Source organism: Apodemus sylvaticus, chromosome 10 (genome assembly GCF_947179515.1).
Source record: "Apodemus sylvaticus chromosome 10, mApoSyl1.1, whole genome shotgun sequence".
NCBI lineage: Eukaryota > Metazoa > Chordata > Mammalia > Rodentia > Muridae > Apodemus > Apodemus sylvaticus.
Genome location: NC_067481.1, coordinates 24,034,024 through 24,173,882, shown reverse-complemented (window position 1 = coordinate 24,173,882; position 139,859 = coordinate 24,034,024). Strand labels below are relative to the sequence as shown.

The 139,859-nt window shown below is 49.0% G+C and overlaps 5 protein-coding genes across 12 annotated transcripts in view; 3 read left to right on the top strand and 2 right to left on the bottom strand.

Moving 5' to 3' along the window:
- Window positions 1-4,742, top strand: part of Wipf2 (WAS/WASL interacting protein family member 2) — a 38,615-nt gene extending 33,873 nt beyond the window's left edge. For both annotated transcript variants that reach the window (XM_052194749.1, XM_052194748.1), the window contains exons 7-8: window positions 533-634; window positions 1,143-4,742. In XM_052194749.1, coding sequence (XP_052050709.1) covers window positions 533-634; window positions 1,143-1,183 — 143 coding nt within the window. In that variant the 3' untranslated portion in view covers window positions 1,184-4,742. The remainder of the gene's footprint in view (window positions 1-532; window positions 635-1,142) is intronic.
- A 4,279-nt stretch (window positions 4,743-9,021) lies between these two features.
- Cdc6 (cell division cycle 6) lies at window positions 9,022-22,512 on the top strand. The gene is made up of 12 exons (XM_052195532.1): window positions 9,022-9,248; window positions 9,797-9,990; window positions 11,353-11,634; window positions 11,742-11,941; window positions 12,472-12,647; window positions 13,739-13,845; window positions 15,193-15,332; window positions 16,326-16,426; window positions 17,951-18,015; window positions 20,106-20,308; window positions 21,309-21,449; window positions 21,748-22,512. The coding sequence occupies exons 2-12, from the start codon at window positions 9,810-9,812 to the stop codon at window positions 21,835-21,837; spliced, it is 1,686 nt and encodes a 561-aa protein (XP_052051492.1). The 5' UTR covers window positions 9,022-9,248; window positions 9,797-9,809; the 3' UTR covers window positions 21,838-22,512.
- A 5,736-nt stretch (window positions 22,513-28,248) lies between these two features.
- On the top strand, window positions 28,249-74,945 carry Rara (retinoic acid receptor alpha). 5 transcript variants are annotated; one of them, XM_052194932.1, is made up of 9 exons: window positions 28,249-28,310; window positions 50,855-51,416; window positions 67,457-67,605; window positions 69,100-69,241; window positions 71,109-71,269; window positions 71,431-71,607; window positions 72,479-72,683; window positions 73,165-73,323; window positions 74,218-74,945. In XM_052194932.1, exons 2-9 carry the CDS (start codon window positions 51,239-51,241, stop codon window positions 74,433-74,435), a joined length of 1,389 nt encoding a protein of 462 aa, XP_052050892.1. In that variant the 5' UTR covers window positions 28,249-28,310; window positions 50,855-51,238; the 3' UTR covers window positions 74,436-74,945. The 5 variants fall into 5 exon arrangements, with proteins under 5 accessions (XP_052050892.1, XP_052050891.1, XP_052050893.1 ...); XM_052194931.1 differs by lacking the exon at window positions 28,249-28,310 and adding an exon at window positions 38,011-38,229; XM_052194933.1 differs by lacking the exon at window positions 28,249-28,310 and adding an exon at window positions 50,601-50,620.
- A 7,256-nt stretch (window positions 74,946-82,201) lies between these two features.
- Window positions 82,202-83,548, bottom strand: Gjd3 (gap junction protein delta 3). The gene has a single exon (XM_052194936.1). The coding sequence runs from the start codon at window positions 83,490-83,492 to the stop codon at window positions 82,656-82,658; it is 837 nt and encodes a 278-aa protein (XP_052050896.1). The 5' UTR covers window positions 83,493-83,548; the 3' UTR covers window positions 82,202-82,655.
- Window positions 83,549-93,941: 10,393 nt separating this feature from the next.
- Top2a (DNA topoisomerase II alpha) lies at window positions 93,942-124,619 on the bottom strand. Of its 3 annotated transcripts, none has more exons than XM_052194928.1 (35): window positions 124,469-124,618; window positions 123,274-123,426; window positions 122,923-123,013; window positions 122,317-122,380; window positions 118,430-118,575; window positions 117,473-117,570; window positions 117,079-117,291; window positions 115,790-115,963; window positions 115,579-115,680; window positions 115,305-115,442; window positions 113,751-113,889; window positions 112,029-112,186; window positions 111,590-111,715; window positions 111,160-111,270; window positions 110,925-111,030; window positions 110,713-110,822; window positions 110,357-110,449; window positions 108,535-108,649; window positions 108,313-108,434; window positions 107,723-107,871; window positions 104,835-105,066; window positions 104,540-104,674; window positions 104,222-104,422; window positions 103,588-103,783; window positions 102,231-102,322; window positions 101,864-102,022; window positions 101,655-101,738; window positions 100,060-100,242; window positions 98,747-98,837; window positions 97,597-97,749; window positions 96,717-96,840; window positions 96,544-96,587; window positions 96,071-96,208; window positions 95,213-95,406; window positions 93,942-94,935 (listed from the first exon to the last, which is right to left on the bottom strand). In XM_052194928.1, the coding sequence occupies exons 1-35, from the start codon at window positions 124,487-124,489 to the stop codon at window positions 94,807-94,809; spliced, it is 4,584 nt and encodes a 1,527-aa protein (XP_052050888.1). In that variant the 5' UTR covers window positions 124,490-124,618; the 3' UTR covers window positions 93,942-94,806. The 3 variants fall into 3 exon arrangements, with proteins under 3 accessions (XP_052050888.1, XP_052050889.1, XP_052050890.1); XM_052194929.1 differs by having other exon boundaries at window positions 96,071-96,205; XM_052194930.1 differs by lacking the exon at window positions 96,071-96,208 and having other exon boundaries at window positions 124,469-124,619.
- Window positions 124,620-139,859: the final 15,240 nt, after the last annotated feature.

Genomic DNA, 139,859 nt, shown 5'->3' with positions numbered 1-139,859 from the left:
TTTTTTCTCTGTATGTATGTATGTGTTCATGTGTGTATGTATGCATGTGTGTGCATATGTATGTGAGTAGGTGTATGGAGGCCAGAGGTCACCATTAGGTGACTTCCTAAGTTATTCTCTCTCCTCCATACTTTTCTGGGACAAGTTCTCTCCCTAACCCTGTGGCTCCACAGTTGGCCTACTAACTGGCCAGCAAGTCCCAGTGGTCCTTTCTCTGCCTCCACATCCTGGGTTACAGGCTCCTGTCACTACCCCAGCCTGGTGCTGTGGACACAAACTGAAGTCCTTACACCTGCGTGACAAGCACTTCATTGGCTGCTCCACCGCCCCAGCCCCAGGTTAGGGCTCTTTGGATATTCACTGTATGTGAGACGCACCCAGGCCAATGCTTTTGCTGGTGTGGGAGCTTCAGTTTGCTGGGAAGGGCAGGCTTTCCATTTAGCAGAACCCACAGGAGATGAGGAATAGGGAGGGTCCTAAGAAGTCAAGAGTCTGTGGCAGGGGTGACTTAATAACTCTGTTCTTTTCACAGACGATTTTGAGTCCAAGTACTCCTTTCATCCAGTGGAAGACTTCCCTGCTCCGGAAGAGTATAAACATCTTCAGAGAGTATACCCCAGCAAAACAAACCGAGGTGCGAGCCAGGGTGGTGACGACTGCTTCCATGGCTGTGTGCGGCAGGGTCTGTGTGTTCTCTGAGGTCTAATGTGCTTCTGCACAAGTAGAAGTCAGTGGGTGTTTTCTCCTCCCACCTAGTGAACCCTGGGATTAAACCCAGGTCAGCAGGCTGGCAGCAAGCCCCTGCCTCCTGAGCCATCTCTCCAGCCCTAGTCTCCTAACTTTGAAAATTGACTTAAAGAGCCTGTCTTAAGGGCTAGAGAGATGGCTCAGCAGTGTGGAGCACCAGCTGCTCTTCCTGAGGTCCTGAGTTCAATTCCCATCACACACATGGTTGCTCACAACTATCTGTATCTAGTCTCATGGGGTCAGATGACCTCTTCTGGTATACAGATAGATGTATAGAACATTCACATACATTAAAAACATAAATCTTTTTTTTTTTTAAAAAGGTTGTCTCATTTCAGAAATGTTATTTAGTCTGTGCACTGAATATGTGTATTTTTTGTTTTTTCCTCCTCCAGCTGCCCGTGGAGCCCCACCTCTGCCGCCCATTCTTAGCTGAAGCCTGGCGTGGCCCTGCTCCTCAGGAAAAGGATGGACCTCCTCTTCTCAGATGGTCCCCCCACCCCTAACACCTGCATGAGAGCTCCTACAGTGTTTCTCCAGTGCGGCCAACCCTAGACTCCGAGCGTCCTCCAGCCCAGCTCCGCCTGTGCCGCTCCTCTCTGGACGCGGGGATTGGACTCTTTCCATTGGCAGTCGGCTCTGCGCCCATAGCCACCTTCTTCCAGCAAGCCCCGCTAGCCAGAGGAGGAGAAAGCTTCCACGTCTCCTGCTTCCTTCCAGGGAAAGGTGCCTTGTTATGGTGAATGGACTCACATTGGGCAGGGTAGAAAATGTAACCCCTGTCTCTGTTATTCACCGAGGGCGAAGTGTGGTGTGTGCATTATAGCCCATAGTTTAGGAGGTTGGTGTGGCCCGGGCTTCTGAGGAGAGGATAGTCCATGATGCAGGAGGGGATTTGCAGAGCAGTGATCTGTTTTAAAGGTCAGGTTACAGAAAGGACAAGGAAGTGGGTCTTCTTCATTTTACGAGGGTTTTGGTTTTGTTCTCATCCCTCTTCCCCCATCCCAAGCGATGAGTTGTACATACTGAGTACTAATCAGTTAACTAAACAGTAAAAGCGCATGAAGTAAAGGAAGATCATTTCAGAGCCAGTCAGCTCTGTGCAGTTAAGGGCTGGACTGTCCGAGCTCTGGGGCCTCCTGCCCCTTCCCCGGGGTGCTGGGCTCAAGGGTGTCCTTTCCCGATCCCACAAGAGAAGAGTCACTCTTTGTTGAGGGCATTATCTCAAGTCACAGACCCACCCTACAGACTTCTTATAAGACATGAAAAGATAGGGCCTTAACCACAACCTCCTGGTTGCTTCCATTTTTTCTGATTAACCCTGAAGTAGTCTGCAGCCTGAGTCCTTCAGCCCTTGGGGAGCGCTCCAGGGAGACTTAAGAAGGGAATCAGGAAGTACTCACTTCATGGTAAGGTCTTGGCTCTCCAGGGCCTGTAGGTCTTGACAGCCTGCTCATCTGAGAATCTCACATCCATCAGACTTCAGGCGCTTCCTGTTTTCTCCGTCACCCTCACCTCACTGAGACTGTAGGATTTAAGGCCACAGAGTGGGAAAGGGAGCTTCAGGGGGAAACAGAGTCCTCTAAAGCAAGAAGCACAAAGACATAGGGAGTCATGCATGCGGCCTCCGCCCAGGAGGCAGGCCTTCCCTGGCGGCCAGCAATACATTGTTTCTTTGTCTTCCAAGTTGTAGGTGAACAGCATAGGAAGTGGATCTTCCAACTGAGACTGGTCTGTGGGCCAGGGAGTGTCGTCCTACAGCAGTGTGGGGCACCTGGACTCCACACCCAGAAAAGCTGCTTTCCTACAGTCTTGACCTGGGCACAAGCTGCTCAAATCTTGCGCGACTGTAGGAAACCTGGTTGTTCTTTGAGTTGGGTAGGGAAGCTATTGAAAGACTTCCAGATACACCTCGGGCTTAAACTGTCATAGGGACTTTTCTGGTTTTTTCCTTCTTATTTTTATTCTTATTTTTTTTCCCTTCCCCTGAGACAGGGTTTCTCTGTGCATTCCTGGCTGTCCTGGAACTTAGATCAGGCTGGCCTCAAACTCAGAGATCCCCCTGCCTCTACCTCCCAGGTGCTGGGACTAAAGGTGTGTGCCACCACACCTGGCTCATAGGGACCTTTCTAATCTAGTGGAACATAGGCTAAGGATCTGTGTGTAATGCCAGGTCAAACCCAAATCTTCCAGGACTGGTGAAGGTGGACCTAACTTGCTTTATTTATTTATTGTTACCCATTGCCAGCTCCAGGACCACTTGGACTCATGGGACAGGCAGTGGTTAGAGCGCATCAGACTTTTAATTGTTCACTATTTATCCTTCTTCTCAAATCTGTTAGCAGTTATGCTCCCAGCATCCTGAAGTGAACAGAGCTAAGAAAGGGAGAAGAGCTGACACTTCGAGAGTCCAGGGTAGATGCTGATCGTTGAACTTGACTGTGAAGTCTTCCCATTTGTTATTGAAATGGGAGCTGATGCCTTTTGTACAATGTTATCAAAGTGTGAACATTTTCCCTTACTGAAACACAGACCATCAGAAATATATACTCGTGTATATTTGTGTGTGTATGTGTGTGTGTGACACACACACACATACACACACACACATATTTGTATACACACACATACATCTACTCACAAATAAAGCCAAACCCCAGCTTTTTGCTGGGGCTGATGGTATCTTCCTCTACTCGACCTGCTGCCCTTTCTATTCCCCAGATTCAGACTGTGTCGTGTGGGTATTGATATTTTCGTTGTCTTTGCCTGGTGGAACAACCACCAACAAAAGGCCTGGGTTTAGATTTGAGTGAGTGAGTTTGCTCCTCCAGTTGAAGGATCGCGTTGATGACACGACACGTGACTTAAATGTCTCTGCCTTATTCATCATTTGGTCCTGCTGTTAATAACAAATTTATTATCATGTATATTTGCTATTGGAGATGGGAATGTGATCCTCAAAATTGGTCTTTTGTATCGCAGGTTTAAGATAGGCGGGCTGTGAGAACCCTGCCGATTTCCCCCTTTATGTCCCCTTGGGAATGTCGTCTCTTCAGTGGAAGATTGGGTGGTCTCATGTTGAGGCTGTTAGTCCTTTTAATTCCCTTGTCCCCTCCCAAAGGGGAGCAACGTTGTCCAGCTAGGCAGCCCGGAGCTTGGTCGCAGCTCCCAAGGTATTTTTCCCTAATGGGAAGCGCTTGATCGCTGTTTCTTCCTGCCCTGCCTGAAGACAGGCAGTGGTTCCGATTTTCAAGTGAGCCTGCCGCTCCTCTTCCCCTTTCTCCTGTCACCAAACCTGGACCAAAGTACTTCATATTCCAGGTGTGGTTTCCTCTCTCCTGGGACCTGCTGCAGCTGCAGAGCCCTGTCCTTCTCACAGCCTCGGCAACTTGTGTGAGCCGCTAGGGCCCTCCCAGCTGATGGCTGTGAGGCATGAGGTCCTCACCAGGAATTCATCCCTGCCCCCTTTCCTAGCGCCTGCAAAGAAACTAGTCACTGGCCATTGCCCTGGGGGAATCCCCTCACCCAGTGGCTTCCCTTCCCGGATTTACCTCCAGGGAGAGGTGAGGGTGCGGGGATAACTGTAAATAGACTTGCTGCAGAGCAACTCAGGGTTGGGGTATGTTTTAATTCTCCTGATCACTTGAAAAATAATCTGTAGGCTGAATGCTTCTGGAGTGTGGGAGAAATGTGACTCCAGGTCCTCACTTCTCTGAGGCTCTGGGGGTGGAGTGTAGGGGGCAGAGGCCCTTTGATGGCAGGACTTCACTGTCTGTCCTTCTGGAAACCCAACCTGCCATCAGCCGCAAATCAGATTCTTCACATTCCAGGTGTACGCTTTCTTTTCCCTGTGACTCTCAGTCCCTAGCTGCGCGGTCAGAGGAACTCTGTTAAACCACCCAAATTTAGGGAATGAGAGGGAAGAGAGGAGGCCATTATAATTCTGCCTTCAAGACTCATTTCTTGAAAACAAGATGGAAAAAAAAAAAGATAACCAACATCAATCACAGGCAAAAACAAAAAAACAAAACAACAAAAAACCCACAAAAGCCAACACCAACCATTTAACTGAAGGAAGGGTCTGGCTCTACTCCATCCCGTGTTCATTGTGCCTTTACTTGTGTTAGATCTCTGTGCTTTCTTCCTCCCCTCTATGATGTCATTAATTAAAACCTTCCTTGATAACCACTGTTTCCTCTCTGCTCTGTTTCTTACAGCTTGGTGGGTTTCTTCTCTGTCTTCCGTCTTCCTGGCCGGGTGGCAGAGGGGCTTCGCACACCCTCCTACCACCACCTTATTTTTTATTTCCATGTCTTAACTCTTTCTCCTTTCCCACAGTTTCCAGCCTGGAAGTTACCGTCAGCACAACACCAAGAGTGGTGTGTGTGTGTGTGTGTGTGTCCATCTGCATGTGCGTCAGTGTCTTTGAAAAATAATTTATTGTGTGATTTATTTTGGAGTTTTTATTAGTGTTAACAGTACTGTTCCACAACAGCAGGGATCCCAGCACCCCCCCACCCCCCTCCCCCTGCATAAAATGTATGATCTGGTCTCAGGGTGGAGTCCGTGGTACGTTTCTTTCTGTGCAGTTTCATTAAACCTTAAAAGAAAAAAAAAAGAAAACAAAAAGAAAACCTCTGTGTATTTTTGTCCTGAGCAGCGCTGTTTCAAGTGATGGCAGCGAGAGGGGCAAACCCATTGTCTCCTCTTCTGAGCAGGCTTGGCCGCCTGATTTCAGGCTTCGTGACGTGACATGTGGATGTATGGGGCAGAGGCACCGCAGCTTTCTGGGGGCTTTCTGCCTGTGTGTTTTAAAAATCACCATTTTGGCCCAGCTGACCAGTGGTTCTGTGTTTTATTTGCTGCTCACTCCCTATTGCCCCTCTCCTAAGGAGCCCCAGAGGTTCCTTTCCGTAGGTTCTGTTCCCTGTGACCTCTTAGACTCTGTTCCTGCGTCTGTGCTTCGAGACGATTCTCACCCAGGCAGCAGAAGAAAAGATGAGGGCAGGGCCCTCATATTGTGAATCTCTGCATAGTCCTGCTGACCTGGAACTCACTGTGTAGACCAGGCTAGCCTTGAACTGAAAAGGTGCTCTTGCTTCTTCCGGAGCTGGGATCAGAGGTGTGCGGTACCACATCTTCACTGCCGTTTCAACTGAAATCTTAGCCAGTTTTCTTGAGCTTTGACTTCAGGTGTTAAAATTCAACCAGGCCTCTTTGTGTTTGCTGCTGACAGTAACTGCAGCAAAGTCCGCTGAAGTTGACTTGCACTTTCACTCATAGTAGACCGGCCAGTTTCTTCCTTCCGGGTTTATAATGTGTGTGTGTGTCTGTGTATTTCTCTTGGAATCTAGGTCAGTATAGTGTGTGTGTGTGTGTGTGTGTGTGTGTGTCTGTGTCTTAGAATCTAGGTCAGTATAATGGGTGTGTGTGTGTGTCTTGGAATCTAGGTCGATATAATGGGTGTGTATGTATGTATGTTGTGTGTGTGTATCTCTTGGAATCTAGGTCGATATAATGGGTGTGTACTTATGTGTGTGTGTGTGTGTGTGTGTATTTCATGGAATCTAGATTAGAAAAACCTGCCAGGGAAGGTTTCTAGCAGAGTGGCTGAATTCCTGATTATTTGACCCATTATTGTTATTAACATGAATAATAATTTATTGATTTCATTGTTCTTTCTGACTTCACAGCCTACACTATGGCACTTGCTTAAATGACCCTCAGCTTCCAGTCCTGTAAATTGGATACTATCGCTGGTCCATGTGTGTACCTTTGCACATGCTCAGAAAGATGCCAGACAGGTCTTTCCAGTGTGACTTGATTCCTGCTCTGTGACCCTGTGTGAGTTAAGTGGTAAGAACGCCAGCCTGCTTGCTGCCGATTGTTCAGGCACAGCTGTGCATGCTGGGACTGTGTCTCAAGTATTTCCTGGCCCAGACCTTGAACTGCAACTAGTGGGAAGGAAGCTGTCTTTCTCTTGCTTGTCAATACTCTGTCGATGGAAAAATGCCAATCTCAGGATGGTGACCACACCAGAAAAGAATTACAATTACCTTTGACACCACCACGCCCAGTCTGATCTGTTTTTGCACATAATTAAATTTATTCCACGTTTATGACTTTGAGATTTAGAGGACTGTATATGTGCTTTACAGCCATAAACACCACCATAGTCTAGTAGATCTAGTCATCAGGAGGAAGATATGCATGGTATTGGAAGACTTTAATCGGAAGGAAAGTAACACATTCCAGCCAGGAGCCCGAGTACAAAGGTACTGAGATGTGTGTATGGGGTTACTGGAGGAGAAGCCTCCAGCTGACGACCTTTTACAGTTCGGTCCCGACCTTCTGCCTGCACAGGCCTTCATTTACTCTGGCAAACTTCTCTTGAGCTGGAGCTTTAAAAAACAAAACAAAACAAACAAACAAAAACCACCACCACCAACAACAAAAGACCCTGGTGAATGCATTCTTAGGCTGCAATATGCACATTAAACACAACTTCTCTGCTCCGTCCCCTATAACTCAGGTAGCTCTTAAATTGACTGGGCAGATGTTGCTATTTCCGACGATGTGGGCAGGTTTTAGGTCCTCAAGTTACAAAGATGTGAGCCGTGGAGGTATTCTCAGGTTCCACTGCCCTGGTAGAAACTGCATCCAAGCTGAAAGCCTCCCTTCCACGCGCGGTTTTTTCTCCCGTGCACATCAGCTTGTTTTCTTCTGGAGTTCTTAGCTGCTAGAAAACCTTCAGAGAATGCACCCTTTCACCATCTTGACCGGTTTAGAACCCGTCTCTCTTTAATCTTCCTCCATAATTAAGTAGTATAGAGTTTAGTTTTCTGTCAGACTTTAAAATGCAAATATCAGCTCTTCCAACTAGTTATAAAAGCTTCCTTGGGTGCTTATAAAGACTAATTAAGGTGATAGAGGTAAAATACTGAGCTCAGCCCTACACACTTAAGAACTCATTGTCTCTTACAGCTATTTGAAATAAGAGTTAACTGGTGATTGTACTGTTGGTCATCTGTGTCTATTTTCTTTGGTATTGGAGAATAAAAGATATATTTTATAGCCAGGTGTGGTGGTGCACACCTTTAATCTCAGCTCTTGGGAGGCAGACTCAGATCTTGGAGTTTGAGGTCCGCCTAGTCAACATAGTTCCATTGACAGTCAGAGCTACCAAAAAAAAAAGTCTCAAAAAAAAAAAAAGAAAGAAAGAAAACAACAACAACAAAAAAGAGATAAAACAAGAACAAAATCCCATAAACTTTACCTTTACCTAGAATAGGGTTCTGGTCTTTAAAAGAACCTGAGGTGGTTATTAACCTGGGAGCCTGGCCTGCCAGCAAATGACGGCTCTAATTTACATTTTTCATTAAGCACTCAGCTTGCCTCTCTGATAACTGTCTTCCCTGCCTCTGAAACCCTAGTGCTTGGCCATAAAAGATTTTCAAATTAAAGGGACAATTTTATTCTCTACGGTGTGTAGATAGATTAAAGTTAAGAAGGCGTTTGGAGCCGGGCGGTGGTGGAGCACGCCCTTAATCCCAGCACTTGGGAGGCAGAGGCAGGCGGATTTCTTGAGTTCGAGGCCGGCCTGAACTCACTTTGTAGAAAGTGAGTTCCAGAACAGCCCAAACCACAGAGAAACCCTGTCTCGAAAAAAACCAAAAAGAGAAAAAAAAAGGCGCTTGGAATGTAATTACCTTGAAATTGTAGGATTGGTGTTGGACTTGTTTCAGACTTCTCAAGCACAAGTCAACAAATAATGAGATGGTGTCAGTTTGCTTATATAGGTCTAGAACATGCCCCCTAAAAACCCTCTCCCCACAGAGAACTCTGACCTTACACATTAATTTGCTTTATGCCATACAGGACCGTTCCCCAAAGAGTAGGCCTTCTGTAGTAGTCCTCTTAAAATCTAACCCACCAGAATAATGAAAATCGGTACATTTGGAGGAAAAGAGGGGCAAAGATAGCCCAGTAGAATGAGAATGTTAGGCAACGCGGGGAACAAAGATACCACAATAAAAATACAAATGCGGAAGTAGATTGTGTGGAGGCAAAAAACTACACTTCCCGCCAGGCCTTGCGGCGAGGCGTGCTCACCAGCGCGCGCCTTTCCTCGGAGGTCTCGGATGTTAACGCCCTCCCGGGCGAGTGGGTGTGACTTCGTGCTAGGCTCTGAGACCTGGGGCCGTCCTATTGGCTGCTGGCCTTCACCGGCGAAGGCGTGGTGATTAGTGACAACTAATCAGAAGCCTGGCTGGACTTTGGCGGGAGACGAGAAGGCAGAGTAGAGCGGATTTGGCGCGAGCTGACTTTGCAGCAGCTGTGGATCTTGTGGCGGGTGAGCCCTTGCGGTTGTGATCGCGGCCCGGAGGAGCGTGCACTGAGCGACACGGCCTTGAAGAGTGAAACGCCTCCTTGAGAAGTCTGGTGCCCAGAGAGTTGAGGCTGGTCCGAGGAAGGCCGGTGGAGAGCGGAAATCGCCTGAGGTCTGAGGCTGGGTCAGGGAGGGGGTTGTGAGCTCTGGAAGTGGTTCGAGCACGGAGTGTTGGGAAGGAGCAGAAAGCTGCTGGGAGGAAACGGTGTAGGGTGGGGTTGAGGGCTTTGCGGAGTGCTGGCTAGTTGTGTGCGGAGGACGGAGCTGCGCTTGGCCTGGGCTTGGGAGAGCCTAAATGTGACGAAGGTATTAAAGGTATGACAGAAATCACTGAAGATAAACTCTGGCATCGCTCAAGGGTAAGAACTTGGCTGCTGGTCCCAAGATAACCCAGGGTGATAGCCGTGTGCTTCTGTGACTCTCTCTTTGAGAGCTAATAGTTTCCACGTCTGACTTATAGTAAGACTATAGTGTGTAATATGTGTGTAACGGAATGTTACACGTACTAAGCAGACAGACGTTACCCTTTATTACATAGATTTGCATGGGAAGCCGAACTAAATGTTAAAAATGCTATATGATTTATAGAGTGCTGGTCCCAACTATAAATAAACTGTGTGTGCTTTTCTCTTTGCTTTCCTGACTCTCCTTTGTATCCAGCTGTGTGGCCATCATGCCTCAAACCCGATCCCAGACACAAGCTACCATTGGCTTTCCGAAAAAGAAGCTATCTAAGACCCTGAACAAAACAAACTCCCGGGAGAGTCAAGGAAAGCTCAGAAACGCCCAACCTGTACCCACCACTCCGTGTGCGGATATAAAAGTTCTGCCTCTCAGCCCCCGAAAACGTTTGGGTAAGCTGGCCACTTCGTGAGTGAGTCTTCGCAGTCGAGTTCTCAGCCTGTCTTGCCTTGATGCTGAAGACTCCTGGCTCAAGGCCGGAGCCGCATTTGCCTTCCTAATGGCTGCCAAGTGTGTACCGAGCCTCACAGTTAGGCTAGCTGTACACTAATAGAGAACATTTGCTGAGGAACGTAGGTTTGCTCTTCATTTCCTTAGTTCTGTCCTTTAAATATTCCTTGAAGTGATAGTGTTGTGAAATTTGCCTACGTATTTGGGAAATTAAGAAGAAACAAATAGGGGACTGAAGAGGTGGATAAATCTTTTTAACAAAAAAAGAAAGACTCTGGGAGTTGGTAAGCAAGCGCTCAGGAGGCAGAGAGAGGTGGGTGGATCTCCTGAGTTTGGGGCCAACCTGGTCCACAGAATGGGTTACACAGAGATCCCCTGAGAGGGTAGATGAGATTCTTTTGTTTGTTTGTTTGTTTGTTTTCAAATAGTACTTAACAATCATTGTTTTGTTTTGATTTTGGAAAAATGATCTCTAACTCAGGCTGTCCTGGAACTCACTTTGTAGCCCAGGATTGCCTCAAACTTGAGGTCCTTCTCGCACTACCATGCATACTGTGTGTGGTGATGTCGCAGCTGCCAGGTGTTAGGTGCCTTGTGTGTGCTAGGAAATGCTGTACCTTCATCTCTACGCGCCCATCTAAGAGTGTTTGTACGGTTGTTGTCGGTAGATACTCCTCCGTGAGTACGGAGGGCAGTTGTGAGTGGGGGGGTGATTCGGCCATATCTGGAGATTGGGAGGGGGTGGTATTGGAACAGCGAGTGAAAGCTGACAAGACCTCTGGGCATCCAACAGTGCACACAAACTGCTTCCTAGAGAGGGAACTTAAAAAGTTTAAAAAAAAAAAAAAAGCCAGGCGGTGGTGGCTCACGCCTGTAGTCCCAGCACTCTGGGAGGCAGAGGCAGGCGGATTTCTGAGTTCAAGGACAGCCTGGGCTACACAGAGAAACCCTGTCTCGAAAAGAAAAAAAAAAAAGAAGAAAAAAAAGCTTCAGGAGTGCCATCTGGTGGCCACATTTGCTACTAGGTGAGAAGTTTCTTTGGTGGTTCTGATTCTTGGGGCTGATGGTGGCTTACACAGATCCTAGCACTCAGGAGGCAGAGGCAAGCAGATCTTTTGTGAGTTCAGGGGCAGCCTGGGTTACACGGAGAAATCCCATCTCAAAAAAGAAAGACATCGACCTGTTTCCGAATGTGGGCGACGTCTCTGGTTCTTTCCGGCCCTCCACTGAAGGACAGTAGTGCTTTAGGTGACCAGCCGCCGACAGCGTTGCTGTGAGCAAACACCTTCTGCTTCATGTTTCAGGCGACGACAACCTGTGCAACACCCCTCGTTTATCTTCCTGTTCTCCGCCAAAGCTGGGCAAGAAAGAAAACGGCCCCCCTCGCTCTCATACACGGAAGGGGTGCAGATTAGTATTCGATGACGAGCCGACAGTTAAGGCTTCCACCCAAAAAGAGCAAGACAGAGTTCCCCAACACCACACATCTTCCTCCACTCAGAGAGGTCTAGAGAGTGAAACAAATCCTGAGCAGAAATGTCCGCCGGAGAAGGAATCTGTGTGTATAAGACTGTTCAAGCAAGAAGGTGAGTCCTTACGTGGTAGAGTGGCCATCAGCGACTGTGCTGGGGGATCTGAATGAAGCCCGGTCACCTTCGTCTGTGTCTTAGTTGTCCTTTTCCGTCTGACACAGGCACTTGCTATCAGCGTGCAAAGCTTGTCCTGAATACAGCTGTCCCAGCTCGGCTACCTACCAGAGAGCAGGAGATGGGCGTCATCAGGGATTTCCTGAAGGAACACATCTGTGGGAAAAAACCTGGAAGTCTCTACCTATCTGGTGCTCCTGGAACTGGAAAAACTGCCTGTTTAAGCCGGATTCTGCAAGACTTCCAGGTACACCAAGATTCTGAGTTATGGATACTTTTGCTGAAACAATAATGTGTGTGTGTGTGTGTGTGTGTACACGCGCGCATTTGTATTTTGCTTGCATGTATGTTTGTGTGAGGATGTTGGATCCCTCTGGAACTAGAGTTCTGGGTAGTTGTGCTCTGCAGTCTGGGTGCTGAGAATTGAACCTGAGTCCTTTGGAAAAGTCACCACCACTGAGCTATCTTTCCAGCCTCTTAAGAGTGAAGGAAGAACTGGGCGGTGGTAGTGCACGCCTGTAATCCCAGCACTTGGGAGGCAGAGGCAGGCGGATTTCTGAGTTCAAGGCCACCCTGGTCTACAGAGTGAGTTCCAGGACAGCCAGAGCTATACAGAGAAACCCTGTCTCAGGAAAAAAAACAAAAAAAAACAACAAAAAAAAAGAAAGTAGAGCTTCATTCTTGTATCCTGTTTGCTCTGAGATCTGGTCAGGTTTGAAGAAATTGTTGTCTGAAGACAGCATAACTCTCATGTTTGCATTTTTTTTTTCAACATAGAAGGAAGTAAAAAGCTTTAAAACGATCCTGCTGAACTGCATGTCCCTGCGGAGTGCCCAGGCTGTGTTCCCAGCTATCGCTCAGGAGATTGGTCGGGAGGAACTGTGCAGAGCAGCTGGGAAGGACTTGATGAGAAAACTGGAAAAGCACCTGACGGCCGAGAAGGGCCCCATGATGTGAGTGTTTCTCTGTTGTGTGATGCTCGGTGAGATTCTGTGAGATGTTACCCAGGGAAAGAACGTTGCTCTGCGACTTGGGTACATGCGGCTGAAGGAGAGAAAGATGATACACTTTCTAATTCATTTATTGATGGTGCTAGGGCTCAAATCCAGGGCTCTGCGTGTGTTAGATAAGCCCTCTACCACTGGCTCACACCCACAGCCCCTACACTTTCTGATTATTGAGTTTCAATTTTAACTGTTTTCTTGCTTGTTGTATTGGGGGTTTTGTTATTTCATTTGGGATGGTTTTCTGTTTGCTTCTTTGTTTGGGTTTTTTGTTTTGTTTTGTGTTTTTTTTTTGTGTGTGTGTGTGTTTTTTTTTTAATTTATTTATTACATGTAATTACATTACAGCTGTCTTTAGACACCCCAGAAGAGGGCATCAGATCCCATTACAAATGGTTGTGGGCCACCATGTGGTTGCTAGGATTTGAACTCAGGACCTTCAGAAGAGCAGTCAGTGCTCTTACCTACTGAGCCATCTCTCCAGCCGTTTTGTTTTGTTTTGTTTTGTTTTGTTTTGTTTTGTTTTGTTTTGTTTTGTTTTGTTTTTGGAAATAGGGCTTTCTTTGTGCATCCTTGGTTGTCCTGGAAGTCACAGAAATGGACACACATTATGCGTCATCACTACCAGACCTAGTCTGGTTTGTTTGTTTGTTGTTTTTCTGTGGGGTTTTTGTTTGTTTGTTCTTTGCTGGTTTTTTGTTTTCTTTTGTTTTTTGTTTTCAAGACAGGGTTTCTCTGTGTAGCCCTGGCTGTCCTGGAACTCACTCTGTAGACCAGGCTGACCACAAACTCAGAAATCCGCCTGACTCTGCCTCCTAAGTGCTGGGATTAAGGGTGTGCACCACCACTGCCCAGCTCAAACCTAATTTAAAATGTAACTGTTTTTAAGCTATTTCCTTGAAAACAGTTGGATGATACCTGTTCCTGATGGGGCTGGCTGTCGCCCTACCAACCTAAAGCAAACCACCTAAGGTTAGCTCAGATCCGACCTCCGGAAGTTGAGAATGTGACTGGAACTAATGATTTCTCTCTTTGTGTAGCGTGTTGGTGTTGGATGAGATGGATCAGCTGGACAGCAAAGGGCAGGATGTGTTGTACACGCTGTTTGAGTGGCCGTGGCTGAGTGGCTCCCGATTGGTGCTCATTGGTTAGTGCTCAGTTGCTAATGTGAAACTTTGTCGATTGTTTAAAATCTGTTCAGCTTATCCAGTGTGCGAAGGATGTGGGTGCACGCACGTGCATAGAGGCCAGAGGGTAGGCATCATGGGTCAGTCATTTTTATTTACTGAGGCAGAGTCTTTTGCTGGACCTAGAGCTCACTGACTGCTTTGGTCTAGCTGGCCAGCTTGTCCTAGGGGTCTCAGCTGTGCCTCCTGAGTGCTGGGGTTACAGGTGGGCCGCCCTGCCTTCCTGCCTTTGACGTGGCTTCAGGGGTCTGAAGCCAGCTCCTCAGATAGCCAGTGTGTAGTCCATTGAGCCCTGGGATTTCCCTGTGCACGTTAGTTACCTCTCTTGTGAATTTATGTGCAGGCGTGTTTTGTTTGCATGCAGTTCTTCACTGCTTGCATCCCTGATACCCATGGAGGATCATAAGCCAGCTTCCTATCTTAGCAAAATAAGAAAATTACTATGGTAGTAAGTTAACATAGCATAGCATTAGTTTTGTTAGGTCTGAATAAAAATGACAAGCCAGGTGCCACAGTGTATTCCTATGATAAGGTGCAGAATCCTAAAGGAGGACATCTGACACCAATTTGGGCCCTGCCTACACAGGCCCGCCTACATTCACACAGACGTGCGTATGCACACGAGTGTGTACATACAACACTCACAATCATGCAAAGTAACATGGGTGGTGAGGCACCCGTGTGAGCTGCCGATAGAGCATGTGCTTAGTGTGCACGAAGCCGTGGCTTCAGTTCCCGTCATGTATGTCCTGAAACGAGCAAAATGCTGTGTTTTGAAACAACAGATTTGCTTTTTGGTCTGTTGGTTTTCAGGTCAGGGTTTCTCCGAGTTGCCCTGGCTGTCTTAGAACTAGCTCTGTAGACCAGGCTGGCCTTGATCTCAGATTTAACTGCCTCCAGAGAGCTGTGATAAAATGGGGAGCAGGGGGAGGGGGCACCACCATGCCTGGCTCAATAGATTTGTTTTTGAGGCAGGGTCTCACTGCAGCCCTGGCTAGCCTGAAATTCAACAGAAATCTGCCTGCCCACCCTCTTACCCCCTTCTCCCTGTAGACAAAGTCCCTTGTTCAGGGTAGCCTCAAACCCGTGAGCCCCCTGTGAGCTCATGTTGGGACTACGAGCATGTTTCACAATACCTGTCTAAGCACTCCGCCTCACCTAGTAGGTCCACCTTGCCTTTAAGTGTGGGGTATGGTACACGTAGAAGCAACAGTTGAAATACTGGGTTAGGCCTGGGGATTTTCAGGGGCTTAATTTCCTTTTAGGATGATTTTGCTGCTGGTGGTAATTGTTATTTGTCTTCTCAGGTATTGCTAATACCCTGGATCTCACGGACAGAATTCTGCCAAGACTTGAAGCTAGAGAAAACTGTAAGCCACAGTTACTGAACTTCCCACCTTACACCAGGAATCAGATAGCTGCAATCTTGCAGGATAGACTCAGTCAGGTGAGTGCCGGCTGCTGGGCCCAGTTCTGTGACAGGGCTAATAATCTCCGTGATGGAAAACTAACAATAGGTTTAAAGTATTTCAGTTTGATTGCTTTATTAATGGTGTGGCCAGCTCCTGAGGACCATAATGAGTGAGAGCATTTTTATGTGAATTTCTGCACATGGTTTCCTGTATTGGCTACCTCACTGTTGAAATAGAGTGGGGATTAGAGGATTCAAACGCTTCCTTAATGGCTTTTAAAAAGTGGGGCCCGGGCCAGTGTGGCAGCTCCGTGGGTAGGTAGCCAGCTCAGTCCCTGGAGTTCAGTCCCTGAGACCCTCATGGTAGAAGCAGCCTGGAAGTTGTCCTCTGACCTCCACAGCTGTGGCACGCATATTCTATCCCACCCTCACTCCACAAACAAAAATAAACAAATGTGATAAATTTTGAAAAGTAGAGCCTATGAGCTGCACGTAGTGGTGAGTGTCTACTTGGGAAACAGAGGCAGACAGATGACTAAGTCGGGAGCCAGCCAGGGCTACAAAGAGATCTATGTTTAGAACCTAAATTGCTAAGAGAAACCTTTTTTTTTTTTAAAGATGTATTTATTTTAGTCATGAGTACACTATAATTGTCTTGAGACACTCCAGAAAAGGGTGTCAGATCACATTGCAGATGGTTGTGAGCCACCATGTGGTTGCTGGGAATTGAACTCAGGACCTTTGGAAGAGCAATCAGTGCTCTTAACCACTGAGCCATCTCTCCAGCCCCAAGAAACTTTCTATTTTATTTTATTTTATTTTATTTATTACCAGTACTGGGCTTCACAAGGCCTCTCAGGCTAGTAAGTGTTGTTAGCTGAGCTCTGTTTATTTTGCATTTATATTTACTGTATACTTATTTGGGTCAGAGTCTCGGTGTGTTAACTTGACTTTAGATCTTCCTGCTGTAGTCTCCTGGTAGTTAGGATTTTGGGCCTGACTCAAATGTCTTCTGGGTCTTGTCTGAAGGTGTCAAGAGACCAGGTTCTGGACAGTGCTGCAATTCAGTTCTGTGCCCGCAAAGTGTCCGCTGTTTCAGGAGACATCCGTAAAGCGCTGGATGTTTGCAGGTGAGTTATGGCGCGGTTGACTGTTTTTATTTAAAAAATAAACTGAAATGTCGATGATCTGGTGTCGCTCAGATGAATGTGACTTAAGAGGCTCCACACAGCCTCTTTCTGTGCTCAGAAAAGAGGACTTGTTTCTCAGTGGGGAGCGGTGCTGGGTTTCCACCGTGTTAATGTCTGAGACATTATCAGTCCATTACCTACGGAGGGAGAAACAAATGAGATGTTGCCGGCACTCCCGTGGTGATTATAGATTGGTTAATTACATTTGTATTAAAAAAGACTCCAGTTTGCTTTTCCATTCTCCGGTCTCAAGCAGGTTTATTTATGGACCTGAACCATCTTTGCCTTTAGACTTTCTTTTTCCTTTGCATTTGTGGGCACCCCTTCCTCCTTCCAGTTGGTGGTCCCCCAAGTCCTACTCTAGACCTCATTCTCTCTTCTGTCCCCAGCCCCTCCTGCTGGGGAAAGCCTCTGCGCTGACTGATGAAGTTCTTCCTCCCAGTGGGGGCCCCGGGTCCATTAAGTGATCCTCACTGTGCTGGCCCGCTGGTCCTGCGTCCCCCTATCGCCTTACAGAAGATCCAGGTCTGCCCATGGCCTCCTGTGGGCAGAGCACTTTAGAAAGAACAGTGGGAGAGGAAGCTCTTCCTGTTGCTAGAAGGCAAGATCTAGACAGAAAGTTCGCCCTATTCAGCAAACTACTTGAGTAAAGACAACTATGAGTAATGGCCGTGCGGGCCAGCTAGCAAGATTAACCAACAAGTGTCCGTATCTGAGAACTCCCCTTTGGGGTCTGCTGCGTGGGAGGGCTGTCCAGCCTCCATACCGCGTATCCCATCTCCCCAGGACATTTTTTCCTCATCTAGAATGTTACTGGCCCAGTGTATGACAGCCTACTTGACATCTGTAAAAGCAAGAAGAGTAGTCTTTCTGAAATTCCCAGCCTTTTATTTTAAAGGCAGGGAAGTCTCCTTTAGGCAACAACATAACCCAGTCTGTTTTCAGGTATGGTCTCCTGGGTACCTGACTGGTCTGGAACTTACTATGTAAACTGGCCTCTTAAGATTTATTTACTTTTTTTTTAGCTGTGTGTTTGTATGCTGTACATTATATGTGTGTGTAGTGCCTGTAATGGCCAGAAGAGGGCATCCAATCCCCTGGAGCTGGAGTTAGAGGTGGTTGAGAGAGTTGGCTTTTGTGGGTGCTGGGTACCAAACTTGTAAGGGATCTTAAATTTTTTTTTTTAAGATTTATTTTATTTATATGAGTACGCTGTAGCTGTTTCCAGACACACTAGAAGAGGACATGAGATGGTTGTGAGTCACTATGTGGTTGCTGGACCTTTAGAAGAACAGTCAGTGCTCTTAACCACTGAGCCATCTTTAATGTTTTTTTTTTTTTTTTTTTTTTTTTTTTAAATGTATTTTTAGCTAATGCGCCTGCTTTGGGGGTATGGTGGCTTTGTGTGGTATTTGGTTTGGGCCATACTCAATTAATTTTAGAATTTATTTTATTTTTTAAAAGGCGAGCTATTGAAATTGTGGAGTCGGATGTCAGGAGCCAAACAATCCTCAAACCACTCTCTGAATGTGAGTAGCTTACCTGCTTCCTGTTGGCCTTTCTAAACGGAGACCTTTGGTTCCTTACTGGGGAGAGGGGAGAGAAGCAGACAGTTAAATCTCCCTTCACGCAGCAGATACAAGAGGGGGCAGGGCGTGCTAGATGTGGGTTCACGTCAGTCTCCCCTGCTGCTGTCAGTTTGTGTGGTACTGGAAGGGAGTCCCCAGGGCTGATCGTAGTGGTGGGACTCGAGGGTTAAGGTTTCGTCCGAGGCTCTGGAAACGAAAAGGGGGTTGCAGGGATGAGCTGCCTTCTCTCTGGGTGTGACAGGTGCCCTCTCGGTCCTTCTGTAGGAGAAGGTAATGCCTGATGAGTAAAGGGGAGGAAGGAGAAGAGATGGAGGGAGCAAGCAGATCAGGAGTTCATCTCGGGGCAGGCTGTGTGGCAGAGCACAAAGACCCCGTGGCTGTCACAGGCAAGGCTGGCTTCCCTTTTCTTCGCTGGCAGATGCCACCCGGCTCTGAACCGTATACTTAGCGTGTTTAGCGTCCAGTGTTAATCTTTAGAAACAGATCTGACTTGTTTCTTCCTTTTAGTTGGAGGTTCAAGATAGAAACTTCCTCTTTTTCATTAGAATTTACTAGAAGAAATGGTTTAAAAGGTTTCAAAGGTAACCCAAATTAGTGCTTGGGCAGTGAGTCGGCAGTGTATACCAATATGTAGACTGAGATTGTCTTCTCTTGTCTCTTTAGGTTTTCCAGTTCTTATAGGCTCCTTCCCCTAGCACAGGCTTGTCAGTGGCCCTGGTGTAGATTATGGGAGTAACCTAATTCCTGTCTTTTGACTTCTGATATGTGTGGGGGTCTAGTTTCAGTGGCCCAGCTATATAGTAAGCTATAGAGATAGTGACTTCAACTAAATATAAGGAATTTTCAAATGCACAGAAATAACTAGGTTCCCCAGCACTGAAGATGGGCAACAAAAAAATTGCTATACATCAAGGGTGGTGGGCCATACCTGTGATCCCAGCACTCAGCGTGGTCACAAGTTCAAGGCCAATGTAGGCGACTCTTAAACCATGAAACAGAAAGATGGGATAGGTGTCGTGCTGGGATTGTTCTAGAAGGGCCTTGGTCACTGTGTAGGGAGTGAGGATAGACTTCCGAGTCCCCTTCACTGTGGAACTCTGCTCCTCCATCTGTGAGCTCTGGGTTCTCTATTAGCCTTCTGCAGCCTCCAGACAGCCAGCCTCAGGAGGTAGCTGCAGGCATGGGTTGTTAGCGAGCAAATCCTGCCTCTCACAGCTGTGCTTCTCCTAAGACTGGGGCCACGGGCCTCGAGTGTGTCCACCACTCTTCCCAGCCTCTGGCTCTGGGGAGAGTACTGCATACCAGGCTAGCCCGTGACATTTTCTCAAGCATCTTGCAGAATAGCTTGGGCACGTGAATGAACCTCAGAGGACACTTGGGAGAGCCATTTGGGGCGTGGGGCCTAAGGCGGGACCGACTTTACTGGCCACGCTTATCCACCCATTTGACTCATATCTAATTAAAATATTAGATAATTTTTCCAGCTATTCCTTTTCCTTTCATAACTAGCAGGCAGTCATCTTTGCTTCAGAGTTTTAGGCGGAGGATCAACTGAGGGGCTTAGCACAAGGCAAATGCCGTGGCGCCAGGCTTCCTCCCCAGGCCAGCCTCTGAGGCCCTTAGCCATGCCTGTTGGCATCTGTCTGGGCTCTTGCTTATTCCGGAGGGTAGATTACCTGTCTTCTCAACACGAAACTACATCCAAAAGGACAAAATAAATGGGTTGTTGTTTCCCAGAGAAAAGGCAAGCCTGCCTTCTAGAACCGCCTTTTCCCTCATCTTCCGTCCCAGAAACAGGACCTCTACTGTGCCGTTACGTGGGCACGTGGGTTTCTTTCAGCTAAAACCTGCTTTATGTGTCTCCACGCATATATAGGCGGTATCTTAGAAATCGAATAGCGTGCCAGATGGTAGTGGTGCTTGCCTTTAATCCTAACTCTCAGGAGGCAGAGGCAGGCAGTAGAGGACAGATTTTTGAGGACAGATACACAAGGAAGTGAGTGAATGAAGCTGGCTTGCTTCCCTTGCAGGTAAATCCCCCTGCGAGTCGCCGGTTCCCAAGCGGGTCGGTCTTGCTCACATATCCCAAGTCATTTCGGAAGTTGACGGGAACAGAGTGACTTTGAGCCAAGAAAACACACAGGATTCCCTTCCTCTCCAGCAGAAGATCTTGGTTTGCTCTTTGCTGCTCTTGACCAGGCGGCTGAAAATCAAAGAGGTCACCCTGGGGAAGGTAAGCCTCGCATCTCAGTCGGTAGCGCTGAGGCAGGCTCCACCGCAGCTACTTTCCAGAGACCTGTCATTCCCAGGCCATGGGAATTAAAGATGGGTTTTTATCAGGAAGAATGAGTGTTAGTATCACTGCATTTAGGAGCCAGAGGCATGTGGGGCTTTTGCACATTTGACCCAGCCTGGTCTACATACTGAGTTCTAGGCAAACCAAGGCTACACAGTAGTGAGACATTGTCCCAAAAACATGAGTTAAGGCCAGGTGGTGGTGGTGGTCCATGCCTTTAATAACGAAACTCTGGGAGGCAAGGGCAGGTGGATCTCTGTGAACTCTGGGCCAGTCTAATCTCCATAGTGAGTTCCAGGGTAGCCAGGGATAGTAGATCATGTCTCACTACCCTTAGCCCATACCCCAAAATTAAAACTGAGTTAGCCATTAACCAGATATAGTGGTGCAATAGTTGTGATCCTGGTACCTAGGAAGTAGAGCCTGCCGGGGCTGTGTAGAGCCAGCCCATTTTTTTCTTTGCTTCTGTGTCGTCGTCGTCGTCGTCATCATGCCCACCACTGCCCCCACACCACCCTGAACTTACTTAAAGCCCATGTTCCTGAGTTCTACAGTAAGTTAGATGACTCAGCTGTCAATAGCACTTGGGGAAGACCTGGGCCCCATCCCCAAAACCCACATGGCGGTTCACAGCCATCTGTAACTTCAGTTCGGGGGATCCGACAACTCTTCTCCATGGGCAGGCATCAGGCATGAACATGGTGCACATGCATAAATACAGGCCAGCAAAACACCAAATAAAAATAAATCTTTTAATGGATAATCATAAGGTATTGGGGGAGCGGAAGGTCTGTTGCCTATTTGAAGGTTCGAGAAAGGCGGGGTAGGCTATTCGGCTAACTTAAGACACAGTTTCTGGGCTCATTTTCGTTTTTCAGTCTGTAAGGTTATGAGATATGGCTTCTGAGTGACACTTGGTCTCCCTGTTTCCTCCCAGTTATATGAAGCCTACAGTAGCATCTGTCGCAAACAGCAGGTGGCAGCTGTGGACCAATCTGAGTGTCTGTCCCTTTCAGGACTCCTGGAGTCCAGGGGCATTGTGGGATTAAAGAAAAATAAGGAGAGCCGCCTCACCAAGGTACAAGTCCTAGCTTTTTTTGTGTGTGTGTCCCTGCTTTTAATTGTCCTGTCTTGGAGAGCGTGTCCTTTGCTAAAGTAAGGATTACAAGTGACTGGTTAACAGTTTGGTTTCCCGCCAACTAGGGCTTAAGATGTGAGGATGGAGTGATGTAGCTGGGGCCAAGGGGGGTGGCAGCAGTTAACCTGCTGGTCTGAAGAGAAGGGAATACGATAGGGGGTGTAGCAGTGTGCGTGCCTGTGAGCGCATCTGTGTGTGCGTATGCTCTTCATCACGGAAAGTCCTTTTCTCTTTGCAGGTGTCTCTGAAGATTGAAGAACAGGAAATAGAGCACGTCCTGAGAGGCAAAACTTTCCTTGGGAACATCCTCGCTGCTGGCCTGCCCTGAATGTTCTCTTACTTACGGCGCCTACAGGCGTCCCACTGGCATTTGACAGCCCGAGGAGGCTTCATTTTAGTAAGGTCGTTTGGAAGCAGTTACGGCCTTTTTTTTACTCCACACCAGTAAATTTTAGTGTATGAATTCATGAGTGTTAGTGCCGGCTAATATCTTTGGCTCTTATTGTTTTTACCCATAAAAATGACCGAGTAGCTGTGTGTGATGACGTGTGCCTGTGATCCTAGCACTTGGGAAATAGAGGCAGCAGTTCAAGGCCATCCTTTGCTACATAGTGAGTTTGAGCTAGCCTGGACTACCTGAGACTCTAAAAAATAAAACCAGTGACCCCTTTTAAAGCAATATTCAGTACTTTTCCCTTTCGTGGTCCTAACCACGGTACCTGCGAGTATATACAGACTTGAAGAATTTGCATATGTATTACCTCTGTCTACAAAGGATATATTTTGTAAAGAACTTTGAGGTTTAGAAGAATGATCCAGAAAAATACACAAGCCTACGTGGAAATACAAAGGACATTTTGTTCAGAGGATGGTCCATTTGTAGGGCAGGTGCTGCTGCACTGGACTATTTTTAAGGACTGATGAAGATTCTCTAGTGCTCCCCACCAGTATCGGGTGATAAGGAGAGTAACTACAGATTGTGAATATATTTATTTTCAAGTTTCGTTTGTCTGGGCTGTGTTTGTCTTTGTGGGGTTTCAAGCTAATAGGTGCCTCTGTGCATATTGGGGTAAAGCTAAAGGAGTCATTGTCCACCTTCTACAGTGTGGACCGCGGGGGCTGAACTCAGGGCATCTAACTTGGTGGCACACACCTGTCCTTCGAGCTGTTTCATAGACCTCTATTGTCCTTTTAAGCAGCCACACTCCAAGGTAGCTTACATTTTCAGAGGTTAATACAAAAATACCTTCTCACCAGGCCTTGGTGACACACACCCTTAAATCCCCGTCCTCCAGTGACAGAGGCAGGCAGGTCTCTGTGTTTCAGACATGTTCCAGGACAGCCTGGTCTACAGAGACTCCAGAAACAATAAAATTAAAAACAAGTGGAAATACCTTCTCACGCTTTCCTATAGTGTTGCCTTCCCTTGGATGAAGCCAATGTTTCAATAGGATGCAGTGCAGGATGGATTTTTCATCGGAACCCATTTTTCTAGGATCCCTAGAGTTCATCTATGGTTAGTTACCAAGACTTCTGTGGCTGATTTCCTGTGGTGTTAAGTGGCAGTTTATGACAGGAACACCAGAGGGCACCATTACAACACTGCTTTGAAAGTGTGGACCAGGCAATGGTGGTTTTGAGGGAAGGGGCAGAAAGGTGCCTGAGTCTGACTTGTTTGAGAGGTTACTGTACCTTTAGTGCCTGGCTAAGTGCTTGGGAGCAAACCTGTGCATTGTATGAAGAGTCTGAGCCTTTGTTTTCCTCCAGCCGAGGCTACTGCCCCGTTGTCTGATCCGGCCCTGAGTTTGGGAATTTGATATGGGTACAGGAGATCTGTTGGCCACTGTTTGATTCCGCCTCCCCACTGTATCCTTGTAAAATGATCTGAACCCCAGCAGGTGGGATGGGATGGGATAGGAGGGCCGTGAACCCTCTGAAATGCACACTGCCCACTGCAGAAGAGTCTGTAGATAGAAGTTTGGATGTCTTTATTAGAATACTCCTTCCCTCTGGGGCAGGGTACAAGACCACACTCTCCCAAGGAGTCTGGAAAGTGTCTGGGACTGTAAGGGTTAACAAGCATAATTGTAAAGATTGTCCGAAGACTGATGGGAAGCAGAGACCCGAATGGGATTGAGAACAGATGTGAGGCTTGATTTAAATTACATTTTATTGGATGCTGCAGCCTTAAGAGACGTGACTGCTTTACAGTTTGTTTCCACACTGTGGGCAGCTGCTGTCTGTTCTGTGTCCATAGTAGAATCCTGCCCAGAGAGGAGCGGCCTCCCCGCCTCCGCTGTAGTTGAGGCTTGGCGCCTTCCTCAACTGTAGGGCTTGAGTCAGGAACATGGTCTGACTCTCAGTGGGACTGCGCTGTGTCCTCCCTGGCTTCCAGCCAAGATTGCCTTGGCAGATCCAAAGGGGCCAAGTTCCTTCCCCTTCCCCTCTCTACCTCTTCCCTCCTCCCCATTTGGAAATAGGGCTTTCTGTGTACTGTGTTGTTAGTTTCCTTCAGCTACACACACACACACACACACACACACACACACACTGATTTCTAGGTCATTGCTGCTCTTAAGACTCCAGCAATTGGAACAGGGTTGTTCTGCCAGTGATGCGTGAAGCAGACTTAGAGTCCCTGCCTGGCTTCCGCTGCCCTTGTGGGAGCAGAGGCTGATGTATGTTTGTCGGTGGAGTCTGAAGTGTAATTCAGACGCCGGGGCGGGAAGGAAGAGACAGTCCTTTCCTTGCCGGGTTTTTCTCACCGAAGCTGGAAAGCGATGGGAAGGTGGTGGGAGTTTAAGTGGAAAGGGATGGGCCTGTGGTTAGTAGTTTTTGCCAGGATCTTAGGCCACATGGAGTAGTGGCAAAGATGCTGACCTACATTTTCTCCTTTTGAAGACACTGGGGTGTGTATATCCTGGTTTGTCATTATTATTAGTAGTATTGTTATTTTAAGAACCAGATTAAGCTTCCATAGTGTTGGGTATTGCTATGGAAAGAACATAGACTCAATAAAATTGGTATGAATTCCAACCCCAAGATGCCTCTTGACATTTCTGGCTTAACGAAGAACTTGCCTGTGGCTAGCTAATTCCAAGAGTGTGTGAGGTCCAGCCTAGCTACCCAGAAATCAGAACACTTGCCAGAACCCTTTCCTCCCCTCCCTTCCCATTGCTCCTTGCCCTGCCCCCACCCCAGCACCAGTGAACCACATTCCCGTTCCTCCCTGCCTGTAAGGGATACACAATAAACTGGACCAGGTGCTGCAGACCTACCATCCCAGTTACACGGGACAAGTTCAAGGCCAACCCGGACAATTTAATAAAAGTTCCCCCAGGCTTGCTTCATATGCACAAGGCCCTGGGGTTCAGTCCTCAGTACTGGAGCTGGGAGGGAAAAACCCACCAGAAAGACCAATAACTTAAGCCATGTTTGTGTAAAGAAAAAAAGACCTCGACAGTTCATTTGGCAAAGTGCTTAACTGTGCAAACTGGAAGATCCAAATTCAATCTCCAGGACACTTGCTCACACACACACACACACACACACACAGGCTTTAATTCTAGCGCTGAGGAGGCTGAGACAGGAAATCCTTGGGGCTCCTTAGCTGGCCAACTTCTGCTTCAGTCAGTTCGGGTGAAACACACCCCTGTTGTTTAAAAAAAAAAAAAAAAAAAAAAAAAAAACCAAAAACCTGAAGGCCCCTGAGTAGACTTTTAACCTTCATAAGCACAAAAATATCTAGACTATGGGGGCGGGGGTGAGGGCAAAATAGTTTTATTGATGGTATAGGAGACCCCACAGGTTTTGTTGTTTGCAGTGTAGGAGAAACCCTCTGCAGACTTTATTTACATTTGTATCCCTCTCCAGCACTTACTATTCATTAACTGCTATTCAGTGAATGATACAAGGAATATACTGCCTTTCCCTCACTATCTAGAAAACAGTTCTCAGCTGGAGGGAAACTGCAGGCTGTGGCCTTGCTCAGGTGGGCTGGGACCCTGCAGAAGACCTTCTGACCGCTGTCCCAGGGCCTTGCAGCCAGTCCTGTTGGACATCCTACTAATTTGCTTCAGGCAATCTCTGTTGCTTCAGGGAGGCTTTGGCTGTGGGTTGGAGACTTGCCTACAGGCTAGGAAGAAGTAGGTCTGTCAAGAAGTTACCTCAGGTCCCCAGAGATTGCCCCAAAAGCTGCTTCTGGGCACTGGGGACTGGGGAGGAAGCCACCTTTGATGTCCTACTTTTTAGCTTTGTGTGTGTGGGGGGGGAATATTATCTCCTTTCCCCTCCTGATGTCTTCTCCTTCACAGAGGAAGGTGTATGAGGCTGAAGTGTGTGTCCTCTGGTCTCAGGGTCCAATGCCACCAGTCCAGATGCTTGCCAGTAGAAGCTAATTGTGTGCAGGGGCTGGCTGCAGACTGGCAAAAGGAGAGCCGGCTCCCGGGTTTTTTTGTTTTTTATTTTTTATTTTTTTTAATTTCTAATTGAGTTCTGAATCCGCCTCACTCGCTTTGATCCCTCCTCGTTTCCCACACTGCCTGAAAGAGCTGGATCAGCACTTTGTAACAAGGGTGCGCCTGCTCCCCACACCCCCCTCCCCTGACGCTCTCTGCCGCCGCCGCCATCCACTGCTTGTCTCCTTCAGTTAAGATAATGAAGATGCTGAGAGATAAAATGTGTATTTAATAAGGGTGGGGGCAGGGAGGCGGAAAGGGGCAGCCAGGGCCTTCCCTAGTTTGGGGCCTCGCCAAGACTCTAGCTGAAAGCAAAGCTAGAGTAAGACTTGGCCTCAGGGTATGGGGGTTTCTGGGCCTCCATCCAGCTGACTTCACTGCCTGCTGTTTGCCCTAAATTCCCCCACCTCCACCCTCTCACCCCCACACTCCTTTCCTCTCTGCTTGCTCCCAGTGGGAAAAAGGAGTCTCGCTTGACTTTCCTTTCAGCTGGTAACTTGGCCTTTGCTGTGGTATCCCCCCCAACCCCAGTATCAGCTGCAAGGTCAGACTAGGGCAGCCCCCTGTAGCCTAGGCCTGTAGAAGCTGTGGGTTCGCAGTGGGGGGCGAGAAAGCTGGAGTTAATGAAGGCCAGCTGCCCGGCTGGGTTCTGCCTAGAGCTAGCTAGAGGCCAGCGTTCTGTGGTGGTTAGGGGGAGGGGGAGGGTGACCTCCATTCCTGGGTACAAGGATATCCTGTGGCAGCGGGGCCGGTGCTCCCTGAGCTTGGTTTCATCCTCAGCTTGTGAGAGACTAGGTCTGCTTCCCTTTCCCCCCCCCCTCCTCCCCTCCCCAAATACCACTCAGCCCTTAGTGAGCTTTATAACTGTAGTGGTGGCCCAGCTGAGATCTGAGGCGCTCCGAGCCCTTTGGTAAACACTCATTAACTGCCTGGGATGAATCCGGAGTCCTGTTTAACAGCTGGGAGAGAACTGAGGCACATTAGGGTGAAAGGCTTGACCTGAGCTCACCCCACAGACTCCACCCTGGGGCTTCCATACTTACTGTCCTTCCAGTTCTTCCTGCAAGACTGAGGGGCTGGAGGCTCTGCCCTTGCCCTCTCCCCTTCTAAGGAGAGGCCATGTTCCCTTCCTTTCCTCAATATACCCTGGTCTTCTGACCCTTCACCACCACCACCCGTGACACCCTTCCCTCCTAACCCCCACCCCCTCTGTTGCTGGAAGAAGTATGCAATGCTTCTTGCAAAATGCCCTCAGTCCAGCGCTCTGCAGACTCCTCCTCAGCCACCTCCCCAATGCCTGTCTGGCCCACCATGCCTTCTTTTTTTTTTTTTTCTTCATTTCGAGACAGGGTTTCTCTGTGTAGCCCTGGCTGTCCTGGAACTCACTCTGTAGACCAGGCTGGCCTGAAGCTCAGAAATCTGCCTGCCTCTGCCTCCCAAGTGCTGGGATTAAAGGCGTGTGCCACCACCGCCTGGCTTTCATTTCTCTTTCAAGGTGACCAGAGAAAGGACAACCTTTGAGAAAGCTGGAGCCTGTGACCTTGAAATTGCTCTGCTGCTTTAGAAATACCTCGTCCCCAGAATACCCGGGGTTAAGCATTGCCTGCTAATCGTCTCTAGTACTGGACGTATCCAAAGCCTGCGTCTCACCTGCTCAGAATCTTTTACATGCGTCCACACCACAAAGGTTCCCAATACACCATAGTCTAAGAGTCTAAGGCCATAGTCTCCAGGTGCCATTGAGACTCCATCCGGCTCTCTTCCTGAGGGTCGAGAGGGTATCTCCTGGGATAGAACTCTTAAGTCACTTAGAGGTAAAGGGATGAGCAGACTGCTATTGTCTGGAAGAAAAAAAAAAGACATTAGTAGGTGTTTGTCTAACTGGAGAAAGTTGCTTACCCTACTTTCTTGTTGCTGATAGCTAGATAGTCCAATGGGAGTGTTAGAGAGTAAAGTGTCAGCTCCATCACCATGACTCAAGGCCAAACCCATAGGCTTAGGAAAAGCAGAAAGAAAATGTCTGTTTGTCCTGTGGCTGTGGCGTGTGTGAGATCTGGTACTGCTCCTGGCCCCCGTCCGTGTCTCCGACCCTCTATCTTTCTAACAGTGGATTAATTGTCCTCCTTCAGTCCTCAGCGCCGCACCAACTAACCAAGTAGGGGGCTGGTAGTAAGAGGGCAGGGTGAGTCTACAACCTGAACAGTGGGCTTTAGGACCCAACGGGAACCGTGCCTCTTGCAGCAGCCTAACCCAGAAGCAGGGGGGAATCCTGAATCGAGCTGAGAGGGCTTCCCCGGTTCTCCTGGGAACCCCATCGCCCCCCTGCCGGCACACACCTGAGCAGGTAAGATCATGCACGCCCCCTCCCAGGTCTCCCTAGGTCTCCTTTCCCTGGGGCCTCTCGGCTTCAGATCCGGCCGCTTCCTTCTTCGGCAGTTCAGGCTTTCCCCATCCCTCCTCCCACCCCCATCGCTCACAGTAGTCTAGGGGGGTGGGAGCCTGGGAACCCTGGGGCGTTGGAAATGTCGGAGCCCTAGACCCCCGGAGCGCCCCTCGTGCAATTCGCCGCTCCCCTAGGCAGTCTGCATTCTCTAGCTAAGAATGGAAAGTGGGGGAGGTCTGCCCAGGCCCCACGCCCTTGCAACCCCTTTTGCTGTATTGCCCTAGCCCTCCACCCCCACCTCACACAGACAGAAGGTAGCCTGACTGAAAAAGTAGTGAGGGACATGAAAGGGACCTTACTCTCCCTGAGGGATTCCCCCTTTGCTTCCTCGTGGTTTCCCAGTCTGGAGCTCAGGACTTTGCCTCTACTCCTTATAAAGGGAGCCCGGGTCTCCTTCCCAGGTGCATGACACACTTGGGTGCCCAAGGGCTTTGCAGGAAGGTGGCGGAGGTTCCGGTGTTTGCTGACCTTGTTCGGCTTAGAACTCTCCTCCCTGCCAACACCGCCTGCGCTTAGTGCAAAAGCCCCCTCCTTTGAGTGCCCGAGTGTAGACCATGTGGTTGGAAGACCTATGCGTCCTGGAGAGAGGTTACTGTCTGTATCCATGGGGAGAGATCCCAGGGAGGCCCAAGCCTGGTCACGCTCAGTCCAGATGGCTGGGGAAGGGGGTGTGGACCAGAACTGGAAGGCTGATCACCCATGCCAGCTCCCTGCACATCTTGGCTTTCAGAGCCTTGGGCTCCTGGTGTTACTCTAGAGCCCGAGGTCCCCAGGCTTGGCCTCCCCTGCAGGCCCTCTGGGAGAGAGCTGGATGGCAGGCACCTTCTGTTCACATTGGCTGGTTTTCCTCTCCTGTGGTGGGCTGTTAGGCTCTGTTTGTTGAAGCTCAGAGGGGCATCTCATTATGGTTTGGTGGGTTTCTATGAAGGGCTGGTGGGTGGCTTGTCTGAATAACTGGTAGGCATGTGTGTATCTTGTCCCTGGAGGTGGCTGGATGGGGAGAGAGATGGAAGCGTCCCTAACCCATCATAATTGAGCTCTGGGGATGTGGTGACAGTCGGTGACCTGTACCAATGTGGTGTGTGTACTCAGTCCTCCCTCATGTTTCCCAAAGTCCCCATGATGGTTGACTTTGGAGGAAAGGGACAGTCGTGGAATGGATTCTAGACTTATAGTTCTGCTCTCAATACGTAAAGAGTGGGATGCCGGGTCTGAGCAACAGACTTCAAGTCAAAGGCCTGAATCTGAGAGACTGAACCATACATACGCATTTATAGCCGCCGTCTCTTCAGCTAAGCCTCAGTTTCTTCATTTATTAAACTGCTAAGGCTAGCTGCCTGGGATTACCTGACCTTGGCCCTACCATGAAAGGCCCCAGGAGATAATGTGTAAACTCCAGTTGTGACCACAGGTCTAGGATGGGAACCCTGCTTGAATCTGGGTCAGAGTCTCTGCCTTCAGTCTCCTTCTACCACTGCCCAGGGGACAGAGGAGCCTTGCCTAAGGACACAGAACTTCCTGACAACAGCAGCTTTTCCTGCCACCGGGATGCTTGGCACACAGCACAGATCTGTGCACCAGATTCCCCTTCTCCTCAGAGGCCACACATGGCTTGGTCCAGGAGCCTCTTCTCCACCTTCCTTTCACCATCCCGGGCGGCGTCCTTGTCTGTCTCTTCCCTGCCCAGTGGCTTCCTTGTCCGGCTCACTGGGCAGGAGCCCTAATCGGATTGGACAGCTGAGATATGTGTGGTGGCCGAAAGCAGGCGGGAGAGAAGCCAGTGGGGAGGACAGTGTGAGAGCTGCCCTGCCTCCCAAGAGCACCACCGTGGGCTCACTCGCTCCTGGCTTCCTCCCAGGAAAGGGGGACCAGAGGAAGCCCAGGAATGAACTGCTAGGGAGTAGGGACTAGAGGTTGGGGTGGCTCTCATGCCTGTGGCCCTGATTGATACTTGGCCTTAAAATGCAGGCACCTTGCTACTCTAATAAGGAGAGACCAGAGACTGAGGGGGGAGCCACACTGTCTCCCCAATTCCCATGACTTCACCTTCTTGTTCTTCCTGTTCTGAGTAGTATTTGATGCTTCAATTCAGCCCTTTTGGGAGCTGCACAGGCACTGTGCGTGAGTGTGTCTGTGTGTGTGTGTGTGTGTGTGTATCTGTGTGTCTGTGTGTCTGTGTGTCTGTGTCTGTTTGTCTGTGTGTATTCCTATCAAGCCCGTTTCCTTTCCTCCCCTGGAAGATATTTTTCTCATTCACTCTCTGGGCGGGAGGCCAGACTGCCTGGGTTTCCCGCTGCCTGCTTCACTTGTGCAGGGCTTCCTTGCTGGCCTCCAGAGAGTCTCCGAACTGTTTTCCTGACGCCTGTATGGGGAAGGCCTTCCCCAAGGGCTGGGAGGTGCCAGGAATCCCAGATGGGATGGGGAGCAGGTACCGTATGTAGGTAGCCTGTGGCACCAGGGAGAGCCGACTTCTCTCACGACCTCTGACTCAGCCTGCTGGTCCTGCTTACCCAGCTCAGTGGACACAGCCTGGGTCTGCCTCCAGCCTTCTGGCCTCCCGTGTGGGTCTCCAAGATCTTCTGTTGCTGTTTTGTCTATGGTAGCTAGCTGAGGGGGTACCTATTGAAACCCTTATATCCAAGCCATGTGTATTTTGGGGAGCAAAGCACAATTGGTTAGCACAATTGGAGGTGGGGTACTAGCTTGTCTCCCCTCTTGCCAGGCTAGAATAAAGGAAACAAGCGTACACTTTACCAATGCCAATTCCCTATGCCCTCAAAAACCAGTGGATGGAGCCAGGCCTTCCCTTCCCAGTGCCCACAATGTGGTTGGCATTGATTTGTCAGAAATTGGGAAGGATTCCTTCTAGACCAATGACCTCCTTTCTTCTTCTCCCACAGGGCAGGGGCAACTCTGTGATTGTAAGCACTTAGGAGCAGGCCTTTCCCTCTAGGGAAGGGGTGTGGGATGCCCCAGAGATGGCCAAGTTGGCACTTGCCCCAGACTGGAGCGCTGGACACCCTTCTGAGCTGAGAGTCGAGTTGGTGGGTGAGGGCAGGGCGTGGGCCTCCCAGCCCCCCTCATTTCCTGCTCTTTGGGCAGCTGTGGGCGAGAAAGGCTGTGGGGACTATTTTTAGTCGGTCTGTCCCCTGGCAGGAGGGACGTGCAGAAAAGCACGGGGCAGGCAGAGGGGCTGGCCAAGGTAAGGGTAAAAAGACAGGCGGAGGAGTGAGGAGAGGCCAGGGGCAGCAGACAGAACAAGGAAGTGTGCTGGCCAGGGGAACAGGCTTGCTGAGAGGGGTTTGACTCAGCTCAGAGCAGCAGAAGAGCTCTGGGGACCCCTCAGGTTTCTCTGTCCAATTTCCCTTGGATCTGAAAGGCACTTTTGCCACCTTAGACAAGCCCCTTCCCCTCACTGAAGGGAACCAGAGAGGGATGTGTTTTACCCTAAGACTCTCAACCATTGGCTGGCTATGCTGAGACTGGAGGCCAGGTGGCTTGGACCACTGTTCTCTGGTCTCTACCACACAGTTTATGCTTCCTTTGCTGGTTTGCAGCAAGAAGAACCTCAGAGCCGGGACTTGAGGTGAGGGAGGGCTGTTTCCCTCCCTGCTTGTCTGTGCAGGGTCTCTGTAAACCCCAGGTTGGTTTGTTTGGGCGGCCTGTGGCCACTGGTGTGAATGGAAGCACTGGAGAGCTTCCAGCACATTCCCCGGCTGGCAAGCTGTGGGGCTTGGAGCCACCTTTTGGAAGGGACATCCCGTCCAGCTGTTTCATTTCAGAGACCTAGAGAGGGCCAGGGATTTTTGTCCACAGTTGCAAGATGAGTGGAGGACAGATCATCGGGGACAAGGACACATATCCTTAGAACTCCCCAGAACCCATCCTGAGGTCATTCCTGCCAAACTCAGGACCTGTGCCATTACCCCCAGCGCAGAAAGGAGCCAGCACAATTAGCAGAGGTCTCGGATTAGGGGGCGGGGTCGCCTGCAGTCCTAGGAGCAGGGGATGGTATGGGGAGATAGGTTGGGAGGGAATAGCCAAGAAGCCATCTCTGGGGATTCCATCGGCATTCTATCTCCCTGATGGACTCCATGAAGAAAGCCATTCATGGAATTGTAAGGTGAATGGCGCCCCCTAGAGTTGTTCCAGAACCTATCTGTGTTGCCCCGCTGGAAGGAGTTGCTACAGATGGGGACCTTAATCCAACACCTCATTCCCAACCCTGCACCCTGTCACTCAGCCCCTCCCATTTCCTGGCTGGCCACCTCCTCACCAAGCAGCTCTGAGAGGGCCACAAATTATGGTGCAGGAGCCCCTCCCCCCCTGCCCACTCAGTTTCCCTGTCTCTGGGGTCCTGATTTATCCTGCCCCCCATCAAACCTGCTGCACTGTGTAAGAAATCAATAGTGTAAATGGATTGAGGCTGTTCAGTCTGTCAACTCCCCTTGGGCCCCACCAACTCCGCTGGGACCCAGTGAGCTACTCTGAGCCCCTCAATCTCTCAGCGTAGGCATAGACACACCTAGCGGTTGTAGCCCAAACACTGAGCAGGGGGAGCTCAGTCTGTCTGCATCTCTCTCACCTTCTCCTTCTTACACACAGACGGGGCTGCTCCTCGAGTGACAACTACCCTTGAACATTTATTTCCTAGTTTGGGTGGAGTGGGGTGGAGGGGCTCAAGGGAGAGCAGGCAGCCCGCCAGAGGTAGGGAGGGAGGCAGGTGGGTGAGGGAGATGGGTGAGGGAGATGGGGGATTGGGTGACAGCCCACCCCATTGGCTTTGGTAACTCAATCCCCGGCCCCACCCTCATGATTTCCCTCCTGCTCGACAACTTCAGCAGCTGCTGGCAGGGCTCTGTGTGTGTGTGTGTGTGTGTGTGTGTGTGTGTGTGTGGTGAGAGGGGCTGTGGGGGCAGGAGTGCTGCCAGGACATGTTTAAAGGAGACTCATAGCCTGGATACAACCTGGGTGGCGGGAGGGGGTGGGGTAAATCGGAGAGTAGGTGGTGACTGATGGCAGGGAGAGGGTGGGCGGGGTGGGGGTGCGGGTGGGGGGTGCGGGCTGCAAGGGGGACAGCGCAGCGCAGCCCAGCCTGAGGGTCTCACTAAACTTGTTGGCACTAGAGCAGAGCTGTCGTCATGGAGCTGGGCAGTAGTGGGAGGACAGGGGCCAGCAGAGCCACAGCTCAATCCTGGGTACTGAAGTCTGCCTTCACCAGGGGGCGCATGTAACCAGGGAGGACATCGCCTGTAGCCCCTGTCCCATGCCTGCTGGGCAGCACAGCCCTGGTAGTGACTAAGTCGCTTCTGTCCCAGGGCTGGCAAAGTACCAGACTCAGCTCTTCTCGGTAGGTGAGTCACTGCCCTGGCATCTTCCCCGGATGCGGCTGAGTCACCGGGCAATGCCCGCCTGGTAGGTGGGCATCATGCTAGGGTTAGGATTGAGAGTTACACGTGTAGCCCCCAGTGTCTTCTCTCATCTCTGTTGTCTCCTACCCCTAAACCTGCAGAGCCAGGCAAGTACGTACGCTGCTTCCTCCACATGAGGTAAAGGAAGAGGTAGCAGGCTTGGGAATGGAGTGGGATGTGTTTGATTTGGAAGAGGAAATGGGGGAGTGTGGAGCAGAGAGCTGTGGGTTTGAATCCCAGCCCTGCATCCATCTTGACAAACTGTAAAACCACGGCAAAACAATTGTTTTGTTTGAGACAGGTTCTTACTCTGTAACCAGGGCTGGCCTGGAACTTATTGTATAGCAGCCATGGCTTGTCTAGAGCTCATGGCCATCCCCCTGCCTCAGTCTCCCAAGACCTGGGGAATATAAGCATGAACCACTATAAGATTTGTTTATGTATCTAAGTAGACTGTAGCTATCTTCAGGCACACCAGAAGAGGGCATGGAATCCCATTAGAGTTGGTTGTGAGCCACCATGTGGTTGCTGGGAATTGAATTCAGGACCCCCCCCCCCCCCAGAAGAGCAGACAGTGCTCCTAACCGCAGAGCCATCTCTCCAACCTGGCAATTTCTTTTTTGAGCCTCGATTTTCAATCCTATACAATGGAAACAGGACCATTAGACTGTTAGACTGTCTTCAAAGAAGGTAACTGGGAAGTGGGATAAAGAAGCTGCAAGGCTGGGGAGGAAGAAGAGGCTGGCTCTAGCAGGCCCCGCCCTCCCCCCTTCAGCCTCACCCACCTTCAGGCGGTCTGGGAGAGATGGTCTTTCCCCATGCCTATTTCAGATCCTGCTTAGTTCGTGCACTTGTATGTGTGCGCCTGCCTCTTCTCTCTCCCCCTCTGTCCCTCTAGTCTGTAAGCTGTCCTCACACTTCTAATCCTCCTTCCTGCTTCCACTTCCGGAGTGCTGGGTGCTAAGATTATATGTGTGTACCACCACCACGACGGACTTGATGCTATCCTTTAGTCATTGTTTGGAAACAAGGTCTTACTCTGTAGCCATGACTACATAGCCTAACTCCAGCCATGTTCCCGCCGCAGCCTCAGGTCACGGGTGTATATAATCACATTTGGCTTGATGCTGTTGTTTAAGGAATCCCACAAGCTGTAACTCCTTTGAGGGCTAGGAGCCGTGTCACTGGACAGTTGTTATTACCTGTCTGAGCCCACTCTGGTCTCCTCTAGTCTGATGAGGAACTTTTTTTTTTTTTTTTTTTTTTGGTTTTTTCGAGACAGGGTTTCCTCTGTGTTGCCCTGGCTGTCCTGGAACTCACTCTGTAGACCAGGCTGGCCTCGAACTCAGAAATCTGCCTGCCTCTGCCTTCCAAGTGCTGGGATTACAGGTGTGCGCCACCACGCCCGTCTGGAGAAGCCAGTGCTTCCCCGACCCCCACGCAGGGACAGTGGAGGCCCTAGGAGAGCCCTGGTGCTCTTCTCCTCTGCTAGCCTCTTGCTGGTTCTCTGCTCTCCTGAAACAGGGCACCTGGCTGAAGGCTGTGAGAACCTCGTTTTGAGACCAATGCAGCAGCTACAGCTGTGGACTCATGACTCCTGGCCCCCTGCCTAGGGACCTCTTCTGACCCTGAAGTCATGCTTGGGTAGGGCTGGACTTTGGACCTGGGGTGCCCTGGGCATGAAGGAAGTTTCCCAAAGTGTGTGTAGGCTGTGTGTCCACACTCGTATGTGTCTGACTCCTAAAGGAAGTGGTTTGTGTGAGCATGGGTTTTCTCTTTCATGCCCATATGGACCCACAGCGGCATCCATTCGGAAGTACACTCAATTCTATTTCATGGCCTTGCGTGTAGATGCCTTTTTTGGTTTGTTTGTTTGTTTTTTCGAGACAGGGCTTCTCTGTGTAGCCCTGGCTGTCCTGGAACTCACTCTGTAGACCAGGCTGGCCTTGAACTCAGAAATCTGCTTGCCTCTTTCTCCCAAGTGCTGGGATCAAAGGCGTGTGCCACCACTGCCCGGCTGTAGGTGCCTTTTTATTGTGTGGGGGCTGGATGTGCATATATGTCTTGGAGTTGTTCACAGTCACACCATGAATATGTGTGGGGTTATGCATTTGTTCCAGGGTGTGTGTACAAGAAGAGTGTACCCATAAGCTGGCAGGTAAGGCCCACACCTTTAATCCTACCCAGCCCTCAGAAGGCAGGGGCAAGCATAGACCTGAGTTCAAGGCCAGTCAGGTCTACTTAGCAAGTTCCAGTTCCTTAATCCTGGAAAAACAAAAACAAACAAACAAACAAACAATAAAAAAAAAAAACACAGCGGGGAAGTGTTGGCACACACCTTTAATCACAGCACTTTGGAGGCAGAGGCAGGTGGATTTCTGAGTTCGAGGCCAGCCTGGTCTGCAGAGTGAGTTCCAGGACTGACAGGGCTATACAGAGAAACCCTGTCTCAAAAGAAAAGAAAAAGAAAAACCCAAAGAAAACAGAAGTGTACCTGAATCCATATGGTGGCAGGTGTGCCTGAAGGCTGCCCATGGGGGTGAGGGGGAAGCAGTGTAACTCTGTGCCTGCACCTGGTGGGATCCTAGGAGGAGCCTATGGAAAGTAGAGGTGGACTGGACCTAGGCCACCCTCTTAGTCAGGTTCCACACTTGGATGGAAGCTCCTGATGATGTTGGGGTGACGGTGGGGCTCTGGCTGTAAGGCTTGTGGGGGCAGGGCAGGGGGTGCGTGGAAGGGAATGGGTTAAACGTCGGGCCTCCACATCTGGGAGCCATTGACGCATTCTTGCCTGCTGAGCGCATGTTTGTGGATGGATCTGGACGGGACAGATCGGGGCGGGGCGGAGCGGGAGAGGGGTTGGGCGGGTGGTTCGCACCGGCGGAAATCTAGACGGGAGCGGGAGAGTGCTCTAGCCCAGCGGGCGGCAAGGGTCTGGGGAAACGCTGCGCCGCTTTGCCGAGTTTTTCCCTTGCAAAAACTACCTCTGGGCAGAATGTCCCACGGACCTGACCTGTGTGCTACTACCTTCCAAGGCCGCCAGAGAGAGACAAGCAGAGACTCCAGTTCTAGGCCCGGTTCAGACACCCATGCAACCGTGGACAAAATCCCATGTGGGCCTCGGACCTCCTGTTCTTAGTCTGAAAATCCGGACATCGGATTAGACTGACTGTCTGTAGGGTGGAGGCCTGGGTGTGTGGCACTTCCCTTGCCAGTGGGATGTCCTGTGGCACTTCTCTGCCTGGGAACTCTGCAGAGTAAGGGAGGCATAGTGGACTCACCTCTTCCAGTGCAGTGAGTGCAGTGCTAGAGGTGGAAACGTTAACCTCCCTGGCTGGCCCGGAGGGGGCTTGTGTGACAGTTGGGGACTGAGGTCTGCAGATGGAGTGTCAGGTCTTGTCCTCCTGCAACATGTAGGAACTGCCCTCAAGTGGGAGTCTTCTAGAATGGAGGGGGATTCCAGGCCGTCCCAAGAGTTGGGGTGACCATACTTCTAACTACTCGCGGGATTCAGTTGAGCTAGAAATTCCCTCTAACCCACACAAGCCGTTTGGAGAAGTGTTTGGGAAAGAAGAAAGTTGTTCGTATGGAGAAGACGGTCTTCTTTTTGTACTTCGGTTTTGCAGATGAGAAATATTAAGGTCCAGAGAAGGGAAGTGTTTTGCTCAAGGTCAGATAGCTTTTAGTTTCAGCTGGCCCGGGAGGATTGTGATTAAGAGAAACAGAGACTTGACAGCTGGGGCAGGAATCTGTGCGTTCTCCATATTACACCACCTCCTTTCTTCCCAGGTTTAGTAGGTGTGTGTGATGTGTGTGTGTGTGTATATGTGTGTCCCTGTGAGTGTGGGCGTGTAGCGGGGTGGGGGTGGGGGTGAGAGGGAGTGTGTGTAGGATACCGCACCCCGAGGTTCTTTCTCCGCCGAGTCGTATTTTTATTCTTTTCTCTGAACTTTACACACACCCCTTCTCGCTCTGAATCTCTGGCGTGTTGAGGGAGGGATTCTCCCAGATTCCCACGGTCCGGGCACCAGCAGGAAGCGTCTCCTTTAAGACTCGCCCTTCCCTGGGTCTATTAAGGAGAGAGGGGCGGGTGTGAGCCTGAGGACCCGCCCCCGGCTACTGATTGGCCGGTAGCATTCAGGGGCGGACCTGCGGCGAGGGGGGGGCCTCCCTCCCACCCCAGCTCCATACCCTCCGCCCCCCCAGTCTAGGGCTCCGGGTAAAGTTTCAGCCTCTGCACGTGACTCGCCATGGCCGCTGCCGTCGCCCCGCGCCCCTGAGCCGCGGCCCCCCGGACGGCTCCTCTTCGAGGACCCCACACCCCTGACGCCCGGCAGCGCTGCGGCGCCTGCTTGGGGCAGACCCTGTGCCCGCAGACGCGCAGACGGGTTGCATCCCCTCGCTTCGAGGTAACCTCTCCCCTGGAACCCTGGGGAACCCTCGGCTCTCTCACACATCGGGGGCCCGGTGGCCCGCTCTGGATGGGAGCTGCGGGCGGGGACTGGGTGCCGGGCGGTTTGGACGGGCAGCGGGGGTTTCCTGGACTTCCCAGCCTGCCGCCGGCGTGTCCGGGGTTGGGGAGCCCCGTCTGCGCCGCGTCTTCGCGCGCACAGCCTTGAGGCTTCTGCGGCCGTCTGCCGCGCGTGTCCCCCGCGCTCCAGCCGTGGCTGATCCACTGCTGGGAACTCTCTTTTCTCTTCAAACCCAAACCAAACAAAAAGACTTCTTGAAACCAGTTTGGGGAGAGATCAGATGCCCAACGGACTAGCCCCCTCCTACTCTTTCTCCTGTTACCTGAGCCGCCCTGTGGTTTGGGGAGAATCAGCCAGGGGCCCACCCCCACCAGAGGGAACTAGCTGGGGGGGCGGGGCCCGCTCAGCTGGTGTCTCGGTTGGAGTGTGGGGGAGCCGTCAGAATTGGGTGCGGGAGCCAGTGCGTTTGGGTGAGACGCGCCTGAGTCTTGTGTTACTTGGGGCTTGTGGAAGCCTTTTGGGGTGAGGGAAGGACAGACTAGGCTGGCCGACCTTGCTTCGCCGAGGATGTCTGGGATTTAGTGCCACCCACGAGGCTTGGAAGCTGCTAGCCAGATGTGTGTATGTTGAGGGGTGGTTGGCAGATCAGTTTAACTGTGTCTCCTTTCCTCTCTGGGCACTGCCCTGCTGTCTTACTGTTCGTGGGAAAAGGGGGACAGATCGCCCAGTGTGCTAGGCTGGGGGTGGGGGCTAACTCATATGGAAATAATTTAAAAAGCAGCAACAACAACAAACTCAGTCTTGAGAAGTTTCTTGCCCTCCCCTGACCCCCCCCCCCGCCCCCTCGCTCTTACCGTCTTGGGTAGGATGCCCAGTATATTGGCATGGGAAGCTCCCCCTGCACCTTACCTTACCCAGCTCCCGATGTTGCAGCCTGACTGCTACCTTCTACCTGTGGACCGCGAGCACATGTATATATGGATGTTTTCCCAACTGAATTGCCTCCCTTGCCCAACTCTCAGTTCTGCTCTTGATCACCCCATCACCCCATTACCCTGGGGATGGGGAGGGAAGGGGGGAGAAGGGGAGGGGACTCAGGTTTGTCATCCTTTTTCTTCACAAGGCAAAACTTGGAGAGGGGGGGCGAATGCGGGGGTGGGTGGGTGGGTGGGGATTATCCAGTAAGGACTCTGATGTCCTGTGAGGAAATTGGGGCTCAGACCCCCAAACTCCTCCAACTCCTCCAGGGCTTTGTATGGAAAAGCAGGGGAAGGCCCCAGATGGGAGTGGGGGTGGCCTAGAGCCTTGGGGCTTCCCCTAGTAGAGGGGTGGAGATGAGTCTGGGGGAGGGAGCAAGAAGAGGTTTTGGGGAGTTATGTAGGTAGCTTTTCTTTCTGAGGAATGGGGGGGGGGTGGAGTCACAGTGTTTGTGTCTGTGAAAGACAGGTACACCTGGAGGCACTGTCACATCAGTACTGCCTGGGAGTCTGGGCCTTGAAGCAGAGAGGTCAGTGGGGTCAGGCTCAAGTAGGCCCTTGGGAGCCTGTGATGGTGGACCTGCAGGCACTGGGAGGGTGTGAACCTGTGGTATGTGCAGAAGACCAATACTGCGGGAGCCGGTGGCAGTTCCGAGAAGCCCCTGGGCTGGGCCTTGCCTGCTCTAGCTCTGACTCTCTCTAGTGTGACCCCGAATGCACCTGCTGCCACCCTGGGATCCCTCTCTGGTTCACCTCCTACTCCTAACCATGTGGCAGCCTGGCAGGAAGCTAGCTGTAGTTCATCCTGATCACCCCTGTGCCTCCTCCGGTGGGCATAGCCACCCACACACGCCATGACGTTTATTCCTGTCAGCCTGTCTAGTGAGGGGGTGAGGACACTGAATGGCCTTCAGGTCTGTTTTGGGGGACACCGGCACAGACGCTTCCATTAACCATTTGCCCTCTGAAGAGATTTTTTTTCTCTTCTGGGATTTTTCTTTCCAGGTGACTCTGCTCAAAAACTCTGAGGTTTTAGATGGATGGATAGTCTTCAGAGTTCTGTGACATACGGGCAGGGCACAGTATAGCCTTAATGCCTAGATCCCTGTCCCCTGGGATGCCAGAGCAGAGAAGGACCTCTCCTCAACTGGAGGGACCCCGGTGAGCTGAGCCCTCCGTAGGGTCTGCTGGGGAGCACTGTCTGGGGAGCACTGTCTGGGATGCAGGGTGATGGGTGGCTGAGGAAGGTAACCCTATCCCTTTGACAAGTAAGTACAATAATTCACTCCCAGCACCCCACCCCTGTCTGGTGGTGGTGGTTTTAGGAGTGTGGGAAGCTGTGGCAAGAGCCTCTGGCAAGATGACCGAGGTTGTCTTGACTTACCAAGTCTTGGGAAAGAAGTGTAGCCACTGATACCCCGGCTTGCAGAGGCTTTGGCTTCACATCCTAGCTGACGCCTGCTGTCTTTTCCTCCTGTGTTTCCCTCCACCCTCCTGCTGCTGTCTGGAGCCCACAGGCTTTCTGTGGGCTGTGGGGGCAGGGCAGGGTCTGGCTCTCCTTGTGTGTCTAAGGAGGTGTTCTGGGAATTGGCAAGATGTGTTGAGGGTGTCTGGGTGTCCCTGCAGGGTGGGCGGCATAAGGAGACCTGGTCCAGAGTGTGAGAATATGTCAGTGTGGGGGGTGTGTGTCCCTGGTCTGGTTTGGGTGTGGGTGTCTCTTGCCCCGTCTGGCTCTCGCCTCCCTCTCTGGTCCTCACAGCCCTCCTTGGGTCTCCCCCCAACCCCACCCCAAAGCTGGGACCGCCTGCCTTCTCCTCTCTCTGCAACTGGAACCTCCCTTGCCTGTTCCAGGAATTTAGTAAGGAGGAGGAAGAGGCAGGCAGGCAGGCAGACAGACCTCCCACACTCTAGTCCGCCTGCCCGCCCGCCTGCCCGCCCGCCTGGCATCATAGGCAGGATGAAATAGGTGTTGCAGGTTTTGCTTGACTTCCCCACTCCCTCCATCACTTAGGGGCTGCCTCCTGCAGAGGTCCCAGACTGCCCTGAGATACCACCTTTTTAGCATCTACCCCCAAAGCCCCTGCTGGACCGCCAGGCTCCCAGGAGCTGATGGGGGGATTAGACTGCTGCCAGCCTGGCCAGCACCTGTTGCCAACCCCAGCCTTGTAACTGTAGCTGGCCAGTGAGGGGCTGCAAAATGACAGGTGGAATTTCTGCAGTCAGCCCCCAACCGCCACTGGATATGCCTTTTGGTTGGAAGTAGGAAAGCCCATCCCCCCCACTCCCCACGTCAACCTAATCCGAGCCTTGATGCTCCTCCTATCCTGCCTGAGGGTCCCCTTTGCACTATCATTGGCTACTGTAGAGTTAGGCAGCCCTTCTTCAAGTTCGTAGAGCTCTACTGCTTGACAGAGCCCACCCCCCACCCCACCCGTGTGTGTGTGTGTGTGTGTGTGTGTGTGTGTGTGTGTACATGGGGGGCAGATGGGGTGGTTCTCTTAATGTTTTAATTGCATAAAAACTGGGAGCTCAGCTCTCGGCCGGTGGGGAGTCTGGGGCTGGCTGGCCGCCCGGTTTGAGCTAAATATAGCCTGGGACATCTGCAGAGAAGGGGAGGGGAGTGGAGGGAGGCTCCCTTCCCCTCACCTCAGCCAAGGTGCCCTCGTCTGGGCGGGCACCTTGGAGCAGGGAGCGGGGATTCCTCAGCACAAAGGGCAGGGGAGCGGTGGGAGGGGCTGGGCATTTGGGAATTTGCCTGCTTGGAGGCAGGCACAAAACCAAAATGACCCCGTAGGCTCAGGATAGGGCCCATGTGGAGTACGTGGGATCCTGGTTAGGTCCTCTGGGCCTGGCTCCCTCTTCCCCAAAAAGTTGTCTAAGGTCAGGCAGCCTCAGTGTGTCACGGTGACCTACTCTTCGTGTGCCTGCCTGTAGATACCTATTAGGTGGCCCCTCCCGGCCCCGCCCCCTGGAGCATCTGCCCCTTGGGCCCTACTGCAGGTCCCCAGCCCTTCTGTCCCTTGCCCCACAGCGAAACCTTCAGCCCAGGAATCGAGACTTGAGAAGGGGAAGCTGTGGCATGGAGTTCTCTGATCTCCAGTCACGGCAGGAAGTGGAGAGGAGGGGGAGTGGGGAGGGTAACCTTGAGTGGCAGGTGGAGAAGGAGGGCCCAGTGAGCCCCGTGTGAACTGACCGTGCACATAGTGGTGGGGGGTGGCCACCCTCCTAGCTGATCCCTCTTCTCTCCAGCTCCAGGTAGGGGAATGTTGGGGGACGATAGCTGATTCCCCAAGGGCTGCAAACTCTCCTGTCAGCACCCCCCTAACAGCGAGGAAAAAAAATGTCTTCCTGTCACGTGCTCATCACTTCCTGTCCCACTGTGGTTCCTGGGATGTTTGTTGTTGGTTGCCATGGTAATGGCCGCCGGTGGCATTACCCCTGGTTTTTGTGGGGAGGGACCTGCCCCTCCCCTCAAGGCCCACAATTGGGAGGGGGCACTTGGGAGGCCTGACTAGGGGGCCCTTTCAAGCTGAGTCTGTGTGTGTGTGTGTGTGTGTGTGTGTGTGTGTGGTCTCTGACGACTCAAGTCCCTTAGGGGCCTCAGACTTCTGTCTGTGGGAAGGAGTTGCAGCCACCTACACAGACTGTGTTGGGAAGACTGACTTGTGGCCATGACTGTGTGAGACTGATTTAGTAGCCTCATCCCCTCAGTCTGGGTCTTTCTGCCTCTTCAGACCTCACTTCATAGATCCTTGCCTTCCTCTCTTCTCCTTCCTTCCTCTCTGGGGAGTTTGTGGCTTTTTGGGATCCAAGCTGGAAAATACAGGACTCTGGGCTACTGGGTCCTGGTGCTTTATGGTGGAGAGGCAGTGAGTGGTTCTGCAGCCGGTTGGCTCTCCCACACACTGCCCCACAAGCCTCTCTCTGATTCAGCAAGCCCTGTTCTTGAAGCAAAAGCCCAAGAGAGCTCAGTGACCAGGTTTTCCCATCTCATGTGGGCTTCGCTGCTTGCTGGGGATGGAGACGGGAAGAGATTTCCCCTGATTTTTGCTGGACTGAGGGGCTCCCTGTAGAGTAGGAAGTTCCTGGGGGGTCCTAGGGTGTGGGCTTATAGGGCAGGGAACAGTCTGACTCAGGCCTGGTCTGGGGTCAGAGCCAAAAGGATATCCTGAGGTAGGAGGGGGTGTTCCTGGCTTCCCTGCAGCTTGGGTCCCCAGAGAGGGATGATGGCAGGGGACTGGTAACATCTAGTTGAATTGGCACTGTGCCCCAGGATTCAGATTGTAACAGGCTGGGGTTGGGGCTGGACCGAGGCAAGCGATGAGGGGTAGACCAGGAGCCTACCCTTACTTGCTGTTGGTCTGCCTGCTTCTCCACTCCTTCACACACACACACACACACACACACACACACACACACACAACCACACTGCTTCTCCACTACCCCCCCTTTCCCTAATTATGACTGAATTGTGTGTCTTACATGGTGGAGAGGAGGTGGGGGGGCAGCTGCCAAGGTGAGGGTGGGGAAAGCCCCGTGCCAGGCTGGGCGTGCACATAGGTGATTTCCAAGCTGGGGGGTCCCCTTTGTGCCCCTTTGGTCCCCTATAGACAGAGTTACTGTTGTCCCGTCCACACACTCCTGTGGTCTGGCTGTGGCCAAGGCAGGCTCATTTCTTCCTCTTCCTGTTTTCTTCCTTCCCCATGGGTTGGCCCCTTTCTTCCTGTAGGCCTGGGCTGCCCCCTGGCCTTTCACCTACTGTCTGTTTCCATGGAAGACCCAGTTACGGCCCTAGTTCAGGATGGGCCACCTCAGCTATCCTGGGCATGGGAATTCCTGAATGAATGACTGTGTGCCTCAGGTGGGGTGTGGGGCAGAGCCCCCGCTCCTTTTTCTTGTGCCCAACTCATCCTGGGCTTCTGACGTCTGATTGGTCTTCATGTTTGTGAGTCATTCCCAGCTGCCTTGTGGCCTCCAGGAGCTGGGGCAGATTTGGAGTTTTGTGGAGTATAAATTGGAGATGTATCAGAGCCATTCCTGCGGGCTGAGGTGCTGTATCTTAAAGCTGTTGGCAGCCTTGGCACCTTTTTTTTTTCTTTTTTTACCTTGATGAACCCCAGAGGACATGCTCAGGGCCTGCCTTCAGTCTCTGGGGGCGTTTGCCAGCCAAGGTCTAGCTGTAGAGACTCCTCCTGGCGGTGGGAAAGACGGAACCCTTCCACTTGGTCCTGTCCTGCCTTTGATTGTCTTTTCCTCAGTGAGGATGAGCTTGCCTCTGAGGGGGGACCTTGAGAGCTGTAACTGGGGGGAACCCTTGGAGAAAAGAGAGTTCTGGTCACAACTACTTCCCAGTCCTGTCTGCAGATGAAGCTGAGTTGGGGAGGGGAGAGGTTGTACACGTGTACTTCGTGGGTACGCGTATTTTTCCTGGAAAGCTTATAAATAGTTCTAGCCCCACTGTTCTGGTTTGAAATTGGTCCTGTCCTGCCCTGCCCTGCTCCTGCCTGGTCAGCTCAGCTAACTCCAGGCCGGGCAGGGGGATCCAAAGACCCAAAGGACTAAGGGCTCAGGACCAGCGGCCCTCCCACCCAAGATCAGTTTGAGATCTGAATCTCATTTGCATATGATTCACTAATTGTCTAGAATGCTTAGGAAACCCCCAGCTCCCCCTATTTTTTTTAAAAGTTCTTCTTCAATCTTTGCCCCTTCAGAAGGAACTGCTAGGGGCTGGGTATGCAACTTGGATGGTAAGATACTTGCCTGGCATGCGCGAAGCCCTGTGTTCTAACCACAGCACCAGGTAAACCTGTTATGGTGACCCATGCCTACCGCCCCAGGATTCTGGAAATAGAGACAGAAGAGGAGAAACAGAAACTTGAGGTCATCAGCTAGCTTGAGGCCAGCTTGGGCAGCAGACCCCATGTCAAAAAAATAAAAAAGTAAAACAGAGGGAACAGCTTGACTTCTGTCTCTGGGGAGCCCTTGTTTTGAAGGAGCAGAGTGGAGGGGAATCGGGAGGCTGGGGGCGCTCAGCTAGGTTTGGGGGCCTCTAACGTCTTTCTCCCCAGAACACGGGAGGAAATGGCCTATTTCTCTTCCCCTTCTCCCCTCCCCAAATCCAAAGATTTCCCTTTTTTGGTTTGTGAAATGCAAGAAGGGAATTTGGGAAAGGGTTGTGGTCAGGCCTCTGCCCACACCTCGATATCCCTCTCCCCACAACCCTCCCCTCTGTCTGGGAGGAAGCAGATCCAGAGAACTGCTTACTGTTCCCTGCTAGCCCTGTCCACACAGGCCGGCGCGGGCTGGGGGCTGGGGGTCTGGGACAGGCCGAAGGGCCCAGGGACCCCAGGTGATAGAGAGATGGGGGAGGGAGAGACTGAAGTGCCTTCTGCTGTGTGCCAGGCCGTGCTAGGTGCTTCCAAGGGAGACGGTTCACCCAGTTCACCAGCAAGTAAACATGCTTAGAGAGGTTAAGCCACTTGCCTAAGGTCACCCAGAGTGGCAGAACTGAGATTTGACCCTTTAGACCTCGGGTTTTTCTCTCCCATCGTCCTGGCTGCGCACGCAGCTCTCACTTTTTTTTTTTTTTTTTTTGGTTTGTTTGTTTGTTTCTAAAGTATGAAACTCTGGAGGGGTGTGCACGAGGTGTGTGTGTCTGTGTGTCTGTGTGTGTGTGTGTGTGTGTGTGTGTGTGTAGATGGCGAGGGGAGGGATCCGGATAACTTTGAGGGATTAAAGGACCTGGTAAGGAGGGGGTGCCTGGCCGATGGCATGCCTCCCACCCCTTTCTTTCTGCTGGGCTCAGTGGATTGGAGGTGCAGGTCTGTGGTTTTTCTCTCTCAGGGCAGGGCGCCTGTGAACAGTGGAGGGTGCTGGCAGAGGGTGGAGGTTTGGTGTGGGTAGCTTGTTTTCCCTCTTCGGTGCTCGTTTAAATTCTCTTGCCTGGGTACAAGGACCCAGGGCCCAGGCATCTCTGTGAGGGTCATGGCTCCCAAAGAACCTTCAAAGCTCCGCCCTCCCCTCTCCTTTGCCCTGGCCTATCCCTCCTCCCTGGTTAGCCTGGCCCGTGGCCCATTTCTGTGACCTTTGTCCCTGCCCTCGCTGGAGAGCCCTTCCTCCTCACTCAGGATGCTGAACAACCTTGTACTGAAGTTTAGACCCAGCCGGGTTAGATTACCTGAGGAGCTGAGGCCTTCCAGACTCTCCCTGGAGGTGTGCGTTCAAGGGTGCTCCGGTAACTTTCACCATTTCAGGGAGAGACTGGAGGCGCTGGCCTAAGGTGGTTATCTTCAGTCTTCTCTGTGGGCAGAGCTGGGTTCTAGAATGTGAAAGACTAGACCTTGAAAAGTTCAAGCTAAGTTACCACCCATCCCCCCTCCCCAAGCAAGGTCAGGATGCCTGGGGTTTGGTGCGAGCTGCTGCTTTCTGGCTTCAGCCATGGCTCTGGTTGGCCTCTCTTTGGTCACCTGCCTCCTAGGCCTCACCTTTAGGGAGGTAAACCTGTGTAGACATGACTCCACCAGAGGGTTGGGGAATCCTGGTACTCGTTGGGGTACCTCATGGTATTGGGGGCCTGCAGCATAGGAGATGGCTCCCAGAGAGGACCTTGAAGCATCTCCCAGTATGAGAAGTGGGCAAGGGGATGGGCTAGGAACAAAACACGGATTTTGGGAGACTGTACGGTGACAGTTGTTTATCTCCTCAGTGTGTACAGCCCATGCACACAGGTCCTGGACTATCCCCATTGTGGGCTTGGGCCCCGGTGAGGAGAGATGCTATCCCTCACGAGCTTGCCTGGACACAGGCGGGGCAGCCCGTGTGCTCTTGCACACCCAGGTGCTTTCTGTTGGCCTGCATGCGTGAGTTTCTGCAAGTGTGTGAGGTATCTATACAAGGATCCAAGCGTAGACACTGGTTGATGAGGTCAGCCAGCCTCCCTCCTTACGCCTGGCTCTTCAGCTCAGGTTCCTGTTGAATAGAATCTCCTAAGAGACTGGGGTCAGTCGGGCAGTGGTGGCGCACGCCTTTAATCCCAGCACTTGGGAGGAAGAGGCAGGTGGACCTCTGAGTTCGAGGCCAGCCTGGTCTACAGAGTGAGTTTCGGGACAGCCAGGGCTATATCGAGAAACCCTGTCTCGACCCCCTTCCCCAGACTGGGGTCAGGGGCAGCTGGCTCTATAGGTGCACCTCCTCCGCCCCTCCCCCACCCTGCTTCTCTGACAAGAGTCATCAGCCTGTGAGGGGAAGGGAAGTCTCTTCAGGATTGAGGCCCAGTGGTTGGTGTGATGAATTCCAATAGAGATCCAGGTCTTGAACATAGCTTAGGTTTCACTCCAGAGGCAGCTGTTACTTCTACTTCCTGCTGGCCACTACCTGCCCCCTTTCTCCCTGTCTTCCTCAGTTGACAGAGAAGACACAGGCTGGGACACGACAGAGGACACAGTGCTCTTCCACAGTGGCCTTGGCAAAAACTCCCCCGTCCTCAACCTGGTCCCCAGCCAAATGCTGGTTATATATGCATCCCCCAGTCTCCAGGCCTAAGCCCAGAGCTTGGAGCTTGGAACCTGGTATGTCCCAAATTTGGGATGTAGGTAGAATGTTGGACAATTTTCTCTCTCTCTCTCTCTCTCTCTCTCTCTCTCTCTCTCTCTCTCTCTCTCTCTCTCCCCTAAGAATTTTGCTGAGATATTAACTCATTCAAGCATACAGTCTTTTTTTTTTTTCTTCTTTTTTGAGACAGTGTTTCTCTATGTAGCCTTGGCTGTCCTGGAACTCACTCTGTAGACCAGGCTGGCCTCGAACTAAGAGATCGGCCTGCCTCTGCCTCCCAGGCGCTGGGATCAAAGGCATGTGCCACCACCGTCCAACTAAAGCATACAGTCCTAAGTCCAGCATGGCTGGTATCGTTTCAGTGCCCTGGAGGTTGAGGCAGAGGGATTGCAAACAGTTTCAGCCTGGATGATTTAGTACTTGGGGACCTTTCTCAAACATAGGCCAGAAAGACAAACAGCGCACAGCTGCGTGGTTTTCATGCAGTCGGAATCATGCAGCCACTTTAAGACGTTTTTACCACCCCTCCCATACCCTGAGCAGTTACTTCTCATTTCCCTCACATTCACACCCCAGTTCCTAGTAACCACAAATCTATGCATGCAGACCTGCTTCTCCGGACGTTCTTAGAAATCGAATCATGCAACCTACGGGCTTTGGGAACTCTGCTGTTCTCAGGGCTGGGCCATGTTATTGTGTCAGCAGCTTGTCCTCTCCTACTTTCTCTCTCTTTGCTCTCTCTCTCTCTCTCTCTCTCTCTCTCTGGCACAGAAAGAGTCTAGTGTACTGGGTATCTGACATTTTGTTATCTGTTTCCTATTGATAGACATTTGGCTTGCTTTCACTGCACGGTCATGATTGGTGGCTCCTGCTCTGAACGATTGCACACAACATTCTCCTGCTTGACTGCCGTGGTCCTGGGTCCTGGGTGGAGACCAAAGGGTGTATTTGCTCTGTGCCCTAGCGCCATGTTTAAATTTTTTTTTTAAGATTTATTTATTTTATGTATGTGAGTACACTGTAGCTGTCTTCAGACACACCAGAACAGACACACCAGAAGCTGTCTTCAGACACACCAGAAAAGGGTATTGGGCTGGGTGGTGGTGGTGGCGGTGGCGGTGGCAGAGCACGCCTGTAATCCTCTGGGAGGCAGAGGCAGGTGGATTTCTGAGTTCAGGCCAGCCTGGTCTACAGAGTGAGTTTCAGGACAGCCAGAGCTGTACAGAGAAACCCTGTCTCGAAAAAGCCAAATCCAAAAAACAAAAACAAAACAAAAAAAAGAGGATATCGGATCCCATTACAGAATTACAGATGGTTGTGAGCCACCATGTGGTTGCTGGGAATTGAACTCAGGACCTCTGGAAGAGCAGTCAGTGCTCTTAACCGCTGAGCCATTTCTCTAGCCCCTGCCTCCCCCCCCCCCTTTTTTTTTAATGTTTAAGTTTTTGAGGAACCGCCCAGCTGTTCCACCAAGCACTTGTAGTGTTACACACTTCCACCACAGTGTGTGGATTCATGTCTACATATTCCCGACCGGTACTTCCAACTCGGTGTGCACACGCACATATGTGTATGTGTGGAGACCAGATGCTGATGTGGGTTTCTTTCTCAGTTGCTCTCCATCTTAAGTTTTGAGATAGTGTCTCTGAGCAAACGTGGAGCTCACTGATTCAGTTAGGCTGGCTGGGCCAGCAAACCTCAGGGACACACACACACACACACACACACACCCCGGCTTTGCCTCTCCAGCACTGAGATTATAATGTGTGCCACTGTGCCTGACTTTTTCCAGGGCTGCTGGGTTTCCAAAATTAGGCCTCGTTATTTTTGTAGCAAGTTGTTTACCAACAGAACCCAGTGTCTGTTAGCTGGCCAGTTACAGTCCTCCCAGTGTGTGGACACTGGAGAGCATTCTTGGAACTCACTTTGTAGACCAGGCTGGCCTCGAACTCAGAAATCCGCCTGCCTCTGCCTCCCAAGTGCTGGGATTAAAGGCATGCGCCACCACCGCCCAACTGGCTGTGATTATTTTTGCAGTCTGTCCGTCCATCCGTCTGTCCATCCGTCCGCCCACACAGCCACATGCACATGTGCCTGTGCATGGTATCTATTTATGTCTAATCTATACTCAAATAGGCTTGAAACATCCTTAGCTCTTTCTCTTTTTCCTCTCTGCTCTGCCTCTGCCTACCTGGCTATGTCATGCAGTCTGCAGGTCACAGCTGTGTACCTAGCCCAAGGTGTTACCGGTGTATACCCTCTGGCCCCAGCTGCTCAAATAAGGTGTGGTTTTCTGTCTGCACTGGTGAGGTGAGCTGGTCTTGCATCTCCTGTCCACCCACCAGCCCATCCTGGGTGTTGCTTTTGAAGATGGAAGTCCAATGAGCTCTGAATTTAGTTTCTCTTGCAGGGGACTTCTGTCCTGGGTAAGCTTTGTCTTCCTGACACAGGTCTTCCCAGGGCCACCTGCACTGTTCTGTATTGGAGATGTTGCCTGGGAGACCTGGGGATCCACTTCCCTGAATGCATGGAATTGGGCCTCCTCGTCATGGGAGGACTCATCTGGGATGCCAGGTTTAGGGGGGGAAGTGGTGTAAGAGAGGGCCCCCCTCTAGCTTAGAAGTCATTTTTCTGAGAAGTGCCAGTGTTTTAGGGAAGCGGCTTTTCCCCCCTCCCGCCAGCACACGTTCCTCTGTATCTTGACCTCAGGTAACCCACACTGGGGGAAGGAGAGCCAGCTGCCTGCCTCAGCTGCAGGGATCTTTGGGGTTACACTGTGGACCCTTTCCCAAGCATTCTGGGTGAGAGGCCGTCCTGTCCCCATATTCCCAGCCTGGCTGGACTGTCCTGTCCTGCCTTCCCCAGCAGTGTCTGGGTCCGGTCCTAGGCTGGCCCTGCCAGCCAGGCATGATGCCAGGTGTCTGCTCAGCTGGGTGCCACAGGAAAATCTCTGGCCGCCCAGGGTGGGGAGCGCCGTGGGGAATCCTGTACGCCTGCTCAGTGACCACTTACCTGTGTCTTTCCTCTTTCTGCAGCACCACAGAACATGCCTCCCCCCAGCCGCCTACCTGGAGCCCTTCTGGGAGTGGCATCCTTTTTGATACCCTGAAGACCAGCTCTGGACCTTCCTACAAAAGTGTCAGCTCCTGGGACTGCTTAACCAAAGGACATCTCTTGGGACATCCCCCAATTCACCTGCCCCCCCCTCCCCTGGCTAGGGAGGGGGACCCAGAAGACTGAAGTTGACTAACTTGGGACTTACAGCTCCAGGGACAGAAGGGGGTGGGGGTGGGGGTGGGCTGACCACCCAACCCCCCTCTGGACCCAGGCCCCATGCCCCGAGGAAGAGAGACTGCTTGAAGCCCATCACAGCTGCTTACCAGACTGTTTGCCTGCCCTTCTGACTGTGGCCGCTTGGTATGGCCAGCAATAGCAGTTCCTGTCCAACACCTGGGGGCGGGCACCTCAATGCGTACCCAGTGCCCCCCTACGCCTTCTTCTTCCCCCCTATGCTGGGCGGACTCTCTCCACCAGGTTCTCTCACCAGCCTCCAGCACCAGCTCCCAGTTAGTGGTTACAGCACACCATCCCCAGCCAGTAAGTCTCTGTGGTGTGACTCGGGGAGGCTTGGGGGGGGGAAGGGGGTGTGGCGGGTGGCTGGCCTCTGGATTTGGGTTCCTGGACACATCTGTTCTGCTGGAGACAGGATGGTGGGTGATAGGTGACAAGGTCTGTTCTATACCAGGGTGACCATTGTGTGCTGGGGGGTGGGGTTGGACTTGAAGATGGTCCGTAAGCCAATCAGTGGGCGGCTTGATCCTAGGGGTAGAGGAGAGGTGAAACCATTTTGTTTCTTCCTATGTTGTCCCCCTTTGTCTCTGTGTCCCTGGTGCTATGCTATTGAGTGCCTTATAAATAGCTCTGAGGAGGAATGGATGCAGAGGCTGAGATGGATAAACAAACCTCTCAACATTTGGTGGAAATGACAGCCCTACACAGTGAGAATGACCCCCACCTCCATCCGCCCCCCCCCACTTCCAGTACTCTGAGGGAAAGAGCTTCAAGAGACAGTCCAGGGCAGCTCAGCACAGCTGGAGTCCTTGCTCTCCCTTCTCCCCACCCCCCCCCACCAACTCCCCCGCCCCAGAAGGACAGGGAGGGACTCCGTGGGGGCTTTCTGCCTGGACTCTGGCCTTGGACACATGCACAGGCTTGGCAGGGCCCGTGTTTTCTGCCTCTACCCTCTGCCATGAGGGTCACTTGTTGGCTGGGCGGGGGTCTCAGTGCCCTTCCCTAGCTGGCCAAGCCAGGTAGTGGGAGGCAGCGGTGGCGATAGCCAGCTGGCAAAGTCCAGGCTTGGGGCCTGCCAGGCCGCTTACAGTAACTCTGGCCCCCAGGGCCCAGCTGGGCTCCAGGCCAGAGCCTTGGAGGAGGGATCTGGGCCTGGCCTGGGGCTAGAGGGAGCGGAGGCAGCAGAGCCGGCCATGGCTGGCTGGCTGGCTGGCTGGCCGGCTGGTCAGCTGCTGACCTGGGAAACGTGTCCCACCTCTCCTGGTTGGCAGGGACAGAGCACCCTGCCTGGCACCCACTGCCCCTCCCACATCCATTGGCAAGCAGCCTGGCACCACTGCCCTGTGTGCCCGGCTGGGCTGGGTCAGTGCCCCCTTGTTGGTGTGGGGGCAGCGCTCTCTCCCCGGAGCCAGGGAGTCTCTTTGTCCCTGGGGCAGGCTCTGGCTGGTCGCCTCACTGCCCACAGCTGGCTGTCTGCCCACAGCCACCATTGCTTCCTGGATCGCCGCCTTTGGCTGTGTCGCAGCCCCCCTCCCTTCCAGGCCCCACCAGCCATCAGGAGCAGGTAGTCTATGCCCATGTGCCTTTATGCCGTTGGGCTAGGGACTGGACAAGTGCTACCTCAGTTTCCCCTTCAGTTTCCTTAAGCCTCCACCTTTTATTTATGCGTCTTCTTCTCTCCACCTTACACGGGGGAGTCTGGGACAACCCCCCTGTATTGTGGTTTTCTAGTCTGTGCTAATGAGGAGACCAGCCTTTGGGCTCAGAGTTGCTGGGGATTGGTTGGGCTGGGCAAGCACACCTATGTAAAATGTTCCGTGCATCTGAAGGGAGCAAGAGCTCGCACCTTGACTATCCTAGGAGCTGGAAGAATTGTACTTTGTTTCAGGGTAGAGTTTTTAAGATGGAAAGGAAAGCGGATGGTGGCGGATGCCTGTTGCCCAGGAGGCAGAGGCAGGTGGATCTCTGAGTTGGAGGCCAGCTTGGTCTAGAGAGTGAGTTCCAGGATAGCCAAGGCTACATGGAGAAACCCTGTCTTGAAAAAAACAGAACAAAAACAAAAACAAACCAAAGAGGAAGGAGGAGTGAGGAGGAACGGGAGTTAGGGAGGCCGGTGGTGCCTCCCAGGACCACTTGTGCTTACCCAGGTGACGTCACAGGGGGCTGGACCGATGGATGATCCTGACTCACTGGAAGGCTGGGGGTGAGGGGGGCTAGGATCTGACCCCTGTGAGAGGAAAAGTAAATTCTCTGCCCTCCCTTGAGTGTTGCAAGTGCAAGCTCCTTCCTCTTTCTTAGAGGTGGGTGGGGTGAGCCCGACCCTGGTAACCTACTCCTAGGGTGGGGTGCCCCCATTTCAGGCAAATGGCTGCCTTCTTTGGCTTTCTCCACCCAGGTTAGGCAATGCCCTCTTCCCCCCGCCCCCCTCCCCTGTGAGCCTGTGGGTTTCCACCCCTCCACCAGAGATAGCTCAAGATTCCTAGTTAAACAACAACAACAGTCTCTTCCTCCCTGCTCCCCAGCCTCTGCGAATCTTCTAGGACCAGGGAGCAGAGCTGGCCTTGGGTCTGAGACCACCCCCTCCTGCAGTGCTCCTGGTACCTGGAAATGGCTAAAAGTTTTACAGCTTTAGTGGCCCCCTAGTCCTCGGGGACTAGGACGGGCCAGGTAGTTCCTGGAGGTGAGAACCATGGGTTTCTCTGCCTGAGGCAGTGATGCTATGCCTGGTGCCCTTCAAGGCCCCCTGCTGCAGTCCACATCACATAGCTGTAGAGATGGTCTCCCTTCCTGGGCCTCTTGCAAGGCTGCACCCTTAGGTGTGTTGCGTGTACTCTTGAGAGAGCAGGTGACCTGTGGCAGGGCCAAAGCCTCTCCAGGTCACCGTGGGGAGAGCTAGGTATTGTCCTACGGGAGTCTCCTAGGGAACCAGGGTGGAGGCCCCAGAGATAGCACAAGACTCCTGTCCCTTTGGTGCTTGGCCCCTGAAGCCTGTTTACTGTGGAGGCTTGGTCTTCTCTGTGCAGTGTGAGGAGGGTCAGGGTTGTGTGTTCTTTGGGAGGAGGGGGTCAGGGCTGAGAAGGGGGGCGGTTAATGGCTTGTGTATACTGGGTGAAACCAGTGTTTGCAGAGAATTAAATCCAGAGCCAGGGAAGGGAATGTCAGGTTGTTTGTTGGGGTTGTGGGGTAGGGCTGGGGGGATGGGCAGGCCTGATTTAGGGCAGAGGTGTCCTGGTGTGAGGGCTTCAGAGGGTTTGACCTTTGCTGAGGTCAATGCATTATGATAATGTGTGGAGGGAACAGAAGAGCTCTATCTTTAATGTTCTTGTGTTTCCTGGCTTGGCAGGGGGGGGTAAGGGGGGGCGGGGGTGAACCTTGTTGGCTTGTGCACCTTTGGAATTCCTTGGGCTTCAAGGTTAAGAATGTAGACACCTGTGTCACTATGTATCCTTGGCACTGTTTCCTAGTCTGTAACACAGGGACGTTACCAGATACCTAAGAGCGCCAAGTTAGGTGAGCTCATCTGAGAGGACACTTGGTGTTCGCCTGGCAGGTAACCCATCAGGATGGGAGGCTGCTTAGCACCTACTGTGCGCCTTAAAAAAAAACCAACCTTCATCTGGACTCCCTCAGTAGAGTCCCTTTGTACTCCTGTGTAGAGGACGGAGGGCAGAGGAAGAGAATCCAAAGTACAGCAGAATCGTCCTCGGAGCTGTAAAGTGGGCCTGTTGCCTGCCATCCAGATAGCTTTAGGAGGAGACTGTGGGGGACATTCTGGGGTCTGCGGAGATTATTGGGGCTTTCTCACTATCATTGAATCTTGTCCTAGTTGCTGGAGACCCTGTCTCTGACTTCCCCCAGTAGGGGGCGCAGGGTAAGCCACCTCTCCACCCCTCACCCCTGCGCCCTTCTCAGTGATGGATTTTGAGACTGGAAAGATAAAGAGGCCCAGGGAAGATCTCCATCCTGTCCTAGAAGCCGTGGACACAATCTGTTCACACCCCCACCCAACCCTACTCTGCCCTCTTGCAGCCTGTGAGCTTGCAGAACTCAGCCGCCGCCACCACCACCACCGCCTCCTCCCATCCCTGACAGACTCTGAAGGAACAGAGTGTAAAAGCCATAGTTGTTATTCATATTTTGTTGCAATTTCTGAAGTGGGGGGTGGGGAGGGAAGTTGAAAGCAATCAATAGAGGAGTTAGGACAGGAACCTAAAAGGGTGGCAACAGATTTTTCCTTCTACATGTTGGCTGGGTACTTGTCTAGATATGGGGATGTGGTCCCCTCCCCCTCCCTGTCTCTGGAGCCCAGGCCTAGGGGAACCTGGGAAGGAGGCCCAGAGGACGGGTGTGTGTGTGTGTGTGTGTGTGCCTGCCTCTTTATCCCTTGCTCTTTTACTTCCTGGGGTTCGCAGACTTGAACATTCTCCCTTGCTTGTTCACACCCAGCACAGTAGGAAGGACAACCTTGAGGCAGGGTGGGTACTGCCTAGCTGTGCCTTTCTTGGGGGTCCTAAATGCAGAGCCAGCCAAAAGATCTTCACAGGGGGTTTTCATTGAAAATAGAGTCCCTCACGATTTATCTATCTTCCAGGAGGGATAAATGTACTGGCTCTCTCGGTGTAGAATTCCAGCACAGATTGGGGGAGGGGACACAGGGAAGGAAGCCTGCTTCCTCTTAGGCCAGTCAGGGCCTCAGGCATTGTATCCATCTGGTGCCAAGGGGTGTGTGCCATGGGGCCATGCCAGTGCGGCCTTTGTACATGTGTTGGGGGTGGTGTGTGTGTCTGTGTGTGTGTGCACACGCACGTGTATGCTTGTGTAGGGTAGCATCAGTAAAAAGAGGAAATGGTAACTTTCAAATAATGTTGGGACAGCGCCTTCTTACCTCTCGGTGGTCAGGATAGACTGGGGGTCCTAGACTAGGGGTCCCTTTGCCCTGGTAGTAATCTAGGCCCTCGCCCTGGCCAGCTGGACCCCAGGTTGCTGAAAATGCCATCTAGCCTGAAGTCTGATACCCGCTTCCCTACTTGCTCCAGGGCCAGAAGTCTTTCAAGTCTGTTCTGCCTGCGCAACCTTGGGCAGGTCATTCAACCTTTCTTGGAATCCTTTTGCCCTTCTGGTCTGTCTCTGGTAGTCTCCTTGCTGTGAGGCCACAGTGCACGGCTTGCTGTTGTGGCCTGCAGTAGCTTCAAGTGCCTTGAAGAGCGGGGTGGGGTAGGGGGTGGCTGGGTATTGTCTTGGAGATGGCCACTCTGTATCAGGCCCTGATGTCTGTCTGGCACCCGGCTGGAGGTAGTGGTGGCGGCAGCCCTGAGGATTCAGCCCACACCTGCTAAGGGCTGGCTAAGCATAAAACCCCAAGGGGAGCTGGGGACAGGAGATGCGACTGGGCAGGATGAGGCCACAGCCTGCTAGCTACTGCCACCCAGTATCCCAGCCCCTGCTGCAGGCCAGAGCCTTCCCGTCCTCCCTCCCTTCTGCCACAGCCTCCGGGACGCCGTGTTCCTCCTTGACCTGCTTCTTGACCTCATGGCTGCCAGAGCAGACATCTCACCCCAGCTTTTCTGTCTAGCTTCGGAAAAGCTATTCATCCTTCAAGGGACCTTTTTCTTTCCTATTTTGAAAGTCGGAGATCTTGAATGAGGACTCTTCCCAGAATCCTCCTCAGATGTTCCCTTCCACACCATAGTCTCCTCTCTCTCTCTCTTCCCCCCCCCCCCTCAGGTTACAGCTCTTACCTCTCTACCATGCAGTTACTTCTTTCTCCCCGATTTCTATATTGAGTGCTTGTTATTTGGGAGATCTTTGTCTGACCATGAGGGACAAGTGCCTCAGGTCCCTCAGCATCTCGATGCTGTGAACACAGGGTCTACTATATCACTGGTGCCAGGAGCTGCATCCCTGAGCAGAAACATAGGAGGAGCATCCACGCCAACATCTCCCTTTTGCCCTGGGCCCCAGCGCATCATTTGCAAGCCTCTGCCCTCTCTTGGGAATCCAACAGCTCCTGTCCTGCAGTTGTAGACCCTCTGCTATCTCAGGAAGCCAAGAGCTATGCACCAGGCTACACTCCCTCCCTCCAGCTCCCCACCATCGACTCATCCGGTTTTCACAGTTCTTGTGAGGGCCAGGGAGATGGCTGATTGGGCTAAGCCACTCACCACCAGGCTTAATGACCTAATTTTGATCCTGGGGACCTGCACAGTGAAAGAAAGCCAATTCCTGAAAGTTCTTGCTTTCTCTCTCCTTTTTCTCTCTCTCTTAAAAAGATTTATCTTTATTTTATATGTGTGGGTATTTTTTGTATTGACGCGTGTCTGTCTACTATGTGTGTCTGGTGTCTGCAGAAGACAGGAGAGGTGGTTGGATCCCCTAGAACTAGGAATTAGGAACGGTTGTGAGCGCCTCTATTTGGGTCCTACCATATCCCTGGCTGGCCTGGAATTCACAGAGATCCATTAGCGTCTACCTCCTAAATGCTGGGATCAAGTATGTACATCACCGTACCCCTTGAAAACTGTCCTCGGACATGCATCCCCATGCCGGAGGATACATATACAGTAAATGAGATGTGATTTTAAAATGTCTGTGAGTCCATCCTCTTCCTCCTCTGTTACCACTGCTTAGGCTAAGCCAACCTTTTTTTATTTTTTTTATTTTTTTTGGATTTGGTTTTTTCGAGACAGGGTTTCTCTGTATAGCCCTGGCTGTCCTGGAACTCACTCTGTAGACCAGGCTGGCCTCGAACTCAGAAATCCGCTTGCTTCTGCCTCCCAGAGTGCTGGGATTACAGGCGTGCGCCACCATGCCTGGCCTCTACCTGGACATTCTTGCCATCTTGTTAACTCATTCTTCATAACCTAGAAAGGTCTTGAACTATAATGGAATCTAGCATCTCTTTCCTTAACCTTCCTGTACCTTCAAGCCTACAAGCCCATTTAATCTGGGCTGGCTTTAGCCGATTCTCCAGCCTTGTTTTGTATCTTCTATTGATTTTTCTTTCTTTCTGTTTTGTTTTGTTTTTTGTTTGTTTGTTTGAGACAGGGTTTCCTTGTGTAGCCCTGGCTGTCCCAGAACTTACTCTGTAGACCAGGCTGTCCTGGAACTCAGAGATCTGCCTGTCTTTACCTCCCTAGTACTTGGATCAAAGGCATGTGCCAATACTGCCTGGCCTCCTTTGGAGTTTTACTATACATTCTTTTTGGTCTTCTTTCCATAGGTAGAGTGAACACACTGTCTGTGGCTGTAGGAGCTTTGCACTGCTCTAACCACTGGCCCTCCTCTTTACTTTACTCTGAACTTTGGCTTGGTGGTGGTGGTGGTATCTGTTTTATCATGATGTAGCCCCAGTGTGCCTGGAGCTGGGCTGAAAAGCCCTGGTCCTCTAGCTTTGGCCTCTGGAATAACTAGGATCCCAGCCCCGTGTGCCTATGAGGAACCAACCCTGCATTCTAGGATCCTAGGGCTCCCACCCAGGGCCTTTGGTACTCTAGGCTGGCATTCTAACTGGCGAGTTACATCCCTAACCCTTCTTTACAGGCATGCCCTTAGTCCACACCTTCAATCCCAAACAATGAAGGTAAAATTAGATTGTAGAAGGAAGCGCCCATGTTTGAGGAGCAGACAAAGTGATGACTCAGAGAAGGATTTGACAAAATAGGATCTTCCCAACTCTCAGAGGAAATCGAGGAACTGGAAGCTACCTAAGGGAGCAGGGCAGAGAGAGGGAGAGGGAGAGCACCAACTTCAGCTCTCTTGGGTCCCTGCCTTGAGTTATCCACTGACCCTTGAACTTAATTTCCCCCAAGAGCACACTGTGTCTGTGTTGTAATACCACTTGTTTTGCAGTGTGTGTATACTGCAATGTGTGTATACATTGCAGTGTATATATGCTGCAGTGTGTATATACTGCAGTGTGTATATAGAAACACATATTTACGATGATGGATTTATTTGCCTATTTTCTGTCATTTCATAAAGTCTTTTAAGGGCAGGCTCACCTGGACAGCCATATATTTATTTATTCATTCATTCATTCATTTATCCATCATTTATTTATCTATCTACCATATATGTATATATATCCACAATGTGTTTATTGGGAAGGTCCCCGCTCATCTTGAAGCAGGGGCTTTCAGTGCTGCTCCCTCCTGAAGGAGCATCCTTCTGTCAGCCTTGCTTTTCCACCTGTCAGCTGACAGAGGACAGTGGAGCAGCCAACACACAAGACAATCGTTTGTGCACGGCTAAAGACTTTATAGTATCCTGGGCATTTCATATCCATAAAGTAGGAATTGGGGCTCTGCACCAGCACTTTTCCTTATGTTTCCTCTTCTCTTCTAGAGAGGGAAGAAGGGGATCCTTTGTGAGAGGCGAGTTCTTGTGGGGAGGTCGGCACCGCCGGAAAGACCCTCTTTTTAAAAATATTATTTAGTGTGTGTGTGTGTGTGTGTGTGTACACTGCTGCTCTCTTCAGTCACATCAGAAAAGGAAATCAGGTCCCACCCATTACAGATGGTTGTGAGCCACCATGTGGAAGCTGGGAATTGAACTCAGGACCTCTGGAAAAGCAGTCAGTGCTCTTAACCGCTGAGCCATCTCTCCAGCCCTGAGAGGTCCCTCTTCCTTTTTTTTTTTCTTTTTCCCTCTTCTCTTTCTCTTTCTCCCTCCCCTCCCATTTTCTTTCTTTCTTTTGTTCTTTCTTTCATTCGTTCTTTCTCCTTTCTTGTTTTTTCCACACAGGGTTTCTCTCTATAGTCCTAGCTATCCTGGAACTTTCTTTTTGTAGACCAGGCTGGTCTCAAACTCAGAGATCCACCTGTCTCTAACACTTTAATCCTAAATGTTAGGAATAAAGGAGTGTGCCATCGCTACCTGGAGACCCTGGAACTTGTGAGTCTCCGGTCTCCGCCTTCCTCCGCTGGGGTCACAGGCATGTCTACCGCATGCTGCTTTCACAGCTTGGAACCATCCCAGCACCTCCTCTAAGCTCGCTATTTATTTATTTGTTTGTTTGTTTATTTTTACAAATTTGAGACACCATTTCACTATGTTGCCTAGAATGTTGCTTTATTCTGTAGCCCAGCCTGGTTTTGGATTTGGGACCCATTTGCCTCTGTCTCCCAAATAGCTGGGATAGTAATCTTGTACCTCCAGGCCTGTCTGTGAAGGTTCTTGGAGTTGTTGTGAGAATTATATGACCTCATTCTATAAAGAAGTTGGCTTTGGGCAGGGAGATAGCTCATTTGTTAAAGTGTAAGCATGCGGACCTCTGGACTTCACATATGGATAAAATCTGGCTTCTAGAAGGGTAACATGTAGGTCAGGCTCTTAAGACGATAGATAATAGGATACCCTAGTCCTTTCGCAGTATCTCTTCTTTCTAGGGACCTACCCAACCCAAGCCTTTCTTCCATCGAAACCGTCGTCCTAGGGAGGAAGTGGTTCAGCTGGAAGTCTCCTTTTATCTGTCCTGGGCTGGCCCATCCTGGTTCTCTGGCTGGGAGACACCCTGGGCGGAGCTTTGTTCGCCGGAAGCACGCAGAGTGTGGGAGGAGAGCTCCCCGCTTGTGTTTGTGCTAACAGTCAGTTCTGCCGCGTCGTATTCTGGCGGGTGAGCCGGCAGCCGGAGTCTCACATGATGTCACAGACAGTGACACAAGCTGGATGTCTCATTCCGACACTGCGCCCAAGCTGCACAATGTCATACCCGGGACACCCAGCATGCTGCATTCGTGGTTCTAAAGTTGGGCCACCTGCATCTGGGCCCTATGCCTACTGCCCGCGTGTTTGGAGTTTGGGGCCGGACCTGACCAGACCGGACCGAGAAGGGGGCCTGTGGGCGAGCCTCGAGGGCGGGTTGGCGAGCTGGTGATGTCACGGGCAGCGGTGGGTGGGTCACCCGGAGGTGAGGCACCGCCAGGCGAGTTCAGGAAGAGTTCAGCCGAATTGCATTAGGCAAATGAAGCCGGGGCTTGGGGGGGGGGTGTTGTTTAGGGGGAGGACACCAGGACCACCCCACCTCCCCGCCGCTGCATCGCCCAGCAGGGCATTGGCCAGAAGCACTAAGGAGGCTAAGAGCGGGAACTGGGGTGGGGAGGATGCCCTTTACTCATCGGTCCAGTCCCCCCCCAACCCCCGTGCACCCTGCTATCCATACCCAGCCAGGTTCTATGCACAGTGCATTTCCCGCCTCTCCTCCCTCTCTGAGGCTGCCCCACTCGTGGTTCACATGCAGCCTTCTGCCCCTCGCTTCCCTGCATCTCTCCCGCTGCAGTGGGACCCGCAGGGAAAGGGTTAAGTCAGGGGCGGCGCCTGGCCGGGGCGGGGCGGAGGCTAGGGGCTGGGATCCCTGAGAGGGGGCGCGCGGGCTTGGGGGGTGGTGGCGTGCACACCGGAGACCTTGCAAGCTGCCCGCCGCCGGGCCAGGCGGAGGCGGGGCCGTACGGGGGTTCCCCCACCCGCACCCGGAATCTAAGCCACGGAGAAGCCCGGGAGCCCCGACCGGCAAAAGGAAGTGCTCGGTGACCCCCGTCTCCGCCCTGATCCCGCCCCGGGCCAGCGGACTTGGGGAGCCGCTGGACTCTGCCTGGGACACCGGAGCCTCGAGTTCTCGGGCCACCGGGCGTTCCCTGCGAGCGAACGCCGAGGACCTCCTCCAACCTGCACAACTTCCCGCTTTTCACCTGGGACCGGCGGTGTGACCTGCGGACTTAGGCGCGGGCAATTCTGGGCTGGGTGCCCCGCTGAGGGGCTGCCCATCGGGGCGAAGGGACTTGTCCCTTTGCCCCCCACCCTCAGCCGATTTGCACGGATGGCGCCTCCGGCTGAGTGACGAGAGCCCCGTGCAGGACTTCCCCTCCTGGATCTCCGGCCTTCGCGGAGGAGCGAGATGTACGAGAGTGTGGAAGTCGGGGGGCTTGCCCCCGCCCCTAACCCCTTCCTAGTGGTGGACTTTTATAACCAGAACCGGGCCTGTTTGCTTCAGGAGAAGGGGCTCCCTGCCCCGGGTCCCTACTCCACCCCACTCCGGACTCCGCTTTGGAATGGCTCAAACCACTGTACGTACCGGTCTCCGCTGTGCTACCTTAGGAGGTGGGGAGGGGGTGGCGGTAGGACCCTCTCTTCACCTCACTTTCTCTTCGTCTCTCTCGCTGTAACTCGGATGTCCTAGCTGGACAGTTGCCCTCCACCCAGTGACCCTGGCGCACGACCATGTTAGGGCTCAGGAACTTTGAGCGTGCCTTCTCCAGGAGACGTGAAATCTCAGCCTCTCGCGCCCTATTTACATCTTCTTGGTTAGGATCCACAGCCTGCCGGAGGGTGGAGTGAAGGTCCTGGCTGTGGGCTTGTCTTTTCTGAAGAGAAGGGGCCACCTTCCCAGATCCCACCCCTGCCAAAACCTAGGGTGAGCTTTCTACTGGGTGGCAGCTGCTGACCCAGCTCCTGCTCTGCACTGTAGGGGTGGTACGGACCGGTCCTGTCTTTGGTGTTGGTAATGGGGTGTGGCAGAAAGGGACTTCATCAGCCTTCCTGGTCACCCCTTATACTTTTAGAGGCACCTAGTCTGTCTTGGGAAAAGGTCTGGCCCCAGACACCGGGCTGACATCCTGGAGGCTTTGATGCTGGGAACATGGGGGAAGCCGGTGTAAAGAATCTTAATTGCTGTTCTCTAGGGGAGTGTTTGGTTTTTAAGGCCTGGGGGGTCCTCTTGCAATTAGCATGCATCTACACTGCTCGTGGGTCTTTTTGTTACTCTGTCTAGGGAAATAGGGCCATACCTTGTATTGTTAATCAGGAGAACTGATGTGAACCCTGACGTCCTGGCGGCTGAGCCCTGCAGCCTGCTTCTTGCGGGTTCAGGCTATGCTGGGAGGGAGGGCTCTGTTAACACCCAGGTCCTGTGCGCATGCCCCAGTGTGCACACCTGGGCATGTTTATGCCCAGCTGTGAGGCAGTATGTATTAGTGTGATTTTGACATCGGAGAGCATATTGAAGCTAGGATATTATTGTTAGGTGGTTCAGGTTTCATCTCCCACAATGTTGTGGGAGCAGTGCTTCCCAGGAGGGTCCCCCACTTTCCCATACCTGCTGCCACCCTTCTGTGTGCCAGGGAGGGTCCCCCACCTTCCCATACCTGCTGCCACCCTTCTGTGTGCCAGGGAGCAATGGAAGACTGGAGTCTCTTACGGTTCTCAACCTGTGAGTCTCGACCTGCGGGCTGGGGGTGGGGGGGTGGGGAGGGTGTCTACCGACCCTTTCACAGGAGTCACACATCAGATATTTACATCATGATTCATAACGGTAGCAAAGTTACAATTATGAAGTAGCCATGAAAATAATTTTATGATGGGGGTCACCTTAGCACAAAGAATTAATACTAAATGGTCATAGCATTAGGAAGGTTGAGAACCACTAGCAATATAGCATATTGAAGAAGGCTGGGGTAGAAAGAATCTTCGCATGCAAACCTTCGTGCATCTTAAGAGAGACCTGAGGTGAATGACCCCTGACTCCTGCCCTTCCAGAGGCACCTCTATCTGGCCTTTCCTATTGTCCTGCCCCCTGACCTTTGCCTCCAAGGCAGAATCAGCTGTGAGGTTTCAGACTAGGAGGGGTGGGTGATCATTGGCTTTGGGGGGAAAAAGCTGAGTTTGGAGAGGTGGTTCCTTGACCCTTCTCATTATCCCAGCTTTGTAGGAAGGAGCCACCCCTAGGGGGAATAATTGGGCTCACCCTTCTCTGCACTGGGGGAAGCTGGGATTTAAGCCCCCTGGGGTCCAGCTCCTATCTCTTCCTCCAAGCCCTCTAGGACAGCTGAGCTCTTGGCCCAGAACTTGAAGGGAGGAGGAGGCTTGCAGAGGACCGGAGAGACAGCCCACGCAGGAGCCTCCCCGCTCCTCCCTCCTCCGATCGCATGGGTTTGGGGAAGTGGCGACCTGTCTGCACACAGAACCCGCTGTGGGAGAGCCTGGCTAGAGTGTTGCTCACCAGCCTTCACCTGCTGTGGAGGCTACATTGCCTGGAGCACTCAGTAAGGACCTGCAGTCAGGGTGGCTGCCGGACTTCTGTTAGTCCAGCCTGTATTACCACTTCGAAGAAGAGCCTTTTGGTGTGTGGAGGCTTATCTGGTGCTTGGAGTCACCTCTAGTTGTCTTAGAGAATCCTACCCTCTGGCCTCCACCAACGGAGGGAAGATAGGTTGATTGTGGGTGGAGACCTGCTGGGTATTGCAAAGTCATGGAGATTTTGCTTTCCTCCCGCAGCAGCCCCCATTTCAGTGCAATAGAGGACAAAGGGTGCACAGGATGTGGCTCCCCATCTGTCCCCCACCGGTCTCCGAAGCTCACGCCTCCGCCGGCTCCCAGACATCCAAGAATGTGAAGCACGTGGATGCTCGTAGTGGGGGGGGGGGATGGGAGAGATGCTTATCACCCACCAACCGCTAGGTTTGGGGCCTTGCACTGAGCTTGCGGGATATACTGCACCCAGGGTCACCCTCACCAACTCCTCCGTGCGGAGGAAGCAATAGGGAGGGCTCCGCGCCCCGGCCCCTTCCGTCTCTAGAGGCTGTGAAGGGAGCTGCAAATAGGGCGCCAGCTGGATTGGGAGGGGAGCCGCTGGCCAGGGGCCCAGCTGATTTCCTGCTGATCTCCTCCAGGAAACTGGCCCCTTGCGCGGAGAGCCTGCGAACGGCTCTGGGGCGTGGGGACCCGCGCCGTGTGCGCCCGCCCAGAAGGGGAGCGGGGGAGGGGCACCCTGGCAGCGGTGGCGAGAGGGGACGCCGGGTTTCCTGAGCTGGTTCCAGCCCTTGGCTGCGCACTGAAACTTTGAGCTGAGGTCTGGTCCTTCTCCAGCCTAGACTTTCTGCAGGAAGTGGAGAGATTTGTGGGCTGGGGCCTCCAGGGAGGGTGGCCGGTGGGGTGGGGCTAGCTCAGGATAGTCCCTCCCCCCACCTGCTTGCGCTACACTGTTACTGTGTTCTAACTCAGCTGGGACTGAGAAGACCCACACTTCTGGCTTCTCTGGGCTGTTACAGGCTCGGGGGCGTGGGTGGCAAGACCTTGGGGTTTAAGTTCAAAACCTAGATCTGGAACCCTCAGAGGTTGAGTTCCCGGGGTGACAGTTGGGGATATACTGACGATCGAATACAGATGGAACTAAAGCCTCAGGGGTAACCCGCCAGGCAGCTGCTGGAGTTGGTTTGAAAAGAGGCCTTACCGAGCCCCCACCCCCTCCTAGGGTCCTGTCCGCCATCTTGCCAAAAACAATTTTTAAAGAGCACAGCTCTTTCATCTCTATAAACAACTCTCTGGATTTGGCTTTAACTCCCCGCTCGTCTGAGCCTTTGCCGCTCTGGTCTGTCCTTGGCCTTTTGCTCTTCACCCTCACTCTCCTGTCTCCGTGTGCCATGCACCCCTCTTCCCCTCTGTCCTGCACCCCGGATTGCCTTCTGTCCTCCTTCCCCTCCCCTTTGGCACAGATTGGAGGTTGGGATTGGGGGGGTGGCAGGTCCAGGGCAGAGGGTGGGTTAGGAGGAGGGAAAAGAGAAGGTCAATGCTTTCTTCCTGTGCTTGTTGGAATTTGGACCAGGATTGGAGGCCAGGGCACCCCCACCCCGCTTGTCCTTGACGCCCCCCTAAGTCTGGATTGTCTATTGTTACCGCTTTTACGTCTTGGAAAAAGTTAGCACAACAAAGGGCTCCTTTGTCACTTCACCCCTTTGCCTCCTGGCCTCACCCAGGCCCCCCCAACCCCGCCCCCCAGCAGCTGTTGTCAGGCCTCCCGCCTGTTTGATTTGCTTGTGGGGCCTCCAGAGAAGGAAGTGAGGTGAAAAACCCTGGCAGGGCAGTTCTGTGTAGGCATGAGCCGCAGATTGCAGCAGGTCAGTCCTCTGGACCCCTGGGGGTTAGAGGCATGGATAAGTCCCTTTCCTCTGGTTAGAGAAAGGGACACGGGTTACAGCAATGCTGGAGAGCCCGGCTGATGTCCAGGCATGAGTAAGAGCCAGGAGAACCCTGCCAACGCCATTGGCGGAGTTCCCTGGTGTGTTTACAGGTAGGAGGGTGGGTAGTATATATACAGCCAGGCTCCCGTGTCCCCAAGTGTCCTAAGCTCTCTGCCTGGGCTTTGCAGCCACAGGAGTCATTCACAGCCTGACATCACACACATGCTGTTGAACACTCCAGTCCAGGAAGTGTGTATAATCCAGCACACACTGGGTATGGCTGGACCTCCCCAGGTCTCAGAGCAGAGCAGATATGTCCCTGGCTCTCTGCACATAGATATCGTAAATAAGGATGCCAGAGAGCCCTGTAGGGATCTGGGATAGTCTTTGCTCTATAGTTTTCATCTGTCACACTGTATCCTTAGCTGCCCAGGCCCTGGGCACAGACAGCTCTCACCCAAATACCCATGTTCTGTCTGGCGTGATGGGCCTAGAGCCAGGCACGGAGAGTTTGCTTGGGAGGGAAATGGGGGATTGTCCCCCCCCCCATGCTGGCTGGGTCACCCCTCCTAGCTGCCCTCTTGGAGCTGCATAACAGGAGCGGGGGTGGGGGGTAACCCGGACGTAGTATTTAGGCCAGACAGACAGACCATTGATAGGAACAGGCTCCCTTTGTCAGTGTCTCCCTATAGATGCAGGGCATCTAAAGAGATGGGCTTCTAGGAGCCCCGGGGACTCTTTCAGTGTCTTCAGGAGGTCCCCTGGCATCTCTGGGAGTGCCCTCCTGCTTTGTGCCCAAGCCTCTGTGATTCTTGTGTGCCGCCTCCGACCCCACCTTAGGCAGGGGAATTGTTTGGGTGGGGGAGGGGCCGTGGCTGCTGTCAGAAGGGGTGGAGGAGGGAGAAAGGAAACCTAGCCAAAGGGGCCAGGGAGTGGCCGGCCTCGCTTATCCTGTTGACCCCGGTTCCCTCTGCTTTCAGCCTGTGCCCTTCCCTCCATCTTCATTAAGTCTTAACTTCTCCTGAACTTTGGGGAGCCCTGGCCAGGGTGCTGTTTGTATTAAGACTTTGAAATAAAAGCTCAGCCCCTCACCCTCCAGTTATAGCCGTTGTCTCTGTGTGCGTGTGTGCGTGTGTGTGTGTGCGTGTGCGTGTGTGTGTGTGTATACACACGCTCACACAGATCTGGAATTGAATCTGAGTCCTGGGAACATAGGAGTAATGGGCCTGAATATTTAACTGTCAGTCTGTCCCAAGGACAGCTGAGTTTATGGAGACCGCCTCTGTCGAGGCTTTGAATCCTGCCCTGAGTGTTAAGACCAGGATTGCCCCAGGCAAGGTGGACTGGGTGCGGAGGAATAGGTACCTGGGTCTCTCAAGTCTCTTCCTTCTCTCCTAGCCATCGAGACCCAGAGCAGCAGCTCGGAAGAGATAGTGCCCAGCCCTCCCTCGCCGCCACCCCTGCCCCGCATCTACAAACCGTGCTTTGTCTGTCAAGACAAGTCATCTGGCTACCACTATGGGGTCAGCGCCTGCGAGGGCTGTAAGGTGAGTGGAGGGAGTCGTGGAGGAGGATTTGGGTAGATAAACAACGGGGCGACCCCCACAGTCCTGTCCTCAGCATGCAGTTGGCAGGGCTGCCACCAAAGCCGCCCGCTTTTTTTTCTTCAACCACTGTGGAGGAGGACCCTGCAGCAAGGCCTCCTCCACAAATGAGCAGCACTCCCCGGGAGCACAAGTTCCCTCCTGCCATGCTCTCCCTGCTCCATCCTCTGGCTGGCAGGGTGGACAGCCACTGGCCCTGCCACTGTTTCCCAGGTTGCCATGGTGAACTGGCTGCTGGCTGCCTGACTCTTGGCTGGGGACCCAGGAGGCCTGCCCCCAGTGGCCTTGCCTGAAGCTTTCCGTGGTATTCTTGGGAGAGACAGTTAGTAGCAGACACCCTGCCTCAGCCTGCCTTCAGGTGTCCAGGCTGTGGGCTCCCCAGTGGCTGCTGGGTTTCCTGCCATCTTATGCATCCTGGTCTCTGGGCATGCATGTGCCTAACCCTTCCTGGCCACGCTGACCTCCCGGGACATCTCCTCTATACTGACTGATGCTCTAGTTTCTTCCTTCAAAGATAAGGGCCTAGAACCTGTGCATCCTCAGTACTTGGGGCTCTTGGCCCTGGAAGGAACCCCAGGCTGGAATAGCCATCTCCAGGTGTGAGATTGAGGTCAAGGGTAGTAGTGTAAAAACCGAGTGTGTGCTGGTCCTGTCTGGTTTCTCCTGTCTTGATGCTGCCTGGTCAGTCAGTTTCTGTGCTAACTTACATTGCAGGACCTCAGACAGCCTGGCTTTTCTGTGACCATGAAATGTGTTTGTAGTGAGTGTCCTGTTGTCTTGCTTGCAAGGATGAGAGTGACTGGCTACACGCCGTCCCTCCTTGGCTTCACGACGAGTGTGTGTCACTGCACAGTCCCTTCTTGGCCTCAGGAGTGTGTGTAACTGTGCACAGTCCCCTGTCCGTTTCTTCCTGCTGCCTTTTTTTTTTTTTTTTTTTTTTTTGTCTTTTGAGACAAGGTCTCTCTATTATGCAGCTCTGGTTGTCCTGGAACTCTATATAGACCAGGCTGGACTCAGACTCTCAGAGACCCGCTTGCTTCAAGCCTCCCAAGTGCTGGGATTAAAGGAATGCTCCACCACTCCCAGCGCGTCCTGCTGTCTTTTCTTGCTGTGTCCTGAGTCCCAGGCTGTGAGTTCCAGACGTCTCCTCTCCCATCTCCAGCCTTGTGTGTCCTATGTTCTACTCAGTCCTGTGTCTTTTTTTCTCTGAAAGAGAAATCAGGTACAGGGATGCAGGTTGGGGAAGGTGCCAGGCCAGCCTGTGGGATAGCGACAGGCCTGGGCTCTCCCAAAGAGCATCCTTGCAGGAGAGTTATTTACACCCCTCCCCCCAATTTTTCTGCCTTCCTTACATTGGCCATAGCAAAAGCTTAGGGTTAGCTGCTAGGCTGCTCTGGCTGTGGGCATGGATCACCTGACTCCTTCTCCCATACCCAGGGCTTCTTCCGACGAAGTATCCAAAAGAACATGGTATATACGTGTCACCGGGACAAGAACTGCATCATCAACAAGGTGACCCGGAACCGGTGCCAGTACTGCCGGCTGCAGAAGTGCTTCGAAGTGGGCATGTCGAAGGAGTGTGAGTGTCAGCAGGGCCAGGGGCCAGGCCCTGCCTTGGGTGGGGCGTGCAGGGTGCTGTGTGTGCCTGTGTGTACATGCGGGAACATGTGTACCCCAGCAGGCGGGCAAGCGTCTCGCTAAGGATGCTTTGTAGGTAGCACCATGAGTCTGTGAGTCTGGCGGGCTGTGTGTTGCTTAGTGTTTAAGCCCAGAATGCACACCCCGTTAGCACGGTGGTTGTGTGCTTGTGTATAGGTATCTGCCCCCAGGATAGCTTGCTTCGGGGTTTTGCTTGGCTTTGGGGTGTGGCCCAGTAGCTTATCCCTGTTCCCCCTATATGTTAGGGGAGGGACCTGAACTCCAGAGGGTGCAAAGTTGGTCTGTATGTATAGGGGGACTGACATAGGACCCCTGAAGCCATTGTCTGGATAAGCCTGGAATCCGGAGTTGGAAGAGAACTAGGCTTCTCAGATCCCAGAGGAAAAGGGGTTTCCAGTTTGGGCTCAGCTGAGGCCCTGACAGAGGGAGGGGCAGAGGGAGGGCTGGACGGGGAGACCCTCTTGTGTTGAATCATGGGTGTTGCCGTGGTGACCAGTGATTGATGATGTCAGAGATAAATGACGCTGACAGACGCCTCCTTGTCTGCGTGGCCGTTGCCATGGAGCCTGAGCCTTGGGGGACGAGGTGGGGGAGGGGGCTGCGAGACCCCCTCCAGCCCTTTGTGGGGAGGGGTGCAGAGAAAGATGGTTCTGACTAATGCACCAGCCACCCTGGCCAGGATTTGGGAGCTGGATCTCCCGCTGCCTCCTGTCACCAGAGACCGCAGAGTGCTTGCTGGTCTTGCACTCAGGAAGTAGTGACAGTGCTCTGCACAGTCTGTGACAACTTGGGACGTGCAGAACTGAGACCTTTCGGTAAAAGGGCTGTCACTTCCTCCTCCCTTAGCTCCACCTTCCTTCTTTGAACTATAGAAGGACAGGACGAGGGTGGGGACCCCCTCTCCTTCCCACAACAACTCCCCCTTTCTCTCCCTCCTTTCCCTCTCCCGGCTGCTCTGTGCCCCGGAGCTGAGCAGCTGCCATTTCAATAGAATTAAAGCTTCCGAATGATAAACGTCTTGTCACAGCTGCAATTTTCTCTTCCCAAATTATCCCCCCACTCTGCCTCTCCCTCTCCCTTCTCTCCCCTGCACTTTATTGAATTTGCAGAATCGACATGAGTGATCTCCAAATTATGCCAGCTCCCCCCCCAGTCCCCTCCCTGGACCCCCACCCCCACCCTTCCTTCCTCCCGCGTCAGCAGCCGCCATGGAGGCCCTGTGAGTGATTGTGTGTCTGGGATAATCGGCTGGTAACGACCCCATCGCTTCTTTAAGGCCGAGTGGTGTGTGCGGCTCAGCGCCCCCCGGTGATTTGTCAGCTCCCCAGCTAATGGGCCAAGAGATTCCTCTGCCAGGGGCCCCCCATTCTCTGGTTGGGGAGCCTTATTCCCTGCCTGCCCAGGGAGCTACTTTGAGCCAATCTTAGGAATCCCCCAGGGAGATTGCTGCCAGAGCTCTGGGACACCAAGGATTCCTGGCAGGAACCAAACAGGGACTCAGTTTGCGTGACTGCCAACCTGGGCACATGTTCTTAGAGTGTGGGCTGTGGTGGATGCATTTCAGAGGCCAAGGGCATGTATGCACATGTGTGACGTCAGCTGCCGTCTTGGGGCCTGGAATAGCATTTAGGATATGAGTCAGACAGACCTGGAGGTTTTCTGTGGTGCACTGTTTTGTGTATATGTCTGTCTGTCTGTCTGGGTGGTAGACAGCATAGGCTGGGCCCAACCCTGAGCCGGAAGCAGTCAATCTCTAACCCACCCCTGTCCCCCCCACCCCCCAACAGCGGTGCGAAACGATCGAAACAAAAAGAAGAAAGAGGCGCCCAAGCCCGAGTGCTCAGAGAGCTACACGCTGACGCCGGAGGTGGGGGAACTCATCGAAAAGGTGCGCAAGGCGCACCAGGAGACCTTCCCGGCCCTCTGCCAGCTGGGCAAGTACACTACGGTATGCCAGCCGGTGGGGACGCCGCACACCCAGGGCCACCTCGACCACCCTTCCCGTCTCCTCCTCCACTGTCCGGAAGCATAGGCTGGGTGGAGGGCAGGCAGCGGCCAGGCTGCAGCGGGTGCCGTAGCCGAGGCTCTTACCCTCCCTGCCTCCCCCAGAACAACAGCTCAGAACAGCGCGTCTCCCTGGACATTGACCTCTGGGACAAGTTCAGTGAACTGTCCACCAAGTGCATCATCAAGACTGTCGAGTTCGCCAAGCAGCTGCCCGGCTTTACCACTCTCACCATCGCAGACCAGATCACCCTCCTCAAGGCTGCCTGCCTCGACATCCTGGTGAGAGTCCCAGAGTCCGTCCGCCCCTGCTCTCCAGCCGCGTTCCTACCCTGCTGGGCTCTGTTCCCAGCTGGACGGCTACTTACCCCGAGGCCTTCCCAGAATCCAAATGCCCACCACTCACGCAGCTACTTCCTTCCTCTCCTGCGTGCACCTGCCCACTTAGCTGCGTCCCACGTGGGAAGGTGGCATCTCCTGGGACACAGTGCTGGAGTCGGAGTTCTGTAGCGTTTAGCAGCCTGAGTTGTGAGCGGGATGCCGGACGTAATAAGAACTGTCCTAGTGAAGGAAGGCTAAGAGGCAGATTCCCTGGAATCTCTCCCACCACCTCTTCCTTCAAAGACACATCCTAGGTGGAGAACTAGAGGCATGAGGGGCTGCGGGGAAGGGGAGGGCATCACATGCCCGGTTCCCGGCACACAGATGTGGGACGGGCCGTTGGGCATAAACTGTCGAGGCTGAATGGAATAGCCCTAGAACCAGATCTGCCTTGTTTCCTGCTGGTTGGAAACTCCTTTCCCTCCTGATTTCTCTATAGGAAGGCAGCATGGCCTAGATCTGCTGGTCTGGAGCAGTAGCAGTGGATATGTGCGTCTATTTAAATTTAATTACAATTAGATTCAGTTCAGTCCCCCAGTTGCATTAGCCACATCTCGAGTACTCAGTAGCCACATGGGGCCGGTGGCTATGGCCTTGGATGCTGCAAGACAGAACCTTTCCATCACTGGAGAAAATTGTCAGCCAGCCACGCTCTGGCTGCTTGCCAGGGAGAGGCCTCTGGGAATGTTGGAGCTGGTGTGCCAGGGGCTGGGGCAGGAGGTGGGGGGTGTGCTTCCAGCCTCTGAACCTGTATCCACCCTCTGCACCCCAGATTCTGCGGATCTGCACGCGGTACACGCCTGAGCAGGACACAATGACCTTCTCAGATGGCCTGACCCTGAACCGGACTCAGATGCACAATGCTGGCTTTGGTCCCCTCACCGACTTGGTCTTTGCCTTCGCCAACCAGCTGCTGCCCCTGGAGATGGACGATGCTGAGACTGGACTGCTCAGTGCCATCTGCCTCATCTGTGGAGGTGGGTGAGGCGCAGGTGGCTATTGGGAGGCGTGCTGAGAGGCCTTCAGGGGCAGGTCTGGACTCTGGGCACACAAGGCCAGGGTCTCGGGCAACAAGCACTCTTCTAGAGTCAAGAATAAGACCCAGTTAACAGTTAATGGTACTTCCCTGGGGATTCCCTGCTCTCTATGAGGAGAGCTACCTGTGTTGGGCCAAGGGTTTCCATCCCTACACACACAGCTGCTGTGAAGAGCTTTGAACATCCCACTCTCCACTCTTGTTTTAGAGCATAAAGCTCTGTTCTTGCCTACCAGCTCAGAGACCCTTCCTGGCTTACCCTGTGGCCAGGTGTGTGGGAGAGCAGCCTTCTGCCCTCTGTGGCTTGGGCAGACACGCCCCCAAGTGGCCAGATCTGGGACTGCAGCTGTGTATTCTCGGTTGGTGGAATGGGCTGGGGGGTGGGGCTGGGGCTCCTGCTCAGGGGACTGCTTTGTGCTCAGACCGACAGGACCTGGAGCAGCCAGACAAGGTGGACATGCTGCAGGAGCCACTGCTGGAAGCACTGAAAGTCTACGTCCGGAAACGGAGGCCCAGCCGACCCCACATGTTCCCCAAGATGCTGATGAAGATCACGGACCTTCGGAGTATCAGCGCCAAGGGTGAGTGAGCCTCATCTCCCTCACCCCGAGGTGGGGTGGCTTCCAGCCAGAGGGGTCCCGATCCCTCTGGGGTCACATGACTCTTTCACGGCGAGTCTCATGACGATTCATAATAGTAGCGCAAGTAGAGATTTGAAGTCGTAATGGAATAATTTTATGGTTGGGGTGGGGGATGTCACCACAACACGAGGAACTGTATTAAAGGGTTGCAGCACTGGAGTGAGAACCACTGACCTAGAGGAAGGGCCGCCCAGGACTGGCTTAGAACTTGCTGCCTGCCTCGTGGCTTGGTATCTACATGAGGTCTTCCTCATCTGAACCCGGCATGTGCCCATCTGTCTAGGCCGAGGTTCTCTGGCTGTCACTTTTCCATGGTACCTTAAGACACGCCTCTAAGCCGGGCCGTGGTGGCGCACGCCTGTAATCCCAGCACTCTGGGAGGCAGAGGCAGGCGGATTTCTGAGTTCGAGGCCAGCCTGGTCTACAGAGTGAGTTCCAGAACAGCCAGGGCTACACAGAGAAACCCTGTCTCGAAAAAAACAAATCCAAAAAAACAAAACAAAACAAAAAGACACGCCTCTATAATAGGCCGTGTGGGTGTTGTCTGTGAAAAGGGCATTTGCCAGCTCTGAGCCTCAGTTTCCTGTGGAGGGGACAGGTGGAGGGCGGGTGATCATGCTTGGAAGGGTCTGCAGGATAAGCCTGGACATTGGGCCAAACCTGAAAGAATGCTTCACCCAGTGGCCACACTGGGCTCAGCAGAGCTGGCCTGTGTCAAGTAACTGAGTGCCAGGTGCAGTGCATGGCAGATGCCCACATGGGTGGCATTGGTCCCCTCGCCCTGTGACCCTCCCTTCTGGGCTGGGACCCTGACCCCCACCTCCTTCCCCACAGGAGCTGAACGGGTGATCACCTTGAAGATGGAGATCCCGGGCTCCATGCCACCACTCATCCAGGAAATGCTGGAGAACTCTGAGGGCTTGGACACTCTAAGCGGACAATCGGGGGGCGGAACACGAGACGGGGGTGGCCTAGCTCCCCCTCCGGGTAGCTGTAGCCCCAGCCTCAGTCCCAGCTCCCACAGAAGCAGCCCAGCCACTCAGTCCCCATGACCGCCTGGACACACGTGGACCAGCCCTCCTCACCCCTGCCCTGACTTTCTCTGCCTTCCTGCTGGCCATGTGACCTGTCGGCCCGGCCCTGCTTGTCCTCAGAGACAGAACTGGGGACCTTCCAGGGGGGACAGGAGGGAGGAGGCAGTGACTCTGTGGACAGAGGCCTGGACCCAAGATGGACTGCCCTCTTCCGGCAGCCTGGGCTGGCATCAGGGGCCAGGCGTTGAGCCACAAGAGGACCTGGGTCTGAGCCCTCACCCACCCTGCCACGTCTTCATCACCAGCAAACGCCGGGACCTGGCTCCCTGTCCTCCGGAACTCAAGCCATCACTCCCCAGTCGGGGACTTCCCCCCGCTTTGGATGGTGACAGAGGGTGCCCAGGGTGGGGGAGACCCCCTGTACATATCCTGCCTACCAACCCCCAGATATTAATTCTCGCTGGTTTTGTTTTTATTTTAATTTTTTTGTTTTGTTTTTTTTTAATAAGAATTTTCATTTTAAGCACATTTATACTGAAGGAATTTGTGCTGTGTATTGGGGGAGCCGGAGCTAGAGCTGAAGGGGGTGGGTCCTGGGGATGGGCAGGGCTCAGAAGGGCTCCCCTCTCCCTTGATGTCCCAGCCGAGGCTCCCGCCCCCCCACCCCCACCCCCGGTCTTTCCTCCTCAGTTTTCTCTAATACTGTGAAATAACTAACTTTCCAAGGCCGCCTTCCCTACCCTGTGCAGGAAGGTAGCTTCCCCTCCCCCCCTCTGCCCAGCCACTGGGTGTGGGCATCTTGGGCAGCTATCCCTGAGAGGAAGGCACCCTGGCTTTTGGCTTGTCCCCTTACCCACCAATAATCAGGGTAAGGGCGAAGCTAGGGCCCCTGGGGTGAGAAGGCTGTTACTCCTCACTGCCCGACAGAGCTCACTTCATCCAAGCCCCAGCCCCACTGTGAAGGGGCCGGCTAAGGGGTCCAAGTTACCCCAGCCCCCAGCCTCATAGCCACCAGCACCCGATGGGGCCCTCCGACACACACACACAGCCTAAGTTCCTCCAATTCCCCCAGCCCACCACCAACCCCTCTCAGCCCCCTCCTTGCCCCGCAGGACGGGACTCCAGGGGGTCCCCTCCCCTACACCCCTGGGCTGGGGGAGCAGGCTCTACCTTGCCCTCCTGCCTGGGTGGGGTCTCACCCTGGAGCCCACTGGTGCACCTGTTCCTGCTGGGTTTCCACTGAGATCTACTGGAGAAAGAATAAAGTTCTATTTATTCTATAATGCCTCTGCCTCTCTGCCTCCACCCTCTCTCCCTGTCTGGGCCGGAACTCAAGATGGAGAGCTTTCTACAGGCTCTGGGTCACAGTGTGCAAGCACTAAGGGCCAAAGGCTCGGCCAGTGTTTCTCCAAGTTGCCCCCTGGTGGGGTCTAGCTCAGGGACCCTGAGAGCTGAGATAGACCCAATCTGGCAGGGCCCTCAACCTGGGCGCAGGGAGGCTCACCCACAGCAGGGGATTGTGGGAAAGGAGAGGAGCAGGAGGAGAAATGGCCTTTCCCACAATCGGAGAGGAAGCCAGGCCTTGGCCTCAGAGCCCCTGGCCTTGAAGTTACCCAGTGACAGACCAGTGGCTACACTTGATGTTCACACAATCCTGGAGCTATCAGTTCCTTACTCTCGTATCTCAGCCCAGAGAAACCAGTGTCCTTCCTTGCCCAGGGTGACACACAGTGACAGGCGGGGGACCAGCACTCAGGGTCCCTGCTCAACCCAGGGTTCTTCCTTGGGGAAACACTTTTGAAACACCAGATGCATCATGTATCCCAAAGTGCTTGGAGTCCCTCTGTCCTTGAAGAGAAGCTGAACCAACCGGTTCTTTCCCTGGAGGCTCTAGCCATTTCTAGGTCAGCCACTAGGTGGCAGCAGCTGCTCACTTAACACTGTCGCAGGGGAGCCTTCACTAACAATTTTTTAGCATGGTTATTTAACTGAAATCAAATGTACACAGGCTTCCAAGAACCAGTATGTGCTTGGGGGAGGCATAGGCAGTAGAATTACTGCAAGTTCAAGGCCAGCCTGATGTGTAAGACAGCAAGTTCCAGGTTAGCCTAGACTACATAGTAAAATCTTGCCCTAAAAGAGCAAAAATCACATAGCATTATAGAGCAGGAACAGAGAAGAGGGCATTTCGGTACATTAATAAATACTTTAGGGCTGGAGAGAGGGCTCAGCGGTTGAGAGTACCGACTGCTCTTCCAAAGGTCCTGAGTTCAGTTCCTACCATGTCATGGTTTACAACCATCTATAATGGAATCCAGTACCCTCATCCGGTGTGTCTGAAGAAAGCATCTCTTCAGACATGTATCTCACATACATTAAATAAAGGAAGGAATTTTTTTGTTGTTTTTTGTTTGTTTGTTTGTTTGGTTGGTTGGTTGGTTTTTGATTTCTCAAGACAGGATTTCTCTGTGTAGCCCTGGCTGTCCTGGAACTCACTCTGTAGACCAGGCTGGCCTCGAACTCAGAGATCTGCCTGCCTCTGCCTCCCAAGTGCTGGGATTAAAGGCGTGCGCCACCACTGCCTGGCAAAAGGAATCTTTTAAAAGCAAAAATAGTTACTTTAAGGAAAGAAACCCAAGATGGGAAGTGGCGGCATATAACCTTTAATCCCAGCAGTCAGGGAGGCTGAGGCAGGCGGATCTCTGTGGGTTCGAGGCCAGCCTGGTCTACAGAGTGAGTTCCAGGACAGACAGGGCTACACAGAGAAAACCTGGAGAGAGGGAGACTAACAGTGTGAACATCCAATGAGACACTCTAAACGCTGTGTGAGGGCTGGTGACAGGGAAGAGCAGGAAAGGAGCTTGCCAGCAAACCTGACAACCGGAGTCACCTCAGGACCCACGTGAGGAGAGACCCGACTTCCACAAGTTGTCCTCTGACCTCCACATTCACATGGTGGACACACATACAGGTGCGCACAGATGTGTAGCAAATTACTCCGAGGGACTGGAGAGATGGCTCAGCAGTTAAGAGCACTGATTGTGCTTCTGAAAGTCCTGAGTTCAAATCCCAGCAACCACATGGTGGCTCACAACCATTCGTAATGGGATCCGATGCCCTCTTCTGGTGTCTCAGAAGACAGCTGCAGTGTAGTCATATACACAAAATAAATCTTTAAAAATGTTTTTGAAAGTTTGTGTGATGATTTTGTGTGTTTTTTTGAGTTTTATACTTGCATATACTGAATTTTGATCAAATACACCTCCATCCCCCTTCCCCACTTCTGTCCCCTCACCAGTGCCCCCTATAACTTCCTGTGCCCTATTTTAATATTTTAAAACTTTTACAGTAATATTCTGCTTCCTTGTATGTCTGTGTGAAGGTGTCAGATCCCCTAGAACTGAAATTACAGATAATTGTGAACTGTCATGAGGGTGCTGGGATTTGAACCTTGGTCCTTTGGAAGAACAGTCAGTGTTCTCTCTTTTTTTTTTTTTTTTTTTTTTTTTTGGTTTTTTTTTTTTGTTTGTTTGTTTTGTTTTTCAAGACAGGCTTTCTCTGTGTAGCCCTGGCTGTTCTGGAATTCACTCTGTAGACCAGGCTGAGCCATCTCTTCAGCCCCATGTGCCCTATTTAAAACTGAGTCTACTTGGTGCCGCCTCTACACCCACCTGTAGGCGCAGGGCCACCTGCTGGATCATCCCTGAAGAAAAGTTACTCCCTCTCCAAGGAGCTAGCAACTGCCAGCGGCTGCTCAGCTAGGGGTGGGGCCTGGTGACCCCTCTTTCCACTTCATTATGGCTGGCTTGACCTGAGTCTGTGGTATCTTTTAGGCAGGGTTTCTCACTGAGCCTGGAATTCACAAATGTGGCTGCACCAGCTGGCCAGCAAGCCACAGGCTTCCCCCTGCACTGGAATTTCAGTCTCTCCTCAATAGGCCCATTGTTTTGAGGTGGAAGCTAAAGATCTGAACTCAGGTTCTTATACCCACGGGCCAAACACTCTACCACAGACTCCACCAGCTCTCCAGCCCCTGGGACTTTAAAAACAAACTTTGGGACTGACATTGTCCCTTTCCACAAAATGCTAACAGGATGTCACCGGTTGCTCTCTTCAGAGAGCACCAGAAGAGGGCATCAGATCCCATTACAGATGGTTGTGAGCCACCATGTGGTTGCTGGGAATTGAACTCAGGTCCTCTGGAAGAGAAGTCAGTGCTCTTAACCGCTGAGCCATCTCTCCAGCCTGGTAAAGCCCCTCTTGACGGAGGGTCTTCCCTGTGGTGACTTGCTGGGCATGAGCTGTCTTTCTTGTTCCACAGTTTATCGCTGTGAAGCAGTTTCTCAAGATTTTTCTTTTTTGAGACAGGGTTTCCGCTGTGGAGTCCTGACCTCTGACCTTTTTTATTTTTATTTTTATTTTTTAAGACAATTGTCTCTTTATGTGACCCAGGTCTAGTGGTGACATTTTGAGTGGGATAACTTTTTTTGCTGTGAGAGTTTATCCTGGGTGGTCACAATGGTTAGTGACATTCCTGATCTCTGCTGGTCTTGCTGTGTGTGTAGCTCGGGCCTGGAATTTGAGATTCTCCTGCCTCAGCTCCTGAGATTACAGTTGCATGCCTCCACACATAGTTCCCTCCAGCCCACTCAACCCTCTGTTTTGGGGCAGGGTCTCCAGTATCCCAGGATGACCCTGAATTCATTATATAGCCAAGGATGACCTTGCATTTCGGATCCTCCTGCCTCCGCCTCCCAAGGACTAGGATCAAGGCCGAGTTTGGTTTCTTGCTCAGCAAGCACTCCACCAAACTGAGCTCCTCTACAGCCTCTACTCTGTGGACACACCCAGTGCTTCCTCAGAGGCTGAGGTAATGTCCTGTGGAGGCAGACGCATCCCTAGCCGAGCTCTGTGCTGTGCTAAGACTCCTCTTCCTCTGGGAGGCAGAGGCAGGCGGATTTCCGAGTTCGAGGCCAGCCTGGTCTACAGAGTGAGTTCCAGGACAGCCAGGGCTACACAGAGAAACCCTGTCTTGAAAAACCCAAATCCAAAACAACAACAACAACAACAAAAGACTCATCTTCTTTCCTCAAACAGAGGGACTCAGAAGATTCGTAATGGACCCAAGTCAGAAGTGTCTCCCTATCGAGACTCGGGAATCTATGTGGAGGAGATCCCCCTTCTTTCAGGACAGTAATTGTGTGGGATACGGGGTAGTCAGATGGCTTGTTGTGGCTAGAACGTGTTAGCAGCTCACATCTGGTTGTGAGTGAATATGGAGAAGGTTGCAGAGGCTGGGACAGGGGTGGCCTGAGCAGCAGTCAGCCCTGAAGGGAGATTTACATTTACGCTGGCAGGACCAAGTCCAAAAGGAGCTCGCAGAGCGGGAGCAGGGGTTGTGGGCAGCTCTAGGCAACGGCAGCGGCTGACCCTGGGCAGCCTCTGCAGAGGCTGAGAAGAGCAGACATAGGAGATGCTGCCGAGGAAGTCAAAGGGGAGGTGTAGGCGACTGCATCTTAGAGAAAATAAGATGAAGATGGCGGTACAGCCGCTGACAGAGGAGGTCCCGCGGCACGGCCGACCAGGAATGGAGTGGACCGATGATGACCGGATGGGCTGGGTCCACGTTGCTGGCCACACCTTACCACATTCATCCATGTTTGATTAACTCCAGCCACACGAGTCTCGTCTCTCCGTTGGCTTTGCCCTCGCCCCTCCCCCTCCCCCAGGGCTGACACTGACCACCTGAATGCTTTTCTTGGAAACAGCGCTTGCTTCGTGACAGGTCCCCTGAGTGTGACCTCCGCAGAAACATCCCTCGCCCCTTATCTTTTCTGATGTCTTTCCCCACAGAATGCAAACTCTACGAGGACAGAGGCGCCGACCTGTAGATGTAGGTGTCTGACTTCTGGATCCGTGCCGTACGTGGCAGCCACTAGCTGTGTGTGCAGGCTGGGCTGGTTTGAACTGGCGTGTACCTTATGTGTAAAGTACACTTTGTGTGAGAAAAAAGAAAGGGAAATATCTCTGTGATCCTTCCAGGCACTGATGATGTGCTCAAATGGAACTATTTTGGATAAAGTAGGTTAAAGAAAAGACACCACTTATATTAATCTTGCCTGTTTCCTTGTGCTTTTTAAATGTGGTTGAGTGAAAACTGGAAGTTACATTGTAAATTGGATGTGGTGGTGCATGCATGCTTTTAATCCTGGCAGTGGGAGACAAGAGGCAGTCAGATCTCATTGAATTTGAGGCCAGCCTGGTCTACATAGTGAGTTCCTAGCCAGCCAGGGCTATGTAGAGAGATCCTATCTCAAAAATCAAAATCAAACCAAACAAAAAAATTACATTGTACCTCATGTGCAATTGTATTGAATGATAGTGATCTTGAACCAATGTTTGTTGAATGACTATCTTTGGAAGGCAGCTGGACATCCACATGTAGGCTTGTGTGGAGGGCTCCGGGCTGCAGATCCAACATCAGAGAAACAGACGTGTCCCCTGGGAGCGTGGGCATGAGCTTTAGCATCGTGGAATGGGCCCAAAACTCTGTGTCATGCTCGCATGCATGGTACACGCCTGGAACACGGGATGCCTGAACGTGGGGCAGAGAAAGCCAGGCCTGGAGGCACGTTTTCTTCAAATGTGACCAAAAGACAAAGGCAGGCGGTGGGGGAAGGGGCCGGGCTTCAGAAAGTAAGATTGCACCCGACAGCAAGTCTAAATCTGGCATCGCAAGTGGGCATGCTTGCTGGGGACAGAAACTTCGGGCTGGTTTGACAGATGGCAAGGTGGGGGTGGAGGCTCATCCCAGGGGAGCCCAGGGTGCAGGAAGCCGGGGATGACTGGTTGTACTCCAAGAGCAGGGAATTCCCCCAAGGGTCAAGTAAGGCCCTGCAGGAGGGTGGGGGATGGGCACACAAAGGACAGAGGGACTGAATGAGCAGTTTGGGGGTACGGTAGCTAAAGGCAGAACCTGGGCAACAGATCTGACAGAGCCAGAGGTGTGGGGGTGGGGAGGGTGTGGTGGGAGGTGAGGGGGAAGGTAGCCAGCCCTTCTCTGTCAGGATTTATCACTTGGTCCTGGTGAGGGTATTCAGAATGGCCACACAGGTGATGAGAGGCAGGTGAGAGGACAGAGGAGGGTGACAGAGCCATGTGGCACCTCTCTGACAGTCTGGGCTAGGAGTAGGGCTAGTTGCAAGGGAATGGAGACCCAGAAACATCTGTCTTCTCTTTTTTTTTTTTTAACATCTGTCTTTGAAGGGCAGTTTTCCTTGAGGATGGAGAGGACTCAACCATGTTTATAGATTACAGGAGCAGTGACTGACAGGTGGTTTCAAGTCCAGCCCCACTCCCAGTCTGCCTCCCCGGTGGTGGGGCTTGGTTACCCTGCCTGGCCACTGGGCACAGATGATTGAACAGGACACTCCTTGTCTGTTCCTGTGGGGGACACTGAAGCCCTCACAGGCGGCTGGCTGGGTTAGGTCAATAGGGAGGAAGCCATCTTGGCTACCCCTGGCATTGGGCTCTGGTTGTGACTGACAGTTATGGCAGATGCACACATAGAATGTGTGTGTATAGGTGTGTACACAGAACTGACAAGATGCATGCGCATGCGTGCATCCACACAGAGCCCTCAAGGACATACATGTGAATGTCTGTGCACACAGGCATGAACCCAGGTCTGTATCTCCTGCCACTTGGGAGGTGTATACTTGTGGGTGCATGCGTGTCCGGACCCTCACAAATGTACACATGCAAACACACACAGCTCACAGAGGTTTACTGTGCTTGAGGAACCAACCCATGCGAGTGTATCCAGTGTGCTTATGTGCACGGAGAGCCCACAGAGAACCACTCTGCTCTGAATTAGCAGGGGACCTGGGAATGTTGCCATCACTGTTGATTTTGTCCCCGGTGTAACAGTCAGGTCACCCACTGCCTGTTTGCCTACTCTGGTGGGGAGGGGGGCTTGGCATCCTTCCTCTCTGCTGGGTTCACGGCATGGAGGAGCCTCCCTGATTCAACACGGCTGCTGTAACTAGCACTAGGAAGTGCGACACCCCCACCCCACCCAAACCCCGGGGGTCCCTTCTACGTATTTTCTGCACGGGGTGGGGGTGGGGGTCCCCTCTGCTCATCTTCCGCTCAGGCAGGGTCCTATGCAGTCTTTCAGAAGCCAAGTCTTCTTCCTCCAAGGACCCGGGTGCTGACATCCAGCCTCCGATCTCGCCGCTAGATGGCCAGGTCCTGGCGCAGGGTGGCCAATGACGCTTTGCTGTGGCCGCTGCCGCCCTCGCTGTCGCCGGCCGGTGCACGGTGCGCGTAGGCTGGCGGGCCGAAGGGGTCGGGGTCGGGGTCCCCGCGTTGCGAAGGCAGAGAGGGCGACGGCGGCGGCGGCGGGAACAGCTTGGCGCGCTGGCGACCCTTCCAGAGCAGGTGACCCAGCTCCGCCACGCTGAGCAGCGCCGACAGCAGCCCGACGGCGAAGTAGAAGACCACGAAGACGGTCTTCTCGGTCGGCCGGCTCACGAAACAGTCGACCGTGTGCGGGCAAGGTGGCCCGGTGCACGCGTAGTGCGGGGCCACGCGGAAGCCGTAGAGCAGCGCCTGGCCGCCCAGGAAGGCCAGCTCGGCGAGCAGGCGCAGAGCCACGCTCAGCAGGTAGCAGCGGCGCGCGCGGCGAGCGCGCTGGGCGCACGGGGAGCACGGCGCCTCGGCACGCCCGCGCGCGCACGGCGGTGCCGGCTGCGCGCCCCCCGCCTCCTTGCTGGCCTGGTGCATGGAGTAGATGACGAACAGCACCGGCGGCGCCGACAGCAGCAGGATGTGGAAGAGCCAGAAGCGGTAGTGGGACACCGGGAAGGCGCGATCGTAGCAGGTCTGGCGACAGCCGGGCTGCAGCGTATTGCACACGAACTCCTCCTGCTCGTCCTCGAACACGGCACCTCCCACCGTGGCCAGCACCAGGATGCGGAAGATCAGCATGATCACCAGCCAGAGACGACCCACGAGCGGCGACTGCAGCTGCACAGCGTCCAGCAGGGAGCCTAGGAACGCCCACTCCCCCATGACGCTGGGGACGAGGAAAAGGGGGTAGTCACAGGCTGGGACGGACTGAACAACCCCCTCCCCCAAACCCTGTCCCTTAACAATCTCTAATCTCGGAGGGCGCCAGGGGAAGGATATTTTCTGGGGTTCAATGAGTTAATGTCTGAGTGTGAGGATAGCCCATCCTCAGCTATGGGATTCCTTCATCTGGGCATAGAGGGGTGCTGAGGAGGGATTCCCCGGCACCCCTGGCCCGGGCCTGCTTGCTAGGGAGACCTAAGGTCTCCCAGATTCTAGGTTCTTCTGCAGGGTTGCGCCAGGATGGTTTCCAGGAGCAAGGGCGGCTGCTGGAGTCTGGAATTCCACGTTCCTTCTATTTGAGACCCCTGGGAGCAAGGGGAGTGTCAGGCCAAGTGAGCACCCCCTCCCCCCTGTCTCCTTTCTCTCTCACCTCGCAGCAGGAACGCCTTTCAGGGTTGGAGGCTGACACAGAGCCTGTTTTCCCAACTTAAGAATCTCGCGCCCTTCCTCTCCAGCCCCAGCCAAGGAGACCCCGGAACAGCCCCCTCTACTCTCTGGTAGCAGTTGTCAAGCATCTCCTGTAAGCCTCCCAAGACACACAGACTACACCACGTCCCTGTAGACCCTTAGTGGCCTCTAGATGTCCCCAACCCCACTTACCCTGGGACCTGGGCCTTAGAGCTGAGCGGCGGACCTTGAGAGACAGCTGGGACCTGTCCCTCTGGGTCCCTCTTTCATTTTCCTTTTTGGATTTGGCTGGGATGGACGATAGGACAAGTATGGCTGAGAGGGGCTAGCTCTCCCCCTTCTCTTAAAGGGACAGGGTGACCTGTGGTCTGGCTCCACCCTGGGAATAGATCCAGGGCCACACCCCTTGCTGGGTCCTTCCTGCCCTCTCTTTCCATCCCTTACCCCCATGCCCATCCCAGAGCCATGTCTCCATCTGGCGATGGACAGAGGCAAACTAGAGCCACATTTTTTTTTTTTTATTGAGGAGGCCAGGGAGACCAACCATGGGACCCCTCTCCTGACAGACTCCCCTAACTGAAGACTAGGTCCACTACAACTGACTGACCCCTCTTTTGAAGGTGGTCTTGTGGGCCAGCGAGAAACCTCAGATTTTTAGGGGACAACAAACATCGGACAGCTTTTTCTGGCTTTGGCTCTGCCACTATTGGACCTTGGGTGAACTATTTCAGTCATTTGGGCTAAGATCTGAGATCCATCTGAGACAGAGTCTCTCCGTGTAGTTCAAGCCAGCCCGGACCTTACAGTATAGGCCAAGCTGCCCTTGAAGTAATTGATCCTCCTGCCTCAGCCTCCCAAGTACCAAGACATTAAGTATGTACCACCACACCTGATGTACCTGTCCATCTTAATGATCAGGTCCCAACTGTGTTACAGAAACCCAAAACTCAATGCCTGGAAAAACCCCGTGCAGTCATCATGAAGATGTGGAGGAAGCTGGCTCCTGTGGTTAAGCCAAGACTCTGGTTTCTCCTTCCCAGCAATGTCTAGGTTTACCATAGGGAGTAAACCATGTTCACCTCATAAGGTCAACAGCAGTCAGAAAGGCTTCCACTAAGGGTTTTTTAATATGGCGTGGTATCTACCAGTCTAGGTGTAGGGAGATGCTAGGCCATGATAGACAATCCATGGGGACCTGAGTGGGCCAGGAGGAGGTACTCCCAGTTTGAGATTTTTTTTTGAGACAGGGTTTCTCTGTGTAGCCCTGGCTGTCCTGGAACTCACTCTGTAGACCAGGCTGGCCTCGAACTCAGAAATCCACCTGCCTCTGCCTCCCAAGTGCTGGGATTACAGGTGTGCACCACCACTGCCCTGCTGGTGAGATTTTTTTTTTGTCCCTTCCTTCTGGCTAGCTCAGTCACCCACTCATTTAGTCTTCAGCAATCCAGGCAGGAGGGCGCTCTTTACAGCTGGGGAAACTGAGGCTTAGAGAGTCACAGATGTGAAGTCAGTGAAAGGCAGATCGTGTGTGCACTCACACTTGGCCTGAATGGTTCTGGGGTTCACGCTCACAGCACTCAACGGAAAACTCTGTCCCTCTCTTTACCTGGGCGGGGCCTCCTCCCCTGGGTCTTGCCTGGGGCTGAGGGTCCCACAGCACTGAGGTGAGCTGTGCTTATTCCTATGAAGTGAAAGGTCATTTGTACTCTGTACTCCGAGGTGGTATTTCCTCCCCCAGTCAGTACAAAGACCTGCATGGTTTCTGTCTGTTAACAGTGGGTCCCCTAATGGGAAATGTGTTCTCTACCGATTGGTTCAGTCAGGGGTCTAGCCCAGCCTGGAAAAACTTTGGGTTAACTCCAGCTTGGGTGTGCCCTTGAACATTTCCATCCTCCTGTAGGCTCCCTTAGAAATAGGCCTGGGTGTGAGGGTGCTACCCTGGATAAAATCCAACAGAATAGCACGTGCTGGAACCCCACATTCTGAAAACAGGATGTGAGGTGGAGTAAGGTCGGCCCCCGACCCTCACTTCCGGCAGAGCTGCGGTCTGCTCCCTGTCCTCAGCTCTGGAGGCTCAGGGTCACATCTCTTCTCTCCTAACTACCCAGGAATGGTCCCAGTGCCCATTCTCTCACTTCGTCAGGCTGGAAAAAGCCCACAAGACCCCACCCAACCCAAGCCCACCCTACCCCACCCTAGCCCACCCTACCCCACCCTGTGTGGCTCAGCAGGGAGTGGGAACGTGTCACAGTGAGGACTAGGCTGGAACAGTAGATGGAGAGCCACTGTCACTCTGCCCTGTCCCCCACCTAGCTCCCAATGCCAGAGGAGACTCTATCTCCAGGACCCAGTCCCCTTCCCAGATAGCAGTGGGCAGCCTGGGAGGTGTCACTGACAATACCCAGAGCTGGTGGCATTGACCCTTCTTGGCCCTGCTTGAAGAAGCTATGTCCCAGACACCTCAGTCTGGATGGGGAGCCATAGTCCTGCTTCAGTCACACGTGGACATACATAGAGGCGTGGACGTGTTCATATCTAATAAGTTCATAACAGTACCATAACACACACGTGACAGCATTTTTGAAAATAAGCAAAAACCGAACCAAACCAAAACAGAAAAACAACACAACATCGAGGCTGTATGGAATCATCCCGGCCTTCTCAGTGGTATTGCGGTATTTGAACTTAATTCCTACTTTCTATCCCTTCCTGCCTTTCTCCTCTGTACTGATCACTAGATATTTTGTCTCTTCAGCTAAGTTTAGTGGTAAGTTTAGTTCAGCTAAGTTTAGAGATTAGTGGTGGGACTTTGGGCACTTCCTTCTATGTCACCCCCAGCACCTAGAATATTTGGAGCCACAGGCAACACTGACATATCTGTTGGGTGGATAAAGAGCAGTGAGCGGGAGGGTGGCACGGTCAGGGCATCCCAGTCCCCTGCCAGTTGCTCTCCCTGACCTTCTGTCCAGTAAGTGTCCCATTCGGTATGAGATTACCATGCAAAATGTACAGGCCTGGACAGAAAGGCCAGTTCCCAAGTGGGGTCCGGGGCTTGGGTGGGGAAGGGGTGGGAGTTCCCCAGCATTTCTGGTCCTCCTGAAACTGCCATCTTTGAACCTGCATAGCTCCTGTTAGGGAGCCAATGTTATCTGTATAGTGTGTAAAGATAATCTTTATTATTCTAATGCCAATTTCTCTGCCTCCATGTCTGGTTGCAATCCAGACATGGCATTGTGATGTTTATTCTAAGTCTGTCCTGCTTCAGCCTTGTGTAAGCTTTGCTCCCCGTTTATTCTCTGATTTGTCAATAAGAGCTGATCAGCCAATAGGACTGGACTTCCTCCCAGCCAGGAGAAGAAGGAAGGAGAAAGAAGTGGGGATTGGACAAGGGGACAGCGTCCAGGAGACACCATGAGAAAACGCCTGGAGCCCAGAGAGCCAGCTCAGAACTGAAATGCAGGTACCACTGGGATTCTGACCAGGAGGTAGTCTGTTAGCTTAGAGGATTAAGATAGAGTACTACTGCTCAGTTGTTGTGCCCTTAAAGCTTGTTAAATATGACAATCTAGTCCTTTGTTTGTTTGTTTGGTTTTTGGATTTTTTTTTTTTTTCGAGACAGGGTGTCTCTGTATAGCCCTGGCTGTCCTGGAGCTCACTCTGTAGACCAGGCTGGCCTCAAACTCAGAAATCCGTCTGCCTCTGCCTCTCGAGTGCTGGGATTACAGGCGTATGCCACCACTGCCCGGCGACAATCTAGTTGTAATCATTTGGGAGCTAGCTGGGTTAAGAGGAAAACTGCAACAAACACTTATTTAAAGCCACTAACACTGAGCCTTTGACCCTTTTCCACGGCCTATGTCCCCTTCATCCCAGGACACCTCATGACTGCAAAGCCTTCTCTACTCTTGTATGCTGCAGTTCTTACAGTGAGAACCCATCTCCTCCTCCTGGGATACCCGCTTTGGCTCTGGAATTCTTTACTATTTGGTTTGGCTGTAGCAGCAAGAATACCAACCAGTGACTTAATTAGCCAAGAGGGTAGTGTCTTCCTCACAAAGGACAAAGGGCTGCACCGTCATGCAGATGACGCCAAGCTAAGCATCATTGCCTAAGCTGTGCTCTGCATGGTGTCTCAGGAGAGTTCAGGATCCAAGCTCAGGTTGTAAGGGGGCTGGTGTAGCAGGTGCTTTATCCCCTGAGGAGACATCTTGCTGACTGACCCTCTTACAAACGTCGTCTTTATGTTTATAGATTTGTGTGTGTGTGTGTTTATATGCATGCATATGTGCATGCATGTGTGTGGTAGGTGGTGGGGAGGCCACAGCATGCATGTGGGAGTCACAGGATGACTTTTGGGAATTATTTCTGTCCTTGCAGCAGGTGAGTCCCGGGCATTGGGATCAGGCCATCAGGCTGAGCTTTCTCACTTCCTAAGCTCCATCTTTTAAAAATTTATTATGTTCTTCTTTGGCTTTTTGAGACAAGGTCTCTCTACACAGCCTTGACTGTGCTAGAACTCACCATGTAGACAAGGCTGGGCTCGAACTAGCAAAAGCTCCTCCTGTATCTGCCTTCCAAGTGCCGAGATTAAAGGTGTATGGCACTTTGTCTAGCTCATCTTGTGAGCCTGAGCTGGCCTTGAATTCATGACAGTCCTCCTACAGGATCAAGTGGCATTTTGTGTGTGTGTGTGTGTGTTGTTATTAGGGATTGAGTTTAGAGCCTTGTACATACTGAGGGACCACTCTACCAGTAACCTACATCCCAGCTTGGCCATGACTCTTCAAGAAGCATCCTTTGGGGCTGGGGAGACAGCTCAGTGAGCTTATAGAAGTCAAAGGTTTGCTTCCCAGCGCCCAAATGGCAGCTTACAACCATTTGTAACCCCAGTTCCAGGGAGCCAAGGCTGCCTTTTGTCCTCAGGCACTAGGTACATATGTGGGGTACATACATACATACATGCAGGTCAAATACTCATAAAGTAAAAACGTTAAAAAAAAAAAGTAAAGAAAAAAACAACATGCTGGGTGGTGGTGGCGCACGCCTTTAATCCCAGCACTTGGGAGGCAGAGGCGGGCAGATTTCTGAGTTTGAGGACAGCCTGGTCTACAGAGTGAGTTCCAGGACAGCCAGGGCTATACAGAGAAACCCTGTCTTGAAAAAACCAAACCAAACCAAAACAAAAAACAAAACAAACAAAAACAAAAAATAAAAAAAAAGAAAGAAAAGAAAAAGAGAAAAAACAACATATTTCAAAGTCCCTCTCCCCAAAGCTCAGAATGGCTGGTGTTTATGAACTTAAGATACAGGCAGCAGGTGCTAGTATAAACTGGTAATCCCTATCCTTTGGATGTTGAAACAGGAGGCAATTTAAGGCTATCCTGGACTACAGAGCAAGACTGTGTCTCAAAACAACAGCCCCCTGCACCTCTGTGTGTACACACAAGCAGCCACGTGACTGCACACAGCTAGCCTGGCCCTGGCTGTCATTACCCAAGGCTCGAGGTCCTGTCGTTGGTGTGGTCCTGAGGTCTTCTGCAGCACCTGCTGAGGACGATGATTCAGGCAAGGCTGAAAGCAGCTCCACTGGAATCCAAGGCCCCAGTGGCCCTTAGCCACACCTTCCCTGGCTGCGTTCTTCATCCAAGGGCCAAGCTTGAGATGGGTCCTAGAAAGGTCACCTGTAGACTCCCTTTCCTCCAGCTAAAGCGACATTTTCTGGTACGTCTTCTGATTTGAGGATATATTGGGGAAACTTGAGGTGAGTGACTGTGGCATTTTACACCAAAGAAACACATCGTATTTTCGAGGAAAAATGTAAGAGGGAGTATAAATAAAACTCGTGTTTGGAAAGAAAGCTCTCCAGTTTATAAAGTTAAACACAGGCCCCAGAGGCCCCAGGGCCATGAGTTCCACCCATGGTGAAAGAAAAAAAAAAAAGTGAAATGGATACATTCTACACAGTTCACAACAGCTTTACTCATAATAGGCCCAACCTGGAAACAATCCAAATATCCATCAACAGGTGAATGGATAAACAAACCCGTACAATGGAATAATACTCAGCAATAATAAAAAGAAAAGTTTTGTCTGTTTTGAAAAAGGGACTACTGATATATGCAATATAGGTACAATTTAAATTTTATTTAACTTTTTATTTTTAATTGGTTTTTTGGATTTGGTTTTTTTGGGACAGGGTTTCTCTGTGTAGCCCTGGCTGTCCTGGAACTCACTCTGTAGACCAGGCTGGCCTCGAACTCAGAAATCCACCTGCCTCTACCACCTAGAGTGCTGGGATTAGAGGCATGCGCCACCACTGCCCAGCTTATTTAACATTTTTTATTTTATTTTAAAGGCGTTGAATTCATTATTATGCTTGTTTCTTTATATATATGTATGAATACAAATATACACACACACACACACACACATATATACACGTATATACAAACATACACACAGACATCTCCTGGTACTTGCTATGTAGGCCAGGCTGGCCTCAAATTCAGAGACCCACCTGCCTCTGCTCTCCAAGTGCTGTGGTTAAAGGTGTGTGTCACCCTGCCTGGCTTTATTTTGTAGTTTTGGTTTTATATAGACGAGTGCTTTGTCTGCATTATGTCTTTGTCCCACATGAGAGCTTAGCCCCTGAGGAGGTCACAGAAAGTATAAGACCCCTGGGAACTGGAGTGACAGATAGATTTGAACCACCATGTTGGTGCTGGGAGTTGAATCCTGGTCCTTTGCAAGAGCAGCACATGCACCCAACCACTAAGCCGTCTCTCCAGCTCCCTAACGCTTATTTTTACAAATCATTATTGTGGGGTAGGAATACAGGCCCCATGGCAAACATGTGGGGGTCAAAGGACATTTCTGTGGAGTGGGTTCTTTCCTTTCATTTTTATTTGGGTTTTGTGGGGAGGGGTCAAACTCTGGTTTTCAGGTTTGTGTGACAAGCTCCATTACCGACTGAGCATCCCCAGCCCCTAACGACATGAATAAAATGTAAGACATCGTATTCCGTGACCTGTAGGTGCGGGTGGACAGCAGATCCAAGATTGGCCCAGAGGTTGTCTGAAGAAGCCTGTTGGGAATTTAGGGGTGGATCAAAGGCTTTCTAGCAGCCTGATGTAGGAGGGACCAAGGCAGATCTGGGCTAAGCAGCAGGAACCCATCTCAAACAAGACTTCCTTGTGTTCCTAAGAACAGTGATCAATCAGTTCCTAAGTCGCTTCCCCAGCCCCAGAGTGCTATTTAAAAAGGTGTTTAGTGGCTGTATAATACATTGCAAATGAGGATTGAGGATGTAGTGTTTAATTTTTTTTTCTTTTTTCTGAGACTTGGTCTCACTTTGTAGCTCAGGCTAGACTCAGAACTTGCAAAGATCCTCCGATCTCAGCAGTGCTAGGATTACAGGTGTGAAGCACATCTGGTTCAATCTCAGTAATCCCCTGGCTGGGCATCAATGCTGTCTCCTACCCGTGTAAATAATGCTGTAATGGATACCTTTTGTTTGTGATCTGGATAGCTCATTAATTTTCCAGTCTTGAACTTGAGTTAGATGCTCAACTTGAATGATTTATTTATTATATGTAAGTACATTGTAGCTGTCTTCAGACACCAGAAGAGGGCGTCAGATTTCTTTACTGATGGTTGTGAGTCACCATGTGAATGCTGGGATTCGAACTCATGACCTTCGGAAGAGCAGTCGGTGCTCTTAACTGCTGAGCCATCTCTCCAGCCCCTGGACATATTTTTTTAAGTTTATTTATTTTGGTTTTTTTGAGACAGGGCTTCTCTGTATAGCCCTGGCTTTCCTGGAACTCACTCTGTAGACCAGGCTGGCCTCAAACTCAGAAATCCACCTGCCTCTGCCTCCCAAGTGCTGGGATTAAAGGCGTGCACCACCACTACCTGGCATTACTTTTAATTATGTTTGTGTTGAGGAGTGTGTAGATGTGAGGGCAGATACCGGAGGAGGCCAGAGGTACTGGATCCCCTGGAGCTGGAATTACAGGTGCTTGGGAACAATCTGATGCACAAGTCTCAGTGAGGGCTGTCTCTGCCCACTGAGACATTGCCTCAGTCCCTTAATACAGGCTTTGAATCCCCTTCTCTTAGTAACTGCTTATAATAGTTATGTAATGCTTCATACATATAGGAAACAACCAAATCCTCTAAAAAGAGTCTAAGTGTCTGTGACAAGTTTTTAGTGGTAGGTTTTTGTTTTTGTCTTTTTAAAGAAAACCTTGAATGTCAGCAACATGAGGAAGAGTGAACAGTGAAGTTACTAGCTTCTCTGGTCAGGAGCACGGGACCAGCCAGAGCAAGCTGTTTTTGATGTTTCTTTTGTGCACGTGTGGTTTTCTCTCACCACATGGGTTCCTTACCTCGAAGCTGCAGCTCCCACTCAGCAAGGCCCAGCACGTCAGCGGTGCAGCTGTGCGTGCTTGGCAAGCACTGACCATGCTCGGTCCTGTTGTTGGATCCGATGTCCCTGGACATTTAGATAACTGTGCACTTTGTTACTGAAACTCACAAGTATCTTTGTATGCAGCTGTGTGGCACTAATAGATTCACATGTTCTTCTTAAGGTGATGTGCAGGTGTTTTGTCTGAATGTATGTCTGTGCACCCCATATGACCCTTGAGGAGGCCAGGGGTCAGATTCCCTGGAACTTGAGTTATAGGTGGTTGAGAGGCTCCATGTGGGAAGTGAACCTGGCTCCTCTTAACCGCTGAGTATATCCTCAGCACTTTGCCCTATAATTAAAAAATGTATTTATCTATTTATGTGTATGTTGCGGGGAGGGGAAGAACATTGGCCTGTGTCGTAGCCAAATCATAACTCGTGGGCATCAGATCTGTCCTTCCACCACACGGGTCACCTGGGTCAGGCTTTGCTGACAGACACCTTCACCCATCTGGGTGACGAGTGGGAGGGTCATCTCAGCCCACTAGAAACACATTTTTTAATCTTTGACATTTAAATATTTGATCTTGGGTGGGTGGTAGCTTTGTACAATAGCTAGAATAAACACCAGGCCCAAGACCCAGCATAAAAAACAAAACTGTGTATTTGGACTGAATTTTGTGTAATATATTAAGAAAGGTATTAAGGAGGTTGCTCCAATATAACTTTACTGATTCCATCAAGTAGCTGACTAAGTTATCAAAATGGAAGTAGACATCTTTTTAAAGATATATGTTGCTGGGCGGTGGTGGCGCACACCTGTAATCCCAACACTCTGGGAGGCAGAGGCAGGTGATTTCTGAGTTTGAGACCAGCCTGGTCTACAGAGTGAGTTCTAGGACAGCCAGGGCTAAACAGAGAAACCCTGTCTTGAAAAAAACAAATCCCCCACCCCCCCCAAAGATATTTTTTGTTTGTTTTTGAGAAAGAGTCTCATGTATCCCAAGGTAGCCTAGCATATGACTTTAATCCCAACCCTTGGGCTGGTGTTTGAGGTTAACCTGGTCCATAGTACTAGTCCCAGAACAGGTAGGACTACGCAGAGAAACCCTGTCTTGAACACACACACACACACACACACACACACACACACACACACACACACACACACACACACAGTACAAACTTAACAGTCCGTGGCCTCGAACTCCTGAAATGGTCGCTCTCACTTCCCTGTGCTGGGATTACAGGTGAACGCTACCATACCTTACCTGTGCAGTGTTGGGGACTGAATCCAGGGCCTCATGCACGCTCAGCAAGCACTCTACAATGGAGATATATTCCTAGCATGACACCTGCATTTTTATAATGAACTCCCTGAGCACAGAGGACACGGACACCTCAACAGCCATGTATAAAATTCTAAGTAAAACTGGACCCATCTAGGTCACAGTGCCAATTTTTTGGATACTTCATCTACCAAAGACTGACAGTCTTAGACTATGGCTGTAACAAGTCCTGACTACAGGAGACGATGGAAGATGGGTTAAAATAAGAGGAATGAATGGCTTGCAATGTTTAGAACATTTATTAAAGTACAAAATAGTTGGAATTAAGCTGAATAGACAGACATATTAAATATTTACAAAAGACATTGATACCAGCACTTAAGTAACATAGACAACAACAAAGGTCTCGGTGTTCACAGTCGGAGTTATGGAGATCTGTGATGGAGCACGCTTCCTGGCTGAGCGTGCGGAGATGTAACCGCGAGCAGTCCTGCCTCCTCCCAGGGACTTCGTGTTCGGAATGCATCCCTGAGGAAAGTCAGGACTTCACATAACTGGCCTAACTTTCTTCACCTTGCTACTGAGACTTTCTCCAGCCTCTGATGATGTTCAAAGGTATGAGCAATTTTTCATGGCTTAAACAAAAATTCCTCACATCATAGGTTGAGCACTGTATCTTCTAGCACTAACCAGTTCTACATGACCGAATTCTACCTATAAAATTGAAAAAAAGGACCACAGCACCTCATATTTAGTGGAAATAGGAAAGGAGGCAGAAGAAGTGCTTTTGGAAACATTTCCACTGTAGTTTAATAAATGATCCATAAATACTATTGTGCTGAAGTGAGCATATAATTATGTGGAATCCAAAAAATTTTCGAGCCAGATTTTAGAGACCAAAACATAAAAAAATAAAACACAGACATAAAACAGATAAATCAGAAAAGAATTGTCCATGAGATGGTCACTTTGACAGTATGCTGACAATAAAGCTGAAAGCCACCTGGGCCCTACCTACACATGTGGACAGTCTAAGTTAAAAAAAAAAGGGGGGTCTTCCTCAAATTAAATTCAGAGGGGGTTAAGGAAGAACTTTAAATCTAACCTGGCTCAGTAAAACCATTCCTAAAACAATCTCTCCCAACTCAGAAGAGGTCATCTTCGTCCGACTCCTCCAGGTACGTAATTGGCTTTCTTGCTCGTCCAGATTTAGCTCGAGGAGCCACAGAGTTTTCTAAGTCCATATGGAAATCCTGTTCCTCTCCCTTGGGTTTCTAAAAAGAGAAGATCCAAGTAATTTGCATACTGTTAGTGCGAAAGGGTAGTTCCATACGATCCAGAGTTCTTCCCACTTCTACTAAGAAGAAAGAAAAAGGTCCAAAGCAAGAGTCCCAGACTGACAGATTAAACTTTCCTATAGAGAAATTACACATGTTCCAAAGGAATGAACAGTTTTAAATTTATTTCCTTAAAATATGCAGATATAAGAGCAAAACCTAAGTTGGATGTGTCGAAGTACCTAAAGCAAATGAGTTAAGAAGTGATAAATACCTTGATTGTGGCACCTTTAGAAACTGCTTTCTCAAAATCAGAGTCAGAGCTATCTGAAGAAGATGGCTTCCTTTTGCGACTGTTCTTGGCTTTGGCAGGAGCAGGCTTTTCAGAGATGCTCAAGGCTGAATCTGATTTTGTTGCCTTTGGTGCAGCTTTCTTTTTGGTAATCGCAGTGGAGATTAAAGACTGGCCTGTAAGTCAACATGAGGCAGTCAGCATCACCCTGGTGAGCTTTCTCATTGTGAGCCGTTTCCCTGCCCCAGCGCTGTGATTACAGTCATGCACCACTATGCCTGGTTAATGCTATGCTGGAGAGCGATTCCAAGTCTTCCTAGATTCTAGGCCAGCAATCTACCAACCGCGACACATCCCAAGCCTTGACTTTTAAGTTATCTTATATGTATTACTTCCAGCAGCTTATAAATTCTTCCCTCATTCATAGTCATGAACTAGACAATGTCTAGACTCTAAGTAATGTGATTTTAAATTTTGAATTTTGGTTTTTAAAATAATTTACTTATTTTTATTTTAGTACACTGGTGTTTTGCCTACATGATGTCTGGGTGAAGGTGTCAGATCTCCTAGAACTGGAATTACAGATGGTTGTGAGCTGCCAGGTGGGTGCTGGGAATTGAACCTAGGTCCTCTGGAAGAGTGGGTGGTGTTCTTAATGTTCTTAACTTCTGAGCCATCTCTCTAGCACACACTATTTTTTTGTATTTTGTTTGAAAATAAAGATGTAAAAGATACCACTCCTATTTGGATAATGTTTTACTTTATGATTAGACATTTTCAGAATAAAAAATTAATATTGACTTGGAAAAGTCTGTCAGTCCTAGTAATTTCCAGGCTTACTTTTGGTTGTTGTCTTCTTCACTCCCACAGTCTTTTTGGAGGTCGGCTTTAAGTGTTCAGTCTCAGCTGGGGAGTCAGCAGCAGGAATGCCTGGAGAAGCTGGCCTACTGTCCTTAATATCACTTTCAAGATCAACTACTTCAAACAGGAAGGAAGATGGTTGGTCATGATAGCAATTGAAAACACTCCCCTGGTGCTTTGTCCCTGGTATGTATTCCCATTTTCACTTTCATGGACTATTTTAAATAATCCTAGAACTTAGTTCAATTTAAATTTTCTACTTTCTGGGGCACAGAGCTTTGCACAGGTTGGCTTGGAACTTGCAAACCTCCTGCCTCTAAGTCCTGAGCGCTAGCTAAGGTTTATAGGTCTATGCAGGTGCTGTGGACTGAACCGAGGTCCTCACACTGTGCACACACGTGACTGACTGAACCATCCCCCCAAGCACCTGGTAATGTTACCTAAGTACATACCTGATGTGGGGCTTTTCTGTGGCTTCGGTGCTTTTTTAGTATTTCTAAAAGAACAAAACAAAACCACTCAGAAGACATCCTGCCAAATCATTCTAAATGTGTACAAGATCAATAAATAGACCAATGACTCTTCAGAGAGCCATAATTAATTCTATATTAGATAAAGTACTTACTTTGGGGGGACTTTGGTCTTGGGTGGAGTGGTATCCAATGGGAGGAAATCTTCATCCTCATCCTTTTCATCCAAATCTGAGAAATCTTCGTCGGAGTCTAAATCCACTGTGAATTTGGCCTTTGCTATTGAATACATATACGAATAAGCAAAGAGGAAACATACCTTAAGCATAGGCGTATTACCACAGCACTCATTTTACGTGATGTGTATTGAGTGTTTTGCCTGCCTGTATGTCTGCATACTATATAGATGCCAGATTCCAGTGGAGGCCAGAAGAGAGAATTAGATCCCCAGCTCTGGAAGTTACAGTTGGTAGTGAGCTGCCATGTGGGTGCTGGGAATAGAACCAAGGGACTTTGGGAGAGCAACCAGTGCTTAAGTGCTGGGATTAAAGAAATGCACCACTACTGCCAAGCACAGCCAGTGCTGTCTCCCCCAGTCCCCAGGGTTTCTCTATATGGCCCTGGCTGTCCTGGAACTCACCCTCCAACTCAGAAATCTGCCTGCCTCTGCCTCCCAAGTGCTGGGATTAAAGGTGTGCTCTACCACTGCCCGGCAGCAGCCAGTGCTGTTAACCACTGTGCAACCTCTCCAGCCCCTGACTTTTGACTTTTTATTTTAGGAATATGTATATGACATTCTTTTGTCTTTTTTTTTTTCTTTCTTTCTTTCTTTCTTTTTTTCTCTTCAAGGTAGGCCCTCTCTATGTAGCTCTGGCTGCCCTGGAGCATACTCTGTAGACCAGGTTGGCCTGGAGTTCACAGAGATTTTACTGTGTCTGACTCTCAAGTGCTGGGATTAAAGGCTTGTGCCACCACCACACAATGGCCACCCAAGTCTTACAGCACGCTAGCATGGACTTCTGTAGTTTTCCTTACCTGCAGCATTTCTTGGCTCTTTTTCTCGTGGAGGGATATCAAAATTACTTTCGTTACTACTCATATCTGACTCAGAATCAGACCAGGGGTTTTTCTTTTTCCCTTTTTTGGTAGGCTTAAATGGCAATGTAGTTTGCTTCTTTGCCCTGGTACCTAGAAGGCAGATAGAAATTTGCTCTTTAGAAAAGTTTTATTTATGTGTGTGTGTGTTCACTGAATGGAGGTTAGAGGACAGTTTATGGGAGTTGATTCTCTCTGCCACATGGAGGGGGGGATCAAACTCAGCCTTAATGGCAAGGCCCACAGTAGTAAGCCACACCACTGGCTCAGAAACTAACTATATTGATATACTCTGATTTCTTCAATTCATCATTACGTACTGTAATGAGACTGAAGGTACAAGCATGAGTAAAAAAAGATGCATTTCCTGTTGCTACAGAGTATAGAGTTTGGTTATTTAATCCCACAGTATATGATGTATTTATAGTAAATAACAGGATACAAATGTCTAAACTTCAGAGTTCCCTGAGAAATAGATGTCTGAGTTGAGGTCTGGGGGTCACTAGGAGTTAAGTCTTGCTCTTTCTGTTGCCCATGTTTGCTCACAGACTGTAAAGGCAGTCTCAGGAGCTATAACATTTATGAATTTGCTCACATCTCTCCAATGAAGGCTGTTGAAGCCAAGGAAAAACAAGCAGGACTTCCTGGAAAGGGGAAGGGAGCTATTTTAGATTTCAGCTAAGGAAGTTAAGTCAGTAAATTTTTTTTTTTAAAGATTTATTATTATATGTAAGTACACTGCAGCTGTCTTCAGACACACCAGAAGAAGGCACCAGATCTCATTATGGATGGTTGTGAGCCACCATGTGGTTGCTGGGATTTGAACTCAGGACCTTCGGAAGAGCAGTCAGTGCTCTTAACCGCTGAGCCATCTCTCCAGCCCCTCAAGTCAGTAAATTAATAATTATTAGAGTCTCTTCTAAGATAAATCAAACATCAAAGGCAACACAAGCTCCCAATAGTATTCATGTGCCACCTCCCTTTACAATACCGAGTTCAACTGTACAAAAACATGGACTATCTATATAGACTAACTATATTAACAAAATATAAACCTGAGTTTATACCACCCTATCCACCACTGCAGTACCTGGCTCTCTCTTCTGCTTCTTTTCTAATCGTTGTCGTAGGCTTCCTTGTTCTGCACCATCCTCAGCAGGCGAACCCTCAGCGTTTTCACTCTAAAGGACAGCAACATGTAGGAAATAACAACACTAAGCACGACAAAACCACTCAATTTCTTGTCCTGTGATTTGGAATAATGAAGTTAAGTATTCATATATATAAATAGACACAGACACAAATACAGTGTGAAAGACAATATTTCTCTTTGGGTTTTGGTTAAAACTCTTTTCTAAAATAAGATGGCCTTTAATCGCAGCACTCGGGGACAGTGTTAAGGCCAGTCTGGTCTATATAGTAAGCTCCAGGACAGCCAGAGCTATATAATGAGACTTTGTCTGGAAACAAAACAAAACAAACAAAAGAAAAGAAGTCAGGCTGGAGAGATGGCTCAGTAGTTAAGAGCACTGCTCTTCCAGAGGCCACAAGTTCACCTCCCAGCAACCACACGGTGGCTCACAACATCTGTAATGGGTTGATATCCTCCTGGTGTGTCTGAAGACAGGACAGTATGCTCACATATATAAAATAAATAAAATCTTAAAAAAGAAGTCTTGGGCTGGAGAGATGGCTCAGTGGTTGGGAGTGCCGACTGCTCTTCCGAAGGCTGAGTCCAAATCCCAGCAACCACATGATGGCTCAAAACGATTCTTAATGAGATCTTATACCCTCTTCTGGGGTGTCTGAAGACGGCTACAGTAAGTGAGCGGGGCCGAAACGAGAAGAAAAAGTGTCTGAGAACAGCTACAGTGTACTTACATATAATAAATAAATCTTAAAAAAAAGAAGTCTTAATTAAAGGGCTGGAGAGGTGGCTCAGTGGTTAAGATCACTGGCTACTCTTCCAGAGGAACAGTGTTCAGTTCCCAGCACCAACATGGAAGTTCACAATTTTTTTGTAACTACAGTTCCAGGGAATCCAATGTCTTCTTCTGGTTTCTGTGGACACTGGATGTGGTACAGAAAAATATCCATAGACATAAAATATTAATAGATCCAAATAAAGTTATATCTTTAAGGATTAAAAAAATTGGGTGCTTGAAAAAGAAAAGCTAGTTGATATGGGATATATTTCAAACAATAAATAGGGTTAGAAATTTAGATATAATTTTCTTCATTAAAAAATGGTATTACACTTATTTATTTATGGTCAGAGATCAGTTCTCTTCTTCCACCATGTGGCTCCAGGGACTGAAATCTGGTCAATCAAACCTGTACCTGAGCCATCTGACTGGTCCTAATTTATTCAATTTTGAAAGAGAAATTTACTTAAAGCATTACCTTAATTTTCTTCCTAATTTTCTTCTCTGCCTCTGCTTTCATCTCCACCGTCACTTGGGGAATGACTCTTTTTCCCCGAGGGGAAGGCAGGACTTCAGACATTTGCGCTTTCTTCCCCTTTGCTTTACCCCCCTTCCCAGGAAGTCCTACTTGCTCATCCTGCTTTTCCTTGGCTTCAACAACCTATGACAGGGAAGAAGGAGAGCAAATGTGTGGCGGAGAGAACACAGCACCTGAGAAGCAGCAGTCAAGCAAACTTGAAAACTTTACAACTTAAGGTAATTTGGTGATCAGCCTTAGTGAAGATATAATATGGGCTTACTTTCAAAAGGCAGAAACAGAAAAATCAAGTGCCTATGTCTTAATTTCTTACTTAAACTTTCTTAAACAAAGAGGAAGGTGTGCTATAAGGTAAACCATATACATGTATTTGTAATATCCAGAAACCATGTATTGTTCGGGGGATTTAAGTAACAAAGGACATTCTGAAACTGAGGGACTACCCCTAAAAGTGAATTAACTCTAGTCCTTTCTTTTGTAAAAATATTAACTTTAGTTTATTTCTTGCCAGCATTTGCTTCATGCTATTATTTAATAATTCGTTTTTTTCCTAAGCTCTTTAAAAGTACATTATCAATACTGGATGGTGTATGCATGGTCATGTACACACCACAGCAAGCATATAGAAACTAGAGGACCGCTTTGTGGAGTCGCTTCTCTCCTGCCACCTTACCTGGGCTCTGGGGATTGAACTCATGTTGCCAAGGCTGCTCAGGCTGTAACTGCCCTCTCTGCTTGTTCCCGTGCTGTGCAGGATGGCCTTTAGGTCCCTATGTGTAGCACACACTGCCTAATGTGCAGGTTCCTCACTCCTCCCCAGGCAGCTTCTCTGTGTAGCCCTGGCTGTCCTGGAACTTACTCTGTAGACGGACCTGGCCTTGAACTCAAGAGATCCACCTGCCTCTGCATCTTGAGTGCTTGAGATTAAAGGCATGCACCACCTCAGCCAGGGTTCTTCTATGTTCACCCAGACATATGTTATTATTTTTTTAAGTGCTAAGCATAGAGGGCAAAGTTTATACCTATATGGAAAGTGCTCTATAATTATGTTATCTTCTAGTCCTTGATTTTTGACAAGGTCTTACTACACAGTTTAGTCTGGCCTTGGCCTCACTGGGTACCCTAGGCTCCTCAGAGTTGTGATGTCTCTTCCTTAGCCTGAGGGCTGACGTGGCTACCAAGCCAACCTTTTCATTATTTTCACATATTCCACGTATTCTTCTTATGTTTTTTCTTCATCAAATGTGACCTTTCTTGATAAAAAAATATGTTGCTGAGCTGGACAGATGGCTCAGCGGTTAGGAGCCTTACTGCTCTTACTGAGGACGAGTTCCGGTTCTTAGCACCCACCCTGGGTGACTCCTAACTGCCTGCAACTAAAGCCCGAGGAAATTGGCACCTTTGGCTTCTGTGGGTACCTGCACTTACGCTCATTCCCCCCCCCCCCCCGCCCCCACATACATAGCTATAAGTAACCTAAGGAAGGGTATGTTGCTAGGCTATAAATATTAAGACAGGCTTTATAAAATGCATACCTCCAGTTCTTCAATAAAAACAGCCAGATCTTCCTTCCACAAATCTGATGGACTCTTCTTCTTTAATGTGTTGAGCTCTTGTTCCTTCACAGCATTACCGAAAAATGGTGTTAGTCAATGTGTTCAGGGGATGTTTTAAAACAGAACAGATTATCTTTTCCCACCAGAGCGACACTGACAAGGACCACCCCTCCCTGTCTGTAGCTTACCTTCTCATCTCTTTGTCTACACAGTTCATCCTTCTTCTCCTTGGTTAGATACCACAGGGGCATGTCGAGAAGGTAGTTGAAAGTTGGGCCAGACTCTGCTGCAGAGTCACTGGTGCTGGTTTCAGTCTCACTTTCTTCGTTTTCTTCTTCATCTGGAACCTAAAGGGTGAATTAAATACAGACTATGAAGTACAAACATTTTGTACTTGTGACCTCTAGAAATGTTATAAACTTTACATTTTTTAACTAATTGTTTCCATTTTCATTCTGTGTGGTGTTCTGCCTGCATGAGAGTCACAGCAGCAGCTAACTGACCATGGTGGACATGCGCACGTGGCTGTTAGCAAGCGGCTCACGGAGAAACTACCTTTTGCTGAGCTTCTTTCCAGGCTTTCACAGGGTCAGAATCATATCCTCTCTGAATCAGAACTTTAATTAATTCTTTTTTAGGTTTATTTTCTATTTAAAAGAGAAAGAGAGAAAGATAAGCTTTGATTAAGATTTAGAAAAACAAGTTATTTCTACATTAAATCAAAAGATTAAAACTAGAAAATTGGAGCCAGGCAGAGGCAGGCGGATTTCTGAGTTTGTAGCCAGCCTGGTCTACAGAGTGAGTTCCAGGACAGCCAGGGCTACACAGAGAAACCCTGTCTTTTTTTTTTTTTTTTGATATTTATTTATTTATCATATGTAAATACACTGTAGCTGTCTTCAGACACCAGAAGAGGACGTCAGACCTCTTTATGGATGGTTGTGAGCCACCATGTGGGTGCTGGGATTTGAACTCATGACCTTTGGAAGAGCAGTCGGTGCTCTTACCCACTGAGCCATCTCTCCAGCCCCAAGAAACCCTGTCTTGAAAAATGAAAAAAGCCGGGTGGTGGTGAAGCACACCTGTAATCCCAGCACACTGGGAGGCAGAGGCAGGTGGACTTCTGATTTCGAGGCCAGGGATTTTTCAAGACAGGGTTTCTTTGTGTAGCCCTGGCTGTCCTGGAACTCACTGTGTAGACCAGGCTAGCCTCGAAGTTAGAATCTGTCTGCCTCTGCCTCCCAAGTGCTGGGATTAAAGGCGTGCGCCGTCGCCGCCGCCACCACCACCACCACTACCACCACCGCCACCACCACCACCACTACCACCACCACCACCACCACCACCACCACCGCCGCTGCCACCGCCGCTGCCCAGCGCTTATGAAATTTCCAATAAACAAAAAGCAAAACATCACTTAAGATTTGCCATTTTTTAGTCGTCTGTGCTTACATGGCATTTCAGCGTCTCTTCCTATGATCAATTAGTTATACAAGTTTTCCTTCAAAAGCACAAAGTCTCATGTGCTCCACAGCCTTGATTTTCCTGCTTCCCCTCCCCAGTGCTGGATCACAGCATGTACTAGCACAGGAAGCCGATGCAGTTACTGGTGTGGGACCTAGGATCAGTGGATGTCAGGAAAGTATTCGACCACTGTGAGAGCTACACTTCAGCCCCACACAAGGTCTTTTCTTTTTAGTTCTTCTGTTTCTTCCTGTGTAATCATTAACTGAGTGTCAATTTCTTTAGACGCTCGATTTAGGGGGATGAAGTTAATGCAGAATACATGCTTAGCAAAATACAAGGCCCTGTATTTAAACCCCAGTACCAATAAAACCTTTCAAATAACAATCAACAATCCAGGAAAAGCTAAGTCAAGCATTTAGGTGTTAGTAAGTAGATCTTTACATACCAATGACAATTTTGCCATCTATTTTCTCTAATATAAAGCGAGCTTGATTATTCAGCTTAGAAGATTCTGCAGTAAGCATTCCTAGAAGCCATTCTTTTCTTAATCCATAATATTTAAGCCTGAGCTCAAAGAAGTCTCTTAGGATATCCAGCACAGTGTCATATTTCTTTAAGCAACCTACATGGTCAAAAAGTACCTGGAAAAGAAAAAAGAAAAGCAATATTCAAGCTATGATCAATAAATTGGGTAACCTTTATAAAAGTTGCCTTATATAATGTTTAAAATTGGCATTTAAAAAAACATTTAATGTATATGGATGCTTGCCTGCATGTATATATGTGCATTGTACTTGTACAAGCACTATCCCATGGAGGACAGAAGAAGACACCTCGAATCACGACTGAGTGAGTGAACTGCCATGTGGGTGCTGAGAAGTGGGCACAGACCCAATGTACATGAACTAAGTGCTCTTAACCATTGGGCCAGCTCTCCAGCCTTTCTTTTTGAGACAGGGTCTGACTGCATAGCCCAGGATAACCTTGGAATTCATAGGGATCTCCCTATCTCTGTGTCCTGAGTGCTAGGATTATGATACTAAGTTTTAAAACATTATCTCTTACAAAGTAAGACATACCATAGAGTTGCAAGTGAGACTAGTCTGGAGTTTGAAGACTTTGTGTAGTCCGACTCTCTCTGCCTCTGCCAATTTTTCTTCAGTCATCTTTATGACAAACTTCACAGTGGTATCTGTATGGTATTCCCTATAATCTGTTATTAGAGGGGGTGTCTTCTCAGTGCCATTCAACATGGCTTCTAGAACCTGTTCTTTATATGTCTAAAAAACAAGAACAAAAACCAAAACACAATAATCCTTGGTAAGGAGTCTCTTGAACAGTCAACAGCAAAAAAAGTGTCTTTCTCTAGAAAAACTGAAAAATCAATAGTTACTTACCTGAGTCCATGTTCTGATGGGAAGCTCTGAGATTTCAATGGTTGTAGAATCCAGAATAGCTACTTCTCCATTAATCACATACTGATTTGAAACCAGTTCTTCAATAGTACCTTTGAAATTCTTATAACTTGGGAGCTAAATAACAAAAAAAAAGTTTTCTAAATGTTACATCATAAATATGTTCAACAAACAAATTGAAACTATGAAATAAATCTTGTACTTGTACCCTCTTGCTGTCCAATATAATATACTCAACTGTGCCTGAAGAGAAACAGTTCTAACCCAGAGCACTTACCATGGGCAGAGGCTCTTCTCCATCTAATAGCCGTCTGATATTATTTACAACTTCACGAACATCGAAGTTGGGGATTTTGCAGGACCACCCTGTACCAATTCCCTCAGCACCATTTATCAGTACCATGGGTATAATAGGAATATACCATTCAGGCTCAACACGCTGGTTGTCATCATACAGAAATCGTAATGTGTGATCATCTTTTGGTGGAAACAATAACCGAGCCAAAGGGCTAAAGAAAGCAAAGAACATCATTAGAAAATGGCCCTGACACTTTTCACAGTCACTTGGGCATGGTGACACAAGCCTGCACTGGGTGGACAAAGACAGGCAACTCTCTGACTTCTAGGCCAGTCAGAGAACATAGTGAGACCTTGCTTCAACACCAAATAAAAACCTCTCGAAGCTGGGCTGTGGTGGCGCACGCCTGTAATCCCAGCACTCTGGGAGGCAGAGGCAGGCGATTTCCGAGTTTGAGGCCAGCCAGGTCTACAGAGTGAGCTCCAGGACAGCCAGGGCTATATAGAGAAACCCTGCCTCAAAAAAACTAAATCCAAAAAACCGAAAACCAAAAACCAAAAAAAAAAAAAAATCCCCTCTTGAGCTCAAGATTTAATATAGGTAGACAGATGATGAACATGTATTCTGTAGGGCAGAGTGCTAAAAAGGAAAATTAAGCAATAGATTACTTAGAAATTTATTTCTAAGTGCTAAGAAATGAGTGTTGTGGTAACATGTCTATAATCATATTACCTGAAGATGCAGTGTGAGAAGCATTTTGAGTTTGAGATTTATCTTGGATATGTGTAGTGTATTAAGACTGCTTCAAAACTCCCAAATCAAAACCAAACCAAGTAAAGCTGGTGCTGGGCTTGGGTAGACAACTCAGTCCATATGCTAGCAGAAGGACCTGAGCGTTAACCTCACCACAACCCACATTTGGTCATTAACCCTTGTGCTAGGAAAGTAAAACCAGGTGGGTTGGCTAGCTCACCAAGTTCTAGGTGAGGCGAGGTGTTGCCTTTAAAAAAAGGTGTGGGTGGCACGCGAGATTGCCCAGACATGCAAGTATGGACACAAAAGAATGCTCAAGTGGGTAAGAACTCACAAAACAAGAGTGTCAAAACGTGAAGTATGAGGCATGTGACTGTGGAAAGTTGATTCAAACATATTACCTCAGGCTGGGAGTTAGTTCAACCTGGGCAACATACGAGTTCCTTCCTATCTTTTCTATCTCTTTGTGTATGTATGTTGAGTTATGTGTATGTAGTATGTATCATGTGTGTAGAATGTTAATGTGGAAACACATGTGGAGGTGCAAGGGCAAACCTGGATGTCAGGCCTTGCCTTACACTATTTTGAGACAGGGTCTCGTTTGTTATTGTGATGCCAGGTTACTTTGTTGTTTTCATCCTCCTACCCCACCCCTCAAGCTTACAGGGATTCTATTCTACTGCCTCCACCTTCCATAATGTCATCAGAGCACCAGGATTACAGACATGTGCTCTAGTACCACAACCAGCTTTTATATGGGTTTTGGGACTCAAAATTGAGGTCCTTGCTTGCTGGCAAGAGCTTTCCTCATCGAGCCATGTCTGCTTGCTGAGATACTAACTGGGAAGATAGTCAGGGGTGACTTCAAGGTTTTAGCTTGAACAATTAGAAGGAGAGCATGTTGGTTTTAATAAGGACAATCCAGGATTATAAAAAGTAACTGCTGGGTGTGGTGGGGTATGGCTCTAATCCCAGCACTTAAGAGTCAGAGGCAGGTGTATCTGTGAGTTCCAGAGCTACATAGTGATACCTGATCTCAAAACAAAACAATAAGAATAAATAAGTGAACTTTGATTTTAACATTATTATCTTTTGTGTGTAGGTATATATATAAAATTGCACATAAAAGTCAGAGATCAACTTTGGGTGCCATTCCTCAGGAGCCATCCAGAGTTTTCTGATTTTTGAGACAGCATGTCTAATGTAAAGCTCCATAATTAGGCTTAGCTGGCTGCCTAGCAAATCCTCAGGAACCCGCTTGTTTCCACTTTATCAGTGGTGTTGGGATAACAAATTACATTAAATCCCTCCATTTTAAGAAGAAAAAAAAATAGCACTTGGGAGGCAGAAGCAGGTAGATCTTTGTGAGTTCGATGCTAGCCTGGTCTTCAGAGTGAGTTCCAGGACAGTCAGGGCTCAACAGAGAAACCCTGTCTTGGGAAAAAAAAAATGAGTATGGGTGTTTTACATTCACGTATGTGTCTGTGTACTATATGTGTGGCTTGGTGACCAAGGAGGCCAACTGAGAGCACCAGATCTCTTAGAACTGGAGTTACAGACATTGTGAACTACCATGTGGAAGCTGGGAATCAAACCTGGGTGTTCTTAGAAGAGAGGCAAATGCTCTTAAATGCTGTGGCATCTCTCTGGCCCTTACACCTGACATTTTCTTCAAAAATGTGAATTCAGACCTACATGTTTATACTTTCTGACTAAGCTAATCTTAGCCCAGGATTTGGTTTTGGAGGACTTGTGCAGCGTGAATGTCTTTGGCTGGAAGTGGCTCTTTTTGAGATCAGTGTGATGAAGGAAAGCTCTCATGGCCAGGGTTAAGGGTGGACATTGGTGGACATTTGCCAAGTGTTGTTGTAGTTGTCAAGCTGAGGATGATGACTATTCTTTTTTTTTTTCTTTAAATTTATTTATTTACTTTATGTATATGAGTACACAGATGGTTGTGAGCCACCATGTGGTTGCTGGGAATTGAACTCAGGACCTCTGGAAGAGTGGCCAGTGCTCTTAACCACAGAGCCATCTCTCCAGAGGACTATTATTAACATTGGACATTTTACCTTTAGTTTCATATTGCTTCACACCACTAGAAGCATACTCACCTGAGCATTGTAAAGATGTACCTAGGACTAGCCGAGTCCTTGCCACCATGCAGCCTGGTACCAAACTGACCAATGGGCTGTAAAAGGTTCAAATTATTGCTACCCACAAAATTCTGAGCCAAATTTATAATGGTCATCATTAGTGACATCTGTGGAGGGAAAAGAGCAATCATTACTCTGATCCAAAGATGAAGACAAACGTGTGTCTGTGTGTCTGTACTACTTCAATTAAGTTACACAATCTTATAAGGTTGTGAGGTTTAGATGTTTAGTGATCTAAGATAAATAGATGGCAGAAAAGGTACGCAAACATAAGACTTCACAGTGTCTAACTTTTACATCATATAGTAATACTGAATCTTAAAAATCTATGAATATTACTTGGCAGACAAATATCCTAATTGGAATGTTATTTCTAGAAATAGAACTATTGGTTAAAGGGTAATCATATTTAATTTTGAAAGATTTTTACCAAGTTGTTCTCTACTATGAGTATAGCAGCTTACATTTCTACCAAATGTGTTTCAAGAATAACTTTCAATTATTTCTGCTCTAAGGCATCCTGGAAGTGTTAAAGATTGTGGGTTTACCTCGCCATGGTGATAAGAGGACATCTCTGCCACTGACCCAGCTAACTGGGCAACCTTCACTTCTCGCTTGTCATTCCGCTTGAAACAAGTAAACAAAACCTTTCTCTGACCTGGTTTCAAACCTGTAAAATGAAGGAACAATCATTAGCATTTTCAATTTATCAATTTCTGGGCATAAGTGACCATTCTATGATAAAAACAGACTAAACCATTGGCACTTACCATCTACCATAGATGGGATAGATCTTTCATTATCAGAGTTTGAGAAGAGGATAAGTTCCTTGTTTATGAAGTCATTATAAGTCAGGTAAGTAGTGGTTTGTCCATACAAATAATCCTAAGGGATCAAAGACAGTATTTCAGGATTTAATTGAAAATATACTGCCGGGCAGTGGTGGCGAACGCCTGTAATCCCAACACTCTGGGAGGCAGAGGCTGGAGGATTTCTGAGTTCGAGGCCAGCCTGGTCTACAGAGTGAGTTCTAGGACAGCCAGGGCTATACAGAGAAACCCTGTCTTGAAAAAACCAAAAAGAAAAAAGAAAATATACTAAATAAAAGTACTCAGAACTATTATTTGTCATAACTACCATTTTTTCATTCCTTGAAATATGTGAGTTGGCACACAACTATTAAAATCCATAGCGTCTTGCAGAGGCTGTCTGAAGTCTCCTCTGGATCTGCCTGTTTTGCTAGCTGTCCATAATTTTTTTCATTTATTAGAGTCTAGAATCACTATAACCACATATTTCTTCCTTAACCCGTTGTTTGAGTATTCTTTCAACAACTCCTTTTCTAAGTGCTGGTAGGATTTGTTAGAACATTGTTTAAATCCTGTCTGTACAGAAATAAGTGACTTCTTCCACATACTCAAAACTTCAAGAATAAAGAAAGCATCTGAGTTGATGCTTCCTTCTGTCTTTTTGTATGTAACATTCTATCTCTGAAATATCTCCTGTTTCTGTCTTAATTGATTTGAATTCTATTCAGTATATTGTATGAATGAATTGTATTTGCTCATTTACATTGAGCACATTCATTATTGCAATAATAAATATTCCATCATTAAAAACAAAACAGGCCAGGCGGTGGGGCACACGCCTTTAATCCCAGCACTTGGGAGGCAGAGGCAGGCGGATTTCTGAGTTTGAGGCCACTCTGGTCTACAGAGTGAGTTCCAGGACTACACAGAGAAACCCTGTCTCAAAAAACCAAACCAAACCAAACCAAACCAAATCAAACCAAAACAAAAAAACCCCAAAACAAAACAAAACAACAACAAAAAACCCCCACAAAAACCAAAACAACAGGTGAGCCGTTAAGTGATAGCATACACCTTTAATCCCAGTGCTTGGGAGGCAGAAGACAGATCTCTCTGTGAGTTCAAGGTCAGCCTGGTCTTGAAGAGCAATTTTAGAACAGCCAGGTACAAAGAGAGAAAAACAAAGACAGAAACAAATGATCAAAAAAGCAAAACAATAGGTATATGAGGTTGTTCTTGCCTAGCTCCAGCCCTTCAAAGATTCCTGGGGTGGTTTTTCTTTTTTTAACTTATTCTCTAGCCCAGCCTGGACTGGCTGCTTGTTATAGATACTTCATACTACATACAATGGCACATACTTACAGATGACTGACCACATGATAACTGTTTATAATAGCATCAGCATAAATGTGTGAGACTATATTATTGCCAGGTGATGGTCTTGCCTTTGATTCCAAAACTAGAAAGCAGAGGCAGGCAGATCTGTGTGAGTTCAAAGTCAGCCTGGTCTACAAAGCAAATTCCAGGACAGCCAGGGCAGGACTACCCAGAGAAACCCTGTCTGAAAAACCAACCATCCAACCAAAACAAACCAAAAGCCAAAAACCAAACAAAAAAAGACAATATTTTTTCAATGCCTTCATAATCTCATAGGTCTAGTGTTATACTATAGTTATTAGATCAAACTTTTTACTAAAAATGCTATTTAGTAATTTTAGTTTGGTGTAACATCAATTGTAAAGTCAATTAAATAGCATATTTTTAATATATTTAAAACTCTTACGTCAGGAAGGCCAAGTAACTTCCGCTGTCTTCTGTCTTCCATGAAATTAGTTAACCATTCCTTTCGATCATCAACTTGTTTTTTACTAAAGGCCTACAAATTAGAAGGTGGGAAAGATGTTACTGGTACTTACTGGTTCCAGCTAAAGAGAAACATCAAAAGTCCTGTTTTCTAAAGTATCTAGTTCTGTCACTAGGATATGCTTACCAGAAACACTTTATTTCATACAACACTCCTCTATGGGAACCTAACCCATGCAGTGGCGCACAGCGCTCTGCCCTGAGGTTTAACTGCCATAACTGAGCTCTCAAGTGACTCCTGAAGGCAGAATGGACATGTACATGACTCCAACTCACCAGGCTGATGGCAGCATCATCTTCAGGGCCGGAATATTTAAACTGAATACGATGTCGTTTCATATCTGCAAAATATTCCTTAGCTTCCTTTGATGTGCTGGTACCCAAACCTATAGAGGCAAGTAAAACAAACAAAACAAGTTAGTTCTCCCATAGAGCCAGCCTTACAACATAACAAAACTGAGAATTTCTATGTGGGTTTCATCACAAACCTTTGTAGTATTTGACTTTCCATTTTTTATGATTTGGAGTCGAACTCTTCCATTCTTCAAACTCGGGAAGACTATAGAATGCAATTTCTTGCTTATTTTTGGACACCTATGGTAAAGAACACATCTCTATAGCTTTGCACATTGTAGGGTCCCCAACATAAAATAGCCAGAGTTATACGCACACCCAGTATTGAACATGGGCCTAAGAGTCTTTTTGCATCTTGAACATTTATACCTTTACAATGGGAGTAATAAATTCTTCTAGAAAACGATGTCGCAGAAGAGACGGCCAATTGTGATGGATAAAATTGATCAGCAAGCCTTTGATATGGGAACCATCTTGGTCCTACGAATATTTGAAAAGCCAAAGCACAAAGAACTGTTTAGAAATAAAATTATCACCAATATGCAATTTCTCAAAAATTCTTCTATGTCAGTTAAAAACAAAGCCTATTCAGAAGTAAACTTACTTATCTTATACATGTGATATACTACAATGTCAGCTTTTCTGACTGGATGTTTACTAGAGATAATAGGCAAAGCTTTTAGTAATAGCTTTCTAAGGCAGGGAAATAGTGTAATAGGCTTGTAGTTCCAGCCATTCTGTGTGCTGTGAGAAGTGGACAGCTGAGCCTATACATTTGACACCAGTTTAAAAATCTGACCTGATCTGTCATAATCATGATCTTCCCATAACGAAGAGTTTTCAATGAATCTTCATCTTCATAGTTTTTCTTGTACTGAAGACCGACAATCTTGATGATATTGTTAATTTCAGCATTTTCCATGATCTGAAACGCGTTTGAAAGGAATAAAGAGATATAATCATATGTTCTGCTTGAGTGTTTATAAGCCTCAGTATTTTGAATCATTACTTTACACTTTAATAAATCAGGTCTGCTAAGATGCCAGTAAGTGAGGAAACGAATTCAGGCACGGAGCCCTGCACTACAAACTAGCTATGGCTCCCGCTCCCTGTCCCAGTGTCACATCTGCAGTGCTGGGGATTAGACACAGGGCCTCGAGCATTCCAGACCAGCGCTGTACCACCGACTTACACTCTCCACCCTAGATTCAGATTCTAAAATTAGTATAATCACTTACCTGTTTATGAGAAGCTTCTCGCACATTGAGCATTTTTCCTCTAAGAGGGAACACCCCATATTTGTCTCTTCCAACCACTCCAAGGCCTGAAACTGCCAGAGTTTTGGCTGAGTCTCCCTCAGTCAGGATAAGTGTGCATTCAGCAGAATTTCGGCTCCCTAAAATGAAAACATATAAATTAATTTTAGCACATTTAACTCAAAATTTCAAACATAATCATTTAAACACACTGTCAATAAACTATAATAAAGCAAAATATATAAAAAATTATCTTAGAAATAAAGATGAACCAACAATTATATATGTGTATATGTATAATGTTTTGTCTGCATGCATGTATGTATGTGCACCATGGAGGTCAGAAAATGGTGCTGGGTTGTTAAAACTAGAGTTGTGCATAGTTATGAGTCATCAATTGGGTGTTGGGAACCTGAACTTGTATCTTCTGTAAGATTATCAAGTATTCTGAACTGTTGAACCAACTCTCCAGTCCTGTTCCCTCATACACATATTTTTTTCCAGTTAAGGGTCTGAGTAAGTTAATATAGTAAAGCAGCACCTTTACCAATGGTTTGCTTTAAAAAATATTTTTATTCTTTTGAATTATGTCTGGGAGGGTTTCTATATGTGAGTGCAGGTAGGCACCTACAGAGGTCAGAGGTACTAGCTCCCCCGGAGCTGGAGTTACAGAAAGTAGGGAGTCATCCAACATAAGCACTGGGAACCAAACCTGGCTCCTCTAGACTAGTACAGGCTCTTTAAAACTGAACTACTTCTCTAGGCCTTATGGCTTTACATTCCACATTTTCAATTAACAATAGTCTGAGAATATTAGGAGAAAATTTACACCCAATTATGACGGCTCATACCTGTAAGCCTTGAACTTTAGAGAATATGATTATGAACTCAAAACCAGCCTGAATATTATAATATAATCCTGTCTCATAAAACCTAAAATAGAGCCAGCTAGATACCCTTTGCCTCCAACACCCTGGGACCCACGTGGTAAAAGGAGAATAACCATTTTGCAACTTGTCCTCTGCATTCATACAAATTTTAAAAGTTTCAATCAAACACAATTCATTCAGTTTGTCTTATGTTTCCAAACTTCATACACTTCTGCTTGGAACACCAGTCATTACTTTCTCAAAGTGCTCATGCCCTAGTTGTCCGTTAGTCACTTAACAGATTTCTCAGTTATCAGATCATTTATCGTGGCACCAATGTACTTGGATGGAAATTCAAATAATCATTAATGTAAATAAATGTAGCATCACAGTGCTTATGTTCTTCACCTCTCTCATTATGTATCTGTGGCTGGCCTCGAACGCAGAGATCTGCCCTGCTGTGCTAGGGCAGATCTGGCCTTGAACTCATCCCATCTCTGCCTCCCAAGTGCTGGGATTAAAGACATGCATCTCTACCACCCCTAGGCCTAACTTCTTAATCTCTCAAACTAATGCCTTATAATATTATATGCTGCTGTTGGATATTCATTTGATATTATACTATAAATACCTGTTAGGTAGATCATTGTATTCTCTATACAATATTCTCAGTATATTCTCAGTATTATTTAAAATGCCACAAAACAACCTAAATATTTAATAAGAAATTCTCTAATTTTTTATTTTTTTAAAGAGAGCTGCTGAATGTTTAAAGCGTAAAGAGAAAATACCCATGGTATGCTGCTGTTAATGGAAAAACCTGTTAAATGTGTACCTGCATCATTGGCATCATCCAGTTTGGGGATTCCCTTGATTTTGTTATGTTTTACAGCTGAACACTTCTTGTTTAATTGGATTTGAGCCTTAAACTTCACCCAGTTTAGTATGCTTTCGACAATACCACAACCAATTGCCTTCAAAACAGAAACATTCACATTAGGAAAGGATTCAGTCAAATATAGAATATATAAGTCCATTGGAAAATAAGATATCTCAAAAGGGACTGAAGAGATAGATAGTTCAGCAGTTAAGAGCACTGACTGCCCTTCCAGAGGTCCTGAGTTCACTTCCCAGCAACCACATGGTGGCTTTATAACCATCTGTAATGGAATCTGATGCCCTCTTCTGGTGTGTCTGAAGACAGTGATAGTATACTCACATACAATAAATAAATCAATCTTTTCTTTTTTTAAAAAAAGATACCTCAAAAGAGCTAGGTATGGTGGCATAAACCGTCGATCCTAGCATTTGGCTGTTAGAGGCAGGTGGATTTCTGTGAGTTTAAAACCAGCCATCATTATCTAATATTTCGAAAACAACCAAACCACAAAGTAAAACAAAACTCAAAAAACTGCAACATTCCTAGACTCATTGTGTAGTGTGTGACATAGTAACCCTGGATCTTTCAATTTTAGCTGTTATTAGAAGATATTGATGCATTTCAAGAATGAAACCAGAAATGTCATTTTGGGGACATCATGGGGGAAGACTGGAAGCAACAGGAAGGTTAAGAAGCTGGTATACTGTTGCCGTCTTCAGACATATCAGAAGAGGGCATTGGATCCCATAACAGATTGTTGTAAGCTACCATGTAGTTCCTGGGAATCGAACTCAGGGCCTTTGGAAGAGCAGACAGTGCTCTTATTTTTTCTTTTGTTTTTTTTTTTTTTTTTTTTTTTGAGACCGGGTTTCTCTGTATAGCCCTGACTGTCCTGGAACTCACTCTGTAGACCTGGCTGGCCTCGAACTCAAAAATCCACCTGCCTTTGCCTCCCAGAGTGCTGGGATTACAAGCACGCGCCATTACCACCCGGCCAGACAGTGCCCTTATAATCTAACAATTTTGTTAGATGGAAGGTAGGGTTTCTTGATGAGGATGAATATTGGATAACTAGTTTAATTTGTGTTTTGGGGGATTACAGGCAAGCTGATGATAAGATAGCACATGGGTAAGACTGGTGAACCGGTCAGATCAGGGCCAGGCATGGTGGTGTACCACTTAAACCTAGCACTAGTGGGTACAAGGTAGGAGAACTTTGATTTAGAGTCCAGCATGGGCTTTATAGCTAGGACCTGGAAGTATGAGCTGAATTAACCCTTTCCCCCCTAACTTGCTTTTTGGTCTGGTGTCAGAGAAACCCTAACCAGGACAAGTTGGTACCAGGAGTAGGTTATTCCTGTGACAGGCCTGACCATGTTTTTGTTTGGAGGAAAAGTTTCTGTGGTCTTGGTGTCTTTTCAAAGCAATAAAACCCAAACTAAGACAGAAATCCTGCAGGCAATCTTTGCTTCTGTAGGGTGGAGGATAATGAAAAATTTAAGTACTTACAGCTTTGATGAATTTTTCACTTAATTGACATGTTGATCCAAAGCTCTTGGCTTGTAAAGTCATGTTTTCTTTTGTTTGAGAATCAAAGGTTGGGTTTTCGATTAAGGAATTTACAAAAATCCACATGTGATTTTTCACCTGTAATAATAGATGATACAGTCATGGAAATGTCTTTATGGCCTGGTGTATGTAAAGCGATTGTTGTATACTAAGCTACACCCCAACCCCTTTCACCTTCCTGATTTTAGAAAACGGATGTTGATAAGGTACATACCTGATGAGCCTTCACTGCAACGCCACCCTTGTTCTTCTTTTTCACCACATCAACGAGTTTACTCACAATCTGATCAGCTACGTAATCAACATGTCTGCCACCCTAGAGAAAAAAATATCATTTTTATAACAGTAAACATAATTTGGACAAAGGTCTAAACCCACTTTATATTATACAGTCAAAAAAACTAGTAAGAATTCTCAAAACTTACCTTAGAAGTAGCAATGCTATTGACGAAGCTGATCTGCTGAAAGCCCTTCTCGCTCATTGTTAAGCACACTTCCCATCGGGGATTTACTTGTTCATGTACCACCTTCAGTGAGTTCCCAGTTTCATCTACCTTATCCTTCAAATACATATCCACATAACTACGGAACCCTTTTATCTGTATAGAAATTAAAGGAGTGTTGAAATAGGAAACTTAAGCAAACAAACAACAATGGAAAATAAAATCAATAATAAACTGTGAAAGGACTGAAGAGATGGTTCAAAAACTACTTGCTACTCTTTAATAGGACCAGCACCCATACAGAAAGTTCATAACTATCTTTAACTTCAATTCCAAGGAATCTGATGACCTCTTCTGACCTTCTTGGGCACCAAGCATTCTTTTTTATTTAAGATTTATTTATTTATTATATGTAAGTACACTGTAGCTGTCTTCAGACACCAGAAGAGGGTGTCAGATCTCTTTACAGATGGTTGTGAGCCACCATGTGGGTGCTAGGATTTGAACTCATGACCATGGGAAGAGGAGTCGGGCACCAAGCATTCTTATGGGATGGATGCACATACTTACATGTGTGCAAGTAAATTTTGAGTTTATATCCACACATATAAAATAATTACGTTTAAAATAAAGTGAATGAGGATTGTAAATTTTTTTATTTTGAAACTTTAGCTTATGTGTATGTGAAAGAGGGAGAGCAGGGAGAGGAAGAAGGGTATGCACCTGCCATGGTATGCAGAGGTGAAGGAATTTCAGGATTTAGTTATTCCTACCAATATGTGTTCCGCCAGAATGAAGCTCAGGTGGCCAGGTTCAATCCCTGGGACCCACATCACATGGTGGAAGAGAACTGATGTGCACAATTGTCTCCTGGCCTCCACACACTTGCTATGGCATGTAGTATGTGCTATCACATGTGCACATATAAATGTATAAACAAGTCTCATGTGTGCATATATGCTGTACACATACTTACATAGTCCAGGCAAACTCCACACACATAAAAAAGTTAAAAGAATCTTTACAAACAAGGCCAGCCTGGTTTACATAGTGGAATTCTAGGTTAACCAGAGCTACATAGTGAAAGCCTGTCTCAAAAACAAAAAGATTCCCTTCACTAAGCTTAAAATGAGATAATCTTTTTTTTCCCCAGGAACTTATCTGAGAAGTTATAAGAACAATGTAGGTGGAAAACAAATTGTGCAGATGACAATGATGACAATGATGATAATGAATTCCTTTGCAGCCTGTATTCCCAGAAAAATACTCACTGGCAGCCTATTTCCATTAAGAAAAACTTTGACATCTTTAGTGGAACCAGCAATATCATATGCTCTTCTGACCATCAGTGCAACAATATCTTTGTCTAGGCTTTGCATTTTAAACTTCGATAAGTCAGGCTGGAAGGTAATGCATGTATAATCTTCTCCACTGAAGGGCTTGAGTTCCATGTCACCAGCTCTCCCCATGTTATCCATCCATGTCTATGGCAGTAAAGAACAGGAAAGATGAGAACGACAATTCATTTCACAAACTAGAAGCAAATAATGGGTTCTGGAAAATAATTTTTTATAGCTTAAAAACTGTTCAATTTAGCCAAACATTAGTGATATTATAAATGACTGTTCTACAATTTAACAAATTACAAGGTACCTATTTACTTACCTGTTTGAACATTTTCTTATATTCTCTACTGGCTGTTTCCACAGTAAATTTGGTGCTGAATATGTTACACAGTTTAGCTCCATAGCCATTTCGACCACCTGGGCAAGTAAATATATAACACTATTATTACTCAACTAAATTTCTTAGGTGTTTTTTTTTTTTTTTTTTGACTACTAGAATGGGAACACTGAATGGGATTGCTTGCCCATGGCAGGCCAGCAATCTACTACTGAGCTGCATCTCCTGAGCTTACACAGCTTTAGTTATTTTGAGGTAGGGTGTGTGTGTGTGTGTGTGTGTGTGTGTGTGTGTGTGTGTGTATATAGGGTTTTTGCCTGCATGTGCAGAACCCAGAAAGGGTGTCTCATCTGCCAGGGCTGGAGTCGCACACAGTTATGAAGCACCATCCAGGAACTGGATCTGGCAAATGCTAACTGCAGAGTCATTTCTCCAAGTTCTTCTTCATTTTTCTTTATTGCTGGCACAGCTATTATAGTTTACTTTATTTACTAATCAATTTCCTTTCTCGCCCCCCTTTTCCTTTGGTTTTTCGAGACAGGGTTTGTGTGGCCCTGGCTGTCTTGAAACTAAGACCAGCCAGATCTACATAATAGAATTCTAGGCAGGCTAGAGCTATACAGTGAACCTTTGCCTCCTGATCACTATATCTAGCTTATTCCCATATTAAAATTGGTATTAAATTTTAATTGTATGAGTATTTTGCCTGTATGTCTGTTAGTGCACCATATGCATGCTTGGTCCCATAGAGGTTAGAAGAGGACATCAGATGTAACTACAAGCCTAAGATGCTCAGAGTTGAACCTGGAGTTGAAGCCAATTCTCTTAAATCACTGAGCCATCTCTCTAGATCACTAATTCCATATTTGTGATCCTCACACTGATTTAAAAGATGTGTTTTTTCTCAGCAACTAGCATTCCTTTCCCCCAGTACTCTACCTGTCACTTTCTTCTCATCGTCATCATAGTTACTGGAGGTCAGGAGCTGTCCAAATATGAGAGCTGGGACATATGTTTTTTCAACTTTGTGTTCAACAACAGGAATTCCTTTTCCATTATTCCAGATACTAATTAAATTATTTTCTCTGAGAAAAGATACAAAATTTTATTATACAACAAATGTTAAATGCCTAATATTTAAAAATAAACTACATAAATCTATAAGTGTATTTGATTCTGACTCCCTCTGAAGCTAGCTAGCATAGTCAGTCTTTTCTACTGTGCAGGGTTGGGAACAGAAACCTTTTCCAACACCTGGGTAGACACTGATAACGTTGGAAAAACATGAAATTTAAAAATATTAGGATGAACATAAGAAAATTAATTATGCTAGCAGAAAGGACAAAAATTAGGAGATACCATTTTCAAGAGAATCTATCTATCTGTGCGTTCCTGTTTCCTCCTGTGTTCCCACCCAATAAAGCATACTGGAAAGCACTGAAAAGGAAGAATATTCCCCATAACAAACTTCTCTGCTAACTAACAAAATGTTGAAGTCCCTCAGCCTTTTTTTTTGTTAATTGTCTATAGGTGTGTGTACCTATTTGTACATAAGTGCACGTGCCCACATAGCTTAGAGGCATTAGACTCTCCCCCTGGCAACCAAACTTAGGTACCAAGAACACCAACACTCTAACCTGATCCATGTCACCAGCCTAGTTACTAGGACTTTAATCTTGGTTATTTTGGGTTACTTCTCAGAATACAAATAAATAATACTGGCTTAATATTATCTGTAAAAAAAAAAAAAAAAAAAAAAAAAACCCAAAACCCAAACTTATCAATTAAAATTAGGTCAACATTCTTGAAAAGATTGTTCCTTATGTGCATTCAAGTACTTGGGCATCAATAACATACACCCTACAAGAGCCTTAAACATAGATAACATCAGCACTGATCAGGGTAATAAAATGTGAACCAGGCATCCTGGCTACCCACAAAGGAACACTAGTATTTAAAACCAGAACTATAAACCCAAATTTTTCTTTACTACCAGCTGCTTGTTGTTTCATTAGCATCATCAAAAAAGAAACAAGCTGGACAGTGGTAGCGCACACCTATAATCCCAGCCCTCTGGGAGGCAGAGGCAGGCGGATTTCTGAGTTTGAGGCCAGCCTGGTCTACAGAGTGAGCTCCAGGACAGCAAGGGCTATACAGAGAAACCCTGTCTCGAGAAACCAAATCCAAAAAACCAACACCCCCCCCCCAAAGAAACAATAACAAAACCCCCAATCCCTCCCAGGCTTTCAGATGACCAGAACAAGTATTGCAAATGCTAGCTGACATTCTGCACTATATCAACCATGACTGCATGATTAAGTGTCATGTCTATAAAATATTTTGAAATAGAAGTTTGTTTTATTTTGAGACAGGGCCTCACCATCTAATTCTAATTCGCCTGGAACTCACAGAGATCTGTCTTCCTCTGCCTTCTCCTGATGAAATGAAGAGTGTATGCCACCCACTACACTTGCTAAGTTTCTAGATTTTGTAGTCCGGGGTCTGGACTACACACGTTACCACCAAGCTACACTCTCAGTCCTTTTTTTTTTTCTTGTTTTTTTTTTGGATTTGCTTTTTTCAAGACAGGGTTTCTCTGTATAGTCCTGGCTGTCCTGGAACTTACTCTGTAGACCAGGCTGGCCTAGAACTCAGAAATCCACCTGCCTCTGCCTCCCAGAGTGCTGGGATTACAGGTGTGCGCCACCACCGCCTGGCTTTTTTTCCCCCTTCATTTAAAAAAATTTACTTTTTTTAAAAGATTTATTTATTTATTATATGTAAGTACACTGTAGCTGTTTCCAGACACCCCAGAAGAGGGCATCTGATCTCATTTCAGATGGTTGTGAGTCACCATGTGGTTGCTGGGATTTGAACTCAGGACCTCCAGAAGAACAGTCAGTGCTCTTAACCGCTGAGCCATCTCACCAGCCCCCCAAAATTATGTATGTATGTATGTATGTATGTATGTATGTATTATGCATGGTGTTCTGCATCCATGTATGCTTGCAGGCCAGAAGAGGGCACCAGATCTCATTATGGGATCATCAGCTACCATGTGGTTGCTGGGGATTGAACTCAGAATCTCTGGAAGGGCAGTCAGTGCTCTTAACCACTGGGCCATCTCTCCAGCCCTCTCAGTCCTTTTTTTAATTTAAAATGTATTTTGAGGCGGGCAGTGATGGCATATGCCTTTAATCCCAGCACTTGGGAGGCAGAGGCAGGCGAATTCCTGAGTTTGAGGTCAGCCTGGTCTATACAGAGAAACCCTGTTTGGAAAAATCAAAATCAAAAACAAACAAACCCCAAAAAATTTATTTTGGGACATGGTCTCAGAATGTTCATTGCTCAGGCTGGCTTTGAGGTTGTCGTGTTCCTGCTTCAGTCTCCCAAGGAGTTGGGATTACAGGCCTATACCACCCAGCCAAGTAGAAAAGTGTTGATGACCTTAGGTGTGGTAGTGCTTACCTTTAAAACCATGGCAGAGGCATGTAGATTCCTGAGTTTAGGCAACATACTCAAGTTACAAAGCAAATTCCGCATTAGCTAGAGCTACACAGTAAGACCCTGTCTACTAACAAACAAGCAAAAAACACCAAAGGAAAAGAACCAAAAGCATTGATAAATAACATTTTTAATTGTTGGATACCCACAGGCTACTCATTTTAGACTCCTATCTTTTTGTACTAAGTCAAACCTTATTTTTTGTTTGTTTTTTTTGAGACAAGGTTTCTTTATGTAGCCCTGGCTATGCTGAAATTAGATTTGTAGACCAAGTTGGCCTTGAACTCAGAGATCAGCCTGCCTCTGCCTCCCAAAACTGCTGAGATTGAAAGTGTGTGCTACCATGAACAGTAGGAAACCATAATTTTAAAAAAGCTATCATCATTAGTAATATATATAAGCAAGTATAACAAAATATATGAGCTTTAGCCGGGCAGTGGTGGCCCATGCCTTTAATCCCAGTGTGCCCTCCCCACAGCCTTTTTGAGCTGGAGTTTCAAAACTCTCTTAGCCACTGCTTCCCATCTAGGGTGGAGAGCTCAGACCAAGGTGAAACCTGTAGTTCTCCAAGGATAGCAGCTTAGTTTCCTGAGAGACACTGGCCACCACCTGACGTCAGCCTCCGCAGAGCAAACAGAACCAGTCCTGCAAACCTATTTCCAGCCTCTTTTTCCAGCTTTTGGGGGAGGGGGTCTTGTCCCACCTGTATGTATTTAGAGACCTTCATTAGACTTTGAGCCTTGAACAGGAAATCTTGTCTTGGTTCCATGTTTCTCTTGCCATCCCTTTCCCTATCCCCAGCTTTCCTTCCAGGGAACCCGGTAAACTGTTCGAATGTAGCCATGGGCAGCTACATCCCAGGACTTGGGAGGCAGAGGCAGGTGGATTTCTGAGTTCGAGGCCAGCCTGGTCTACAGAGTGAGTTCCAGGACAGCCAGGGCTATACAGAGAAACCCTGTCTGGGGGGGGGGGGGCTAGGGAGGAAGAACCATCTCAAACTGGGAGTATCTCCTCCTGGCCCACTCAGGTCCCCATGGATTGTCTACCATGGCCTGGCATCTCCCTACACCTAGACTGGTAGATACCATGCCATATTAGAAAACCCTTGGTGGAACCTTTTCTGACTGCTGTTGACCTTTTGAGGTTCCCCACTCCCCATGGTAAACCTAGACATTGCTGGGAAGGAGAGACCGGAGTCTTGGCTTAACTAAGGCTGGTCTACAGAGTGAGTTCCAGCACAGCCAGGACTATAGAGCAAACCCTGTCTCCAAAACTCCCCCCCAAAAATTATGAGCTTTAGCAAACAAAAAGCTTCCACTTACGGATCAATTGTGACTCTAATACAAGACATTTTTGGGTCCCTTTGTTTGTTATCAGCAGCATTAACTGTAAGGAAATAAAATACACACTTAGAAGACATTAAAGTGCTTTACAACACATTAGCTCTATAATAAAAAAAAAAACAGTCACAAGTTACAAAAAAATACCATTAACAAGGCATTTTAGTTGACACCAACTTTTATTGAGACAGAATCACACACATTTCATGCTGACTTTGAACTTGCTACACGGGGAAGAACAACCTTGAACTTTTGATTTTTCCTGCCTCTATCTCCTCAGCATTGGAATTAACACCTCGCTGGTTTATTATAGCAATTTCTGTTCATATTACTATTTCTAGAGAAAAACAATTATTTCCTGGACTTTATTGAACTGCTTTTTTTTTTTTTTTTTTTTTTTTTTGAGGTAGAATCTAACTGCCCTGGAACTCACTATGTAGATCAAACTGACTTTGCTAGCCAGACTGCCTCACTTTTGACCACTAATGACTTGAAATGACAGGAGCAGGAGCTATGTCTACAGAAGGTTTGGCATGAATGATACCTAGGACTTAACCAATAGATGTTTATATAAAAATATCTACTTACCTAGAATCTCATCAAAGATTTTATACAAACCAGGAACAAAAGTGACTTCCCTGTAGTTCATGCCAACGTCTTCATCGTAAACCCACATTTGCTAGAAAAGGCAAAGAAAGTTATTTATTGTTATTTATTGTATTTAATACTCTAGCCTATTCTTTTTTTCTTTTCTGAGACAGTGTCTTGCTACATAGAACTGACTGGCTAGAAACTGGCTACATAGACCAGGCTGGCCTCAAACTCAAGAGATTACCCTGCCTGACTCCTGGATGCTGAGATTAAAGGCATGAACCACCATAACCAGGAATAAAGTCTTCTAGGATAACTGTTGAAACACACACACACACTTGGTTTTACCTGGGTCACTAGCTCCACAGAGCCGATATAGGTATCTGGGCGGAGCAGTATATGTTCCAGTTGTGTTTTTTTCTGATAGATTCTTTCAATAGACAATCTTTTCTTGCCATCTTCATTCTTCTTTTTGTTCAGTAGCATATTTTCATTTACAGGCTAGTCATTAGGGGAAGTGAAAATAAACTGAATTTAACCACAAGTTTATCAGAAGTGGTCAACAACATTATCTGCAATAATGATGAACTCAATACACTTTATTACAATCTGTCCTCTGTTTGTAGGTACTGGTAAAGTTTACATAGTTTTGAATAAACAGTTCAATTAAAATCCTTGTAACTAGGTTCTGTGGTTTGAGTACGTGTGGTGCTGGGCATGGAACACAAGGCCTTCCTTGCCCATGCTAGGCAAATGCTCTGACCACTAAGCAAAATCCCCAGACCTGTTTTTTTGCCCCCTGTTGCGTTGCTACTTTTGGGTTAGAGTCCCATTAAGTAGCTTAAGCCATCCTCTGCCTCAGTCTGTGGAGCAGCTGCTATTCCAGGACTGCCCCACTAGGTCTGGCTACAGGTGTCCGTTAAACATGTATTTTATCTCAGCAAGGATGGAAGTTTTTTTGAATAATATTTTTATGTCATCGATGAACTACACTCAGTTTCTTTCACCTAATGGGAATGTTTACTGAGTGCCCACATAGTTTCGTGCAGATTACAGAGGGTGTTATCCAGCCGTAGCTGTTAGGATGCTAGCAATGCAAACCCTTGGCTACATTCACATCCTGAAACTGGGCTTTTTCGAGCCACTCCATCAGCCAGCTCCTCAATGGGAACTGTCATGCTCTGCGCCTTCCTCGATGGGTTATTAAAACCAATCAGAGAAGGAAAGAGGGCCACTGAATTCAAGTATAGGCCGCCTGGAAGTCACACAGGGGCCATTAGAAAACAGACGGACCACAGGGCGAGTTGAATCTGCCCCCAACAACAATAAAAACACAACACTCAAGAAGCCAGATTAGACTATAGACGTCATTTCGTAAAGAGCTTCACCCTGTCCACGACCCCTCAAGGCCCAGAAGATGGGGTTGACCGGATCCAGCCGGTCGCCGGCCAGCCCTCGCCCAGGAGCCTCAGCTCTCGCCGCCAGCCATGAACGCAGAGGCCGCGTAGAGGCTCTACCACCCGGCCCCAGCCGCGAGCTGTACCTGCAGCGGAGACGACTCCATGGTGACGGTCCTGAAGGGGCTCGAGAATCCTGAAAGCGACAAAACCAGTGCGAAACGCTTGGCGACCCGCGACCCGGACGCTCCTTCACAGACGCGCGTCGGTTAGGATAGCTTCCCTAGTTTCATTTGAACCTTCAGCCCGCCCAAATCAAAGGAACCAATCACCGACTCGCTCTCACTGGCTCTGTTTGACGTAACCAATCGTAGACGGTCTTTTACTCATAGGCGGCATTTTCGAATGAACCAATTAGGTAAAGGGAGGCGGGAGAATCTTCAAAATAGACCAATAGCCATTGTAGCTGGGACTGACAGGAAATCTGACCAATGAGGAAGGTCCATGCGCTCTGCGAGATACTCTGAGGAGAGAAGGCATTTTGGCAGCGCATAGTGGTTGACTGAACTGCCCTTGTGAATAAAACTAGAAAACAGATGCTCATTCTTTCAGATTCATTGAGATTACAGAGATTCTCTCTTAATCCTGGGATGAATTTTTCTTTTTTTTTTTCCGACCGAGGAAACAACGCCATTTCTCCCTCAAGGCTGTCTAAGACAGCGGTTCTCAACCTGTGGGTCGTGACCCCTTTGGGAGTCACATATCAGATAGTTACCTTACAACTCATAACAGCAGCAAAAATTACAGTTATGAAGTAGCAATGAAGCCGGGCGGTGGTGGCGCGCCTTTAATCCCGGCAGGCGGATTTCTGAGTCTGAGGCCAGCCTGGTCTACAGAGTGAGTTCCAGGACAGCCAGGGCTATACAGAGAAACCCTGTCAAAAAAAAAAAAAAAAAAGCAATGAAATAATTATGGTAGAAGGGCAGGGTTGCAACCTTAGGAAGTTGAGAAGCACCGGGTTAGTTCTGAAAAGTTCTTCCGCTTGCGGTCTTAGGCTTCCATATACGAAGAGTATAGAGCTGCCAGGCAAAATCACCAGCAACGCTAACACCCCCGTGGATCACCACTGATAAAAAGATTCATTCATGCTTCTTCAGTGGAGATGAGGGGCCGTCATGAGACCGGGAACTTCTCCTCAGTCAATTGCTGAGGGAACCTACAAGAGCTCTTTATATTTCCCTTCTATGCACAATGCAGTCTAGAGCACCGTTCAATTTGACATTGGAGGTTGGGGCTTGCAGGGTTCTCTGTGGAGAAAACTTCGACTTCCTGTGGTAAAAATAGAAATGATAGATATAAGGAGCTGGTTGCATGTGACATCACCCCTTTAATCCCAGCACTTGGGAGGCAGAAGCAGGTGGATCTTGGAGTTTATGGCCAGCCTGGTCTATAGCGCAAGTTCCAGACAGCCAGGGCTACACAGAGAAACCCTGTCTTCTCTAACCCCATCACCATCCTAAAAAAAAAAAAGCTAGCTATTATCAGCAAGGAATTTGGTAAATTTAAATATTTCCTTTCCAAAAGAAACCCAAGATCAGGGGCTGGAGAGATGGCTCAGTGGTTAAGAGCACTGACTGCTCTTCCAGAGGTCCTGAGTTCAAATCCCAGCAACCACACTGTGGCTCACAACCATCTGATGAGATCTGACTCCCTCTTCTGGTGTGTCTGAAGATAGCTACAGTGTGCTCACATATAATAAATCTTAAAAAAAAAAAAAAAGAAAAGAAACCCAAGATCAACTAATCAACCATTATTAAATAACTCCATGCGTCCAACAACACACAACCCTGCTGTCAAAGTGCAAGAGAAGGCCAATGAAGAAATGTAGCCTGGCTGGTGAGAAAACCAAAGGAATAGGGTTTTAACCTTATTCTGATCCCTGTCTTCAGTGTTTTTAGCCTTGTCCTGGTCACTGTGTATTAATAAAGGAGGGTGACTTCACTGCTTAGGGCCACTAGGGAAGGACTCAGCAGTTAGGACTTCTGTCCAGTCAGAAGACTGACCAGGCTGTGGGTGCCAGAGCCGGTGCGCACGGCAGCCTCTGCAGCTTTCCTTGATGTTCAGAAGCCAGGCATGCTCCCTTCCCCACTCCTGGTGCACAGAAGCTGACTGGGTAGCTTCCCAAGGCTAGCCTCACCACACCTGACTTTGACCTGGGTAGCCCTTTCCCTCCTGTCCTCACCGTAGTTCACCCCAGCTCAAAGCCTGCAAGATCCACCTGGAGATAAGGCCGCAGGAATTCAGTTCTGACAGAAGCAGCTCCAGCCCTGTTTTCTGGAACAGCTTCAGTGGAGAGGAGGGGCATCAGCTCTAAAGTCTCCTCACACGTTCAATTAGATCACGACTTGTTGCCTAGTCTAAAACTCAGAAGTCAGAGTTACTCCTCCCCCCCTCCCATGCCTCATGTAACCCAAACTGGACCTGAAACTTGCTGTGCCCTTGAACCTCTGATTCTTTTGCTTCTACCACCTGAGTGTTAAGATTCACAGGCTAAGCCGGGCCTGTAATCCCAGCACTCGGGAGGCAGAGGCAGGTGAATTTCTGAGTTCGAGGCCAGCCTGACCTACAGAGTGAGTTCCAGGACAGCCAGGGCTACACAGAGAAACCCTGTCTCAAAAAACCACCAAAAAAAAAAAAAAAAAAAAAAAAAAAAAAAAAAAAGATTTACAGGCTAGCCTCACCACACCTGACTTTATGCAGTAGTTGGGGTCAAATTCAGGGCTTCATGCATACTGGGCAAACATTCCACCAACTGAATACACCTCCAGCCCACAAATAACTTTTGCAATAAGCCTCAGACCCCTCCCCCCATGACATTATCGTTATTAAAGGTACAACGAGCTAAATAATATATAGAGGTACTTGGTGTCATGAATTTATTTATTTCATTTTTTGAGACAGGGTTTCTCTATGTATTCCTGGCTGCCCTGGAACTCGCTCTGTAGATCAGGCTGGGCTTGAACTCTGAACTCAGATCTGCCTGAACTCAGATCTGCCTTGAACTCAGATCTGCCTGAACTCAGATCTGCCTGAACTCAGATCTGCCTGAACTCAGATCTGCCTGAACTCAGATCTGCCTGAACTCAGATCTGCCTTGAACTCAGATCCCCCTGTCTTTGTCTCCCAAGTGCTGGCTTAGTGTTAGATATTAAGCATTTTGCTCTGACCCTCCCTTCCTTCTCTTCTGCACACAACTTTTTTGTTTTTTCTTTTTATTTCTGCCAGAGCTTCCTTCTCCTAGGAGTCCCTTAGGGTGTCTTACAGGACTTGTAGGATCCACTGGAGGTGGAAGTAGGTGTGTTTGCGTGGGGGGAGGTGGGGCATGTATGGGAATGACAGAACTGAAAGGCATTGTCCACAAAGAGAATTCCAGAATTAGCTAGATGCTAATTCATTTTTTAAAAGATTTATTTATTTTTTATATATGTGAGTACACTGTAGCTGTCTTTAGATACACACACCAGAAGAGGGCGCCAAATTCTCATTACAGATGTGAGTCACCATGTGGTTGCTGAGATTTGAACTCAGGACCTCTGGAAGAGCAGTCAGTACTCTCAACCACTAAGCCATCTTTACAGTCCCTAGATGCTAATCCTTAGAGGCCATGCTTTAGGACTCAGTTCCAAAGTGCTGTGGTGATGGTGGGTGGTAGAGTGGGGGTTACTCTCCTTATTATCCTCTCTCTCCTGACTCTACAGGGGCCTAAACTGGCTTCTGGTCTTTAGCCTCAGACCTGCCTCCACCTCTAGGGATGTGACAGGGTACTCACTAGGTAACTGGACTTGGGCAAGTCACTGGATCTTGCTGTGCTGTGGGAGGGTAATTCATCTTAAATGGGGCTAATTGAGAATTCCTCCTTCTCTCCGGTGAAGACTCACAGATAAAGCGCTCTGCACATGACCTGCAAAAGACCAGTTGCTCAACATAGCCCCACAACGCTCACCTCTACACCTTTTCAGGACTGTTTCCCCTTCTCCCAACACTCACTGCCTTAATAGTCCTGCGCTAGGGAGTTTCTCAGGCTTTATAAATGGAAACTAAGCCAGGTGGTGGTAGCACACGCCTGTAATCCCAGCGCTCTGGGAGGCAGAGGCAGGCAGATTTCTGAGTTCGAGGCCAGCCTGGTCTACAGAGTGAGTTCCAGGACAGCCAGGGCTATACAGAGAAACCCTGTCTCGTTAAAACCAAATCCAAAAAACCTAAATAAATAAACAGACAAACAAACAAGTAAATAAATGGAAGCTAGATTCCAGGACAGCCAGGGCTGCAGAGAAATTCTGTCTTGGAAAACAAACAAGCCAAAACCACAAAAAGAACAAACAAACCAGCCGGGCAGTGGTGGTGGCGTACTCCCTTAATCCCAGCACTTGGGAGGCAGAGGCAGGCAGATTTCTGAGTTCAAGGCCAGCCTGGTCTACAGAGTGAGTTCTAGGACAGTGAGAGCTACACAGAGAAACCCTGTCTTGAAAAACCAAAAAAAAAAAAAACAACAACCCCCCCCCAAAAAAAAACCCTAAAACTTGATCAGCTGCAATGGGTCAGGTGATTACTATCCTGTGTTCTAGAAGATAGTGAGAAATAATTATTAGGTTTCCACTGCTGTGAAGAGACATTTAACTGGGGCTGGCTAACAGAGGTTCAGAAGTTCAGTCCATTATCATCATAGTGGGAAGCATGTCAGCGTGGAGGCAGACATGGTGCTGGAGGAGCTGACAGTTCTACATCTTGATCCAGAAGCAGAGGAAGGAGGAGATTGGATGGGCAGAGTTTGAGCATTCAAGATCTCAAATCCTTGCTTCCACAGTGACAAGGCCATACGTCTTCCAATAAGACCACACCTTCTGCCAGGTGGTGGTGGCGGTGGCGGCCGTGGTGTACGCTTTTAATCCCAGCACTTGGGAGGCAGAGGCAGGTGGATTTCTGAGTTCGAGGCCAGCCTGGTCTACAGAGTGAGTTCCAGGACAGCCAGGGCTACACAGAGAAACCCTGTGTCAAGAAAAAAAAAAAAAAGACCACACCTTCTATAGTGCCACTCCCTATGGCTAAGCATCCAAACACATGAATCTATGAGAGCCATACCTATTGAAACCAGGGGCTGCATAATTTGGTTGCAGAGAAAAAACAGAGATTTTATTTATTTATTTATTTATTTATTTTGGAAAGATTGGGGATGAGGGAAGAACAGAAGCAGGAGAATTGGAGTGGGCAGGTGATTCAGGGTGACAGTGACTGGTTCCATTATCAGAACTACTACACTGAAATGAGCTATCAGAAGTGGCTGGGAGCCGGGTGGTGGTGGTACATGCCTGTAATCCCAGCACTCTGGGAGGCAAAGGCAGGCTGATTTCTGAGTTTGAGGCCAGCCTGGTCTACAGAGTTCCAGGACAGCCAAAGCTATACAGAGAAACCCTGCTGTCTCTCAAAAAAAAATCAAATCCAAAAAACAAAACAAAAACACAAAACAAACAAACAAAATAGTGGCAGGGCACCTGTTAGTTTCTCCACAGCATCTAAAAGGTCTTTTTGTTGGATGTATCAGAAGCAAACTGTTGTAGGATGAGAGTTATTGGGAGAGCTCACCTCGGTCATTTTGTTTGGGTATAGGGTGAAGCTCAGTAGGTAAAACAGTTTTTTTTTTTTGGATTTTTTGTTTTGTTTTGTTTTTTGTTTTTTGTTTTTTTGTTTTTTTGTTTTTTTGTTTTTTTTTTTTTTTTGAGACAAGGTTTCTCTGTGTAGCCCTGGCTGTCCTGGAACTCACTCTGTAGACCAGGCTGGCCTTGAACTCAGAAATCTGCCTGCCTCTGCCTCCCAGAGTGCTAGGATTACAGGCGTGTGCCACCACCGCCCGGCTAGGTCAAACATTTAAAAGACAGAGTAAAAATGCCAATATGAGGATGAATGACCCACAGGAGGAGAGCCAGAGTGGGAGGGAACCAGAAATAATTTTGTCTGGTTCCTGTGTCCCACCTTTAGGTCCCATATCAAACCAGTTAGGACCTGTTGGCATGGAAACAGCATTGTTCATGGAGGAGGGCACAGGTCCCATCCTTGGCAGCAGTCAGAGATAGTTAGTCCCTTCCCATTGTGGAACACTGCTGCAGTCAAGGAGTCCAGCAGGTCCTGAAGGTTGTTAAGCTGCTCTGGTGAAACAGAGAAGTTAATTGATGCAAAGAAGGCTTCGATCCAGCTGTTTTAGTTCTGAATCCTAAAAATGGTGCCCAGGGTGGATAGAAGAGGATGAGTTGGCCCCATTAGGCTCCCTTTTAGGGGTTACCTGAACTGCTTTCAGGGATTTGGGGGTTGGGGTATTGGTCTTTAAGTAACAGCTAACTCCTCCTCCTCTTCCTCCTTCTCCTTCATCTTTTTCCTCCTCCTCTTCCTTCTCCTCTTCCTCTTCCTCCTCCTCCTCCTCCTTTACCTCCTCCTCCCCTCCTTCTTCTCCTCCCCTCTTTCTTCTCCTCCTTTTCTTTTTTTTTTAAAGATTTATTTATTATTATATGTAAGTACACTGTATCTGTCTTCAGGCACACCAGAAGAAGGCATCATACCTCATTACAGATGGTTGTGAGCCACCATGTGGTTGCTGGGATTTGAACTCAGGACCTTCGGGAAGAGCAGTCAGTGCTCTTAACCACTGAGCCATCTCTCCAGCCCCTTCTCCTCCTTTTCTACCTCCTCCACCTCTCCCTCCTCCCATTCCCTCCTCCCAGATCAGCCCCCATCTGGTCCTTCTCAACAGTCTTATAGAGTGAATTAGGGACCAGAATCATTGTTTTATAGATGACAAAACTGAGGACAACCATACTGAAGAGGGGAGCTCACAGGGCACAGAGCTGGCCTTGCAACCCTGGCTCTGACAGCGGGACACCAAGGCTCTCAAGCTTTTTTTTTTTTTTTTAAAAAGATTTATTTATTTATTTATTTATTTATATATGTGTACACTGTAGCTGTACATCACATGGTTGTGAGCCATCATGTGGCTGCTGGGAATTTGAATTCAGGACCTCTGCTCTCTCTGGTCTGCCCCACTTTCTCTGGCTTAAACATTTATTTATTGTTATATCTAAGTACACTTTAGCTGTCTTCAGACAGCACCAGAAGAAGGCACCAGATCTCATTATGGATGGTTGTGAGCCACCATGTGGTTGCTGGGATTTGAACTCAGGACCTTCGTAAGAGCAGTCAGTGCTCTTAACCGCTGAGCCATCTCTCCAGCCCAAGGCTCTCGATTTTACAGCCAGTGCATATACATCTGGGAGCAGAGATCTTCTCTGTCATTGACCCTCTGGGTTCCCTCTAGCATAGGGCCCAGTTTCTGATGTGCTTCTGTCACTGTGATTTGGTAGGATGAGAATCTGACTGCACTATCTGGAAATTTGCTGTCCCCAAACATCAAGTCTCTGGAGTGACGGTGGGCTGAGGGGGTGTGGCCAGGCTTCAGGTACGATAGGCCTTGTTTCTGGGACCGCATAGTCTTATTCCTCTGCCCTCCAGTTCCCAGCTTCAGAGTATGGCTCCTTCTGTTAGGCCAAGGATGAGACTAGAGCAGAAGAGATTCCTGGTATGAGAGCTGGGGAAAGTACTGGGTTTCTCTCTGAAAACCTGCCTTCCCACAGTTCGGCTTAGATCTTGGTTCTAGGGCTGTGTCTTCACACCCTGACTGGGAGTATCAGAACTGTCAAGTTGGCTCCACAGCTGGCTCATGGGGAAGACACAGCCCTGGACACAGGGACTTTGGTCGCTGTAGCTCCAGGGGCAGGGGCTTAACCCTGACAGCATTGCCCAATGATAGAAGAGACACTGCCAGGTTTGAAGAAACCCAAGGCTACGGTTCCTCTGTGTGTGTATGTATGTGTGCATGTGTGTGTTTATGTGTATGCATCTGCATGTGTATGAATGTATATGTCTGTGTACACATATCCATGTGCATACAAGCCTGTGTGTATGTGTCCACATACATGCATGTGCAGGTATATATGTGTATATGCACATGTGTGTATGTGTTGAAGGCTTGGTGTGAAGGGAGTTTAAGCTCCGTTGTCTCACACATACGTTAAAACACATTTAGCTGCAGTGACCTTAGGCCAGTCTTTTTACTGCCTGGAGCTCTGTCTATATGTGGGTTTATAAGGTTACCATGGTAACTATGATCACAAAGGCTAATGTACTGACACAAAGCCTGCCAGACATAGTGTTGTCCTTGCAGTTTGCCCAATCCTCTTGGCCTGGGCTGACACTACCCCTCAGTTACATTTGAGGGCATTCGAGGATAGAGAGAAGATATCACTTTGCCAAATGTCAGAGCCTGTTAAAAGCAAATCCAGGACTACTTTAGGCATCTGGCTTCCAACTCACTTGTTCAGTCATGGTTTATAATACTCACTGGGCACTTACTATGGGTACTGTTTTTCTGGGGGGGGGGATTTTCTGTATATCCCTGGCTATTCTGGAACTCACTCTGTAGACCAGGCTGGCCTTGAACTCAGAAATTCGCCTACCTCTGCCTACCTCTGCCTCCCAAGTGCTGGGATTAAAGGCATGTGTCACCACCATGCCCAGACTCTTTTTTTTTTTTTAATCTAACATCTTGGTCATCCTGTGTCATTCACTTCCTATGAAAGACAGGGACACCGAGCACCGAGGCACTGGCTAACATCTGGACTCTGTTGACAGGAATACAGCTCCAGCAGGCTGCCTTAAAAATCATCACTACAAAACGACGAACAAAAGATTTAATTTTTCAGAACTATTTATTTAGGGGTGTGTGTGTGTGTGCGCGCACGCGCGCACGCGTAGGAAATGTCAGAAGACAACTTTCAGGAATCTGTTCTCTTCCTTCTCCAGGTTTTGGGTGATGGAACTCAAGTCCTCATGTCTGGCAGCAAACACCTTTACCAGTTGAACTGTCTCAGCCTCTTTTTTTAAAAATGAAGACTAGGGTTTGAGGGGCTAGCTGAGTGGGTGAAGTACCCAAGCACAGACATCAGGACACACATTAGGATTAGGATTCTACAGCACCGATGCAAAAGTTGGGTGTGGTCACTTGCATCTCTAACCTTAGGTGGTGTAGACAGGGAACAGGCAGGCTGATCCCCGACCTCGCCAGCAGCCAGTTTAGCCATCAAGGAACACCAGGCTCAGGGCGAGACCCTGTCCCAAAAGCTAGGGTGGAGAGTGATGGAAGAAGATGGCCGATGCCAGCCTCTGCTTTTGCACGCTCTTAAACAACATGCACCTTTTCAGCAGAGCGCTGCGTGCACTTGTGCACATACACACACACACACAGCTGCAATCACAGACACACATATTCTATGCCCTCATATATACACCAAACCATTAAAATATAGCACTGTCGGCTTTCATCAGCCTATGCAGATCTGTGTCTGTGAGACCTGGGATTTGAGGACCTTAGAGAATCTAATGCAGTAGACAACTTTACTTCAGTTCCAGCGTGCCACTCAGTGAGACAAAGAAAGTAGTGATCTAAGGACGGTTTGGTTCAGAAAAATCACATAAATAAATTCCTGCAAGCACAAACTAAATATTAACAGAGCAGCCCATTCCCAGAACTTTCTCAGGGCAGACCAGTCTAAACACAATTGTCTGGCACGTGCTAGAGATTCTTTCTGGAAGAGCACGAAGCAAGGCAGAAGGCCGGCTCCAGATCCAGGGCACACTGAGGACAGCGCTCAGCACGCCTTTCACCAGATTGTGTTCGATAACTATGTTCCGACACCCAACAGGAATAAACATGCTTTGCAAATTGAATGTAAATGTTTGTCGCAGGAGCACAAAATAACAGCCAAGAACAATTCAGGGAACAAAATGCACTTGAGGTAGAGGTCCCCCTTCTTTTCCCCTGGAGCCTCTCACAGTTCCCCAAGGCACTGTTCTCCACGCGTCATTCCTCTGACCCTGTTCCGACACAGCATATGGGCAGAGAAGTGTGCAGAAATGAAAAATGTTTAGCTCAGTGAATACTCGCATAACGAGTGTATGCACCAGATAAATAAGTGGTAATTGTTAATCCATAATTCCATATGTTTGTCCCCATTCTTTTTCCTGACAGTAATTTCTAATTTTAATTTTTTTCAAATCCTATTTTTGTTTTGTTTTTTGTTTTTGTTTTTTCGAGACAGGGTTTTTCTTTGTAGCCCTGGCTCTCCTGGAACTCACTCTGTAGACCAGGCTGGCCTCGAACTCAGAAATCCACCTGCCTCTGCCTCCCAAGCGCTGGGATTAAAGGTGTGCGCCACAACTGCCAGGCTCAAATCCTATTTTTAATGATGGTTCTTAAATGCTTTGACCTCCCTTTAGCCCACCAGAGGTAGTTGAAAGGAAAGGATCTGGGAAGTGGGCCTGTTTAGAAAGGTTTTTTGGCTGGAAATTGGCAGTTCAGTTCACAGGTTAGCAGTGGCAGCTTGATCGACTCTCAAACACCTCACGGATACATCAGCAGTGCATTCAGTTCAGTAGAGTCCGGTTAGCAACAGCGGTGACATGACCTAGCAGAGACCGCAGGCCTCAGCTTTGGCTCTAGTCAGCAGGAGGGACCAACAGGAACACCAGAAGTTCTACGCCGTGCCTCTCTGAGGGAAGTGAAGACCAGCAAAGTCAAGAGACCCACAAGCATTGCACAGCTAGAATTTTTGTTTGTTTGTTTGTTTTTGTTTTTTCAAGACAGGGTTTCTCTGTGTAGCCCTTGTTGTCCTGGAACTCACTCTGTAGATCAGGCTGGCCTCGAACTCAGAAATCCTCCTACCTCTGCCTCCCTAGTGCTGGGATTAAAGCCGCCCAGGACCCAGCTAGCTTTACAGCAAGCCAAGCTCTGTCTCCGTCACTCCTTGGAGTCCTACTTATACCCTCCAAACATCATGTGTCCTCCACGTATCTTGCCTCAGCACTGGTCTTGCCTTAGCAAAACACCACCCAATACAACTGACTCTCCAAAGAACCCTTACGTCTCCACTTCAGTAATTTTTATCATTAAAACTTTTTTTTGTTTTTGTTTTTTTGTTTTTTTGTCTTTTTCCGAGACAGGGCCATATGTCTTCCAATAAGACCATACCTTCTGCCAGGTGGTGGTGGCGGCTGCGGCAGCTGTGGTGTATACTTTTAATCCCAGCACTTGGGAGGCAGAGGCAGGCGGATTTCTGAGTTCGAGGCCAGCCTGGTCTACAGAGTGAGTTCCAGAACACCCAGGGCTATACAGAGAAACCCTTTCTTGAAAAAACCAAATCCAAAAAACAAAAACCAAAAACAACAAAAAAAAAGATTTATTTATTTTATGTAAGTACACTGTAGCTGTCTTCAGACAATCCAGAAGAGGGCATCAGATCTTGTTAAGGATGGTTGTGAGCCATTATGTGGCCCTGGGAATTGAACTCAGAACTTTTCAAAGAGCAGTCAGTGCTCTTAACCACTGAGCCATCTCTCCAGCCCCCATTAAACCTTTTTTTCAAAAATTTAAATTTAATTTTATGTGTATGGGTGTTTTGTCTGCATATATGTCTGTGGAGGTCAGGGGACTTTGGGCCTTCATTCTCTCCTTCTGTTGTGGGTTCTAGTTTGCCGGGATTGAGTGGCAGGCGCCCCTACCTGCAAGACGCCTCATCAACTCACTAGGAACTGTATTTTCTAAAGTTTTATATATATGAGTGGTTTGCTTACACGTGTCTTGTGTACCACATGTGTGCCTAGTACCCAGGGGGGCAGAAGAGGGCCTTAGGTCCCCTAGAACTGGAGTTATTGACAGCTTTGAGCAACTATGTGAATTTTAGGCGCAGAAGCTTACGCAGAACAGCCAGTGTTCTTAACCACTGAACCATTGCTCCGGTACCAACAGTGAGCACTTTACACAGCACCTCGTGGATGCCCTTGAACACGTTATAAAACACACACACACATTTGTATTGGGAATGTACATCTAGGGGTGGAATTACAGGTTGTTCCTGTTCTAGGAAGTTGTACATATTCATCTTCTTACACATCAGTATGAGCTGAAAACCCTTTTCTTCTACAACCTGGTCTTGTCAGGATTTAGAGTTTTTACCACTTTGGTGACTATGTAGCTCTTGACATGGACTGGAAGTCAGCAGAGGGCAGAGGGCAGACTACTAGTGCTACTGGGGAAAGAGAAGCCAAACAGCTGTGGGAGAAAGGCTATACAGGTGCATACAGGTGCTGCATCTCAACATATTCTCTGGGGTTTGCTAAGTCCAATGACCCTCTGTGGAGGCTCTCTAAGCTTGGAGCCCTTTTAGGGTTCTCTTTTTGGCTCAGTGGACCCTTAATCAAGAGTTTTTTAGTAGGTAAATAACAAGCACTTTGTTCCTGAGTTGGGCAGGGCCTGGGCGCCCTCTAGTGTGTGGAGGAGGAAGGGCAGGGATTTTCCATTGATTCTGGGTTTCTGACCTCCCTGGCAAGTGGATGCTCTTCTCTTGACACAAAAGAGATCAGGGAAGACGAGGCAGGCGCTCTCTCCATGCTAGCACATGGCTCTGTCTGCTGAGAGTCTGTAGAATCTTCTAGATCGCACTTTCTTCTCTCCCTTCCATCCTACCTTGAGTTCTGAACTTGAGGTTCTGAACTCTGTGCTCCAGCACAAAGGCAGGAGTGTGCACAGTGAGTTGATAGATTCCACACAAGACTTGCTGGATCGTTTGCTACCTGCATGCCTTTGGGTGATCTTTGTCATTTTCTGGGTGGTGACAGCGCTCTCATAGAGTCCCACCTTGTTCACCTGGCTTGTCTTCTGTATAGACTTCTGTCAGTGAGAAAGAGATCTCACTGCTGCCCATTGGCCTAGAGACAATGTAGACTCTGGAGGGTTGGGAGCTATGTCAGAGGTGCTTTGTATTTTCACAAAAGAGCTCCTGAAATTTATTGTTGTTGTTGTTGTTGTTGGTGGTGGTGGTGGTGGTGGTGGTGGTGGTGGAGGTGGAACACACCTTTAATCTCAGCACTTGGGAAGCAGAGGCAAGTGGAACTCTTGAATTCGAGGCAGGGCTACACAGAGAAACCCTGCCTCAAAAAAAAAAAAAAAAAAAAAAAAAAAAAAAAAAAAAGAAAGAAAAGAAAAGAAAAGAAAAAAGAAAAAGAAAAAGAAAAAAGAAAACCAAGATCAAAAGCAAATAAATAAAACCCTCCAGAATTCTAATATTCCAAGATCGCCAGAGGTGGACAGGGCTTCCAAATTCAATGGGTTCTTCCAACTCACTGTACAAAGAGTGAGACCGTAGTTGGGGGAAAGAAGGGGCCACAAAGCTGGAGAGTGGTGAACTGCAGATAGGAAACAGGATGCCCACCAGCCCAAGCGCAGATGGACTGACTACCCTCTTCGTGCCTCCTCCCCTGCCCGGAGTCTTGGCCTGTCCTGAGGCAAGAGCCTGGACTCTAGAGGTGGGCTGGACTGGAGTTCTCTCTGAATTGTGGGGCCTCTCTGAAGATCCTGGCTCTCCTGATTACATCTCTGCAAGCGTGGAGCCCTGGTGGGCAGGAAGAAGGCTGTCCTGATATGCCTTTGCTTGGGTCATATGTGGGGGCAGCTATGGGGCTGTCCTATGAGTACTTGGATGTCAGCGGATATAAAGGGGATTAGTGTAGACACAGCGAAGTCCAGAGCAGCCAGGAGTGGGCTGGAAAATGAACTTATAAGGAGACCTGGGGTATATTCCCATACCTATGCCACCTCACCTGACCCTGCCCCCCCCCCCCATGCTTAGCTTAAACTCTGTCACAATTTTCTGCACTTGACGTCTATGTAGAGTGTTTCTGATGACTGATTCGAGGGACAGTGAGGCATAAGAGTTAATTGCGCAGACTGGAGCCAGACAGCTTAGGTTCATGTCTTTGTCCCTCTACTTGCTAACTGACCAATTTGAGTAAGTTATGTAATCCTTAGGTGCCTCAATTTTCCTGTCTTAAAAAGACAACACTGATAACGCTGACTTCAAGAAGCTCCCTGTAACACGGTCAATGGTAGTTAAGGAGTTAATTCTCATAATTATATATATATAATTATCTATTCCATCAGACAAGATGCCCCCAAGGGCAAGCTTATCAGATTGGGCGTTCCCTGGGAACAGAATCTATTTATTAATTAATTTATTTATTTACTTATTTATGAGAGGGTCTTGTTATGTAGCTCTGGTTGTCCTGGAACTTGCTATATAGACCAGGCTCGTCTCAAACTCACAGAGCTCCTCCTGCCTCTGCTTGCCCTGGGATTAAATATATGCACCACCACCGTACTCTGCCACAATTCTGTCTTTATTGGCTTTGACAGCCCCGAGCCCCAATCTGTTCTCTGAGGAGTGTATGTATTCTGGGACAGCAGAAGTCTAGAATTATCCCAGGAAGGCAGCTAATGAGACTGGCTGATCAACAAGTCAGAGAGAAATGAACTGGAAGGGACTGAGTGAAAGGTGGTAGAAGATTTTCCTCATTTGTGCACCAGGTAGAGTGTCATCCCAGGCCCCAGGAAGCAGGGACTGCCAAGGCTGGCTGTGCTCTGGCCCGGGCAGGAGCAGAGAAATAGGATGGAGTTCTGCTTCCTGGAAGCACATTTTGGGAGCACCCAGCCCACAGGAGGCACAGCCAGGTGGAGGAACCAGTCTGTGCCAGTAACTGCCCGTGGATTTCAGACTCCTCCCTTTCTTCTTGAGGGTGGTGATGGTTTGAGACAGAGTCTTACTGTATAGCCCAGGCTGGCCTCTCCTAAATACTGGGAATATAGGCAGGGCAACCATGCCTGGGTAAAATGACCTTCGGGGACTACAGAGATTTGAACCCAGGACCTCATGAATGCTAGGTAAGTACTCTACAAGTAAGCTGTATCTCTAATTCTCAGAACCACTGTCATTATCACCTCAGGTTTTCTAACCATTCTCTAAGGTTGAGCCCAAGAATTTAGTGGCCCCCCCAACTTCCTTTTTACCTCTCTCCATTTCTTCAGTGATGAAAATTACCCATTTAAATGTTAAATGGGGAGCTGGAGACCCGATGGCTTCCAGAGAACTCCAGTTCAGTTCCCAGCAGTTCTCAGGTAGCTTACAACTGCCTATCACCCCAGCTCCAAGAGATCTGATGCCTCTGGCCTCTCTGTCTTTTGTCTATGTACCTGCTCTCATGTACATAGCCACTTAACAGACACACACGTGTACATGTAATTAAAAAACACTAGGGAGGGCTAGAGAGATGGCTCAGTGGTTAAGAACACTGACTGCTCTTCCAGGGGTCCTGAGTTCTTTTTTTTTTTTTTGGATTTTGGTTTTTTCGAGACAGGGTTTCTCTGTATAGCCCTGGCTGTCCTGGAGCTCACTCTGTAGACCAGGCTGGCCTCGAACTCAGAAATCCGCCTGCCTCTGCCTCCCAGAGTGCTGGGATTACAGGCGTGCGCCACCACCGCCCGGCGGGTCCTGAGTTCAATTGCCAGGAACCACATGGTAGTTCACAACCATCTTTAATGGAATCTGA

Bases quoted from the DNA above. Each gene is read 5' to 3' on its own strand.
- Cdc6 (XM_052195532.1), top strand. From the start codon at position 9,810: ATGCCTCAAACCCGATCCCAGACACAAGCTACCATTGGCTTTCCGAAA. The intron at 12,648-13,738 runs GTGAGTGTTTCT...CTCTTTGTGTAG, and splicing joins GCCGAGAAGGGCCCCATGAT to CGTGTTGGTGTTGGATGAGA. The intron at 20,309-21,308 runs GTAAGCCTCGCA...GTTTCCTCCCAG, and splicing joins AAGAGGTCACCCTGGGGAAG to TTATATGAAGCCTACAGTAG.
- Top2a (XM_052194928.1), bottom strand. From the start codon at position 124,489: ATGGAGTCGTCTCCGCTGCAG. The intron at 118,576-122,316 runs GTAAGTGGAAGC...ATCTTTTCTCAG, and splicing joins ATTAGAGTCACAATTGATCC to AGAAAATAATTTAATTAGTA. The intron at 103,784-104,221 runs GTATGTCTTACT...TTTCTTTTCCAG, and splicing joins GTCTCACTTGCAACTCTATG to GTACTTTTTGACCATGTAGG.
- Rara (XM_052194932.1), top strand. From the start codon at position 51,239: ATGGCCAGCAATAGCAGTTCCTGTCCAACACCTGGGGGCGGGCACCTC. The intron at 69,242-71,108 runs GTGAGTGTCAGC...ACCCCCCAACAG, and splicing joins AGTGGGCATGTCGAAGGAGT to CGGTGCGAAACGATCGAAAC. The intron at 72,684-73,164 runs GTGGGTGAGGCG...CTTTGTGCTCAG, and splicing joins CATCTGCCTCATCTGTGGAG to ACCGACAGGACCTGGAGCAG.
- Gjd3 (XM_052194936.1), bottom strand. From the start codon at position 83,492: ATGGGGGAGTGGGCGTTCCTAGGCTCCCTGCTGGACGCTGTGCAGCTG.